This window comes from Eucalyptus grandis, chromosome 5, assembly GCF_016545825.1.
Source record: "Eucalyptus grandis isolate ANBG69807.140 chromosome 5, ASM1654582v1, whole genome shotgun sequence".
NCBI lineage: Eukaryota > Viridiplantae > Streptophyta > Magnoliopsida > Myrtales > Myrtaceae > Eucalyptus > Eucalyptus grandis.
In genome coordinates, this window is record NC_052616.1 from 11,044,193 (window position 1) to 11,184,824 (window position 140,632).

A 140,632-nucleotide genomic window follows, 5' to 3' on the forward strand; every position below is an offset into this window, starting at 1 on the left:
TCCTTACCAATCACCCACACAGGCACACTTGTCTCCTCTTTTATGTCCTTTATACTTTGTCAAATTTTAATCATACCTAGAATCACTAAAAACTTTCTCTCCATGTCTCAGTTTGCACTTGATAACTATTGTGTTTTCCAATTTGATTCAAACTCATTTGTTGCCATGTCTACTAAAAATGGTCAGGAAATCCTCCACGACGTGCATGACAATGGGCTTTACCGCGACACCCTTCCATGTGGCCACTTTTCCACATCTCCTGCGTCAGTTGCTTCTCTCACTTTGTGGCATAACCGCTTGGGACATGCCACCACCAACTGGCTTGTGCATCTTCTCAATTCATCCAACATTAGTTTTAGTCATTCTTTATCTTTAGTCTATAAGACGTGTGCTATGAATAAAAATTACCATCATAGTCATTATCCTACTTTATCCAGGTCAAAACAACCTTTGGAATTGATTCACTTTGATATTTGAGATCCCTCTCCTATTATTTCATTCAATGAAAATAGATAATATATTTGTATTATTGATGACGCCCAGTAATTCTCCAATTAATTATAAAAATTAATTTAATTTAGGAATAAATCCTAAAATTACCAATAAATTAATTCGGCACAAATTAGTGTTCAAATATTTAAACGAACTGCACGATAATAATCAATATAAAATTCCGATCACCGGCCATCCTTGTTTAATTTTTGAAAAATAAATAATTAATTAAATAATTACAAAAATTAATTATTAAATAGTAATAAATTCAATTTAGGCTCGTAATGCCTAAATGGAAGCCAAGACAAGTCCGGAAATTTCTAAGACTCATTCAAGAAATAATAGGGCTTGTCTACTTGCTAAGTACACTAACTATTTGTCTAACATGCATAGGTAAATCCCTAATTTAATTATTCTAATATAATCTATCCACTTAATTGCACATAATTAAATCTAATCAACTCTAAGCATCATTAGCAAACTAAGCAAGAATTGGTGAACAAAACTCACCCGTTTAACAATCTGTTCGGATTAAAACGTCGAGAATATCGTGGGGGTCGCTTTTCCCCAAAGCGAACCTAGGTTTCGAGCCTTAGAACCACCTCAAAACGGGCCCGGCAACCTCTATGATACTCACTTCTTCAACTGCTAGTCTAGATCGAGAAGGGGTTGTTTGGTGTTGGTTGAGACGGTGATGGACCGGGATGAGCGAGAGGAGGCCAAACCGAGGCAAATCGGCGGTCGAACGGGCTCCAACGACGGTTCGGGATGTTGGACAAAGGTAGACAAGGCTGCTGGATGGTGAGAGGAGGCGAGAGGGGCGGACGTTGCAAGCAGCTCTCGCGCGGGCGGTGGCACACACGAACGGCAACGGCATGGCGGCGTGAAGTGGCGACGACATTCCAACGTGTGACAGGCTGCAACTAGTTCTACTCTGGCTTGCTGGCGTCGCACAAAGCAAATGGAGGGAGAGAGAAGTGGGGTGGACGGCAGCCTTAGAGGAGAGGAAGAGAGAGAGCAAATATGGGGGCCTACCATCCTTAATTTCCACATTTTTGTCCCCTTTTAGCTTGTCCATCAAGCCAATGTTTTATGGCTGTCATTGAGCCACCAAAACACTCTCCATAACCTCTTGAAATGGTCCAAAAATCATAAGGAATGGGGGCACACAAATTTGCAAGCAATTGGCTTCGACTGATCTTAATCTCACCTTCAATTCAATATCATATGGCCTTTATAAATTCAATTGACATCTCAATATTCCAATTGATATTTTTCCTTACCTATGGATCCATCTCGCATCTTCATTTTGCGACCAAAATGATCTTCGGCCTTTTTCTAAACAAAAACAGTCCTAAGCCAACTTTTCCCCAAAAAGTCTCGGTTTGCAGAAAAATCTTCTGAGACTAAGCCGACGTTTCTAGAATTTATTATGATATCACAGAATCTTCAATTTCTGAAATCGGACTCAAATTGACGGTTAATTTCACTCAAACGCATTTTTAGCATGACCTAGGCTACCGAGTAGTTTCCGAAAAATTTTAGTGCAAATGACTCGTGGTCGATTTTTTTCGAGCTACAATGAACCCACTCGACTCATTGATGACTCTCGGTTGTCATGAAAATCTCAAGGATTTAAATATGACCACGGGGTACCAAAACGATAGAGAAATCAAACTAGTATCAGTCGACAAGAATTTTCCAATTTAGTGGAGTCACCCATGATCAGCCACACATCTCCATCGAATCGACCTATCTCTGATCTCAATTCGATTTTTAACTGTACCGCAATAGCTTCTAAAGATATGCAAGGTCGAGAAGTCAATTTCTGGTTGAATTTTCAAGTCTATTGCCTTAAAATTCCTTAATAACTTCTTTGAATAGTCTAGTTATCCTAAGAGTGATCAGCTTTGAGAACAACCCTATAGGCGCATTAATGAAATGTCCAATTTATTCAGTAGAAAACATGACTGAAAATCTAGGATGTCACACCACCCATGTGGTGACGTCGCTGGCTTGAGCTCCCTCCTTCTCATGAAAAGGGAAGAGTTTGAATCCAGAGGTGTCGCTAGTGGTCTTAAGTACGGTGTCGTGATGGTGGGTCCTACACTAGCACCACTCCGGGTTTACCTCACTAGCTACCGGCTGTATAGGAGTTCCTGGATCACCAAAAAAAAAAAAAAAAACTGGGATGTCACAGATATCTTCACTAGAGACTTGCCTCTTCGCCGGTTCCTTCAATTGCGGTCTGAGCTAGTGGTTCACCCTCACCATTAGGGGTGAGCGGTTCCCGGTTCCTTACAGGTTCCGCCTAGAACCTGAAACCTACCCGTCAAAACCAAGAACCAAGAACCTAGAACCTACCCTGTCACAGGTTCCGGGGTCGGTTCCAGGTTCCAACAGGTTCTTCTTTTTTTTTTTTGATGTCTTCCTCCTTTCTTTTATCAGTTGAGTACCACAAAATTATAAAGAGTGGTACAAACTCAATAATAGAGAAGAAAAAAAGCCAATAGATGTGCTGTCAACATTTACATAAGACCAATGTTTGAGAAAGCTATGCAGCAAAAAACCCATGGGAATTTCCTATCAGCATAGTATAAGCCAACACACTAGATGTGATGTGTATGCATTGGAGTGATTGCAGAACACCAACTTTGTAGGACAGATAGCAAATGGATAGAAATCACAGTTCACCAATGAGCAATCTCAAACCTGGCTGACACGAATATACAAAAGAAATAGCCAAAGATTCAGAGTAAAGGAGCGAGAGGCAAAAGAAAAAGGAAAGCGATCATTCGAATTTTTCAAAAAGAAATAAAAAGGGTTGCAAAATTGCTACTTAAACATGCAAAATGAAGATATCAACTGAATGAAGGGGCTTCAAACATCAAACTATCTCTAGAAGTGTAAGTGACCAGCAGATAAGTTACAAGATTTGGACATTGCAGTACCTTTGTATTCTGCATGACACGGAGCTGGGGTACCAATGAAACAGCTTCAAGATAAACATAAAAGCCCAACAAATCCTGTTAATGATATGATGGTGTGTTGAGGGGTGAATCACAAGAGATGACACAACACATGGAATTCAACAATCATCTGCGGCAAACGTGATATGAAACTTCTTAAAAGACAGAAAGAAATGATTTCAGTGATAATGGCATAGTAAAATATACACAGTCAAACAATTAGAAGTAACAAAACAAATAATAGGCAGCATCATTGCATAAAAGAGTACAATGTACAGAAGGACAAAGTAGAATGTATGCTTCTCAGGAAAATAAATATAAAGAACTTCATGGCAAAGATGGCATGGGCAGATAAATATATTTATCTTGCATGACTACTGCTCCTAAAGCAATGATAATAAAATCCAAGAACTTCATCAATATCTACTACAGCATAAATGTGAAAACAAGATGGGCTTGCAAGTCTCAATTTTTCTCAATAATGTAGAGCTGTAGATGTCAATGATGAAAAAGCAGTTCACAGCATGGAAGATAACTTTAATTGCAACATCCTCTCAATATCACGTAACGTAGCTCTATAAACTTGACCCAAGCTGGCAGCTGCTATAGTCCAAGATGAAATTTTACTGAACACAGCTTCAAGAGGCCGCCCCAACTCCTCCTCTATGATGTTAAAAGCAACCTAATTGTCATATTGATAAGATTCATATCCTATAACATCCAAGATAGTGTGAAAAAGCTTATTAAACTCTTAAATTAGAATGCTTCTTTCTCTGTTAAATTATGCCATTCACCTGATTTGGGAAGGAAGGAACATCGTCGTGTAGAATGCAGAGTTCATTCATGTAGTCTTCTCTAATAATATCTGGTCTGTTAGCAAGAACCTGTCAACAATGGAACAAGAATTCAGGGAAAAAGGGGATCAAACCACCAAACACGTACGCATCATCAAGAACATATTTTGCAGCAGAAATACAACAAACCAACCTTGGCAAGTCTTCACCTTTTACTTCTTTCTGGAATTGAACCATCATTGTTCTTGGATTTTCCTTTTAAATACCGTCTCTAACCACGAATTGAAGACTGGGATTGATTGTCATCATCCACCTGCGACCACAGCACTTATCATAAAGCAAAACCAAAGTGTTGAACTTCAAAATGGAATAAAGAAATTTAATGAGAATCCTACAAATCCAAAACAGCCATACAATCATAACCATCAGTTCTCCATCGGCTGGCGAGCAGTGTCAAGGGCTGACTGGGCCAGCGATGTTGGGGGTGGCTGGCCGAGCAGCGTCTCGGGGGGGAGCAGCGTCGAGGGCAACCAAGCGAGCATCGTTGGGGGCGGCTGCACAAGCGGCGAGCGGCCTCCACCAAAGGGACGAGCGGCGTCCACTGGCGGTGTTGACGGTGAGCGGTGTCAAGGGCCCGAGCGAGCCGAGCGGCGTCGAGCGGCCAAGAGGCGTCAAGCGGGCTGAGCGGCATCGAGCAGGCGTCGAGGAGCCGAGCTGGCCAAGCAGCGTTGAGCGAGCGTCGAGGGGACCGAGCGACGTCGAGCACTCGAAGGGGGAGGAGCGCGGCGGCGTTGAGAGTGGCGACGCTGGAGTGGACAGGGAGAAGACTCAGAAGAGAGTAAAGGAACCCTAAAACTAAAACAGAGGGGAGTCGCGAGAAGAGGGAGAAGGAAGAACAAAAGAGGGAAGAAAATAAATTGAAAACTAGGGTTTTCCGGTTCCGATTCCGGTTCCGGTTCCCGGTTCTACCCGGAACCACGCTCACCCCTGCTCACCATTAGCTTGCGAGGGGATGATAAGGGAAGAAAATATTTGGGAAATATTTAAAGAATATTTATTATTTTGTTACCCTCTGTATCTTATCTCTTAGAGTTCTTTATATACACAGTATTTGCAACACAATTATGTTTTAAAAAAAAAAGGAATAAAATCTTACTCTCTAAAATCCAATTCTTCACTAAGTCTTATGGTTCCCTCATTTATCTATTGCGATTGCGGTAGCTTCCTTCGCATATATTGAAATTAAGTATTTTAAGTCTTGTAAACCAATCGATTGTACCGTTTAGGTCAAATATAATTCAATCTAAACTATCAAACTGAACTGAAATTTAAGATTTGGTTTGGTTTGAAGAGGTAATTTTAGAAAACTAGTTCACAAATCGAATTGGATTGAAATTAAGCAATTTGGTTCAATTTTATTGTTTTTTGCCAAACCAAACCAAGCCGCCCAGCCAAAGTTTTTTTTTTTTTATAATAATATTTTCTATATTTATTATAGGAGAAAGGTAGGAATAGGTGAAAAAAAAAAAAACGGAGATTCTTTTTTTTTTTTTTTTTTTGGGTTTAATACTACAACATATTCTAAATTGATATATCGTGATAAATTTATTATAAAAAAAAAATTAGCTACAAAAATATTAAACCGATATACCTATGGCAAATTCACTTAAAACTAATTTTTTTACCATAAAAAATATCAAATCAGTACATTTGTAACAAGTGAATGGTAAAATTCTAACCTAGTACACATGTCACATTTCATCTAACTCAATAATTTGATATAAAATTTAACAAACTAATAGACCGTAAATTTATCACTAAAGTATGAGTTTGAGTTTTTTGTGGTCAAAAAAATTAATTTTTAGTAAATTTATTATAGGTGTCTTAGTTTAAGGTTTGTCATAATATTAACTTTTTTTTTTTTAGAAGAAACAAAAATATTGAAAAATAAGTCAAAAGGGAAAAAAAAAAAAAAAAAGGTGTGCGCACAAGGAAAAAAAAAAAAAGGAAGAAAGAGAGGGGGAAGAATTACGTTGCTTTCTTCCTGATTTTGATGGATTCTTTACGCTCGTGATTAATTCAATTCGATTTGATTTCAAACCTTGCACATATAGATCTTCACATAAACATAGTTCAATGTTGGCCACAGATCATTAGAAAATTCACACATTGTACATGTAGATCTCCACACCAACATAGTCCATGTGTGGCTACAGATCATTAGAAAGTTTATGCCTCAAGTTCGAGTTCATGAACGAAATTGAAGAAACCTTCTCTTTCATCATCTTCATCATGCAGCTCGCTGTCGGCCTAACCAGGGTCGACTCGTCGAAACACAACCCCGCTAGTCCAATCAGAGCCCTCGCCTCTTCCACGTTGAAATCGCCTCTCAATCTCGGATCCACCATGTTCGTCACCTCACTAACATCCATACGATCGACATCCTTAGCCATATGAGCTGCCATCGAGGCCAAGACCAGTCCCTTGTCCGCGCGAAACGCCTCCAAACCAGTCACGAGCTCGAGGACCAAGACGCCAAAGCTATAGATGTCGTTCTTCTTCGAGGCTATTCCGGTCCTCAAGTATGCCGGATCGGTGTAGCCCGGAGAACCCATGATAATATTCTTTCTCCTAACATAAGGAGATGATGAAGGCAACGACGAGGGTGGCAGTATCATGGAGGAGAAGCCCATTTTCGCGGATCCGAAGTCGCAGAGTTTGCAATTGGAGTCGCCGTCCAGTAAAACATTGGAGGATTTGATGTCGCCATGGATGATGTGGACGATGCATCTTTCATGGAGATATTCGATGGCTTGCGCGAGCTGGAAGGCGATCTTCACGCGGCTCTTCCACGGGAGAGTCGAGCGCTTATTGCCGCTGCGGCCGTGGAGGCGCTCATAGAGGGTTCCACCGGAGACATATTCGAATATAAGCGCGCCTTGATCTTCATGAGACGAGATGAAACATAAATTAATTACATATAAAAATGTTCTTATAATATTTTTAGATGAGATGATTTTTATTGAATAGCACTGAAAAATCATTTCTGCTAATGGTAGTAGGATTACTATATGGGTATATACAGTCAACATTTACTTACAAAATGATAATATATAGCTGAAATTGAAATGCAAAATTGTCAAAATCTCGACCTTGCTCATGGAAATGATTTTCTTACAATTCAAATTTCACTAACTCAAAGTAATAAAGTTTGACAAATATTTTCGTATTTTGTTAATTAAATATAAACTAGGTGCATAAACGAGCGACGTGCCAACCTGCATCATCGCAATAGCCGAGGATCCTGACGATGTTCTCGTGCTTGAGCCGAAGCAGCAAGTCCAGCTCCTGCTTGAAGGCCAGGCTGAGCCGCTCTCCGCCGCCGCAGTGGACTTTGACGGCCGCGGCAGCGGCGGAGCCTCCCCCGCAGACGGGCAAACGCCCCATGTACACGGTGCTGAACCCGCCTTCTCCAACCACCACCGAGAAGCGCCTCGTGATCCTCTCGATCTCTCCCCACTCCAACCTCTTCACGGCTGCTGCCTCCGCCGCATCGCCGCACCGTCCCGAGCAACTCTCCCCGCCCTCAACGTGGACGGCGGCTCGGCGCCTGTTCAGCAGCTTGGAGCGGAGGAACTTCACGATGCCCATGGCTGCAGATCTGCGTTTCGGATCGAGTCAAGTCCCTTCGTGGGTTGGTGTCGCTTTTTAAAAGGGGAAGAGTCGGTGAATTATGGAGTATACTTTATGGTGGCTAGCTACCGGTGGGGCTCGCGGCAGTGGTTTGGTGCGGCTCAAAGAGAAGGAGCGAAGAAGGCTGGCGAGCGAGAGAGAGAGAGAGAATAAGAGATGGGGCCAAACGAGGACGAGGAGTGCGTGCTAGCCAAGGGACAAAGAAGATCGACGGACGGACGGACGCACTGTTACTGAAATCCTCTGACGAAACAAGCACGCGCACGGACGCTTTGTTTTTGCCAGGATTCTTGTCTTTTTCTTTAGGTTTTCTTGGGCCCCTCGTGCGGTGGGCGGCATGAACTGAGCGGAAGCAGCGGAGGGCAGAATCGGACAGGCGGGATAAGAGTCGGAAGGTGGTGTCCTTAAAGCTTCTTGATTAAGATTGGAGGGTGTCTTCATGAATCATGGGGTTGTTACGGCACCATTTGACTCGGCTTTCTTTAAATTAAAGTGTGATTGTGTGTGCACTGATTCGTACACATGAATGAAACTTTGTACCTATTCTATGATTAAGGAAAACGACACTAATGATAATTGAACTTTAATCGAATATATAATATCATCCGCTTTTTAATTTGTTCTATATAATTCCCGAACTTTTAAAGATTTTTATACAATATGAGAAACACATTAAATATTTAGTAATAATTTATTAGCCAAATTGAATAAATTATAAGTCTAGAGACGATACTGTGCATTTGGCCAACGTTTAAGGACTTCATTGCACAAATTAAACGTTTAGAGACGACATGACATATGAATCAAAATTTAAAATCTGTTATTCTCTTGTGATTAGGACCCTCTCTCATCCTCGATGCCCGTAGCTCCCTAGGGGGCAATTAGCATAAATTCTAGTGACCTAATGCGATATAAAACATTCGAAATTTGCAATTAGTGGATAGGCCGGCCATTTCCATCACCAGCCTATATCGAGAGGATAAATTAAATCGAATCTCTATATGAAAATTCGGAGGGTGTGGGGTTTGTCGGCAGGAACGTACACGCATGTAGACACACTGATTGGTCGATGCTAGACGAGAAATCTCAGAGTCTACGGACATGGGGAGGAAGCCAAAAATAAAAAAATTCGGGCGAGTAGAAAAGAAATATGAAGTGGTTAGGACATTAAAGAAACAAAGGATTTTAGTCGATAATTAATTCTCGCTAACGAAATTGTCGGTCGGTCAGTCAAAGCAAGGCTGCTCACTTTTCTACTTCTGTTCAAACTTCAAAGCTATAATCTGACGAAAACGTGAGCGGCGTTATCAAACTTGGAAAACGTGGGTTTTCTCTTTTGCACCGCTCGCTCGGGTTGGGGAAACTTTCTCCGTTGGCAATCGATCACGTTTCTGGGGCTTTCTAATTTTTGAACGATCTAGTTCAGATTTGGCGAGGCCGTCTTGGCCTAGGCAAGAGAGCCATTGCCAGGGCTTGCCCTAGCTCGGTCGGGCCTCGTCTATGGTGGTGACAGTGACACTCACCCAGGCAAGGTCACCCCGCCTAGTGACTGGTTACTAACAAAAGAAGAAGAAGGGAAAAAATAAAAATATACTAAATTTTGAAAAAAAGGACTAAAATATTATTTAAAAATTGTCGTATTCAGCACCCGATAGTATCACATACAAGTCGTTCGATATCCACATCATCAGTTTTTATCAAAAAGTAGCAATACTAATTGAATTGATACTAGATTAAAAGGTTTGGACTAAATTGGTACAAATGTAATAGGTTTAATATTTTTCTAATGCTTTTGTCTTGGTTTGAAACTCTTTGTCGATGGTGGTCGAAACCAATCAAGAACTTGGACCAACATAGACCAATCATACTATTCAAAGCTTTGAAAATAATTCGATCCAAGCCGCCAAATCAAATTGAAATCTAACATCCATTTTTATTTGAAGAGGTAATTTTAAAAAGTCGATTCATAAATCAAATTGGATTGAATATTGGCGGTTCGATATAGTTCTACTTCTTTCAGAACCAATTTAATTTTTTGTGTGATAATTATAATTTCTATTTTTATAGTAGCAGAGAGATAGGAGTGAGTATGAAAAATAAAGCAGGGAAGATTGGAAAAGAAGTCAAAAAAGGGGGAAAGAAGGCGAGCAGACAAGGAGAAAAAGGAAGAGATCGCGTTGCTTTCTTCCTGATCTTCTTGAATTCTTTTTATGCCCGCCCGATTAATTCGATTCGGTTCAAATTCACACCGTCTTTCTTTAGTTGGGTTGTTTTATATTTTTCCCCGACCATTTTACTACAATCCGTTTTACTTTTCCATCCAAATCGAACCGAAAGGGGTTGCGTACACCCTTCATAGTGTTTCCGTTAAAACCAAATCTTTTTTGACCAAAAAAAAGGCCAAAGCTTTAACTTTGTAAAAAGTTAAAAAAAAAGAGGACGAGCGAATGGGGAGTTTCGAATTTGTGCGTGGGGGACGGAATCGGTTTGGCAATCGTACCAAGGGACGATCACCTTTATGTGATTTTTCTTACTAATTTATTTATATAAGCTCAGTCAGTACGCCATTTTAAAAATAATTTACAAAGTTTCAGGCCGCACGACTCGAACTCGAGCCTTGCCCATACACATTAAGATTCCAAACTTGATAATGAGCTACCCACCTGTATCTTATGCACATTTTTATATACGAAATTAACTCACCTCAATTAAAAATGGCAGGTTGGACCGGTTCTACCGGCTGAACGGCGCAACAATCGATTCTGCTCTGATGGCCATCTACGGACCCGTTTGGTTCGACTTTCTCATGGAGCTTTGGAGGCCCAAAGCCCATTGGGGAAAAAAAAAATTTTACGTTTGGCAAATATTTTTGGAAGCTCATTTGCTAAATGTGAGTATTCCGATCTTTGAAAGCTGAATCTTTGGAAGAATGTGCTTTGGGTTTTGGCATTTTAGAGATGCAACTTCCACTATTCATCACGTCACTATTCATCTTTTTCTTCCCTGCCCATTTTCTTCCTCGTCTAAAAGTCGCGCTTCTCCGACAGCCACCACCGCCGCCTAGGATTGCGCGTCTCCAGTGACCACCGCCTGGGGTGGCACAACCCATGACCTAGGCAACGTCGCACGACCCTTAGGTGGCGTCACCTGGGTTGTGCGGACCTTAGGCGATGCGGCCTGAGGTCGCGTGGACCTTGGGGGGCATCGCCTGGCGCCTGTAAACTAGGCGATGCCACGAGCGGCCAAATCTGGCCGTCGAGAAGCCTCGCCTGAGGTTGCGCGACCTCAAGCGACACCGCTTAGGTCGTGGCGCCACTGCCACTGCCACCACTAGCCACTCCCCCACAATTTTCGCCTCTTTGGCTACATCTCCTCCATTTTCCTTTTTTCTTTTTTTTCACCTTGAAGTTACTTTGCAAAATATACACAACCAAACACACTTGCTTTCACAAAATGCCCATTCACTCAAAGATACTTAGGGAAATAGCTTTGCATTTCTCCAAAGTCAAACTAAATGGAGGCATACGTCGGTACGGTTTGCAAAACATTGATTATCAGATGAAAATTGGACGCACACGGACAAGGCTTTTTGGACGCACACGGACAAGGCTTTTCATTCTGAAATATAAGGCCCATAAAGAATGGCCACGCAAATGAACTTGAAAGGGTATCTGTATCCAAGAATCAAGGCCTAGTGAGGTTAGCGGTAATGCGGTTCGGATTGGCCGCCGATCGCCGACCGAATTGCTACCAGATCCAAAAGATCTAGTTGGTACTCGTAGAGATTCGAGGGTGCGGTTCGTTCTAGTAATCGGGGCTATTCTACAACGGCTAGCGATGAGGTAATCAGGGGCTGTTTGAATGCCTGACTAATTCTAAACACCTCATGACGAGGGGCGGAGCCCAACGTGCGAAATTACTTTTCGATTCCGGAAATGCTCTATAAGAGATTTATTTTATTTTATTTTTTATTTTTTGGGTGGCCTATGGGAGATATAGAGGAGCCTAATTATAAAATTGGAGCAAATAAGATGCCTTGCTAAGAAATTTGAAATTTAAGCGTGTGAATGATAATTGTTCTGTTCTAAAAATAAGTTTATTGTCAAAAATATATTTTATTTCTATTCATTGGACAAATTTCTAAGCAAAAATACGTGTTTAACAATGCTACAAAATTTCTGTACAAAATTTATGTTCTTGGTTCTCTCTTCTGAGCAATGGCAAGTGGACGGCAGCAAGTGGTCGTGATGGCAATTGGTGGGTAGTGGTCAAGCGGTAATGGGTGTATAGTCGATTAGTAACAAAAGTGAGTAAAGACAATAATTTTTATTTTTCATTGTTGTTTTAATTTTTATTTTTGATTTCTATTATTAATTTATTTCTGGAGTAAAATTTTATTTTAGAAATACAATAATGAAATTATATTATCAAATTGATTTTTATTTTAAATCTATTTCATGAATAGAAAAATAGAAAAATAGAGAAACGGAATAATTATCATACCCATCCTCACTAGGGGTGTGCATTGGACCCGGAACCGCCCGGACCGCCGAACCGGACCGGAACCGCCTGAACCGGCGGTTCTTGAGGGAACCTGGTCCGGTTCCGGGAGTCCAATTGTTGAGAACCGTGGGAACCGGTCCGGTTCCCAGGTTTCGTGGGTGGATCCGCCCGCTCGCCCACCGGACCGGACCGGTACTATTTATAATTAAAAAAAAAAAAAAAAAGTCGCGAAGCCCCCGCCCCTAATTTGCGAAGCCCTAATTCGCGTTTCTTCTTCTTCACCTTCGATTCTCTCTGTTCCTTTCCTTCTCTTCGTCTTCGATTCCACGGTTCCACCCCCCGAGTATCCACGTCGCCGCCGCTCCTCCTTCGCCACCGTCCGCCCCCTGCGCCTGGTCACCACTCGCCACAACCGTTGCTCCTCCGCCTCTCGCAAGAACTCTCGACCGAGCCGGCGAGCCCCATTTCCGTCACCCAACAAGGTACGAAGCCCTAGTCGCGTCTCATCTCTTGATTCTCTTCGATTTCTTCCTCGCCTTTGATTATCTCTTTGTTTCTTCCTCAATCTCTTCTCCTCGTCTTCGATTCCTCACCAAGCATCCACGCCGCCGCCGCCTCTTTGCTCCTCCGCCACCGGCTGCCGCCCCCTCCTGGCCGGTCGCCACTTGCCACAACCGCTTTGCTCCTCCGCCTCTGGCTGTCCGCCCCCTCGCCGACGCTCGGTCCCCGTCTTTGATTCCTCCCCGAGCCTCGCGCCGCCGTTGTTGCTCCTCCGCCACCGCTGTCCGCCCCTTCGCATTCGTCTATTAATTATTGTTTTAGTTTTTGGAGATTGGAACTTGGAATTTTAGAGCTCAAAACTTGGACCAGGTGGTCCTAGAAACCAAAATTGTTTCGCTATTGAAAACCAGAATTTTTGGCGTCAAAATCGATTCCATGGATCCACCCGGGAACCGGAGGCTGGACCGCCATTCCTGGTTCCGGTGGATCCATGCAATAAACGGTGGATCCGGTTCGATTTTCGGAGCCAGGTCCTTAGCGGGCGGTTCCGGTTCTAGGTTGGGAACCGCCCCCGGACCATGCACACCCCTAATCCTCACTTGCGAAAGTGTTTAACTTTTCTATCTACGTTGTTGGAGGGAAATGTTTTTAACTTAATTATTAATTATTATCCCTTATTCCGTCTTTTTGTTCGGGGTTGCACGCCCGACCAAAATGCATCCGTTAAAGTCGAATTTGACGGTCCTTAGCACATGCAGGTTTTTAAATATTCTTGTCCACTTTTGCCCCCACAATCAATCAAATTCCATAAAATAAAATAAAATAAAAAGTACGAGAAAGAATCACACGCGATTGGAATCATGCGGCTTTTGCGCTTTTCGAAACCGATGAAAGAGACCGGACCAGATGTCCCCCCCTTCGCAAGCTTCCTTCCCCACGCCCCGACTTCATCTCGACCGTTAAACGCTGCCCGGTCCCATATAATCCGACGGCCGGACTAGAGCGAGCTCATGTAGGACCGAACACGCGCGAGCCCGGCTCGCTCACTCGACCCGCCGGACACACCGCGGCGGCGGCGGCGGCGGCGGCGGCGGCAGCGGGCTCCGACGTCCAAACGCCGCGACGCGAAGCGGAGGGGGGCTCTGTTAAAACCGGCGCTAAACCGCATTCCCTCTTTTTCAAGAAAACGAGAAGAAACGAGCGCGATTCTCGCGCTTAACCCCTCTCTCTCTCTCTCTCTCTCTCTCTCTCTCTCCTCGAACCTCCTCCTCCTCCTCAGTCCCTCTCCTCCGTCTCCGGCGCCGGCGCCGGCGGAGACGGCGGTGGCGGCGGCGCTCCCCTCGCCCGGCGGGACCGTCGCCCCGCTCCCTCGCTACCCCACCCCTTCCCACCCGGAGATGAGCGTTGGCGGCGATGGCGACGAAGAAGGTGCAGACTCCCCAGCCGCCGCCGCCGCCGCCGTCGTCTCCCCGGGACCACCGCCCCGGGTGCCGCGCCGCCCGGCCGCGCGGGGGCCGCCGGTGGAGGCAGGGCGGCGGCACCGGGACCGCGGCGGTCGCGGTGGCCGCGCTCGTGATCTCCACCGCCGCGTGGCTCGCGCTCGTGTTCTCCGGGACCACCGCCCGGTGCTGGCACCGGCTGACGCATTTTGAGGGGAGCCCCGCTCCGTGTCGTGGCGGAGCCATTACGCCTCCGATCGCCGTCGCCCCGCCCAGTCTTCCCCCTCCCCGCCACCGCCGCCGCCGCCGCCGCCGCCCCCGGCGCCTCCTTCGTCTCCTTCGCCGCCGCCGCCTCCGGCGTCCGGCAACGGCAGCCTCTCGGGAGCGAGGCCGATCGCGGTGGAGTTAATGCTGCACCACATACTCTTCGGGATCGCCGGATCGTCGCAGTTGTGGACGCGCCGGAAGGAGTACGTGAGGCTCTGGTGGCGACCCGAGGAAATGCGCGGCCACGTGTGGCTGGACGAGCAGGTGCCGCACGACGACGATTCGCTGCCTCCGATCATGGTGTCGGAGGACATCTCTCGCTTCCGCTACACGAACCCTACGGGCCACCCCTCCGGCCTCCGGATCGCCCGTGTCGTGGGGGAGAGCTTCCGCCTGGGCTTGCCGGACGTGCGGTGGTTTGTCCTGGGAGACGACGACACCATCTTCAACGTCGATAACCTCGTGGCTGTTCTTAGCAAGTATGATTGGTCTGAGATGGTTTACATCGGTGCTCCTTCGGAGAGTCACTCGGCGAATACTTACTTTAGCCACAATATGGCGTTTGGTGGCGGCGGGATTGCGATTAGCTACGCACTGGCCAAGGCATTGTCGAAAATTCAGGATGAATGTCTGGAGAGGTACCCCAAGCTGTATGGGAGTGATGACAGGCTTCATGCCTGCATTTCCGAAATTGGCGTTCCCCTGACGAGGGAAAGTGGCTTCCACCAGGTTTTTTACTTCACTCAATTCGTTTAGAGGAGGATAATTTAGTTGTTTCATGTGATGGATTTTGAATTCACTTGAAAATCTAGCCGTAGAGTAATGTTTGATGTTCTGGCAGTGGGATATCCATGGTAATGCGCACGGTCTTCTGTCATCTCATCCAATTGCCCCCTTTGTCTCAATTCACCATTTGGAAGCTGTGGATCCATTCTATCCAGGGTTGAGCTCTTTGGAGAGCTTGAAGCTATTTACGAAGGCTATGAAGTTAGAACCTCGGAGCTTTTTGCAGCGATCGATCTGTTATGACCAGGCACATCGTCTCACATTTTCTGTGTCGCTGGGTTACGCTGTTCAAGTGTTCCCAAACATCGTGTATCCCCGTGAATTGGAGCGGTCGGAGCAGACTTACATCGCCTGGAATACGATCAGTCACAGTAGTGAGTTTGACTTGGATACCAGAGTCTCATTAAGGTCCCTCTGCAAAAAACCGATTCTGTTTCATTTGAAAGATGTAGAACGAAGAGGGGATGCTATGGTGGGCACATATACACAAGAAAGAGGAATAAATGATCTGAAAAGGAGAGTGTTCTGCTTTCTGCGGTCACCCCCCCTGCGTAATGTGCAGATTATCAAGGTCACAAGTTATCCACCAGAAAAGAATTGGCATCTGGTGTGTTTTCATTTTCCCTTCTTAAACTACTGGTGGAAATTCGATGATTCCTTGTTTGTATTTTGCTGCTAATGTTGCATTCTGAAACGTTCCTGGACAGGTACCGCGTCGATTATGTTGCCAGACAGACCAAATTATGGGTGACACTCTCAGTTTAACTGTGGGCCAATGTGAGAGTGGAGCTTTTCATTCCATCATTTGATAATGTGTGACTGGTCTATGGTGGTGCTCGGTCCAGGAATCTCTTGTCGAGTTGAGGAATTGAGTAGAGAAGCCAGATCCTATAATGACCTTCCAGAGATTCAACTGCCTCTGACTTTTCATGGATTAACAATTACTGACTTCTGGTCTGTTGATTAACTGATTATGCAAGGTGCAGTCCATGTAGGAGGCCCATTTGTTCTATGCAGTTAGGTTGATTGAGTTGAAGATGTTTGTGCGAACACTTATCTCCAGATTACATTCTTTGCCTTCATTTTGCTAAGAAGGTTTTACAATGATGAATGAAGATTTAGCATTTCGAAATTGAAATCACTGTTGGTATGATAGATAGAATGCCAAAATTAGCAATGTTAGCTTCCAGGTATATATATTTCTGAGATTCTTTGTTCTTAATAGTCATTTTCCAGTAAAAGGGTGCTTGGGGGAATGCATTGTCCATCTTCTTTCTTACTGGTGTTTGTGCCTCGACAGAATTTATGTGGCCTTGAAAGCATATACTTAGACAAGGAATGTTTTCCTTTTTCGTGATGGTCCAATGGTTGGGAAATAATTCTAGAAACCCAGATGCAAACTGGCTAGAAAGTTGCAATGAGAATTTCTTGGATATTTGACCCTGGTTTTTCCATTTGACAAATGTAGGAAGTAAGCAAAGTAAATAGGACCAAATTGTGCTGGCTATATACAGGCACTTCCATTTACTGACCATAGTTTGACCAATGAGGCACTTTTGAGCTAGATGGTAATGTTACGAAAGAAATCAGAAAGTAGATTTCGCTGAGAATTTGGTGTAGCTAAGGTACTGCCTACATTGCTTTTCCCAGAGGTTGATACTTTTGAGAAAAATTGATTTGTTATCTGGTGATTGTATTTTCGGTTGAATTTAGATTGCAAGAAATATTGATGCAGGATAAATGCGCTTTGACCAATTGAGGCAAATACTAGATAGTATCGTTTCCTTCCTTCTTTCTTTCATTCTTTTTTTCCTCTGGCGTGGAGGGTGTTGGTTGTGGGTGCCTTCAGTGGAAAAAGTGATTAGATGCTACCTCTTGACAACTTCCTACTTCCCAGCGCGTGGACATGTTACTGGAACCCTAATTGTGAATGCAGGATTAGAAAAAGTAATTGGCCTTTCTGCACGGGCTTGTCGAGCACTTGTGACTGAATATCAGTATATTATAGAAGCATTGGAAGATTCAGGACTTACTATTGCTGTATAATGTAAGCTGATCGATGCAATTTTTTTGAACTTCTTGTTGTTGTCATAAGATTCCTCTGGATGCATGTATTCTTACATTGCAGACGAGTTGTTGCTTATCGACCCTCTTTCATTGACTATATGTTGCTGGCCCTTCTTGGTCCTCTAATTTTGGTAATTGTGTGTGTTAGGAGTTGACTAGAACCAGTTATTACGGCATTCGCCATAGGTCTGTTTTGGCTAGATGTAGCTGTTTGTGTTTTGCTTTTGCTGGTCTCGAACCAGGTGGTAATCTCTTTCGTCCACCCGAGTGTGACTGAGTTAAGAGCCGTACATCGAGTTAAACCGAGCCTATGATGGCCTTAGAACACAATACTCTTCTTCGTACCTTTTTCCCATCAGAACACAATAACAGTGATCTAATTTTTTGTTTCTCGCCTGGTTCCTCCCTCCCTCTCTCCGACCCTGGCCCTAGAACACAATAAGCTCTTTGTTCTCTTATATTGTCTTTTTGTTTACTGATTAACGTCTCTGATGTAGATACTTGTGTGAGTGTTGCAAACTTTTTTAGCTTCATACCAGGGAATAAGTCATCATTTCCTGCCAGCCTATGAACTTTCCTATTCTAACCATGCCACGCCATTTGGACCGTCAAGAGCCTTTGCAAAAATTGGGGCCTCTAGTGGATATCTGAGGATGTTGGCTCCATTTGGAAACTGCTTTCCCAAGGGTCTTTGGGAGGCTAAAGGCCTTTGGGCCAAATATTTTCACTTGCCTTTGCCAAAGGCAAGCCTTCCCAAAGCTGAATGCCCAAGGCACCGAATGCTGGCTTTGAAGGTAATAAAATTTTTCTTCCAAAATTGTCCTCATTAATTTTTCATTTTTTTGGCTTTACCTTGACAACGGCAAAGGGTAGGTGATCCGGTGAAGGGCAAGTGGTGCGGCAAAGGATAGGTGGTCTGGCTAGGGTCTCACGACCCTCTGATGAGGCTCGCCGCGCAGAGGACGCTAGCAACCCAGATCGTGCGCAGATTTGGTCGCGCAAATCTGGGTCGTGGCGACTAGATCGCGGGCGTCAGCAAACTTTGTGGTGCGGTGGGTCGCATGATAGCTCGGCAAGGGTCGCGGCAACCGAGATCTCGCGATTTGGGTCGCCGCGACCAGATCGCGAGATCCCGGTCATCGCGACCCTTGCCGCGCTGTGTCCTCCGCACGGTGACTCTAGCCAGACGCTACCCTTCGCTGCGCCACCTCCCCCTCGCCGGACCGCCTACCCTTCAGCGAAGCCCCTGGCCGGCCAACTCTCCATTTTTCCCTCTGTTTTTTTAATAACAAAAGCCTTGTGCAAATTTAATTTATTCAAACAGTATTTTGCTTAAAGATACTTCACAATAAACTTTCACAAGTATGATTTACCAAACACAATTTGCATTTTGAAGAACTCCTTTAACTCAAGGTTCTTTACATTTTCTCAAGAACTTTCACAAAAGTCTTTCCAGACACACCCATTGTCTCTTAAAAGCTCATAAACGCCATTACAGGCCATTCGGGTATGAAGGTGTCCCAACTGTGTGCCGACCTGAGGGTTAGCGGAAGATATAGATGTCCCAGGGAGCGCATCTCCAAGCTGCAGGCATGATGCTCTTCTCTTGCCCCGAAGAAGAGGCGTACATGACGAATGCAGTAGGGAGGTTACAACGAGGTGTGATGATTCAATCTGTTCTTAAAAGAGGGACTTTCGACTAGTTGATATACGGTCTGACCAAGGATATGATTCGTTCTTTTGCCATTTTTGCTGTTGATATCTGAAGTTAGCCTAGCGTGTCCTAAACAGGGAAAAAGATGAACTGAATCATTTGGTCAAGAGAGAGCCTCTGTTATTATTTAGAGGAAGATTCAGGTAAATACCAGAAACGAATACATGAGGGGGGAAGAGAATGCGAAAAGACGATCAGGGAGCTTCGTAAAGATCATACTAGCTCAAGGCGCCTAATCTAGCTCCTGCTTGATCTCCGTTCACTCTTCATCTTTGCCTTGAACCTCGACTTAACCATCAGAGTCTGTACTGTGTACGCGAAGTTCCCGACGGCCATCAGAACCAGCAGGATCCCACAGAATATCACCTGCCAAGCTCATTTTCAATTGTCTATTAGCAAACACAGACAAGTGGATGACTCAGTGTTGACACACGGGACAGTGATAAAAAGCATGTTACCTGCCATTCAGAAACTACCCCAACCATTGCAGTTCGGAGCAGCAGGAACCCCACATATGCCTCAAAACCCTAGAAGTCAAGAATGGTGGACACTTCTTAGCTCGGCGAATTCCCATACGATTCACCGTCTCTTATAAAAGTAAATCTCGTGCATCAGTCCAGGATAAGGTTTTTGAGTTAGACATGCAAATGACTTCGCCAAACATAATTTGAGTAGGCCAGCCTTTTAATGAGGTGATTAGTACCATGACGATTTGTCGCATCTAGACCGCCAAATGAAAAGTCCACATTGGCGACAGACCTAGAAATACATCTCACTTAATGCTTATTACTAAGTCTTGCAACAAGCAATGGTTAGTGATACAGAAACTGCTTTTTTAGTTCAAATTCTGTGTTCACTGCATTCGACAACTTTAGAGCATCAGTAAATATTGCCCACACGCCTACCAACTTATATTTCGAGTGGATTACCTGCATAATGAAAAGTATAGGACAAAGAAGCCATAATTGGCCATCCACACCTGCAGTTTCTCCCCAGACTACATCCATTCTCTTAGCCTGTAATAAGCACAAGATGAAGAGTAGTCACCATCAGAGGTGCTTACGTTTTTAAAATGTCGTTCATGACTATGCAATGGCAATCTATATCTCAAGGAAAGAAAAGTGCAATGTCTGCAATCAATTCATAAAGAACCATAAGACTTATCAAAAACCAAAAAATAAACAGAGAACCATATGAGAACTATTCCATGTTAACATCATTTAACCACAGCAATCATAGTCCTCTTCTATAAGAAGAATTATGACACCTTGCCCAGTGCAATGCGAGTGTAAAGTCTCTGGCGTTGATATCTATTCTGGAGAAGCATAGCAACTCCTTGCATTATGGCCCATTGAAGGAAAAGTTGTACACCTCTCTGCACAGGATTCATTTAATTAGACCCAAATGCAGAGCAAGTCAATTGCTGGTACTGCAGCAAAACCGACCTGCTTTTGAGCACAGTTTGGTTGTCCTTTGATCTCCCATGTTAGGCTGACAAGGGCCATAATCATTGCACCGTAGTGATGATATATCCACCTGAAGATGATAACTCAGTAACTTTATTTGAATCCTCTCTGTATCTCTCAAGGATAATAGAGACAAAATATAGACATGCTTCCACATTATCATAGCTACTTAGCTAGCTTTAACCATAATCACTTATAGTAATTGTCCGCAGAAGAAAATCGTGATTGGTAAATATCATCTAGAGAATAAAACGTGACTTGGATTTTATTATGGGTAGAGCTAATTGCGAATGTATTTTCTTATTGCCGTTTGGTTTTACTAAAATAACAATTAATCACAACATCGACCACCTCTTTCTCCACAAGATGGCACAGTACACGCACTGAGGTAAGCTACATGGATTCTGCTGGATAAATTACTATAGATTTCTTAGGAGTAGTTCTGCGGTGATCTTAAGGGTCATCTCTAGTTTCTCTAGTTTCTCTAGTTAGCTACTGAGAAAATTGCTAAGGATGAAAAACAGAGAAGTGGAACACCAATGATTTTATTTCTTCTACTTATCTTTTATTTTATTTTATTGGGTGGGTGAGTTAGTTTCTCAAAAATACCATCCAATTTAGCACCTCTCAACCTGAGATTCTTCTTGGCTAGAACAAGGACTGAGAAGATCGACATTCAATATTGGGCACCATTAAAGCTGGACTGCAGAAATTTCACTACGTAAGAAAGTTTAGCGAGATCGCCTTCCTTATTGCCATCGTCATGGCCTTATTACTCTCTTCTAATTGTTCCACAAAGTACGACTCTCCAGCTCTTAGAAAGATCATTCCACAAATATCTTCCTTTGAAACCAACAACAACTCAAAGTCCAGTAGTTACGCATAAAGTTCATCTTATAAAAAAGCATAATTCATCAATTCTCCTTGGACCTTAATGCATGTCGAAAGATAGGTAGAACTGCAGAGGAGCTCAGTGGCAACAAGAATATTCTTCACTCACCAGGGCCTAATGTCACTTCCATTGATGCTTAGTATGTTTTCTCTCAATGCCAAACCAGTGTAGAGGACTAACAGCCATGCCTGGCATGCATATACCCATGATAAGTTATGCTCTATTTATACAAATATACACAAACCTTCAAACTGTTTGAGAAACATGTAAAGCAGTACCTGGTACAGCTGAACAGGAAATGCTGGAAAACATCCATTCCACAGCCAAGATCTCAACACTAGAAGTGCTGATGGGAAAATGAGAAAGAGGAGAGCAGTTCTATCCTGTTCCAAACAGACTATGAAATGAGTGAACACAAACCATGCAACTTCCCACTATTTCAGAATATAAAATAGGTGCAAGATTACCTAACGTGCAATTAGAATCGTTACATGTGACTACAAAGAATGCTGATAGATAGAACAGACTCAGGTTGCTTCATGTAACATTCCCATTGGACAATTAATTTAGCTAATAATCACATGTATGTAGCAAACACCTATATATGCAATCAGCCTGCCAAACATTTATCCAGTTTTGGAGGCCAAAAATCCTTCATTGAAAGTCAAGTGGAGTCTAACCTACTTCGATTAAACAAGCTGCGGCAAAGAGGATGAAGTTACTCAATGGAATTCCCCTCTTTTCAAATTCTGATTCATACATTAAGTAGCTTAGCTAGCTCAGGTGACATGATAAAGTATATCGAAATGAGCTCGTCATGACGAAATTGCTGAGAACTCTGCGAGAATACAAAGCTCTCTAATTTCTGTTGATACGGCGGCAAGGCGGCAACTTCCCAACAACAAAAGTAAATCATTACCAAGTGTGTCCACCGAGAATACTCAGTCCAGACAAAAACAAACCATTACGGATAGCTGGCCACTGACGAATCATTCGAATCGAGCCAATCCCGATCTCCAGGAAACAACAAGAACAAGAAGCCAAATACTCTGCATAAGGACAACAGAGTCCTGGAACTGAAACAGGAACATTACCCTGTAGCTGTTATACTCCTCCTTGACTTTCAGCTGCACCTCTTTCCTCGAGGCGCGCACGTTGATCGGGCCCAGGAACATCCTCACGAAGCCGCCTGTCCGCCGTGGCGATCCCACCATCACCACCACAAAACAGACAAGCACGTAAGCGACAGGTACAACGACACCGGCGGCGGCAGAGGAAATGGGGGACGAGCCGAGATCACGCACCTTGAGCTTTCGCCGGAAGGAACGACGACGCGTCCCCGTCGGCGACGATGCACCCGGCCCGCTGCAGCTCCTCCTCGAGCCTCTCCGCGAGCTTCGGGTCCAGCAGCCCGCCGCCCGCCTGGGCGCCGACGGAGGCCCGGAGGCGGCGGATGGACGAGTCGAGCGCGAGCGTGCGCTGCCGGATCGAGCCCTCCTCGCTCGACGCGGCGGCCACGTGCGCGGCGGCGGCGTCCTGGAGCTCCTTCGCCTGCTCCACCGCCCGCCGCACCTCCTGCTCCATCCGCGCCCCCTCCTCCTCCTCCTCCGCCCTCCTCGCCGCCGCCCCGCCGCCGCCGCCGTCCGCCATCGACCGCGACCGTTATGTTCCGCTCGGAGAGAGATCGCCACCGGTTACGTCCCCCCCCGCGCGTGCGCGTTGTCCGGAGTACGTGCGGGAAGCGAGGCGGGAGATTGCATCGATGGAGGCACGCGCGTCGGCCACGTGGCAGCGGTGTCCTGTCCTGTCTGCATCAGAGAGAAGGACAGAGAGAGTCAAAGCAGAAACAGTTACAATGGAAGGTCAAAAAAAAAAAAGTAAGAAAAAAAACAGAGTGAAAAACAGAGGAGCAGAGCAGAGACGTGTGGAAGGGAACGATTTGGAGAAGTTGACGTGGTGCCCTGCCTCCCTCCCTTCCATCCTTCCTTCCATCCAATCATTACAATTACGACCACTAATTGCATCATCACCAGGAAGCAGAACCTCTGGATGTTGGAGAGACGACCTTAATCAGAAAAGCTGGCATTGATTGACAGAATTCAGGAACGATCGGCGCCGCCAATCTGCCCGGACTTTGCCGTAGAAATTCCACGCTCATGATCAAAATGTTGAATTTGAATAGTAATTACTTTTTGTGTGCATAATTAGTTAGGTGTGAGCATGAATTCATGATAAAATTGGAAGTTAGTTCCGTTCCAAGTTCTTACGGTTACTAGTCTTGCTCCTAATTGAAAGAAAAAAAAAATCAGAGCCACTATCTTGCAATTCGACTCTTGAATTTTGGGTAAAAACCGAACTCGGAATCTAAGAATCAATCAAAATTAGGAATCGATGAACCTTAGTTGCGTGCTTTGAATTTTTTATTATTTATTTTATTTTACATGTTCATATTTTTGGACTGTTATTATTAGTGCGTTTACTTTTATTTTGCTTAATTTAAGATGAAACATAAAAGAAGAAGGGAAAAAAAAACGTAACTGAAAAAAAGGAGAAACAGGTACAATGGAAGGTTAGAAAGGTCAAAAGAAAAAAACAGAGGAAAAAACAGAGGTGAAGGACGGAAACGTGTGGAAGGGAACGATTTGGAGAAGTTGATGCGGTGCACTCCCTTCCTTACTTCCAATCATTACAATTACAACTACTAATTGCATCATCACCAGAAAGGAGAACCTTCTGAATGTTGAAGGGACAACCTTAATCAGAAAAACTGCATTGATTGACAGAATTTAGGAACCATCAATGCCGTCAATCAAATTTCACGCCCATTATCGAAATTTTCAATTTGAGCGGTAATTACTTTTTATATCCATAATTAATTAGACATTAGCATGAGTTCATGATGAAATTGAAAATTAATAAGGTTCCAAGTTCATATTAGAACCACTACTGTGCAATTTGACTCTCGATTTCTGGGTAAAAACCGAATCGGGAATCAAAGAATCAATCGAGACCAAGAATTGATGAATCGTAGTTACATGTTTTAAACTTCTTATTATTTATTTTATTTTACGCGTTCATTTTTTATGGATTGTTGTTATTGCTATTGCGTTCATTTTGCTCAAGTTAAAACGAAACATAAAAAAAAGAAAAAAAAGAAGAAATGAAACTAAGAAAAAAGAAAAGAAATTTACTGATCCCCGAGTAGACCTTGAAATGGATTGACAAAGTAGATAATTCATAGTATACGGAGTAAGTTTCAAATTCCAAAAATTAAAAAACTGATTTTGACAAGATAAGTTTGAAATTTCCAGATGGAATATGACAGACAATGAAAGTGCTCCTCTTATAATTGATCAGATTACAGAATATTTGGTTCAGATAGTCGACCTGCAGATCCAACTCAAGTCACATTCTATTAATACGCCTAGGATCTTCATTAAACACATCTTCCCATCGTGCAGCAAGCATTGCGTAGGCAACGAAGATACCTCGTCCTTACAAAGATGGATGAGCCAGGGTACCTAAGTCGCAAATGCAGAAAATCATCAATAAAGGACCTTGTAATTGCACGATACATTCTTGGCAAATGACAGGAAACAATAGCGAAACATACGCATGAAGTAGAATGCCATGTCTGAAACCTACATACGCCAGGCGAACTGCAACCCACAACATGGATAGAAAGCATTTTCACTCAGCAAAAAGCTGACGACAAATGCAATAATGTCAATGACGAAGCGAAGAAAAGGCACCGACATATACCTTATCATTTCAAGTTTCTCCATAGCATACAAAACTATCTGATTTTGTGCCATCAGAAGGCATTGGCTGTTTTTACCAACAAAATCTAGAGTTGTCACAACAAGAATTCTAGAAGAGAGAGGGAAAGAAGAGCCCCCATGAACTCCAAGCCAATAATCACATGTATAGTACAATAATGCCTGCTAGAGCTGTTTCTGCGAGGGTTTGCCGGTCCAGTAAGTTTTCACAGCAACAAGGATCTTCTCGGGATTGAAGGGTCCGCTTTCGTGGTCCATGATCTGGCTCTTCCATCTCATTCCATCTGTTATACTCTTGATCTTTACAAGGACTTCAACCGTGTCCCGGAATATAACAGTTCCTTCAGGCCTCAAGATTCGGTCCATCTCCAGCAGGATGTATGTTATGTCGCACCTTAAGAAAGCAAGCAGAAAGGCCACTTCAGGCCAGGTATCAAATAATGTTATGACAAAGTGTCGATCACGATGCTTTACCTGTCCTGATAGATACTGAAAACACCACCCGCATGGATGAGATCATATGTTCTCGGGTATGTTGAAAACGACTCGCACCAGTCCTGGTAGGTGCCAATAAAACCACGCTCGTAGATCGCACCAAGAGTGTCGTGGTTAGTGTTCACGGGCACCACATTCATGACCCACACAGGATATTTAACTAGTGCAGCTGCAAATCCACCGAGGTTAGCATTCATGTCCATAACATTGCGGTATCGTCCTTGCGTTAGAGGACTAATTATCCGCTTGTAGTGTGACACCCGGTCCTTCCATATTTCATTATCCTCCTTGTATTTCTGAGCAGTGATTCCTGGGATTGAGCCGCTGCTTACTCTGGGGGGGACAGCGAAGGCGCGTTCTGGCCATGTCTCCACTGCGCCGCCAGCTACTTCGTCTGAGCTGCTGACTTCTGGCAATGGGGTTATGCAAGTTTCCATATCTCTGTTCCTGTAAGGCACAGAGACCGCAAAATTAGAAAGTTATCCTGTACATCTTACTGTTTGAAAATAACAAATGAGCTTTCTGGTTGAAGGAAAAGATGGTGACGATGAGTACCAAGCGGTGTCGGGGTTGTCCGCCTTGCATATGTGAGGAGTTTTATAAACGCTCCGGCTCTTGATGCACTCAAAGTGGTTGATAGGCTTTTGCCAAATCGCAAGATCATTCTTTTCAACCACCTTCTTCCAGCATAGGCGCTTGGCGACATCCTCTATTGAGTCTTGCTCTTGCTTCAAGTCTTCTTGTGTTCTTTCCCAACCTCTCCAGTACTTTCTCCAGCGGATTGGGGGGCCAGAAAGGATCCAATAACCACCGGGCCTCAGCACCCTGTCCACTTCAATTAGATAGAGTCCATCTGCAGACGACTCCAAGCAAATAATAATTAGAGCATGACCACATAAGAAAAGGCATGAACAGACGAGAATCAAAGGCCAGTTCATGTGTATGCAACAAATATTCCATCCTAGATGATTGGTTCCACATGGAAAGTAATTCGATCACAGATTTTTATGGATCGAGATATGAAAAACAAAATACTTACCATACTTATTCCAAGGAATCAAGCAGCGGGAGCAATGCGCCATGTCGAATGCTCTGGCTGGGTAAGGAATTCTTTGGGAAGCCATGATCCCAATCATGGCCGGCACTCCTCGCTCCAGAGCAAACTGGACCTGCGCCTCATGAGTATCCCTTGGGGCAAAAGACATTGTTACGATATCCCTCTTCAGCAGGTAAGCACCCCAACTAGCAACCTGACCAAGCCCAAGACTACATCACATTAGCAATTACATCCTCATTTCTGGAGAATAAGAAATTGATGAGAATCCAAAAGGCACAATCCCGAAATTCGCAGTCAACACTGTCCTCAACTTTCTGCAGAACAGAACAGATGGCAGAACAGAACCAGAACATGAAACTACACTTCCAGAGATATCAGATCACTTACCCCGCAGCCCGTATCAATTGCAGTTCTAATTTTTCCGCTCGTAAGAGGTATCAGCTCATTAATATCATCTATATACGCATCAGCACCTCGAGGAAACATGGTTCCTCCTCCAGGAAATCTGAACCGATCGCCCTCAACTTGGATCCAATTCTGCACAGCCTTCTCGATGCTGAGCTCTCTGTGAGGTATATTGTCATACCACGCATAGTCTCGGCTCTGAGGCCATTTGAAAGGGGTCTTATACCTTGGTGGAGCAGGAATTAAACACTTTAGTAACTCGTCTTTCTTGGGGCAATGCCGTTCTCGGTACTTCAGCATATTCCTATCGAACTTCCTCCCCCTCTGTGGATCTTGGCAAGGAGTGTATTCACTGTGGGCCATATCACATGCAGGAATCGTCTCCACAGTATCGGAGTCATTGATGGCGACCTGATGGTGGCTTTGGAAGTCCAACGAGACTGACTCTGAAGACGAAGAGAGTTTGGTGGACTGGCCATCGCCTGCATTAGGGTTGACGGCATCACACTTAATTCTGGTATAGGCTTCGGACTGATTGTTTGGGACAGGAGTGCTCTGCCATGCTCCCAAAACGTAGAACAACACGCATAGACCGCTGACGCAAAATACATAGGTGAGACGTTTCTTCTTAGATTCGATGTGATGATGCTTTGGCGATCCACTGTATTCCTTGGCCATTGGTATGGTTCTTTATGATCTCTGCAGAAACTCCGAGAAAGAAAAGAATATTAAACTCAATAACATCAGCTAGGAAACCAGGTTGGTTTAGAAAACTTAAAACACCGTGTCTAAAGCCTAAATCTAGCCCGAAGAACATTCGCACTCATAGATGAGCCAGCTTCTTTTACTCGTCGCTATATCTTCTGCTTCTAACATCAACCATGTTAATCGGGGTCGAATTAAGAACAAAGGCAAAACGATTGCCCAGAAATGAAGTTTGTAGAATTCAAAATAAAGCATATTGTCCAGTGGTCGACTTCCAGTGCCGATGGATTTAGCAAACCTAGCAGAAGATGGCCATCAAACAGGGGGAACAGAACACAGAAATGTAAGAGAATATACAGAGTACCCACAGATGAATGGCATGCCACCAACAACTAGTTTTTGACTTGGAAAAGGAAGATTTTTTCTCGACTCAGAAGCAGTCTCAAGGGAAAGAAGAAACCCCTCAAAACACCAGAGAAATCTAAAATGCAATAGACAAAGAGGGGAAGAAAGTTGCCCTTTCAAGCAAATAATAGACCAGACCACCTATTTGAAACTCCAAGGGGATGGTTGCCTGACAAAGCTTTAACCTTTACCTATTTTAAACAAAGATAAATGAAGTAAAACGACAAAGCTCTCTCTCTCTCTCTCTCTCTCTCTCTCTCCCCCTCTGCAAGCACCACCTCCACCGGATCCATGTCAAACCAGCAGAAAACATCTCACCAGAGCTCGACATGGCAGAACCCAATAATCTAAAGACCAGGAAAAATGGGATAAGAGGCCACCCACCTGGAAAAGATTCTCAGCAACGGACACTCCCGAGACGTTCAATATTCAAATCGAAACGGGCATTGGAGGCTTCGGAGCTCGGGGCCACCCTTCTCGTGTTTACTTCATGGCGAAGGAAGGGTCTTTCAGCGGAACCCAGGAACCATGGGAGAGGTTGGGAAAGCAAGAAAAACAATGGAGGAAAAAATTTAAGAGAAAGCGCCTTCCTTTGCTATGAGAATAAAGAACTATTATGGTATCATCGCCTCATAAAAAGATGTCTTTTTTTCTCCTCTCTCTCTCTCTCTCTCTCTCTCTCTTTTAGCTCTGTCTTTCCGTCATTACAGGAGGAGGGAGAGTGGTGACTGGCGACTGGTGAGAGAAATGGCAGGAACAGAGGGGAAAGAATATAATTTTAGCAAAAGGGTGCATACGGGAGGGTAAATGAGAGAGAAAAAGAAGGGCTGTGATTGGATTTAGTGCCTTGTTTCTTTTTGGCACATTTATTGTTAGTCCAAGTTATCATTCTTGCATCTCCTCTAAATAAGGAGAGAGGATTTGGTCTAAATTAACAGAGGAGAAGATGAAGGTCCAAGGGCGGTGAGATTTCACGGGAGACTGACCAGCCTGAATTTCCTCTGCACCCCACCTTCCCCTCTCTCTCTCTCTCTCTCTCTCTCTCTCTCCTCTCCTGAAAAAAAAAAAAGAATAATTTTTACTTTTGATGTCCATGTTGCTGTTACGAGATTATAAGAAAAGAAAAAGGTAGGGGTATTCTCATCTTTCGAGGTTCCTAATCCCCACATCAACATGGGTCTAAAAAAGGCGATACTATTCGTCAAAGTTGCCATTTTTCTACTCACCGCCTTTCCTCCGGACCGCCTTTCCTCCGGACAATAATTCAACGCGTCTTCGAACCCTCCCAATCGACATGCACCTCTGCCCTTTTTGTTTCTTCTTTGTTGGAGTTGTGGAGGGGCTGAGAAACTTGAGAAATGTTCAGAGAAAAAGGGAAAGAACAGGAGATGAATTCGAGGGTTTTGGGGAGGATCGTGTCTTCAAGAATCTGGTGGAGTTTCCAGTTCAGACGGAGCTGGCTTCCCTTATCCATTTTGTTTCTTTGCAACGGAGGACGTGAAGTGAAGATATCCAAAAAGGAGAAAGCAAGAAACCCAAAAAAGAAATTAAAATAGAACTTTTTTGGGGTCAAAACAGAACATGGTTAAAGATATAAAAAGATACCTTTTTTTAGGTTATTCCAAACTTTTCTGCATGAACCAGGAATCCTCAGCTGCATGCGTTGGATAAATCCTCAGCTGCATGCGTTGGATAAATATCTACTAATTTTTGAAAAGTCAGAAGTTTTTTTAAAGATTACGGAGGAAGTAATGTGGAAACATTGGATCTTGGCATGATGGGTACCCTTAGCTTACGTCTGGGCGTGAATATAGGGATACCTCATCTATTAACCCGCTGATCTTAGCAAATATTTACAAGGACTTCATATATTTTCCCGGATATGTCACGTTCTTACTCGTAAATAATGTTTATATAGAGAACTATAAAATATGTCTTGCCCCTCACTGTATGAAGAAAATATCTCTTCTGTAGACTCTTAACGTGGCGTCAAAATTAAATATTAGTACTTCCAATTTTGATGTTGATAACACAAATTTGATGTAGACCTGGTGACAGTTGATGCGGCCTCTTGGCATAGTCTAACAAAGGGTGTTAAAGGGAAGTAGGCTCACTAGCGGACATGGGGCCAAGCTTGTTCCAAAGAAGAACGACCTGGAGCCTAGGAGAGGGTAGTGACATGGTTCAAACCCTATGATCTGAATCCGCATGGTCAGATCTCCGAATCTTTAATGAAAAAGGAATGGGGAGACCGAAGTCCGTTTCGTTCACTATCGAAAAAGCTCCCTCACAATACCACATTTCAGAACAAGAAGAAATGTCAGGTTATCTAAATACAAACAATACAGAAACAACAACCATTCGTAGTGACGGCATAGTGATTGGGTGCTGATTCCTTTCGCAAGAAATCAAGTATTTAAATCTCTGTGTCGTCTGCCTTTTACAAAAAGTCTTCCAATAATCAACCTCAGGGAACTCCTTGATTTGACATATGTGTCTCCGATTCGATTGTATTCTTACTATTGTCCCTTTTCCCCCCTTTTTGCACGGCTCATATTTATTATTTGACCTTATGGGCTATTACCATTGCGCAAATAGCAATCTCATAAATGTGCATGACCAAAAATTGCATATTCGAGATGAGGAGAATGTAGCTTGAGAAGCACATGACCAATTTAGTAAAAACGTGCGTCATAGCAATGTGGTCCAACGCATGTTACTTTGGTCAAGGATTGCAGAGTAGGTTCATCCACTCTAATGAAAAGACTGGTCCATCGATTGAACAAAATTTGCCTAACAGCTGTCGATTTTTTCCCAAGCCACAGGTGTGATGTGATGTAAGATGTTTTACGTTCATCGATTGCAGAGTAAGATGTTCCAAAAGACTAATTGCAACAGCCTCGCCTTATTCCGAAGGATCCGGCCTTCCCGACTCACGTATTCATTTCCTCGAGATATTCAAATTATTATATTCCCCTCCCCCCCTTTGTTTTTCTTTATAAACAATATTGACATCAATCTTAGCCCATGATAGTTTTAAACAAAACTGCGGTCGATGCGCAAGCTGTGCATCGCCTTGCGCATCACCGCTTGACAGTAATTGTTTAATTGAAAACTTCAAGATTTCCTTTTATGTTCTTCCTCTATCTTTTCTCCTGACGTCGTGAGTAAGCTAATCCAAGTTGGTGAGATCTCAAATCTCCATTGACCAAACCTTACAGATTGCAGTTCATGGACAGGATGCTTTTTGATGGTAACGTGCCCTCCTCATCTTTGACTTGTCGATTTGGAGATCCAGTGGGAGAATCGGTGATATGATTAGGCGTTGGCGTGAGGCTTGGTATTTCGGAATTTAACCCAAATAAAAAATGACTTTTTTACTTTTTCCGTGAAATATCAATATTTTTAGAATTAAAAAAATATTTAAAAAATTGTATGTGAATTTATACGTTGATATCCCTTTGCGGTGAAAATTTTAGATGTCTCGGGTTAAAGATAATCGAAGTACAAGCGTTGCTAGATTTATTATCAAGCAAAATATTGTAACTATAAGTCGATCTAGACAAGTCCAAAGAGAGCTTTGCATCTAGTGCTTTGCGCTTCAAGGAAAAGATTATACCTAGAGTAATACACGATATACCTACATGGCGTTGCGACAAATGTCAAAATCGACATTTTAAGTAGGACAAAAGCCATCAAAAACTCTAAATTATGTATACCGTTACATATTTATCCTAAATTTTTGACACAATAAATCCCGACCTTGTATTTGCATGATTCATTTACCCCCTTCTTCAAAGTTTTGTCAATGAAAAACATTAAAAATCAGCTTACATGGACATTAGAAAGCAAACAATATTGACATGGTGTCCTTGTGGATTAGGTGAAATAAAAATGATGTTATTTTAACTAAAAAATGGAGGGTAAATGTATTATAAAGGTATAAATTTGAGATTTTTTATATAACAAGAAAAAGTTTAGGATAAATATGTCACAATGTGCATAATTTAGGATTTTCAATATTGTAAAAAAAAAAAAAGCTTAATATAAATGTGTCACAGTGAACATAATTTGAGATTTTTTGTGTGGCTTCTTTCCATTTTATGTCAATGAGCCATAATTAGCATTTAATAAAAAATCTTCACATTTTTCAGTATAAAAAAAAAGGTTAAAAATCAATCTCAATATATTGAGGATTGGGTTTTTTTTAAGCAAAGACGAGAAAAAGCCGGAATGAGACACTTATTTCCAAAAGGCTAACGTCGAGTATAGGAGTAAAAATGATCTATAATATGGTATTTTCGTAAGCATTTCAACGAATCTCAAATCATTAGTAATAACCTATAAATCCTTGATCTGATTTACTAAAATATAAAATAGGGAGTGTTGCACGGAATGTCGGTACCTGAAATTAGACTTTAATTTACCTACTGCAAGCGGACATTTAAAACGCCCGATTCAAGTCCAACATGTAATGAAACCCTGACAAATTTGTCAACATGCCCGTTTCATAATCTTGTTTTAGTAATGCCCAGCAGTTGGCATTATCCTCTTCTCAAGTGCTGTACAGAGTTACTCCAGATGTTTAGTCTAGGGCAAAGACAAAACAGCTCTGAGATATGGTCTCTTCTGTACGTATTATTAGCTCCTGGGTTTGGCACATACTTTGGGGCGAAATTAGGGCTTATAGATCTGCTCCTTAGGATGGCCACATGCAGTGTAAGCATTAAGCACACGCACGTGCATCGTGACAGCACTGGAAGCCATCATGCAGATTGAGAGAATCCGGGGGGGTGTTTCCAATCGCCACGTGAGTTCAGTGCGCCCACATGCGAGCGTCGATTGCGAACGGGAGATCACGTGAAGAGCCTCCAAGGCCGCATCGACCACTGACTGAAACGCACACATGTTGGGGTCCCCAGCATTCATGTGACCCTCGTCCTAGGCTGGTGGAGGGGAGTCAAAAAGGACGCACAATCTCTTCTAATAAATAATGTCTTCCTAAGTACCGTAATCAAAAGAGGGTCAGGTCTTCCTAGTTGACATAATAATGATCTGGGTGAGTGTAAAGCTCGGTGTTAAGTTTGAGTTGGTTGTCGATGAGTTACCGATAGTGGAAATACTTATTGACGACCGAGGTATATGGCTGTCGACATATGATGGCAATAGGTCGACGATTGTCACTTGGCGGATTTGGTTAAGAGAGTCGAGCTCGCAATATGGAATGTCTAGATTGAGTTATTAATCAACACTGCTCGAGATTCGAAAGTCCAATGTTTGGTGAGCTTTATTATCATAACCCCATCAGGATTCTAATAGTCAAGAAGTCTCTTCACATGAAATATGCCATAGTTAAGTAATGTAGCATGAGCAAAGCAAAGATTCGTTCATTCGACCTCGTTGATGACATGTGACCCTTTACCTCTAAACCAAACACTTCTATAGTATTGGAAATCCAGAATGTAGTCCCTGTGGTCATTTCAATCTAAGTTCAAACCATCATATTTATAAGTAGAGGTGATCCGTTTCAAGGTAAGTCAATTCTTGGCCTATAACCAGCCTTCTTTTGTGTGTGTAATAAAACCAAATTCCTAGTATAAAACATAAAAGCTACACTGATTCATCGAAAAATACAGTTTGATCAAGTAGTTATATTGTTTTTTTTTCTTAATTCAATTCTCGCTAGGTGCAAAAGTTTTTTTTCCCCTAAAAGAGGCTTCATGCTTAGTTTAAGACTAGTTTAACTCAAGAACCGGTTTGAAGTGGTTCCTAAGTGAAAACCGATGGTTCCCACCTTAAAATTGGAACCACGGATTCTAGGTTCACATAACCAAGAATCAAATCTTAGCCTTTAACCAGTCAGCGTTGGCTGATTTGGTCTTGCTTATGAATTTAATTAGATTCGATATGCCCTTATTTTTGGGGAAAATTGTCCAAAAAATCATAAATCTATTGTACTTCTACCAATTCAATCTTAAATATTTCAATTTTGTTAGTTCAATCATAAACTTTTTCATTTCTTGTCAATTGAGTTTATCTAGTTGATTTTGACTAGAAATTGCTACCGTGGAGCCAGCGGTACTACGTACGATTGCTAGCGTTAACGTGAATAATTTTAATAATATTTTAATTTTTTTTCAGTTTTTTTTCTTTCTTTCTTCCTTTTCTTTTTTACTTCTTCTCTATTTGGCCGATGACTGACCTCTAGCCACAAGCAATGGCTGACAACTGGCCTCGCTTGCCACAAGTAAGGCATGACTGGCGGAGGGCAATTCTCAACCCGGCATGGGCGATGGCCGGCAATTTGCCAAATATAGAAGACGCAAAAAAGAAAAGGAAGAAAAAAATTAGAAAAAAATTAATATTATTAAAATTATCATGTTAATGTCAAAAATCTCACATGGCGTTACCGGCGATTACGTTAGTAATTTTCGATTAAAAGTGATCGGATAGACTCAATTGATCAGAAATGAAAATTTTTATGATTAAATTGATAAAAATGAAAGATTTAAAATTGAATGACAAAAACATTATAAATTTAAAATTTTTTCGTAGATGCCGAGTTGTATTTTCAGATGGCCTCTAAGCTCGGGCTCGGCCATCCCATCAACGAAGTGGGGACAGACGTCCAAATGATTTATCGTACCAACTAATAATTTTGCCCCTAGAGATCCAGGCACGACTCCGAATAAATTGCGTACGGACCGTCCGGAGTGGGGGTCTAATCTAATTAAAGTTCTTACGAAGAAATATGTTGAAGGGGGTCAAGCAGTCTCCAAAAAGGACGTGGATGGCCCGACAACATAATGCACGATCCTTAGTCGGTCGTGGCATCAAACATAAGACAGGGAATCCAATGAATGCGACTTCGTAGAGCTCCATGACTCCTGGCGTGGCCACGGTTCTTGCTGTCACTGATCTAAGGGCAAATGAATTGATTCGATGAGAACGTCTCTCTACGTATTCATACAATTTTCAAAGATGGTTAGTTTCGCGATTCGTTTGTCGGCCTGAAAGGCGAAATGACATTTCATTTTCAAGGACCAAAGGCGTTGCGCGCGGTGAAGACTCCTTGATGCTGATATTTGGCATCCTCAGCCATTTAAGTTCTTCAATTTCCGCAGCACTCGTCCTCTCTTCTGAATTGAAGTTATGGGCCGGCGCTCCTCCTGCTTCTGGTAGGCTCCTGGTAGGGACCGCCAACCTCTTTTTGACAGTATCACTTCAGGGTATCGTAGCTGGACTGTTAAGGAGGAGCTGTGTCCTTTGCTGATCGTTTGCAGCCGATTGAATCCGTCGTTTTCGCTCTTACCAATCACGGATGCGTTGGTCGTTCTTACCGCCGTGAGAAAGTTACAAAGATTGTAGGGCAAAAATGCACGAGGTTCTTATGGGAAGGAAGGATATCCAGGAGCAAAGAGGTGCAGATAGAGTCAAATGGTACTGATGGAATCTTTGCTTTTTCGTTTGAGGTTGCTAATGGAGGATCTCTTGCCAAGTTTCTGGTTCTCTAGGGACCGCCTGCCCCTGTAGCGTTGTTACCGTCCTAGCAAAAGGGAGCATCTTGTTCGTTATCTCTTCCTCTGATTACCGCCTATGTTTGGCAGAGAATACTCGAGGCAAGGCATCTCTTGATGCCCCATATGAAGTACTTGGTAGGGCCCGGGGAATGTATCGCTTGGCAGGATGTGTTTCATTCGTCGGCGCATCGGTCACGCCGAACAGTCTTGGTCGAAACGGACCGCTAAGGGAAGAGATTTGGAGAGCCGGGGGAACTCCAGGCTGCATTCCTAGTCTCTTCCTTTCGTTGATGCCGCGATTCGAACAGTGAGATTCCCACTTGAAACACTGCTTCGGGGAGGTTGTAAGGATTTTCGAAGTAGAATAATCACCCTCGAATTGCATCGTTGGCGCACGGTGTTAATGTTGCTACACGAAGCTGCATTTTTCTTCGCTCTTTAGATCGGCAGTGAGCCCTTTTCGTCTCTTTAAGGCAAAACGTAAGAACGCATGAAAGAAACTTCAGAACACAAGTAATCTAAGAGACCTTATGGGAATAGCATACCCGATTTTGTGGTAAAGCTTTTCTTCCATTTCTTTTGAAATCGCGATATCGATTACATGATAACTGGCTTGACCAGAGGAAGTCGCCTTGCTTCGAGAACACCTAAAACAATTTTCTCAACAAAGATGGGACTTTCCAGGAAGCCCATTGACTGTACGTCTGATAGCTAGGTCCAGTTCTGTGTATGGATAGGCCGGTCCATTCTCATTTCGACTTGGTTTGGGTGCCCACCAAATCCGTTAATTTAACGTGGCTGGAGTGATAAAATCCTCAATTTCAACATTGAAGTGCTTTGTCTAGGGACTACTGAAAACAAAACCTACATAGACTCTCGTTAGAGAGTTAATCCATGAACATGAAACAGAGTTAATACCACGAAAAACTCCAGACTGATATATCTATAATATCCAAAATTAATTTTTTGACCACAAAAAACCTCAAACTAATACACATGTGAGAAATTTACCCTAAATAAATTTTTGACCGCCAAAAACCTAAAAATGATATATTTGTGATAAATTTACCCTCCATTAACTTCTATTAAATATAATAAGTACCACGAAAGATCACAGATTGATGCACTTGTGATAAACAAATGGTCAAACCCCAAACTACTATTCTCGTCAATCGTCACTTGTTATCGAATTTAGTAATTTGACGATAAAATTTAATCAAAATTAATGGGGGGTAAATTTTTCGCAATTGTACTAGTTTGAAATTTTTTGTAGTTAAAAAAATTGTTTAAGGTAAATTTATCACGTGTATACGAGTTAGGATTTTTTTTTTTTTTTGGTGATATTGAAAATAATACATGAGTTGGTAGCTTGAATTGATGCTGGCAAACTAGGTACGATGTCGGCCAATTGAGGACTAGGGCACCGATGGAAGTGAATCGCAAAAACAACCTTCTCTTTTTAAAAGAGTAACTCATTTTTCTTGACATTTAAATCTGTGACGTTTTTTTATCATGTTTTTCCTAACCGATGTTGAATAATGTAAACTAACCTACATTATATATATATATATATATATATATATATATATATATATTGGAAAATAACACAAATGGACTTTAAACTTTGGAATAATATGCAATGTGATCTCTACATTTTTAAATTATTTAGTGTAATCCTTGAACTTTAAAACTACTCAATGTGTTTCCTAAACTTTTGATATATATTTAATTACGTCTTTGAATTATATGAAGATGTTCGATGCAGTCCTCAAACTTAAATTAATGAGAGCATACCATTAAACAACTCTATATAGTCCATGAACTAGATTGGATATATATCAAAAGTCTAGTGACTACATAATTTAATGATTATATTGCACAATAGAGTAAAGTTCAGGATCACATATTTGGCCAAAGGCAATGACTACATGTGTCATCATCTCAATTTTTCTTTTGTTTTTTAATAGATCATGGGGGTACTCGTGGTTAGGCAGATGAGGGAAGAAGCCAATATCGAAAAAGTTGTTGATAAGAACTAAACTGTCTCTTTGGATAAACAGATAAACGCGAAGTAAATCAGACTAAGGTGGCTTATCTTTTTCTGCGCTGTTATCATTCCTTTTGGGGCCCCAAAAGGGCTCTGTTTATCTTCCTTGAAAGGAAGAAAATTCTATCCGATGGCGGACAAGGGCAGATGGAAAGGCGCGACGGTGATGACGCGAGCGGAAATGGTGGATCCCATTCCCATCCGATCGTTTCGACTCGGGGGCCGTGGGTCCGGTCGAGTCCGTAGTGCCCCCATTATTTTCTAGCCAATGTCCTCGATCGCACGCAACAGCATGGCGTACGAACCATTGCCCCGCCCCGATATTTCCTCCTCTTTTCAACCCAGGAAGCGTAGCTCCTTTAACTTCTCTGCGATGATAGGGACATTGCGTCCTCTCTCTCTCTCTCTCTCTCTCTTTCTGCGCATCCATCCAAGCACAATCCACACCATTGCTGTGGTAATCGCACTTGTAATTTGGTGATTTCATGTCGAATAATGTTACCTGCAGCTCTTCTAAACAAGATGATTACTGAGTGGATAATTGTTGAGGCACAAAGATGGTCCCGATTGCCATCTATCCACGAATTCGATGCAATGGATTGTGTCGTACTATACTATTATTGTCTCTTTGTTTATGTGGATGATTTGCACCTTGGTCGATTTTGTATGTGGATATCGGATAGGATGCGGTAGGAAAATGGAATCTTTTATCAACCCATGTTTGTGTTTTAATGCCTTACTCTATGGTCTTTTCAAAATGATATCTTTCTTTGAACCTTGAAAAGGCCGTGAAGAGGCTTGTAACTATGTCTTTATAAAGAAAGGATTTGCACGGGATTGTGACTTACCATGTTGCCGACGAAATGTTCGGTTTAAGGAGCTATCGAAACACTAACAGCCCACTTGATGAGTTCATCGCAACAGTTGCATCAGATTGGGAGAGCCTTAGTCTAGATCGATCCTTCACATACTAACCAATATTTTTTAAGATCAATAAATAAGCTGCGGAATCTAACTCATGCTGTTAGGCTTGTAAATAAAGTCTTGAACCACTTGACTAATCACATAATTAATGAATATCAATCAAATGCAAAATATCATCTGTTTATCTAAATGCTTGCATATAGTTCGTCACATCACCGGTGACTCGGTGAGGCACATGTCTTGGTCGGAAATAATTATCTTAATGTAAAATATAATTTGTACTTTGATACGCATGTAACCTTACTATTTTGCATATTCATACACGGAAAAGCCTATTCTATTCAAATCCATCGGGTGGGCCACTACCGAACTGCAACAAGATGGATGCAGACAGGACTCCATGACCAATGACCATGACTGATGTAATGCTCTCGTGAAAGTCAGTCCAGCAGGACGTGTCCGTTCCCATGGGAAAAGATGGTGCATTAAATGTTGCAGTGCTGCATTAATTTCATCAGTTTTGGCCCGTCTCTCATGCACATGAATTTTTTCGTGGTACACTCGGGCCCGTTTCGACATTCAACAAACGCGGAAAAAGACATTTCTCTCTCTTTTTCAGCCGAAGATTAAAATATTACTCAAATTTAACCATAATATGAAATATGATTAATATCACGATCTCATCATGCACATGAATTTTTTCGTGGTACACTCGGGCCCGTTTCTTTGACATTCAACAAATGTAGAAAAGGACATTTCTCTCTCTTTTTCAACCGAAGATTAAAATATTACTCAAATTTAACCATAGTATGAAATATAATTAGTATCACGAGAGAATTTCAAATTGACATATTTATAAAAATTTTATCTTGAACTAATTTTTTAACAATTAAAAACTATAAACCGGTATATGTGGTAGATTTACGATTTGTTAATTTTTGTTAAATTGGATTAATATTACGAAATATCAGAAATCGGTACGCTTATGACAAATGAAGGCTAAAACTTCAAACTAGTACTTTTCTCAACTGTCACGTATCATCCAACTCAATAATTTGATGTAATTTAACAAAAATTAATGAGAAATAAATTTATCATATTTATACTAATTTGGGATTTTTGATGGAGAAAAATAGTTTAAGATAAATTAATGGGATTTTTGAGATGGTTTAGCCCTATGAAATAAATCAACGTAAGTAAATAAATCGATATCTGAATACCGTGAAAGTTTTAAAAAAGAGTTAAGATGCATGAATCATAAATTTAAAAATCCATCAAGCCTTTCAATTAGGGGTACGGTGTTGTCAATCAATTGAAAGACTTGGGCAGAGCCCTATCAATATAGTAGTGGGTCTTTCACCTGTCTTACCTCAACTTTAGTGTAGAGAGAGCTATTATACTTCTTCACTCGATGATAGTCAATTCTGAAAAATTGACGTGATGTCTACCTTCTTTATCATATAGACCTTTCATTTCTCATTAAAGCTTTTCTTTCCGAGTGAGTGGAATTACGAGAGTGACATTACAAGGTCTCCTATTCGAGGACAAGTCTCCTGTTTTTTTTTTTTTCTCTTGAGTTTTTTAAGGACATGATCAAGTCCAGAAAGTTTCGAATGTTTTCAATATAGAAAGGAGGAGTTAAGATGCCTCAAGCGTACATTTAAAGACTTAAGTAAAAAGTAAAAGTCAATTCCAACTAACCCTTCTTTTTGTGGAAACTCGAAATGAATCAGAATTAATCGCCAGATTAGCAAATGCAGCGGAGCCCTATTTCTAGGGAGATCCAAACGGCAAAATCATGTGGAGCCGAGCCTCGCATCATTTCCAATCTCGAAAGGTGTCGACGTGTTCTGCTTCTGCAGTTTCGGGATGCGTAGCTGGCCACTCCATCAGTCAGTCACCTCTGTGGCAGCACTTCGACGCAACCAAGGATGATGCTGCTTCCCTGTCTTGTCCTGTGTGAATTAAAAACACTACAGATTTTCAAAAGGAGAAAAAAAGGAGAAGATAGCAAAGCGGACATTAGATTCGAGTTCGTCCAGAACATGGTCGGGAAGAAGGCTGAAATGGGGGGGCACACAGACTGTGAACGCAAAGGCCATCGTCGGCCCGTGGAATTTGTGGGCGACTGTTTTTTTCTCTTTTGGCCTTTTCCTTCTGTTCACGCATTTCGCCTTTGCTTGCATCCATTGCTATGGTCTAAAGGAGGTAACTTTTCCCATGGGAATGCGGCTCTTGAATTTCGGTGGGCTGTGCGATTCCAACCGGGATGCGATTAGGACCTAATACCCTAAAAGATCTTCGGCTTTAACTCTCATTCTAATTTTATCTTTTATGTTATAAAAAATCTCAATCTTTAGATTTTGTTCGATTCTGTCATAATTTTTTTTTCTCACAAAATCTTTTAACTTTAGATCTAGTCTCAATTCTACTATGAACTTTTGTTATCTCATAAAAAATCCTCAATTTTAAGTCAAGTACCAATTTTACCATAAATTTTAAAATTCCCACTTTCAGGTCTAATTTCAATTTCACCCTAATTTTTTTTCCCGTCTTGTACTTGAGTTTCAATCTGCTCTCCATTAACTCAACGTCAAAATCGCCCTTAGTGATGTTGCGCTTGTCGATCTCTCAAGGTTGCACTCAGGACACTCGGAACAATTTGCCTTTAGGAGTTTTTCATCTCTCGATTGTAATGAGAAATTTTGGACAGAGAATTAATTAGGATAGATTTAGAACTCAAGTAAAAGTTTTTGATTTTTTTTTATCAAAGTGAAAAAACTTTAGGATAAAATCTAGACAAGACCTAAAGTTGAAAAAGTTTATGATAAAATTAGAACAAGACTCAAAGCAGAGGACTTTATGATAGAATAGGGAATGAATCTAAATTTGGAACTTTTTCACAGGGCAAAGATAAAATTAGGATGAAAGTTAAGGTCGGAGGATATTTATAGTACTAAGTCAAGGTGATGATGTGAGCGTCCAGATTCTTTCGATCGTAAAGCGTCGAACCGGTCGGGGCAGAAGATCGCGAAGCGAGCCGGAAACCCACGTCGGGTCCAGCCCAACCCGACCCGAATTCTCTCGGACGATGTTGTCCGATTACATTTCTAGGAACTTCCACGCGAACGTGGAACTTGCATTATTGAACTGGTCGTGGTTTCCTTGTCTGTACCGCGCAACCTGTCTGCTCCGTTTTGCTGCGGAGAAATTGACCGTCGGGGAGCTCTCTCTGTTTCGCGATTCTGAGGTCAGTAAGAGAGAGAAAGAGAGAGAGAGTAAGAGAGAGAAAGAGAGAGAGAAGTGCACGCCTGGAGTGCACGTATACGTTTCTTGCTGCATATAAATTCCCACTCGCCACCCTCTCTCTCTCTTAGTGCCTTGTGCTCTGTAAAAAGCAGAACGAACTTCGTCATACGAAAGCCTCTGCCTCGCGTTAAAAGCCGGACCCGAAAGCTTCGATCTGACGGAAGGATCGGAATGCGACCGTCGCCGATGGACACGACCCCGGGAGCCGCCGTACGCACCGTGGTCGTCCACCTCCTCGCGCCACCGCCGGCGGCGTGCGGCCTCAACGGCTGCAGGTGGCGGACGACGAATGTCCCCTCCTCCTTCTCCTCCTCCGGCGACATCCTGACCTACGTCATCGTCCTCGTCCTCTGCTTTCTCCTCTGCGCCCTCGCCCTCACCTTCGCCGTCCGCTGCTTCCTCCGCGGCCAGCCGCCGCCGCTGCCGCTGGGCCACCCTCCTCCTCTGGCTGGCCAGGGCGAGGCCGAGCCGAAGCCCGCCGGCGAGGCGGCCGCGCCCCCGCTGGCGGCGGCGGCGCTGATGGTGTTCTCGCCCGGGGTGGAGCTGGCCGGCGCGGAGGCGGACTGCGCGATTTGCCTGACGGAGTTCGTGGGAGGGGAGGAGATCCGGGTCCTGAAGAGCTGCAGGCACGGGTTCCACGATCAATGCATACAGAGGTGGCTGTCTTCGAAGACGTCTTGCCCGACCTGCCGCAGCAGCTGCGTCGTCCATTGCGCGGAGGACGAGGACGGCACCGCCCACTGCTCTGAAAATGGCGGAACGGCGGCTTCTCTTCCTCAGAGAGTGGCAGAGCAAGTTTGATCGCGTCGAAGGGTTCGTGCGGTTTTTCATTTCATCTTTCGCCTCTGGAAATTCGAATTCCTTGCTTGTGTTGGTGATTGATTTTCTCAGTCATCAATGAAAAGAGTCTGTAAATTCTCGTCTTCATAGTTCTTTCGCGTGCTTCTGCACCGCCATGCGAGAGACTTCAAGCTCTGCAGCTGAAGTTCTGTGCTTCTCTGAACTAGGCTTGATCATCGGCCTCGCCAGCTATTCCGGGCGATCCCGCCCCGGTTAGGCTCAGGCCGACCGAAGAATTGTACTTAATTTTTTTTTTTCTTATATGCGAGTTTGGGTGGCAAATTAACCCGCCTTTCAGATTATTATAGGATCAAAGCGTTGACATGTTCACGGTCCTAAGACTTAGGAACGAATGATTAATAAATGCACTATTATACAAGAAAGGCCGGCAGAATTGAAAGCAGAGTATTTGCTAGACTTTTTAGGTGACGTACCGCGAGGCAATGTTTAATCAGGTCCAAGCCCTGTTGACAGAACTCGAAACAGGAGGCGAAGAAGTTCGAGCGAAGGGATCAAAGACGTTATGGAAAAAACTTCGAGAAATTCTCGGCAACTAGGTCTAGATTGCATTGGTTAAAATGAGGCGATCTCACTATGAAAACTGCTTTGAATTGACGGCTTTAACGTACCGGGTCTGGCACCAAAACCCTGAGGCACTCGAAGAACAGCAATGTTTTTCAGCTGGGATCTGTACCCGAATTTGTCGGAGCTTATCTTGAGCCAACCCTTCAAGCTTGTCCGCCATTAGCGAGGAAAGGAAGAGGCTTGCGAACCATTCCAGGAGTGCAGAAGAGCAGAGCGTATGTACACAAGTGACATTGCCCCTGCAATCCTAGGATTCGACTGCTACTAGCACGGTGTTGACGGGTCCTCCTACTGCTAAGCCGAACCCGGCGAGCCGCGGCAATAGTGGTTTGCAGTCATCGGCACGCGCGTGCAAAAGGGAACAGCAGAAGCAACCGAAATGGCTAGGCCGATGCACACACTACTGTTGGAACGGACTCTCATCTTGTTTACGGAACCATAATGGTGAATGACCCGATTTCCCGAATCTTCGTCTTTTTGTCGAGTGCCTTGGAGAAGCGGGTAGCGATCATGATTGGGGTCGGTAGAATGCACCCGGCTTTCGAAAGAATTTGTTACTTCTCTTTTTGACGATTGTAAGTGCTGAATCAAAAACGGGAGAGAATGGCTGAGGACAAAGGTAATGTATATTCTCTGGCAATTATATGCCTGGAATACCTTTTCTTTTGGTACCAGATGCCCCATTGTGCCTAGAAGCATCTGCGTTGCATCCATAGAAAATTGCTAAACAGTCGTAAATTTATTATGCTTGTCCAAATTCAATTTTAAATATTTTAATTTAATTAATTTAGTCTTAAATCTTTTAAAAATTTCCCCATAAATCATATAAGACAACCAATATATATGTCAGCGATTTTCAACCAAAATTAGTCAAATGGATTGCATTGACAATTTTTTAAAATAAAAATTAGGGCTAAATTAGTACAAGCGTAGTAAGTTTATGACATTTTTGGAAATTATCCATCTTTCTCTTAGGTAGAATTCTATTAATGAGTAATAGTATTTTTTTTTTTGCATCGTTAATTTTCGATAAGCTTTTTTTTTTTTTTTTTGTCAAACAATCAGCTTTGGTAAGTGTAAATTAATTGATAAAAAAATGACCAGTGACTTTGGTTTTTTTTTTTTTTTAATTTAAAGTTAACTTGTTATTAACTTGTTAGCAGGTTTTGTAGAGATACTCTTCAACAAAATCGGCTTGGTTAAAAGAAGCAACGCCTTCGGTATCGGTTAACAATCAGGATTGCATGGGCGACACATGATTGTACATTTAATCTAATACCATGAACATTATGTAGATACATATCTCAAAATGTGAATTCAACGAATGACGTGCGACGAATGACGTGCGGCGCTTAGTTATTTACAAGAGTCACTAACCCTCGTATTATTCAAATGTACATCAACAAAGGACCAACGAAAACAACATCTTAAACTAGGCCAAACACCGTTGTCCAATCTGACAAACCCATAGCAACAGATTGCAACTTCATATGTATCGCAGGTCTAGAAGCACTTTCAGTCTACAATGGATGGGCCAAATTCATCGAACTCCGCCTTCGATATCCACATCCACATCTGCATCCAATATAGTTTTAAAAACCAAAATTGAGTATTACAGCTGCGGATTGCTGTTGTTACATATCAAATGAAAAGAATAATGCCCATTTTTTTTTCTGGTCGCTTATTGATAATTGACCAATATTTTAATAAAATTGCCGACGTTTTTAATGTTCGACGACTTAATTTGAGAGAAATTCGTAATGGATTAATTCGAGGTCAATAATTTCTCGAAATAGTTTGTACGGGTTCATAAGCACGGCACGTAAAAGTTACTAACTCAATAGAAACGTTGTCTGACCAAAAAAAAAAAGAAGTAGAAACGTTGACAACAATTGTGACAGAGTTAGTGTGACAGTCTAATTTTCCGCTTCTGTTTTCAATTAAATAAATCGGGCTTTTCGTCGACGTGTTTATAGCGCTATTCTCTGAGTTGATTACTCATGATATAACTTGACTAATTAGGAAAGTTATTAAAGGATTTTGATGCAACAGACTTGAGAATTCGACCAGGAATCGATTGTTAGACCGTGTTAATCTACAAGGATCAGTTTGGCACAGTCGAAAATCTATCAGAAATCGGAAATAAGTCGATTCGATAGACATAAAATTAGGCTTGGGTGATTCCAACTAATTACAAATTTCTTGTCGATCGGCACTAAACCAAATTTTCTGTTGTTTTGGTACCCTGTGCTCATAATTGAAACCTCAAGATTTTTCACGACAATCGAGAGTCGTCAATGTGTCGAAGATGTATATTGTGGCTCGGGAATAATCGACCACGGGTCAGTGCACCAAAAATTCCCAAAAACTAACCGATAGTTTAAGTTGCGCTAAAATCACATTTTGATTGAAATTAACCGAGGAAATGATGTCGATTACAGAAATTAAGAATTGTCACGTGTCACAATTCATCCCAAGGACATTGTTGCATCTTTTCAAAATTTTTTGATGATGGAAATTGTTCATGAAATGTGCAAGATCAGCAAATTAAAAGAGCAATGGAATTACCACATTTTAAGTAGGATTTAAAGGTCTCTAATGTGAAGCAATTTAAGAGGTATTATAAGTTGTTACTAAGGGACTTGACCCTATTGAATTAGATGTTAGATTGGTAATTAAAGAAAGAAAGAAGATAAATCTCCTCAAAAGGAAATTCGTAGGAATCCTCTCTCCTACAATTTCACCTCAATTTCCTTGGTATTTAATAGAAATGAACTTGGAAAAGACAGAGGGACCACTTGATAGGGAAATGAACTCAATCTCCATGGGAAAAAGCTACGAAAATTAACTTCAAAATTCGGATTCAGCAGTTTACATGAATTCAAATCTTTTCTTTCATCTTAATTAGAAGAGACAACGTCGGAAAACCTTGCGGGGCCTATGATGGTAATATGTGGCCAAAATTTCCATGGAAAATTAGGCCAAAAGCTGAAGGAAACTTCAATGAAACTTTCAAACAATTTCCAGTCTCCTTCCCCACCCTTTTCTCACGCATGGAAGTCTGTCTGCTGTATTTTACACGGCAACTTCCACATTTTCCTTTCTTCCTCTTATTTTATTATTCTCCCTTGTATCTTTCAACGTACAAGCTGTTGCTTTCTCTTCCCTTGAACGTGCAACTTCCATTTCAGCTCCCCTTGGACGACAAAGCAGCGACCGAACATCAAGGTCTCGAGTGTTCCTCCCTCCTCAAGAAAATCCGAGACTTTGTGTGCTGCTGTGGTGGTCGCTCAACGACACATCTAGCCATTGTGCCGGGTCCAAATCATCGTCAAAAGCCTCCAAGGCTGTCCTTGTGTTGCCGTCCGGCTAGAAGTGAAGATCGCTATTAGTTTCGGTGGTGAATTGTCTTTTAAATCTGGACTAGAGGTTGAGTACCTCTATTAGGAATTCGTACAAGTTAAAAATATGTAGATGACGTTAGATATGGATGGATGTTGGTTAGGGATGTTATGATGGCCATAGAAAAGCTTAGATAGTGTTTAGAGAGCAAGATAAATGTCGTGGAAGAAGATTCGGACTAGAACAGTAGCTGATTTCTGAAATAGTTTCCAAGACGTGTGTATTTTGCTAATTTCGTAGACAACTGTGTGTTGCGATTTTGAAGGAATTTTATTCTGAAGAAAAGTTTGGGACATCCTAAATAGTAATATATATTTTTCTTATAATTTTTAGAAATTAAAAAGATGACGATTTTAATGACGTCATTCTCGGAATAGTAATTCGGACAGTTTTGTAACTCTTGACCTGTTATGATTCAGAGGGCTGTTACTGACATTTCAAGGTCGAATTTCCAATCGGTTTCTTCATGAAAGTTGTTCGTTATAGATTTTAGTTTAACATACTTGAATTTCAAATCAAACGGACTAGATTTCGACCCAAAAACGAACTGATTTCGATGAGTTAGGTTCTCTGGAACTGGACCTGATTTTTGTGCTGGATAGAGAGAATTTCTGGGCCGAATCCAGAGGGATCTGTATCTTGGTGTCTTCATGAAAGATGTTCTTTTAATAAAATTGCCACCGTTTTTAATGTTTGACGACTTAATTGGAGAGAAATTCATAATGGACTAATTTGAGGTCAATAATTTCTCGAAATAATTTGTATGGGTTCATAAACACGACACGTAAAAGTTACTAACTCAATAGAAACGTTGGCGCATTTGAAAAGAAGAAGAAGAGCCATATGATCTACAGTAAGCAACTTAAATGAGAACTGGTGAACGAAAATGAGTTGATATCCTCATCAGAGAAAACCAGTAAGTTGCAAAAATTAAAATCAGTGTACCCGTATGAGATTGGTAAATTTAAGATGTGTGTAAGATGACAAATTAAAGTCGGTAAACTATTCCAAAAATGAGAAATTTAAAAAAAAAAAGCCAAATAAATTTTGGTAAGTTACGGAATTGAGAGTAAGTAGTTATGATAATTTAGTTAGATAAAAGTTGGTAAATAACTCAATCGAATGTGGATAAATTTACGTAAAAGTGATAAATTGACGACCTTGAAAGAATAATTAACGATTCGAGAGTTGGTAATTTAAAAAATATATCAATATTTTACCAACAAATTACTGAAATATATTTTTAACAAATGGTTTTTAAATCTTACCCACATCTTCACATCAGCACACAAAAAGATCCACTTCTTTGATGGAAAGAAAAATGAATAAAGGAGTTGTCCATATCGTATCTATCTTCTACCCAGCTCAAGTCGGGAAAAAGGGACTATAAAAACTCAAAATACGTATTTTAGTACTTAAGAGTTCAATCAATGCCGAACGGAACATAGCGGATACCAATAGCCGTCATGAAGCAATTGTCGGGAAGTTCCAAAGTAGAAGATTAGATATTTTCCGACTGATATGTCGAGTTACTTGCTGAAACGAGCCAAGAGAAGCGACGTTCCTCCGATCCAGACGGCGTACTTCCTCTCAGGAAAAGCTTCCACTTTGATTTCGGCGCTGGAGGGTGCGAGATGGGCAATCTCTTTGCTGAAGCGTTCGGCCATTCCTGGGAACACACTCGATCCCCCTGAGAGCACCATGTTCCGGAACAGGTCTTTTTGGATGTCGGCGTTGCACTTCGAGATCGAAGCGTGTGTGATCTCGTGAATTCCAGGGGCGCTCATTTGGACAAGCGCTGGATTGAACATGAACTGGGCAAATTGGAAGCGCTCGTTCCCGATAGTTATCACTTGTCCATCAGGTAACCTGTACTCCTTGATTGTTGAACTGCTTGTGGCAAGCTCCTGCTTGTGATCTAGAGCCACGCACGTGTGATTCTCCTTGACTTCGCGGATGATTGGTTGCTCCTCGGCGGGGTTAGAGACATAACCTCTTTGGCTCAAGATCCCTGTTAGAAGCCGTGTCAGGTACTCCGTCACGTTCCGCCCAGCGAGCTTAAGCTCCTGGATGGCGTGGGGCAGCACATAGCCATTGTAGACCGGAGCAGCTTGGCTCATTTGGTAGCCGGACTTCAGCATGAAACCCAAATAATAAGAACGACGCATTTTCGTCATCACCGAAACAAACTCCATTAGAATCTTAGAATTTGTGTACTCAGGTTGAAGCACGAGCCTGAAGTCTGGCCTGCGGCGTAAAGGGAGAGCACAGCTTACTTGGAGAAGCACAAGGCAGGGACCTTGAAGGTTTCGAACATGATCACCGCGGCCCTCTGCCATATCCAATTCAAGTTAAGGGGTGCTTTGCTGAGGAGCACCAGGCGTTCTTTAGGAGTGACGCCCAGCTGTTGGTCGAAGGCGTGGTCCTAGATCTTTTCCATGTAGTCCCAATCCTCAAAGATTCCATGGTCTCCGGGGTACTTCAAGTTCAAGCCACGGTTACACCTGTTATACTAGGCATCGTTCCCGGCGTACAACACGCCGTTCCTGCCTTCGCCGATCTTGACACCAATGATGCTTGGGAAGATTGCCTTCGGCCTGTCATCCCCTGCAAATCCGGCCTGTTCAAGATCATCAGTGCGCGAGCGCAAATGCTGATCACTACACAACGGCCATAGTCCATGAACAAAAGGCCAGCAATGCGATCTCAGCTTGACTATCAATGACAACGGTCTCGACGTCCATTTCCTTTCGTTTCCGTGCGTCTCTTCACCGTGCGGACTGCTTTCCCCCGCCACCAGCGATTTTTCTTTTCGTTCATACCCTGCAAGAAGAATTCCCGGAGACACCTCTGCGCAGAAGTGCGAGGAACTCGGAGGTAACGAGGCCCTTCTATCGTGCGGCCTGATCACCAGCCATTGTCCTGTATCTTCTCCTCATCCTCTTCAACAACAACTACAAGTTCCGAACGACCATGTTTTTGTGTTTTCAGGTCAACGCAGAGAAAATTAATGAAGAAAAGGCCTCAATCCAGACACCACCCTATCTTTCTTATTTTCCTGGCTCTACCTAATCCAGTTTTGTCTTCGCTAGACAAATAATATGTTCCACGCGACCTAATGAATTATTGGCCGAATATTGCTCACGATTTATTCTTCGTCGGTTCACATAAACCGCCTATGCATATGAGCATGTTTCATACATAAGCCGAACTCATTCACCATCCGATATAGTTTTATCCATAACGAACCCGGATTACATGAGCCGACTTCATTCCTGACGAAACTATTCGAGGGCGAGTCTCTACTTGAGCAACACATAATGGGGTCTATTCTATCATTTGCTAAATACAGCAAAGTCTATTATTTTATCGGATTTGTTTTGGCCATGTAGTCGTTACATTCGTCTCTTTATATTTTAGCAAGATGACATTTTGGCCAAAAATCGTTAACGTGATGGTCTAGTCAGTGCTGACTGCCTACATGACATGACTTGCATTACATGGATGATTTTTACAATATTTTAAAAATTCCCCAATTATTTTTGTTTTTCTTTTTCGTTTCTTTTCTATTTCCTAAAAAAATGGGGGTATGCGCATGGTCGGCGGCTAATAGATTGTTGGCCATAGGCGAGGGCTGCATAGATCTAGCGAGGTGAGGTGCAAAGGTTGTTGCAGTCGCTACCTCACATAAATTTGGTGAAGCAAGAGCCGAGACGGTCTCACCTAGTGGCCAATGAAGGTCACTGGCCATCACCAAGGCCTAAACAATTCCCATCAATCCTTTCTGGAAAATGTATAGTTAAAAAAAGAAAAGAAAGAATAATATGAAAAATTGATATATTTATTAACATTTAAAAAAGTTTACAAAATTACAAAAATTGTTCACATTAGCAAATTATCAAATATTAGAATTAAATTGGTTGATTTAAAAAGTTTAAAATTAAATTGGTCATCATACATTATGTTTAAGACATATTGGACAACTATGGGTTGAGGTACCCTGCACATGCGAAGGTTTATTGATGAAATATGACCTTACAGTTCAATTCATCTTATACAAACGGAGTTCACGTCAGCATATTACAATTGGGCAATATAAAAACGTCTCCTTACATTAACCCATTTAAAGGAACGTTTGGGGGCAAATGTGTTGAAAGCGTGCATCATAAGTACTATACCATCATTAAGGGGCTCAATTTTGAGCTCGTTAACATATTTAATTACACATACATTCAGTCAAAAGTTTAAGATAATACTTATGAGTCATTTGGGATAGAATAACTATTTCACACCACACTTACTCTTTGATATGAACTTTTTTTTTGTAAAACTCATACATATATCTCAATAATCTCCCATTTATATGTGAGCCTAGTATAAAATATGTTCCAGGCCGAGAGGCCCTTAAAGTGCGAATACCCATTTACAGACCATTACCAATACTAGGTCCATAAGTTGCTGGAACAGATTTTATACTAGGCCCGTAAAGCATGGCAGCCTTATTAGTTTCCCGTAAAGTGCGAATACCCAGGCCGCCCTCATTTTTGGGCAAGCATACATCTTTCCAAGAAACTTGAGCTCCACCAGCACCTAATTTGGGACCCTTCCATAAAAATTGTCGAAATATCTGTTCTATACAATTGAAGACCGACCAAGGTAGGATAAATACACTAGCCCAGTAACTTGGATATAATGAAATACTGACTTGATGAGCTGCAACCGGCCCGCAAAAGAGAGGAAATGATGAGTCCACGATTGTATTCTAGCAATAATAGCATTAACGAGGGCAATATAGTTAGCCTTACCCAACTTGGTGGCAATAATAGGCACACCGAGGTACTAAAAAGGCAATGATCCCAACTGGAAACCCAAGCAGTTTAAAATATTGTCTCGAAGAGTCAAGGGGCCTCCAGATAAGGACACTTCACTTTTTCCAAAGTTTGGAGTAAGACCACTCCAATTAGAAAATCTATCAATACTTGCCTTGAGGAGATTGATAGAAGCCATGTTTGCCTTCGCAAAGAGGAGAACATTTTCTGCAAAGAAGAGATGAGAAATCCTAGTGGGCTTACATCACCAGAAGAAACTGAAGTTCGGTTGACGGGTTTGTACATTCAAGATACCGGAGAAAACTTCCATGATGAGTGTAAAAATGTAGGGAGACATAGGGTCCCCTTGCCTTATACCTCTGCCACTTGGGAAAAAACTATGTAGTTCACCATTCAAAGCAATGGAGAATTTGGGCGATTGAGTGTACACCATAATACGGTCAATCATCTCAACTGGGAAGCCAAAGGCTTGCATGGTTAAGCCAAAGGGATGTCCAGGTCTTGGTATACTTCTATCTCGTGATTGCAATATGAAAATGACATCTTTTTGTGACACTGATTATGCTACTTGTCCAATGACTAGAAGATCTGTTACTGATTTTTGCATAAAAGTGGGAAAGTCATTAATTTCTTGGAAGACAAAGAAGCAATCAACTGTATCACTATCGTCTGTAAAATCAAAGTATCAGGCCATGGCAAAGGCTACCTGTGAAATAGTCTGGATACAAGGACTACTCTCGAACCTTGGAGTATAGGTTAGTGGACCAAGTGAATTGTTCTGTAATAATGATGCTGCACTTAAATTAGCGGCAAATCCAATTTTTCATGAAAGAACAAAACATATAGAAATGGATTGTCATTTTACTCGGGATAAAATCAAAGATGGAGTTCTCGTGACAAAAGGAATTGGAATAACGGAGCAACTTGCAGACATTTTCACTAAAGCATTATGTAGGAGACATCATAGGTATCTATTGAGCAAGCTAGGTATCCTCGACATTTACAGGCCACCAGCTTGAGGGGGAGTGTTGGAAATATATCTTGTATATCTCGAAGATTCCGATTGTATCATTCAGTCAATCGTGGATTAGTTTTGGTAAATAGGAAAATAGGAAAATAGTGATTCATTTATTATTTTTTCCTGTTTTATTTTTTATCTCTTACATTATAAATCTACCGATGTAAGTGTATACAATATACAGAAGAAAGCCTTTTTCCCAAAACCTCAATTACGCTTTCTGTCGATATTTACATTTTCTGTCAAACATGAAATTTAAATGGATTTTTGGGCTGCACTGGGCTCTCTCGGGTAAGAACAGTGCCCAAGCCACCCGGGCCGAGCAAACTGCCTACTTGTGGATCACGTCTCTTGTCAAGAAGGGATGTGTATTAGCCATGAGGCTTAGACCACAGATGCAATGGACATGAAGAGCTGAAGATAAGGAAACAAAGGCAAGGAAATGCAGTTGCCCGCACAGGGAGCATTCAACGCAAATGGAGGTGCGAACGCTACTTTTATCTAACACAGGAAACCTTAATACTTCCGACATTTCAAGCATTAACGCAGAAAAACTTATAATACAACTGCATATGAATTATTCCTAATTTTGTGAAAACTCAAAACTGTTGTTCCTCTCTCATTTTCAACTGTTCCGGAAAGGAAGACACAACGAGAAGCAATATGTAGCTAACAAGATGCAACAAAATTACCCTCTGACTTCCCTATTCAGCTTCTTGTGTCCGCCGACAATAATTGTGGCAGAGCTCGAGCTCCAGAATGATGGTTTTATTAATTATCAACAAAATCTGGGTGGGATTGCAGGTATGGAAATTTTTTTACAAAAACTGATGCGAAAGCCATCATTTGGTAACAAGCCATTTGACATAATCACAATTCCTGTCATATTTTAACCTGCCAAGAAACAAATCGCATATACCGCCGCAAGTTTTTGTTATTTCGGTCCTGTTAGATGTCTTGTATTCCTAGAGTTACCCAAATAAAAAATAAATCTCTTTGTAACTAAGCAATGAAATCTTGGGAAATAAAAATCTTGCACTCCAGAGAGATGCCTAAATAAAACTGCAACCATCAAATCTGGAATCATTATCCATCAAGCAGTCCACAGTGACGGTGTACACTACACATACCACAAAATAGACAAAACAAAAACAAACGCAAACAAACTGCCAACCAAGCCAAATACCATCTGCCCACTCTCACAATCCAAAGCCACAAAATGCAGGGAGGTTTTGGGGAAGAAAAGAAGAGGGCGCAGGGCGTGCGGGGAGGGGGAGTAAAGGCAGCCTCATAAATTGCAACTACATATCTAGAAGCACTTCCTGTGGACAATGGATGGGCCAGATTCATCGTACTCTCCCTTTGATATCCACATCTGCATCCAAATAATTTTAAGACCAAAATAAGCATAAGAATTTCCGTCCTATACAGGAAGCAACTTACAGAAGACACATGGCAGAAAGACCACTAGGAGAAGTTTTGGATCCTCCAGGAGTTTGTGTTCTCGGTACCACATTACTCATCATGACCATTGACCTCATTGCTTGTAACACTACCTTTATCGTCAGTAACAGATGTTTGTGATTGACAAAGAAAATAAATAGCTAGGAGGACTCGATCCTTTCTCAAGCTCCTATGCCACTTAACCGTCATGCTTCAACCGAAAAACAGAAGGTTAGGAAACTAAGTTCAGGAAACCTCAACACCATTTTCAGTTGCTACTAATTTGAGAAACCCAAGAATTTTGTTTTTTGGTTTATTCTTCCCAATTAACTGATTCTCTCCTCTATTGAGAAATTTTGAAGAAGCTTACCACAAAAAAGAAAAGAAGCAGCAAACATGAATTTTTCTAAAAAAAAACTCGGGCTTTCTAGAGCTACATGTTTTGATCAGTACCCAATAGATTACAACAGAGACAAAAGATCTCAAAATAGAGATTAGATTAATATAAGCAATATGTCTGTTACCTGCTGAAACGTGCTAAGAGAAGCAAGAATGGACCCTCCAATCCAAACACTGTATTTTCTTTCTGGAGGAGCTACAACCTTGATCTTGACACTGCTTGGTGCAAGAGCGGTGATCTCCTTACTCATGCGGTCAGCTATTCCTAGAAACATAGTAGATCCACCACTAAGCACGATGTTCCCATACAGGTCTTTCCTGATGTCGACATCACTTTTCATGATTGAATTGTACGTGGTCTCATGAATTCCAGGTGCTTCCATTCCAATAAGCGATGGTTGGAATAGGACTTCAGCACATCGGAAACGCTCAGCTCCAATTGTTATTACCTGTCCATCAGGTAACTTATAGCTTTTCTCAATTGCTGAACTGCTTTTAGCAGTTTCAAGCTCCTGCTCGTAGTTGAGAGCCACGTAAGCAAACTTCTCCTTAATGTCCCTGACAATTTCACGTTCTGCTGTTGTGGTGAATGAATAACCTCTCTCTGTCAAGATCTTCATCAGAGCATCTGTGAAATCTTGCCCAGCAAGGTCAAGCCGAAGGATGGCATGGGGCAGTGCAAAACCTTCATAGATTGGAACCGTGTGGCTAACTCCATCACCAGAATCTAGCACAACTCCTAGACAAGAAAAATAATTCCTTTGTCAAGACAACATCACCTACAAGAATCAATTTAAAGTTAAGATATCAGCATGCATAGACGCAGTATAATACAGGATTCATTTGTTGTCAGAGTACCACTTTCACCAATTTATGAATTCTAGGTCCGACAAACCTGTAGTACGACCACTGGCGTATAGGGAGAGCACAGCTTGTATGGCAACATACATAGCAGGGACATTAAATGTTTCAAACATGATCTGTGTTGTCTTCTCCCTGTTTGCTTTAGGGTTGAGGGGTGCTTCAGTAAGGAGCACCAGGTGTTCTTCGGGAGCCACGCGAAGCTCATTATAGAAAGTGTGATGCCAGACCTTCTCCATATCATCCCAATCGCTAACGATTCCATGCTCTATAGGATACTTCAAGGTAAGAATACCCCTCTTAGACTGGGCCTCATGTCCAACATAAGCATCTTTCTGGCCCTTACCGACCATGACACCCGTGTGCCTCGGATGACCAACAATACTGGGAAAGAGAGCCCTTGGAGCATCCTCTCCAGCAAAACCAGCCTGTCAAATCAGATCATCACATGAGCACAGGTACCACAATGCACCCCAGGAAAATCCACAGCAATGTACATGTGCATTAGTATTCTCACCTTAACCATGTCAGTTCCATTATCGACAACAAGGGCCTGAATGTCTTCTGTGTCTGCCATTTTCTAATGCTGATCAAAGGAGAAACTCTAACTGATTAATATGAGAATAGGTAAATTTTAATAGATCCACAATGATGTTTCATCATAGAAATATCCGAGGACAATACATAACTATCTAATGAACTGCACACAACGATCCAACAAAGCTAACTGCACTGAGCTTTTGTAGAGACACCAAGATAAATTTCCAGGGAGATCTAAGCCCATACCCACGAACAGAGATACCTTTAGTACCTTTCTTTTTTGGTTGGTACTACTCTATTCTTACTCTAATTTTTATTCTCATACTTTTATCCTGCTTACTTACAGGGTGTGGGAGTCGTAACCCACTTTTAAAACTAAATCGGCCCACCCCAACCCCATGAGAAGGTAAGCATTCAAATCCTTACCTCTCCTTCTATGTTGAAAGGGTGACTAGTTTACCTTTAGTATCTTTTTAATTAAAAAAAAAAATAAAGCCTAAAGGATATAGTTTCAATTACGCAGGCTCTAATCCTCACCGTCCAACACCAAAACAATGAAATGCTAACTCCAAATAATACACTAGCCAGGACAGAAAATTCAAGAATTTTAGAAGAAATCCTCCAACTGCCGTAACAGTAGAGGAAAGGAATAACAGAGAGTGACAGGAATCTTAAAAGACATTCATGGATTCTTCAATCCATTATAGTCGTCGAGCTTTTCTCATCCAACATGCAAAAATAAACTGTAAAACCAATTAACTAATTAAAGAAATAGGATGGTGGAGATAGTCTCAGCCCTCCTAAGAACTCTAAACTTTTACATCGCAAGACATTAATTTTATTATGTGTGAGGCAGACATTCCCTGCTTTTCTTTTGATGGCTTCCAAAACCTTGATTGCTGATCATGCTTTAACTCGAAACACCACAACAGATCGCTTTTATCTACACCAACTCCGCATCTGTTCACCGAAGGAAAATCTCCTCCTGATGCCTCGAAACAGATTAAGCTAAATCGTCCCGAGACGATCCGTTGATTCAGGGGAAAGTTCCGCACGCGCTCAACAATCGGCAAAGCCATCGCACGGTCCGGAACGTTGAAATTCAAAGGCGAACTGCCTAAACCACCTCCTAGACTTCCAAAATTCGACCGGTCACACGCCAGCGCATCGGTCAGAACGGACGAAGGAACGAAACCCAACTTCGAGTTACGTGCGAAAGGGTCGGATTCCATTCGGTTTACCTTTTCGTTCTCTGATTCAGAACCGAGCGACAGCGTCCGAAGCAGAAGCAGAAGCAGAAGCAGAAGCAGAGAGACAAGCTGCAGTTCAGGGTTCAGACACGCCCGACCAACGACACGATCGTCCATGTGTCGTCCACGGCAAGAAAGATACTGGACTCTTACGGGTAATTTCTGAAGATTCGAAAGAGATTTTATACTTATTAAAGAGCAAAAGTAAACAGAAAAATTAAATGATTTTATACTTATTCATCTTTGTTGTTAGGGTCTCACTGATCTTCTTGATATTTTTCCTTCCATTTCATTAACCTTCAAGCCCTTCTGCACCATTAACCCTTCTCATTTCTTGGACTTTGAACACACTGAAAAGACATTGAGATAGGGAGAGAAATGACAAGCCAACGGATTTATCAACTTACTTTGTAGTTTAACTAAATTCGTAGCATTTAAGAGTGCGCATGATAAAATGTCTGGAATAAAATTTCTAGAACAGAAATTGATTTCACAATTTTTATTTCAGAAATTGAGAAGTTAAAAATTTTAGCTTATGATTTCTTCTTCAAATTTATTTCTAGAATAAAAATTTGTTTTAAATAGAAAAATCAAATTGTGTTACCAAACATATTTATATTCCAAAAAACCGAGAAACAGAGAAACAGATAAATAAAGAAGTAAAAATTTTATCATGCGCACCCTAAGTGAGCGAAAAAAAGTTTCATCAACTTATAAATGAGGCTAAGGTGTCTTCAACGGTAGCTTAAGGATATCATGTGAGACACTAAGGGTGCGTTAGTCATGATAAAATTCGGGGTATGATATAATTTATTTTATTCTACGTTTGATACTTGCTTAGGATATGATAAAGTTAGATATAAAAGGGATATAGGCTGGTTAAAATTATCTCATAGGGGTGGGATAAAGGTGGATATGATTTATATTGTTCATAATAGGAAATTTATTTTTATCAAATAACAAACTTATTAAATTAAAAAAATTAAAATTATACTTCAATATAAATAATATTTCAATTCTAATTTAAGATTAAAAATTAAAAATTAAAAATTATTTTTTAATTTAATCTTTATTTTAATTTATATATTCAATTTTAATTATATCTTATAATAAACATTCAATCTATAAATTATATATTTATATTTATTATATACTTTAGGTATTTTTGAATTTTAGGTATATTAGTACAAATTACTATTTGATAAAATTTTATTAAAGAATGATGAAAGGAGAAACAAAATAATAAAGAAAATAATTTAAAAAAGAGGAAAAATAAAATAAAAATAAATTAAGGAATATGTCACGAGAGATTTTCACCATCTCCATTTATGAACTTTTAGGTTAATTTACAATGATATGACATTTATTTTAAAAAAATGTACATGATATGATGTAAATATATTTAACTTTAATACTGTGATTCATCAAATAGTAGATAGAATATAGAAAAATTTCAAGATTTCATATCCTATCATATCCAATCCTATCTTAATTAGAAATCCAGACGTCAAAACATAGCCTAAGAGAGCGAGTGGAATGACAATCAACGGATTTATTAACTTACTTAGTTGGACTAAATTTGTGACATTTAAGTGAGTGAATAAAAAATAAAAAATAAAAAAAGCTTAATGAACTTAGAGGCTAAGGCATCTTCGATGGCGGCTGGAGGATATCATGCGGTTTTTAATGTCTCTTTGCCTCATAGGCGGGGTTGGGATATCGATTGCCCGAAGGCCCACATGGCAGTAGCGCAAGAGAGAGTGCAGGCAATCCAAGAAGAGATCGGCTAGGCCAAGAGGAGCCGACTGTGCTCATGATCAAATTCATTCTCCTAATAGGGTAACCTGTAGTGGCATTTAGGTTTTATTAGATACGGTTTTTATAATGATATAGGCGTGTTAAAATGGGTACACAATCCATTTATGGACCCGTGTTTGCTTAAATGGGTCGTTAATGGGTTATGCCTTATTTTCCAAAGCACCAATGAGTTTTAAAAATAAAAGGACTAAAATATTTGAATTTTAAATGGGTCTATTTTGTACTCATTTAAGACTCATCCATCAATCCATTAAAGATGAATTCATAATTTAGTCTTCCCCACCCCTTTTTGCTTCTAGGAATCTGATTCGCCGCCACCTCCATTGCCCGTCGTTACTTGCTGCCGCCTATCGTCGCCTCATTGCTGCTTGCCACCACCCATCGTCACCTTGTTGCCGCCATCGTCGCCTTGTCGCCCCCCATCTCTAGTGGCCGAGGTTGTCCGACAACTCAATCGTCATGGTGTCGCTTGTCTTGCACGGTGGTGCTCGTCTTGCACTTTTGCAAATAAATCTCTCCAGTCAGCCGTCACCACCAGCGGTAGGGTTCGGGTCGGCGAGGATGGAGGAGGGTTGCTTGTGCTAGTCTACACCAGATTGAGACGATCGCCAACCCCAAGGGGCTCTGTGTCGTGTTGCAAACAGGTAATGATCTCTCTCTAATATACTCAGTTTTCCTTTGTTCCTGAAGACTCAATAAAACCAAGTCCGATTTATAGATTCACCGTTTAGTAGTATGAAATTGAAGTTTTTTGTTGCGAATAATGTTGATTTGAACATCTTTTACCATGTTTAAACTGGCGAAACCATCGAAATAGAGTTTAGTTTGTAACTGGGATCTCGAACCGCATATCATATCATGCGTTTGCTAAAATGCCTGAAAGAAGAGACGGTGAAAATTTCACGTTTAAATTTTTCGAGGTCGACGGAACGAGTGGCCCAGAAAGTTCTAAAAGAAGGTAAGGATGAATTTGATGACTGCTGCGATTTTTCAATGTGAAAAGCAGTTGCTCTTTCGACATCGTATTCCTCCACTCTGTTATTAGAGCTTTTTTCGGCAGTCCCGTCTACTTCTGGAGTCATAGACGGAATGCTATATTTTCTTCACAGGTGAAATGCTGTAACGATCCCTACATTGTTTATGAGTTTGCTTATTCGAAACAAACAGAATGTGAGCTACATTATTTATTTAGCTAGCGTTAGTATTTTTGGGATTTTCAGACGAAAGTTAAAAGGATTAAAAATTTATCTTTCAATTCGGAGAGCTCCACCGGGAAAACACTTCATAAACTTATCCAAAATGCCAATCAATCTTATATTATGAATTGCTCTTGGTCCTAAATCTCTGTCTTACCAAATTTATCTATGTCAGATAAACCGGAATCTCCATTTCCATAATTAAACTTCAAGAATCACATTACTTAATTAATACATGCCTTTTTTTTTTTTTTTTTTTTTTTTTTTATGTTTTCTTCCCCATCAATCATAAATAACTCCAAAAATCCACTATGGTTGTCATAAAGAAACACACCCAAACCAAGCAAGGGAGGGAGGAGATTGAGATCAAGAAAATCACAAACAAGAGCAGCCAGCAAGTCACCTTCTCCAAACGCCTGTCCGGCGTCATCATCGTCTTCTCTCAGTACACAAGCTTCGGACACCCGAATGTCGACTTCGTCATCGACTGTTACATCCGTGGAACACACACAAATCCCGCTAGGCTGGAGGTGAGGAAGAAGGAGCCGTCACGGTCGACTAAACAAATAGGTTGGCCAGTGAACCTCTCTGGATGCAGAAGAAAAAAAGGAATTTTTTTTTTTTGAAAAAGTATAAAAAAAGTTGAAAAATTATTGATTAGATTTGTATTGCTTGCAATTATTTTAGTACTATAATCTTTAAAAAAACATAAAAATAAGTTTTCCTAAATTTGATTAAATATGAAAATATTTTATTAATATGGGTCGGATTGGGTATGGGTCGGGTATGGGTTGAGTTGGGTATAGGTCGAAAAATTTACATTAGGCATAAATAGATTAATGGGTCAATTTGGTCGGACCATTAATGATCCAACTCAAACCCGACCAACCTTAGCTCTAATAGGCATGTAGTGCAGAGAAGCATTCTTGGATATGTTTCTTGAACTTATGAATCATTTGGCTCTCTATAATTTGCTTCTATATAATTCCTAGCAAGATCATTTTTATATTTGCCAAAGTCATTTGGCTTTATATAATTTGGTTCTATGTAATTCCTTATATGCAATTCCATTATTCTATACCAAGATCAATTTCTGGCAAATAGATTTGTCAGGATCATTTAATGGCAATGAGTATGATGCTAGTGAGGAGGTGGGAGTAAATAAGGAAGAGAAATGGGGATGTGGAAGCTAGAATTTTTTAAGAGAGAAGCTCTTATAGTTGTATTACTAGTTATTGGGATACATATGAGAGGAGAAAGCCTCTTTATATATAAGTACATGACTAACAATATCCGTCGATCTCTTATCGATTGAACAGTGTAGATTGCACCTCTTATTTACCAATAAGGTGCCACCTCCCTATTGACCAATCACTTGCTTAGGAATTCTCTAGAATATGGTAGAATTACATTATTGCCCAGCCTTGGGAACTTCTAGAGAACACTAGAGAGAGGTCCACCTCCTCTTCTTGGATGGTTCATGGTCCCTCGATTCGGTCATTCTTCTTTTTCAATGGCAAAATATTTGCATGCCGAGAAGGCTATTAATTTCACTATCTTTGATAAGTTTGTCCAATTCTGCTTCAATTTGAGCTTACTAGCTCCTGATGCAAACACCTTTCAGCACTTGCCCCGCTGCACAGTGCACAGAACATGAGAGAAGCAAATTAGCTGGACAAAAGGCAGCAACCCTCCGACTTACCCTCCAAAGCAAAACGAATAATTTAATGCCATGGGAAAACCAAACAACCGGGAATAGTGATTTGCCAAAATAGAGGGCAGGTACTCTCCTAGGGAGGTATCGACGATTTGGCAAGTGACGAGGGGGATGGTGGAGGTGTTGCCAGTGCCAAAGATGGTCGCTTAGGCCCATCCAATCAAAGTTGACTATGATTTCAGGCTCTTACTTGAGAAAATAAGCACACTTTATGTCATTATTTGGAATTTTTTTCCAAGACATATTAAATGTGATTCTTTTATGAAAATATAACATTCACATGTATGACATTAAGAAAAAGCATGAGTATTTTGTTGACAAAAAACCATCACAAGAATGTGCTGATTCGGTCCATCCAAAATTTCTTTGATGTAATGAAATAGTTATAAATTATTTTTTTTTGTTGCCAAAAATTAAATAAAAAAAAATCTATCTATTAGATATATAAGAATTGTAAATCCCTCCATTGTGCCAATCTAAATTTGCCAGCCAAAATTTAGGGCTACGACGAATTACTCTATTTGAATATTTTGAAAAACTTCTTGAATGCTGACTTCGATTGTATTTCATTTTAAATATAACTACTTTGCTATAACAAATGAGAAAGTTAGAAAGGATGCCAGCTTGGCAATGGCCGGCAAAGGAGGTGGACACCACTGGGGAGGTCACAAGGTGGTCGTCGCACCGTCGCACTGTCGCACCGCCCTCTAAGCGCACCGCACACGGCGGCGCGCTTGTGGACCGGAGCAAAATTTGGTTGCACTCGGTGTCGGAGGAGTAAATTGCAAAGTATTTTGAAATGTCTGGGAGAAACTTCGCATTATTCAAAAGTCTGGGGGGCAAATTTGTCAGAACCTAATAAAAGTGGGGCAAAGATCGCGAGGCGGGGCATTTTGCTGCACCGAGAGCGGCGGCGGCGGCGGCGACGGGGCGGAGCAGCCGCTTTAAGCACGAGAGCGCGCTAGCTTCCGTCGGAGCTCGTGATACCAATGAAGCAGATCGATTCGCTGTGGCAAGAGGTTCGAGACCTGAGCCTCGGCAACGCCACCGCCATCCGCCGCCTCGACTCCCCTCCGGCGCCGCTCGAGTTCCTCCGCGACTTCGTCTCCCTCAACAAGCCCTGCCTCATCTCCGGCGCCGCCACCGCTCACTGGCCAGCAGCCGCCCTCTGGCGCGACCGCGCGCACCTCACTCGCGCCCTCTCGTCCTCCTCCGTCACCGTCCACCTCACCCCCAACGGACGCGCCGATTCGCTCGTCCCGATCGATGGCGGCTCCGCATCGTCGTCGCCGCCGCCGCCGGCTCTCTGCTTCGCCTCTGCGCACGCGCAGCGCGTGCCGTTCGCGGAAGCGCTGGACATGATCTCGAGGAGCAGCCGGGAGAGCAATTTCGTCGCGTACGCGCAGCAGCAGAACGACTGCTTCCGATCGGAGTACGGTCCTCTCGCTCGCGATTGCGATGGGCATGTCCCGTGGGCGAGCGAAGCCCTGGGCTCCCTGCCGGAGGCCGTGAACCTGTGGATCGGGAATCACTTCTCGGAGACTTCTTTTCACAAGGATCACTACGAGAATCTCTACGCTGTCGTCACCGGCGAGAAGCATTTCCTGCTCCTTCCTCCGACGGATGTTCATCGTATGTATATCGAAGATTACCCCGCGGCGCAGTACTCCTACATTAAGGTCGGTTTCGGAATTGCGATCGGTTATAGTTTTGTTGGTTTGAGGTGATTCTTGACACTCCTTTCGGATTGGATTGGTGGGATTTGCAGGAAACTGGGGAATTCAAGCTGGAAGTCGAAGAACCAATCAAGTATGTACCTTGGTGCGGTGTCTATCCTTATCCTTCTCCGGAGAACTTGGAGAGCGAGATGGCGAAGTTTCCATTGTATTTCAATGGTCCCAAGCCATTCGAGTGCACAGTCAAGGCTGGGGAGATTCTTTACCTGTAAGTGTTCTAGCTGATTTGAATTCAGTGCTTTCGGTAGGATGGTGAGAATTTTTGTGCTTGGAGGAAAGAATGTGGGAGGCATTGGGACGTTGTATTTGAGCACGATCGGTTATAATTCTAGATGATTGAAGTTATAATGATAGGATCCATCGAATAAAGTAGATTCATTATAGTGGCCAAGTTTCGTAAATTTAGTGCTTTAGCTTAATTAGAGACATTTTCGATTGCCTTGGAGCGTGTTTTTGGACAGAAAGTGTTATCAATTAGTAAGCAATCATGATTGAGGTTATAATGATAGAATCCGTCAAATAAAGTAGATTCATTGTGATGGTCAAGTTTCGTATTTTTAGTGTTTTAGCTTAGTTAGAGACATGCTTGGTTGCCTTAGTGTGTGTTTATGGACAGAAAGTGTAATCAATTAGCAATCAATCATGATTACGGTTATAATGATAGAATCCGTCAAATATAGTAGCTTCATTGTGGTAGTCAAGTTTCGTAATTTTAGTGTTTTAGCTTAGTTAGAGACATGCTTGGTCGTTTTAGTGCGTGTTTATGGACAGAAAGTGTTATCAATTAGTAATCAATCATTGTTTAGATGTGGGCCTGCTGGCCATTCCTACTTCTAATGAAAGATAGCAGTTAAACAGCAAAACTTCGAGGCTGCAGAGTTGATTTACAATCTGTGTCATGCTATCAGATAGAGGTGTCCCAAAGTTATCATACAAGGGATCATGATACAAAGTGTCTAGATATTTTTTTTTCTTTAGATAAGTTATGGTTCAATATGTTTTTGAAACTGAGGAGAGGAAAACTGCATCGGAGCATTCTTCTTGGTGTATCCATTGAGGCCAGTTCATTTGGGATTAATTAAAAGTAAAAGGTACTTTCTATTTTCACGCCAAAACTGAAAATATTATATGTTAATCACATGCCAAAGTTCATATGTTATGAAAGTTTCAGTGGTATTGGTTTGCAAAAAAGTGCATGAACCGATAACTTCTGATCTAGCAAAAAAAAACAAGTAAAAGTTAAACCAGACATGCAAATTCAGAAATTCTATTGGATTTACTTCTGAGATGTAGTTAGTCATTAAATTGATACTTAGATAGCAAAAGTCGTCTTGGTGTATGGGATCGGCTTTTCTGGTTATATATATGGATCTGGAGATAATGTGCCAGCTTCAATTTTCTTTCCCTTTCTGGGAATCACATTTGTGTGTGGCGAGTTTGTGGGAGAACTGGTGTTTAGTCGTTCATGTTTATGATATTATGCCCAGATCAATGGTGTTCCTGTGGTTGAGTGTAATGCTGACTAGTGCGGCCTATCTAATACTCACGTGACTCTGTTGCAGACCAAGTATGTGGTTTCATTATGTCAAACAGACTCCAGATGACACAGGACTCACCATTGCTGTTAATTATTGTAAGGATGCAGTATTTCATCATTTCTTCAATTAACTTCATAGTGATTATTGCAAAAGAGCAACAAACTTCATGATGATCTTCAGGTGCTAAATAACAAGTGCATTTTTCAGGGTATGATATGCAGTTTGATATGAAATATGCATACTTCAACTTCTTGCAATCAATTGAATACCAACCAATACATGACTACATGGGGACTGAAGAAGAGTCTGAAGATTTATAATCAGTCTAGATGCTGTTGTAAATCAATGTCTCAATGAGCTGTAGCCCATCATTTCATCTGTGAACTTCTTTATTGCTTTTCTCTGGTTATGGATGGAATCTTCATCTGAAGCTTGCCTTGAGATGGTTATGAACAAGGAAGACAGTTTAAAAGGTCCCTGACTATCAGCAAGTTTAATTAACGCTTGGAGAACAGGATCTCAGATTAGCCTTACTGGTGCATTTACTTCTTCACCAGATTGGGTCAAAGGTGAGATTTAAATGCCAATCCCTTCCGCATGGATGGACTACTTCTGTCTTGCTACTTCTGTCTTGTTTTTCTTTAAAAACAAGGAAATATAATTTCATTGTTGATAATTTGAAGCTACCAAACAGTTTACCTGACCATTTTTTGAAATATATTTGACTTTGCAGGTTTTCTGTCAATGCATCTTGAAACTGCTTATGACTGAATGGCCTCCATTGAAGTTTTCAAAGAAATTTGAAGCTACCAAGCTGTTTATCAGTTTTGTTATGGTCTATATCAAGAGGACATCATTCCAGAATGATTTGTGGTTCCATAAATATGGAACAAGTTGCTTTATGGTTTAGTAATAACTCAGTTTATTGGGTATGCCAGGTTCTACTTGCTTCTTCACCTCTGTAAGTTAGGTCTTAAGCTGGTCTTGCAGGTAAATGAGCTTTACGTCTAGTTAATTATCCAAAGAGAAGTCATCCCGTGCTGCAAGGTTCTAGGAGACGTGTGGGAAGTTTCCAAGCCATAACTTTCTTGGTGTTTGATGCTAGGCGAGTAGTATCAGAGCCCCAGGGGAAAATGAAGAGAGAGGGCAGTCTTTTTTCCTTCTCTCTCTTGTTTTCTTTATCTGGTATTGTTTCGGTTGTTCAACTATCTTGGATTCTAGGCGAATTAGTCATCCTGAATCAGTTCGCTTGTGAGTTCCACTGCCGATCTCCTTGAAGCTGTGCTTTATCCTGTCTAGCCCAACTCCTTTTCATGAGACGTTCTTTCTTTTTCGACGAGGCCCAAGTCCTATTCTGTTTTTGTCTGAACGCCTCTTTCTTCTCTGTCCCTGTGTGCGTTCATTCTGTTGTGCCTTTTCCCCCTTGATGTCTGGTTCTCCCACGAGTGAGAGGCATGCATGTATTCTACCTATCAATAATGCTAGCATAAAATAGTTCTCAACTTGACCTTCCCAGGGAAGAAGCGGACACATGATCAATAATTTACACGAACTAGAGGCCTTTATATCATCCCTTCGACAGACGAAGTACTTGACTCTTTAAGCAGACATTTGGAGGCACAAAAGTTTCGTAAATTCCGTTTTGCCGACCATTAAGGTAAGCTACAGTCAATGAGTGAGGTCTCAGTAGACTCATACCGCATCAGGACTGGAGCGGTCCCCAGTTCTCTCTCAGTTGCCCTGACGAAACGGTGATTGAATGTGGGTTTCCTGTGCCACATACCAGGTTAATATCTGTTATCGGGAGTGAATGGCGGCCATGGTTCTGTACCTTTGTCGATTTGCATCTGCTCGTGCACTGTTTGAATCTTTATCTTTGTTTGTATATTACTGGTCCCGAAACTCCTAGGATTTTTTTGCCCACCTTCTCTTGAAGTCAATGTTCAGACCTTTGATATGCCGCAGGAGATGTCCATGGAACTCCTGAGGGCGAAGTCTTGTGACAGCTCGCGCAAGATATTTGGTTAGCATTGACCTTATTACAATGTATTATCGATGGGTGATATTATTATCGTGTTAGTTCCATTTATGTATGGATGGGTAGAAGATATGCCAATGTTTTGTCACATTGCATGAGGGTTTCCTCTTGTGGTCCCACGCATCATGTTAGAGACATGTTGCCAACACACACCAACCCCACAAATCCATATGGTTGTGTACCCCTCAGTTAACGAGAGGAGGAAGATGATTCACTCATACGCCGGTGCCGGTGGGTTCCTCCTTGTATTGAGCTACGACCATTCTTATCATGCAAGATCCGCCACCGAGTTTGCGACGAGACAATCATTGAAGGCAAAGATTTTTGTTGTTCTCATGACATCTATTGGTGTCAAGTCGTGCCAGAAATTGCCTGGTTGCAGTTGCTCAGGACCCCATTGAATTGATGATCATGGAGTGCTCATTCCCATTCCCTGGCTTGATTTTTCAGGTTCGTCCGAGGTGTTTTTTCCCTCGCATTATCCCCAGTCAGTGAACAGAAGATATTTCGACTTCGACTGAGCCGCAGTCCCCGCCCATCCTTCTGTCTCCTCGATATTTACACGTATGGATGCGTATGTATGAACGGATGTCAGTATATGCATTAGAACCAAGCAGAAAGGATAATTCGATTTGTCTATGGATCTTTTGCTTTATATTACGATACTTAAATCCTGTTTTCGAGTTTCTTCTGAAAGCAAGGTGAAAGGTTGGTATATAAAGAAAGAGTTTTGAACCTAGTAAGAAAGAAAGAAAGACTTTATCGGAAGGGATTCCATGCGTAACAATGTACAGGTCAATGCAATATGATTGCGACATAAACGATTGAGTATTTGCGACATAAACGATTAAGTGTATGTATGTATAGACAGTACCGTTGCAGAAAAAAAGAATTATAAAGATTTTAACAATAATTCCAACATTTAAGCTTTTACAATTATGCTTTTATTAAAGCCCATGCATAATATCAAGATGGATAATCACCATACAGCCTTATCAAAAAAATAAAATCGTCGTTCAATAGTAATTTAAGATAACAAGGTGATTCATTAAATCTCTAAGATTTTTTTCAAATTTGAGGTTTAGGCTTTCTCATCATATACCCAATTTAGTCATTTCTCGATACCCCAATATCTTCATTTATTAAATTAATTTCCTCGAATGTTATCTTTCTTTTTTCACTTTTCTTTCTCTTTTTCCAAGTGGAAAAGGATTTATGCATACACATGTATGAGTCTAATCAGTCATAAACTTATTGCATGGATATCAATTTAGTCATTAACTTTTCAATTTTGTCAATTTAGTTCAAAAACCTTTGTTTGAAATTCCAACGTAGTCCTTGTGGTAAATTTTTCTCAAATATTGCCGGTACTTCCCACTGTTTTCACCGAGAGGACCTATGGAAGAATCTCCATCTAGGTATCTCTAGTAGAAAGGGCCTCAAGCATTTTGCTTTTTCTTCTTCACTGAAGGGTCATCTTCATCTTCGGGAAGGGCGGGAAGGGCTGTACAAAGTTCACACCGATAGTCCACATTCTAGTAACACTATCTTGTAAGTGGATCTTTGAAGTAGTAAATAGGATTAGTATTTGTACCAAAGGAGAATGGCCAGTGATAATTGGATTGCCACTTTAGCAATTTCCGGCATGGATAGATTGAAATGACTATATTAGAATTTTGCGTAAAAGATTTATGGTTAAATAGATATAATTGAAAAAATTAGAACTGAATTGGCTTCCTCAAGTAATTGAATAATATTTCCCCAAAAATGGGTGTGTCCCAAAATCTTCCTAATCTAGCTATATTTTGCATTTCTTGCCCATAATAAATATATGTTTATAGATCTTATGGACCATCAAATTAGCTTTCGACATTACGCCCCAGAATTATCTCGGCTAAGAGTTTTTTTTTTCTTTTTTGAGTTTTCGAAAAAGAAAAGGTAAATGCATCCAAATGGATAAAAAAGAAAAATCATGAGGTATGTTAAGAATCGGCCAACCTGGAATGTAGCGGGAGAAGAAGACAATCTAATATTTTTTTTTTTTTTTGGTCGGTGAAGACAATCTAATATGCCAGGTTTGAAATGGATTGGACAGGCAACAATCACCAAGCATTGAATGGATTGGGAGAAGTTAGATAGATGTCCTGTTTCTGGTCATGGATAAGGCAGGGCCGATTGTGGCCGGCAGAAAACCATTGAGCCTCCGGTCAATTAATCACCAGTACAAAGGAAGTAGTATTATTTTTTTGTACACGCAGAAAGTATTTTATACAACGGATATAAAACGTGACAGTGAGCAAATGGTGCGATAAATCAATTGCCCTTCTTTGCAATCATAAATTGCACCCTACGCCATGCGCATATTCATTGCAATCTTGATTGATCAATCATACCACGTGTTAATTAGTGGTGTTTCCGCCGCACTATATAACTTGTCCCATCATTGGGCATGTAGATTAGATGCAGAGAATTCATTGACAATTTCATTGTTATAGGACTCAAATGAGCACCAATATAATATTTTAATCATTTAAATCATAAATAGATCATATATAGATCACTTACATTTTGAAATGGGTCATGTATGAGTCATGTACATTTTAAAGAGATTAGTTAAATTGGTCTTAAATGAATTGGACTAAAAAACTAATTTCCAACCCAACTTCCCACTTTAACTTTAAATTTTTATTTTTTTACAAAAATCGAAATTATAATTATTTTTATATTTCTTTTTCTTTTTTTTTTTTTTTCTTTTTCTTTCTTCTTCCTCTTTCCTTAGCCGATGGCGGCACAGCGATGACCGAGCCTCACCAATCATTGGCGAGCTCTATCCTCGCTTGGATCTGGTGAGCTGCGAGCTTGCTGACCTTGGCCTAGCTTGGGCTTGCTGGATCTGGCGAGCCGCGAGCTCATCGGCCGCAACAGAGCTCTAGTTTGCTTGGATCTAGCAAGTTGCAAGCTTGCCGGCTTTGGCCGAGCTCGGGCTTGCCTGGATTTGGCGAGTAGCAAGCTCGCTAGTCGCGACGAAGCTCGGCCCGGCGAGCTTGGATCAGTCGCCACTGATGGAGGAAGAATGGGGAAGAAGAAGGAAGAAGGAAGAAGAAGAAAGAAAAAAAGAAGAAATAATAATAAAAATTCAAATTTTTAAAAATAATTTTTTTTTTTTTTTGATAGATAGATATCCAAAGTACATACTTGAGAAGTACTTTTAGAGGAAGCTTGATGTTGTTTAGATCTAAATTCAATCAATATCGAAATAGAAATTCTAAACATTATAATATAATTTTTAATTTGATAAATCATAATTAAGAAGTTACGCATTCTCACATGCTAGAAGATTTGTTATAAAAAATATTATTTTCATGTCAATCATTAACTAATCAATCTTTTTCTTATCAAGAATTTTTCAAAATATTTCGGTTTAAAGTTTTTCACTTTTTTTTTATTTACTAATTTTCATTGTTTAATTTACTTTTTAATTTGATGTGAAGTTTTTTTCAAATAACATACATACATACATACATATATATACACACACTGTGCGCGTGCACGTGTGTGAAGAGCTTAAAGTGGATTAAATGGGTGGGAGTGAGTTTTCTTAGATTGAGTTAAATATGGGTCGGGTCGAGTCGGGTATGGGTTAGGTCCAATGTGGGTCATCAAATTTACATTACATGAAAAATGGGTCAAAACAGGTTAAATGGGTCAATATGGATCATTTTCGACCTGACTCAAACCCGACCCAATCCACCCATTTGACGGCCCTAGTTCTGTCACATTGCATGAGGGTTTCCTCTTGTGGTCCCAAACATCATGGTAGAGACATGTTGCCGACACACCAACCCCACAAATTCATATGGTTGCGTCCCTCAATTAACGGGAGGAGGAAGACGATTCACTCATACGCTGGTGGGTTCCTCCTTGTATTGAGCTACTCGTGACCATTCTTCTCATGCAAGATCCGCCACCGAGATTGCGACGAGACGACTATTGAAGCCAAAGATTTTTGTTGATCTCATGACTTCTGTTGATGTTAAGTTGTGCCAGAAATTGCATGGTTGCAATTGCTCAGGACCCCATTGAATTGATATTCATAAAATGCTCATTCCCATTCCTCGGCTTGATTTTTCCGGGTTCGTCCGGGTGTTTTTCCCTCGTGTTATCGCCAATCAGTGAACAAGAGATATTTCCACTCCGACTGAGTTGCAGTCCCTTCCTTCCACCTCCTCGATGTTTACACGAATGGGCGAACCAAACAGAAAACATATTTCGATTTGCCTATGAATCTTTTGCTTTATCGTAGAATACTTCAATCCTGCTTTCGAGTTTCTTGGAAAAGCAATGGGAAAGGTCTTAAAATAATGCTACGGTAATATAAAGAAAGATAAACGTTTTGAACCTAGTAATATTGAAAAAATGAAAGTTAATGAAATAAACTAAGAAATAAAGTCACTCAGTCTTTTTGAAAAGTAACCACCTAAAGATAAGAACATGGCTTCAGGATTATTAGAAATTATTAGAGATGGTTAAAACCATAGAAGAACTGCTCTCGAGTGATCATGTCATAGGCGCTATAAATACTAGTGCTCAACTACTGGAAGGCCCTCGCGCATACAAACAAACATGTTATCTTTCAATTATGTTTCAATTTGTTACAATTTCCAGATTCGTGTTGATTAAATTGAACAAAGGTTAGATGTCTGAAGGGCAAGACTAAGAAATGGCTAACCAAAGGTTATTCTAAAGGGCACTAAGAAATGGTTACCCTATTCTAATTTGAAGTCACTCGCAGAAAGAGCAATGGAGTCCAACAGTTCATGGTGAAAGATCAAGGTGAGATTTTGAAGAAGTAACCACCTAAAGATAAGAACATGGCTTCAGGATTATTAGAAATTATTAGAGATATGGGAGCCTGGTTAAAACCATAGAAGAACTGCTCTCGAGTGATCATGTCATAGGCGCTATAAATACTAGTGTTGTCAATTAAATTCTGCATATATTTTTGTTGTCAATTAAATTCTGCATATATTTTTTAACTGTAATGTCTAGATATGCATTGTTGATTAAATTCTAAGGTGTATCTTTGCCATAATTCCTAAGTGCTTGATCGTTGAGTAAATTTTGGCAGTTAAATTTTTACATTCTCAGGTTTTGTCATTAATTAAATTTCGGAATAATTTGTGTTGTCCGGTTCCATTTGAAGTGACTATTTTTCAAATTTTATCGTCAATTAAATTTCGACATATTTTTCATATGATTAGTTTCATTCAGATACTTCTTGTTCAGAATCGCCGCAGGATCCGTCAATCCTAATAAAAATCAAATAATGGTTTCTTGTCGTGAAGTCAAATTCTGGCCGGACACATATGCGTGGGGGTGGTCCCGGCGGAGCATTTATTTCCCCAAGGGAGATATCAAAATCCCTTCCAATGGCCCAGCACCACGGAACTCCCCATCGTGGTTTATCGAAAAGCCTGATATCTCCCACGCCAACGTATGCAAATTCACGTGATGGATGGATGAATAAGGAGTGTGTCACATGGGTCGTGTCCCTACCCCCCAACTCGAGGAACACGTCCGATTTTTGATCCTTTTCAATTGGGAGTTGAGATGTTTTTGCTTTTTGGATATGTGGGGGCAACTTGTACTTCAATTAGCAGCACACATCCAAGATATATTGCAATTATAGTTGATGCACATTTTGTTTGGCAAAGCTATTTATTCGACCGAAGAGAAAGGATCTTCCAGTAGAGCGATTTCATCCCCTTTCAGTAGAGCGATTTCATCTCCATATTAATGTCTGATTTTCTCGTCAGGTAGGCATCATTATTAGTGAGGACACTTGAATGGAGACCATGTTGCTTGTGTGGTGTGTGATCTCTTTTCCACGGTAAATATATCTAATGATGAATCCGATGGATTTGCCCACCGCTTGCATAACCCCATGGATCACCTTGGTAGAGTCATTTCCTTTAGTATATATATATATTTGTTGAGATATTTTTGCTCTTTGTTGAGATATTTTTGCTCTTTGGATATGTGGGGGCAACGTGTACTTCAACAAGCAGCGCACATCCAAGGTACATTGCAATTGCAGTTGATGTCCATTTTGTTTTGGAAAGATATTTATTCGGTGGAAGAGAGAAATCTTTCGGCAAAGCGATTTCATCTTCATATTAATGTTTGGTTTTCACATCAGGCAAGCGTCATTATCGATAAGAAGTGGTGTGTGATTTCTTTTTAGCAGTCCATATATCTGATGCTAATTCGATGGATTTACGCACTGTAGGCACAACCCCACAGATCGTGTGGGTAATTATTACAAACTAAGATCTTTATCATATATATAACTAGTTAGTTACGATAAAAATAAACTGTGATTACGATGAGATATGACTGATAATAGTAGAGAAAAATACATAATAAACATGTCATGTGGATATTTCTTTTCACTTGTTCTTAGTGGTTTATCAGTCAGTGAAAGACCATTAATTTCTCTCCTTTCAGCGGGAAGTTTTTCTTGCACTTGGAATGTGCACTTGGAATGTGCCCAGAGTGCAACCAGACCCGCGCGTTTGCCCAAGAAAGGATGGCAATTCGCGCATGGAAGAAACATTTTTTCTTTGCTTTCGCGGTATTTTCCCGAGCATTCCAGTCTCATGAAAGAAAAACACCGAAAACAGCATTAACGTCTCCCACGGAGCAATCCATGCTGTGGGGACCCGTTGCGAAAGATAGATTTGGCAGCTGATGTTAGAGAAAGGCCTTACAGTTGAGGAGCCCCCCCAGAAATGATCAGTCTTCACCAGACGATCAAAAGGCAACTCGCAATCTATGCAGTCTCGTAGAGGGAAATGCTGCAGCCGGGTTTGGCACGACGCCATACATCACCCGTTGATTCTGAAGCTTGGAAGATAAGGTGCCTGGCTGAAAGAGGAAGTAGGGAAGGATGGTCACAGTCTAATCAAACCCTAAAGAGATGCTAAGCCTCTTTCAAAGTAGAATACAATCTCCGTCAGGTAAGCGACTGGTTTCGGTAAGCTCCATTTGAGGAAAAGGTCCTGTTAGGCACGAAACCTAGGGCAAGAAATGACCGAACAATTTAGGTCTTCTAGTTATTTGATAAAGTGGGTCTAGGCTGGATGTTAGGAAATGCAGGTATTCAGTCCCCTTACAATGTCTCTTTCATTCTTTACTCTATCGGGACCAATTTTTAACATCCTGCAAAATCCGTACTCTAAGGCCTTTTTTACCAAAGAATTCTAATGCACAGGAAGTCATCCTGTGCCGCAAGGTTCTAGAGGACATATGTTTGGGAAGTTTCCAAGCCATAACTTTCTTGTAGTTTGATGCTAGGCGAGTGGTACCAGGGCCCCAGGGGAAAATGAAGAGAGAGGGCATTTCTTTTTCCTTCTCTCTCTTGTTTTCTTTTTCTGGGATTTCCATTAGGTCAAGTCTCTTTCTATTTTGGCCAGTCATTTCAATGGCACTCCCCAGAGCCAATTATTGTTTTTGTCGTTCAACTATCTTGGATTCTAGGCGAATTAGTCATCCTGAATCAGTTCGCTTTTGAAGTCCACTACCAATCTCCTTGATGCTGTGCTTTATCCTGTCTAGCCCAACTCCTTTTTTTCATGATACGTTCTTTCTTTTTCGATGAGGCCCTAGTCCTTATTCTGTTTTTGTCTGAACGCCTCTTTCTTGTGTGTGTGTGTGTGTGTGTTCATTCTGTTGTGCCTTTTCCCCCTTGATGTCTGGTTCTCACACGACCAAGAGGCATGCATGTATTCTATCTATCAGTAATGCTAGCATAAGATATAGTTCTCAACTTAAACTTCCAAGGGAAGAAGTGGACACATGATCAATAATTTACAGGAACTAGACGCTCTTATATCATCCCTTTGACAGACCAAGTACGTGACTCTTTAAGCAGACATCTGGAGGCATAAAAGTTTCGTTAAGTTCTGTTTTGCCAACCATTAAGGGAAGCTACAGTCAATGAATCAGGTCTCTTAGACACATACCGCATCAGGACTGAAACTGTCCCCAGTTCCTTCTCAGTTGCCCTGGCACATGACGAAATAGTGATTAAATGCGGGCTTCCCGTGCAATTTATCAGGTTAATTTCTGGTATCGGAAGTGAATGGCGGCCATGGTTCCGTGCCATCGTCAATGCGCTGTCTAAAACTTAATCTTTTTGTATATAACTGGTCCCGAAACTCAAGATTTTTTTTTGCCATCTTCTCTTGAAGTCAAGGTTCAGGCCTTTGATGTCTCTCTCCTGCCGCAGGAGATGTCCACGAAACATCTGAGGTAAAGTCTTGTGACAGGTTCCCACTAGATTTTTGGTTAGCATCGACTTTACTACAATGTAATATCAATAGTGATATTATTCTCGTGTTTTCCATTTCTACATGGATGACTAGAAGATATGTCAATGTCTTGTCACATTGGATGAGGACTTCCTCTCGTGGTCCCTCACATCATGTTAGGGACATGTTGCTAACACACAGCCGCATAAATCCATATGGTTGCGTCCCCCTCAATTAATGGGATGAGGAAGATGATTCATTCATACGGTGGCGGGTTCCTTCTGGTATTGAGCTCTACTCGTGACCATTCTATCATGCAAGATCCACCACCGAGATTGCGACATGACGATTATCGAAGGTCAAGACTTTTGTTGATCTCATGACATCTATTGATGTCAAGTCTTGCAAGAAATTGCATGGTTGCATTTGCTGAGGACCCCATTGAATTGATGATCATGAAGTGCTCATTCTAGGGTTCGTCCAAGGCGTTTTTCCCTCGCGTTATCCCCAAAGAGTGAACGGAAGATATTTCGACTCCGACTGAGCCACAGTCCCCACCCTTCCTTCCACCTTCTCGACGTTTACACGTATGGATGTGTACGTATGAACGGATGTCCGTCTACGCGTTAGAACCAAGCAGAAAATATAATTCGATTTGTCTATGGATATTTTGCTTTATCTTAAAATACTTGAATCCTGCTTTCGAGTTTCTTCGGAAAGCAATGTGAAAGGTTGGTATTTAAAGAGAGTTTTGAACCTAGTAAGAATGGATTAATAAAAAAACAAGGAAAGAAAGATCGTGTTAGAAGGGATTCCATGGATAACAACGTGCGGGTCAATGCAATATGATTACGACATAAACGATTGAGTATTTGCAACATAATCGATTAAGTACATGTATGTATATAAGGAACTGCGGCAGAAAAAAAGAAGTATAAAAATTTAAACAATAACTCCAACATTTAAGCTTTTACAATAATGTTTTGTTAAAGCCCATGCATAATATCAAGATGGATAATCACTGTAAAACCTTATCAAAAAAATAAAATCGCCATTCAAAAGTAATTTAAGATAACAAGGTGATTCATTAAATCTCCAAAATTTTCAAATTTTAGGTTTAGTCTTTCTCATCGTACAGCAAAATTAGTTATTTCTTAGTACCCCAAATTTTCATTTATTAAATTAATTTCCTCCAATGTCATCTTTTTTTTTCTTCCCCTTTTGCAAGTGGAAAAAGAACTTATGCATGCACATGTATGAGTCTAATTAGTCCTAAACATATTGCATGGATGTCAATTCAATCATAAACTTTTCAATTTTAATTTTGTTAATTTAGTCTAAAAAATTTATGCAAAATTTCAATATAGTCCTTTTGGCCAATTTTTAGCAAAAATTGTTGGTACCTCCCATCGTTTTTATCAAGAGGACTTATGGAAGAATCTCCATCTAGGTATCTCTAGTAGAAAGGATATCGAGCTATTTTCTTTTTCTTCTTCACCAAAGGGTGATCATCTTCATCTTCTGGAAGGGCTATACAAAGTTCACATTGGCAGTCTGCCAGTCTACATTCTAGTGACAATATCTTATAACCGGATCTTTCAAGTAATAAATAGGATTGCTACTTGTATCAAAGGAGAATGACTAGTGATAATTGGATTGCCATTTTTGTAATTTCTGGCATGAATTAACCAGAATAAGTATATTAGAATTTCACATAAAAATTATGAGTTAAATGGGTAAAATTAAAATGTTCAATACTGAATTATTTTCCCACAATAAGTTTAGGATATCTTGGTAAAATTTCCCCAAAATTTGGTATGCCTCAAAATCTTCCTATAATAAATATATGTTTATAGGTCTCCGGGACCATCAAATTAGCTTTCGACATGACCCACCAGAATTATCTCACCTGAGATTTTTTTTTTCCAAAAAGAAAAGGGAAATTCATCCAAATGGATAAAAAAGAAAAATCATGAGGTACGTTTAGAATCGGCCAAGCTGGAATGCAGCGGGAGAAGAAGACGTTAACCTTAGCCAGGTTCTTGAAATGGATTGGACAGAAAACAATCGCCAAGCCTTCAATGGATTGGATGAAGTTAGAAGAATCTGGTTTTTGACGCTGTCCTGTTTCTGGTCCTGGAGAAGGTAGGGCCGATCGTGGCTGCCAAAAAACCATTGAGCCTCCGGTCAATTTCATGTAGTTATAGCGGCGAAAGGCTACTCACAACGTACAAAGAAAGCATTATTACTTCTTTTTTTATCCACGGTCGTGGTGAGCGAAAGATCCGTAAATAAATATGAAAAAAGAAAAAGAAAAAAAAAGAGTTACTTGTGACGTGAGGTAATTGAAGAAATTATTTAATTTGATATAGCTCGTGATGGTGAATTTGTGGTGTGATCGATCAATCACCTTTGTTTGCGATCATGAACTGCACCCTACGTCATGCGCACATGCATTGTGCTTTTGATTGGTTAATCATACCACGTGTCAATTGGTGATGTTTCCACCACACTATATGCCTTGCCCCATCATTGGGGCATGTAGATTAGATGTAGAGAATTCATTGGCCATTCCATTGTTATAGGACTCAAATGAGCATCATGTTAGATTGTAATTGTTTCAATAAATTATTTCCACTAAAAATTTAAGCTATCAAACAGGCCAATTGCATTTGTATATAGTATATATTTCTCCCACCTAAGATAACCTTTTGACCCGCAGCACAAATTGCCCACCTAATTGTATCGAACAAATGATCGGAGGTAGGACGTTAGATAGAATAACATGAACAACATGCTTAGTAAAAATGAGAATACAAAATGTGAACCTATGTATGAGGGAGAATTACCAAAAAATGTTATTAACGTTGTAATTGTGCTAATTCAGTTTTAAACTCTTTTTTTTTTTTTTTTTTGTCAATTCAATTCTAAATCTTTTGTAATTATGTCAATTCAATTCATGTGACGTTAACATGAATGCAGTCGACACTGACCGTTCGCGAACGCTAACGTGGCAATTTTTTAATAATAATTTATTTTTAAAATTTATTATTCTTTTCCTTTTCTTTTTTTCTCTCTTCCTCCTTTAGCTTCTTTTCCCTATAGTGGCCGGCGAGTCACTGGCCACTAGGCCAAGGTCACAAAGCCCTTGCTAGCTACCGGCAAAAGTAGCGACCTTGCTTGGCCTCGTCCAGATCATGGCCTTGCCCATGGCTGGCGAGGCCATGGCGACCTTTGCCCAAGCCTTGGTGAAGGTAGCCAAGGCCTTGCTAGCCGCAAGGGAGGCCTCCTTTGCCCAGGACAAGGCCATGGTGAGGCTAACCTTACCGCGACCCCTAGGCCACGTTGAAATCTGGGAGGCTAAACCCTCGTTAATGGTCCGTGAGGGCTTCACAGCCCTTGTCGGCCACTGTGGGAAAGAGAAGCCAAAAGAGGAAGAAGAGAAAGAAAAAAAAAAAGGAAAAAAAAAGAAAGAAAAAGAAATTATGCAAAATTAAAAAAATGAAATATTATTAAGTCAGATGGTGTCCATATCAACGCTAGCCAACCAAAATTGTCCGAACAAAATGAATTGGTACAAATGCAAAAGATTTATGATTAAATTGGTGAAAAAAAAGTTCAAGATTAAATTAGTACAATTATAATAGGTTTTTGACTTTTTTGGTAATTTCCCTTATAATACTAAGTTAAGCAATTATATCTTCATTGTTTCAATTTTAAATTGCTTGAAAATGGGTCGTATATATACATAATCTATTATTAACATTAATAATGCTTGTATTAAACTTTTCTTGTTTTGGCTGAAAATGGACTTAACAAAATTTGATGAGACACTGTTTGCACCAAAATGTAACTAGGTCATCAACATAAGTAAACATGTGGCTTAAAGATAAATGATCATCGGTATTATATATGACGACTGAACCAAGATTAGATGTATGAAGGGTGCCAAGAAACAAGTTACGATATTCTAATTTAAAAGAAAGAGCAATGGAGCCCAGCAGATCACGTAGAAGAGATAAAGGCGGAAGACCAAGGCTCAATTCTAAAGGAATAACGACCTAAAGATAAGATCATGGAATCGAGATTAACGAAGACATGGAAGCATGACTAAAAGCGCAGAAGAACTACTCTAGAGTGATTATGTCATGAGCACTATAAATACTAATCTTCAACTACTGGAAACTGGAAAACCCCTCACGCACAAACAAATAAGCATTTTATCTTTCGATTTCTACATTATAGTTATAGTTTATAGATTAGCGTCATTGATTAAATTTTGGCATGTTTTTACTTTTAGTATCTAGATCCACGTCGCCTATTAAATTACGGTGTGTGTGTTTGTTATAGTTCTAAGATGCTTCCTCATTGATTAAATTTCAGTGTTGCATCTTTATTTTCTCAAGTTTTGTCGTCAATTAATTCCGACATAGTTGGTGTACAATTCGATTCCATTTGAAGTGACTAAATTCTCAGACTTTTTTATTAATTAAATTCCAGCATAACGTGCATACATTCAGTTTTGTTTGAAGTGAAGTTATTGATTTCCTCATCTATTCGGGATATTTTCTGTCTAGAATCACCGCAAAACTTACCTCTTCTAATAAAAATCGAAAAACACGTTTATATAAAGCGCATTTCATCGCGGAGACAAATTCAGGCCACACGCGCATGCCTCGGGGTGGTCCCGGAGATCCCCAAGGAAGATATCATCCCTTCCAATGGCACCTGCACCACAGAACTCCCCATCGTCCTTTATCAAAAAGCCTGATGTCCTCCACACAAACGCATGCAAATTCACATGACGGATGGACGATGGATGCCCGCCTTCCTTCCTTACGGACTTGAATTGAATAATGAGGAGTGTGTCACATCGGTCGTGCCCCTACTAGCACTCGAGCGGGGCACATCCTATTTCTGATCCTTCAATTGGGAGTGGAGATATTTTTTTGGCTCTTTGGATACGTGGGGACAACTTGTACATCAATTCGCAGCACACATCCTAGAAACATTGCAATTATAGTCGATGCCCATTTTGTTTGGCAAAGCTATTTATTCGACGAAAAAGAGACATTTTCTAACAGAGCGACTTCGTCTCCATATTAATGTCTGATTTTCACGTTAGGTGAGCGTCGTTATCATCAATAGGAACGTTCGAATGGAGACCGTGGTGCTTGTGGGGTGTTGTGATCTCTTTTTCGCGGTCGATATATCTAATGACGAATGCAACGGATTTGTGCACAGCTTGCGCAAACCATGGATCATCTAGGTAGAGTCATTGCCGTTACTCTATATATATAATTTTTTGCTCTTTGGATATATGGGGGCAACTTGTACTTCAATTAGTAGCACACATCCAAGATATATTGCAATTGTAGTTGATGCCCATTTTCTTTGGTAAAGCTATTTATTCAATGCATGAGAGAGCGAGAGATCTTTTGGCAGAGGGATTTCATCTCCATACTGATGTCTGGTTTTCACAGCAGACAAATGTCGTTATCAGTAGAGATGCTCAAATGGAGACTGTGTTGCTCGTGTGGTGTGTGATTTATTTTCCACGGTCAATAATATATCTGATGATGGATGCAATAGATTTGCACATCGCTTTCACAACCCCACAGATCATGTGGGTGGAGTCATTGTAGACTGAGCTCTTTATCATATACATAACGAGTTTGATATGGCAAAAATAAACCGTGATTATGATGAGATATAATAGGTAATAGTAATGCAACATACATAATGGACATGTCATGTGGATATTTCTTTTTTGCTTGTTCTTATTGGTTTATCGGTCGGCAAAAGACTGTTAATTTCTCTCCTTCAGAGGGAAGGTTTTTCTTGCGTTTGGAATGCCCTCTCGGAATGTGCACGGTGCAACCAAACTCGCCCGTTTACACAAGAAAGAACGGCAATTCGTGCATGGACGAAACATTTCTTCGCTTTCGCGGTGTTTTTCCCAGCATTCCCATCTCGCGAAAGAAAAAAACACTGGAAATAGCATCAACATCTCCCACAGAACAATCGATGCTGTGGGGACCTGTTGCGAAAGATAGAAAAATTTGGCAGCTGATGTTAGAAGAAAGGCCTTATAGTTGAGGACCCACCCCGAAAATGATCAGAGTCTTCACCAAACGATCAAAAGGCAACTCGTAATTATGCAGGCTCGAAGATGGAAACGCTGCAGCCTGGTTTGGCACGACGCCATACACGGCCGAAGGTTGGTCACAGACTAATCAAGCCCTAAAGAGATGCTCAGCCTCTTTCAAAGTAAAATATAAGCTCTGTCAGGTAAGCGGCTGGTTTCGGTCAGTTCCTTGAGAGGCAAAGGTCCTGTCAGGCGCGAAACCCAGGGCAAGAGACGACCCAACAATTTAGGTATTCCTAGTTATTTCATTATCTGAGATACTGACATTGTACCTAGATTATTGATATCACTAGATATCTTGATAGTTTCTGAGGAAGGTTTAGGATTTTGCTTACCAGCTTCCCATTAAACTTGAGATCTTATGAGCGATGGAGTTACTGTTGGATGCAGAGAGGACGTGGTGCTGGCCCTACAAAAGCAAGAATTCGTTTCATGCGTTGGTCTCATTTGATCATTTTCAATGAGCTTGTTTCTGTATAAAATATCATCTCCTCTTAAATTGTTGTATTTCAGATGTTAACCCATTTTGTAGACAAAAATCTCATCCCACCTGTTAAAATATTTCACATCATTTAATGGTGGATTTATATGCTCTTTATACATGTGTATGGTTTCCCTCCACCTATTAATTTTAAGTTTTTGTATTGGACTTTCTAATATGATATCAAAGCCATGTCTTATTTTATTTTGCCAAATTCTACAAATTAACACTAGGGTGTGTTTGTGTTGAGTGAAAGAATATTCTGCGAATTAGTTTTCCAAACTTTGGGTGTTTTTTTTTTTTTTTTTCCTTTTGAATATGATTAGTCAATGAAAAATCATTTAAGATCAAAGAAAATATGAATGCTTCAAGTTAGGTTAATGAACTCCTTAATATAAGAAGGGGAAAATGTTTTTCCTCGAAAATTTTTATGATTTTTATGATCTTTTATCATAAAATTTTTCCCGGAATAGACACACTTTTTGTATTATTATGAAGCACTAATTGTCAGTCCGCTGCTTCACGCAAGATACTTTTAGAATTTCCCATAACAGAAAGATGATAGCATAAGCAAGGAACCCACCTTGAGTCTCCTTAGTTAGGAAGTACATGATTAACAAGACTTTATTCATGTAATCCAATTATCGTACACATTCATTTGTAACCACTAAATTTAGTTACACCTCACATCGCAGCATTCACATCAATTTACATCCGCCTTAATAATTCAAAACCCCACAAATATAATATTTTTTTTTTAAAAAAAAAATCCAAGTTTAAACGAATCTTTTCGAAATGAATCTTTCCGCTCATAAATACAACCTCACTCTCCCTCTCTCACTTCATAATTCAGCTGCGCGGAGGACGGCGACGGCGATTCAATCATGGAGGCCTTGTCTTCCTCCTTCCTCTCCTCCTTCTCCTCCAAAACACTCCTCAAATCCGCCGCTAGCCCGCCGGCCCCGGCGCCGCCTCCTTCCTTTTCTGCTCCTCTTCCCTCCATCACCTCCGTCCGCATCGACGAAAGGGCCCCCAAAACCACCACCACCACCACGACAAGATCCCCTGCCCCGCCTCCTGCTCCGCCGCCGCCAGCCTCGTCGCTCCCCAGAGCCGCTACTCCGCTGCCGCCGCCGGCCAGACCCAGGAGAGACACGTCGCTCCCGTGACCGTCTTCAGCGCCCTGGACGACCTCATCAACAACTTCATCGACCCACCGCTCAAGCCCTCCGTCGACCCCCGCCACGTCCTCTCCGACAACTTCGCCCCCGTGCTCGACGAGCTCCCCCCGACCGATTGCCTCGTCGAGTCCGGCAGCCTCCCCGCCTGCCTCGATGGCGCCTACCTGCGCAACGGCCCCAACCCCCAGTTCCTCCCCCGCGGCCCCTACCACCTCTTCGACGGCGACGGCATGCTCCACTGCATCAAGATCTCCGGCGGCCGCGCCCGCCTCTGCAGCCGTTACGTCCGCACCCACAAGTACTCGGTCGAGCGCAGCCTCGGAATGCCCGTCCTCCCCAACGTCTTCTCCGGGTTCAACGGCCTCGCTGCCTCCGCCGCGCGCGGCGCCCTCTCGGCGGCCCGCATGGCGGCCGGCCAGTTCAACCCGGCCAACGGCATTGGCCTCGCCAACACGAGCCTCGCTTCTTCGGCAACCGGCTCTACGCCCTCGGCGAGTCTGACCTTCCCTACGCGGTCCGGGTCACGCCTGATGGCGACGTGGAGACCGTCGGGAGGGAGGATTTCGACGGCAAACTGTTCATGAGCATGACGGCTCACCCCAAGATTGACCCCGAGACGGGCGAGGCTTTCGCCTTCCGGTACGGGCCGGTCCCACCCTTTCTGACCTACTTCCACTTCGACAAGGACGGGAAGAAGCAACCGGACGTGCCCATTTTCTCCATGGTCCGGCCCTCGTTTCTTCACGACTTCGCCATCACCAAAAAACACGCCATCTTCTCGGACATACAAATCGGGATGAACCCGATGGACATGATATTCGGCGGCGGATCACCGATCGGCACGGACCCGGGCAAGGTGCCCCGGCTCGGGATCATCCCTCGGTACGCGAAGGACGAGTCGGAGATGCGGTGGTTCGACGTCCCGGGGTTCAACATCATCCACGCGATCAACGCGTGGGACGAGGAGGACGGCGACGAGGTGGTGCTGATCGCGCCCAACATCATGTCCGTCGAGCACACGCTCGAGCGGATGGAACTCGTCCACGCGCTGGTCGAGAAAGTACGCATCAACCTGCGGACCGGGGTCGTGTCGAGGCAGCCCCTCTCGGCCAGGAACCTCGACTTCGCCGTTATAAACCCCAGATACGTGGCGAGGAGGAACAAGTACGTGTACGCGGCCGTCGGGGACCCGATGCCGAAGGTGTCCGGGGTGGTGAAGCTGGACGTGTCGATGCCGGACCGCCAGGACTGCACGGTGGCGTGCCGGATGTTCGGGCCGGGGTGCTTCGGGGGCGAGCCCTTCTTCGTGGCGAGGGATCCGGACGATCCGGAGGCGGAGGAGGACGACGGCTACGTGGTGAGTTACGTGCACGACGAGCGCAAAGGGGAGTCGAGGTTCCTGGTGATGGATGCCAAGTCGCCGGAGCTGGACATCGTGGCCTCCGTCCGGCTACCCAGGCGGGTGCCGTACGGGTTCCACGGGCTATTCGTGAGGGACAGCCACCTCAAAATGTCTTAGCGTTCATGGGCGATGATGCGACGTGGAGGTACAGAGATTGGGGTCTTTTATTACAGGATTTTACGTAGTCTAGAGCATGATACAAAGCTATATCCCACCAACATGCCGCAGTTAAATTAGGTGGGGTAGTTACGTCGTTCGAATTCGATTGCATATACAATACACACGTCAAAATTTCTTCGGGATTAGGGTACAATCTGTCTGGTGTAATAATTTCCTTTGGATTCCTACAAATTTCGTTCTGATATATATAAATATATCATTTCGAGGCTGATTCGTGTTTCGTCGCTGTGCTTTTACCTTGACGTTAGCTGGACGCTGCTGTCTAGGTTTAATTCGCCGGATCAAGCCAATCGCGTAAAAATCGGTAAAGCCGATATGGACCCCGCGAAGGTACGAATTTCCACGCATTTGCTCGCATCGCGCAAGCTTTTTTAGTAAGTCTGTCCGATTCTTTCATCATTCGTTTAGAAAAAGGTTAAGGGTGCATTTGGCAATCGAAAATAATTTCTAATCAAACATATTTTTTAATTTTATTTTCAAGAATAATTTCTAAGTATTTTAAAGTATTTGGTAACTATACAAAATTTTTTCTCTCAATATAAAATTCATTAAAATTTCATGTACCGATTTTTGAATACCTACTCTAGTAGAATATTCATGTTTGGTACCATTCTCAAAACTTCTAATCCAAATCTTTCTTTTTTAAAATTTTAAATATTATTACAGGATTTTACGTAGTGCAGAGCATGGTACAAAACTATATCCCCATGATATGCCACAGCTAAATTAGGTGGACTAGTTACGTTGTTCAAATTCAATTGAATATATAATACACACACGTCAAAATTTTTCAGAAATAGGGTACAATCCGTCTCGTGTAATAATTTCCTTGTAATTATTTCGAGGCTGATTCGTGTTTCGTCGCTGTACCCTTACCTTGACATTAGCCGGGTGCCGATATCTAGTTTTAATTCACCGGATGAAGCCAATCGCATAAAAATCGGTAAATGGGACCTTGCGAAGGTACGAATTTCCTCGCATCTCCTCACGTCACACAAGCTTTTTTAGTCTATCCGTCCAATTCGTTCTGATGATTCGTCCAGAAAAAAAAGGTTAAGAGCATCATGCATTGACGAACCATTGAAAGGGAAAGAAAAACAATGTGAAAGAGCCAAAAAGGAAAAGGGAACAAAGTTTTTGCATCCGAACATCGAAATTTTTGACCCTAGGAACAAGCTTCTGGACCCAAGTAGGTCCATGGACATAATGTAGGAGGTGTTTGGGGTCATGATCCGCTGTCCCCAATCATCGTCTATCGGAGAAAACATCATAGAAGTTACTCTCAAGCTTGCTTGCAAGTAGGAACATAAGCTTATCCCTTGTAGGAATGAAGCTTCCTATCATCTCCTTGCCCAACTTTGTTCCCTTTTCTTTTTCTATTCTTTTGCCTTTTGCTTCTTTCCCTTTCAATGATTCATCATTGCATGATGTTCTTAGGGCACGTTTGGCAATTGGCTAAATAGTAAAAATTTTGCATCCGAACATCGAAAATTTTTACCCTAGGAACAGGCTTATGGACCCGAGTAGGTCCATGGACACGATGTAGGAGGTGTTTGGGGTCATGATCTGCCGTCCCCAATCATCGTCTATTGGAGGAAACATCATAGAAGTTACTATCGCTTGTGCGTAGGAACATAAGCTTATCCCTTGTAGGAATGGAGCTTCCTATATCTCCTTGCCCAACTTTGTTCCCTTTTTCCTTTTCTGTTCTTTTACCCCTTACGACTCTTGCTAGGGCAGCCTCCCAGACTTTCGTGCCATCATGTCAAATGGGAGTATGAACCACACCCAGCATTCTCTCATTTAGTGAATACTCAATATACTTATTTAAACACAACAAGGTTGTACAACATTCAAACTTTTCTGCACTCGTTGTCTTGGTAATAAAATCCACACTATTCAACTTTGTGTTCGTTTTCTCGAGCACTACGACCTTCTACTCCACTTTCTTTTGGATGAAGTGATATTATATGTTAATATGCTTTGTTTTTGTATGAAATCTAGGATTCTTAGCCAATAATATAGCACTCTAGCTATTACATCCAACTTTCACTCCTCTTTGTGTAAAACTAAGCTCTTTACACAATTTATGCAACCTAATAATTTCCTTAGTAGCATGAGTAAGTGCCATGTGCTTTGTCTTGGTAGTAAATATAAAAACTGTACTCTGTTTCTTGCTCATCCAACTCACAGTTCCGCTAAATTAAAAATCAACACTATTCACCTCTTTGTCAATTTTCTCTAGCACTACAACCTTCTATTTGACTTTCTCTCAGATGAAGTGATATTGTATGTTGACATGCTTTGTTCTTGTCTGAAAGCCACTATTCTTAGTCAAGAATATAGCACTCTAGTTATCACATCGAATATTCACTTATCCTTGTGTAAATCTAAGCTCTTTACACAATCTACACAACTAGATCATTTCCATTGCACCACAAGTAAAGGCCATGTACTTTACTTTTGTAGTAGATAAAACAATTGTGCTCTATTTTTTGCTCATCCAATACATAGCTCCACCAAATAATGAAACAATATATCTATTGGTTGACCTCCTACTATCAAATGTCATCTCCCTAATCAACATCCACAAAACACTTCAATTCTAATATTTATTATCCCTTTGAGTTTTTCATACCTTCATAGCATAACTCAAAGTCAGATGTACTGTGAAGATAACAAAGCATCCGTTTTGTTGCCATCCAATATTATTTTCTTGAATTAGACATATATCTATTCAATACTCCCACTACTTGGCCATTTTAGTCTAGCTGCCATCGAATGTCCCTTTGAGGAATCCTAAGTTATCCTTGATGTTTTTCAATGCGGAGGAAAAATCTTCATGGATTAGACAACATCAATAGGGGTTCATGTGGAAAAAGTCTTCATGGGTTAGACCTATGTAAGACGGACACGGTGACACGAACACGCGACACAACACGACACGACACACGACACGTCATTTCTCAAAAAGTAGAGAATTTCGACACGTTCCGACACGTTAAATATTAAATAAATATTTTTATTTTTAATTAATTTGATTAAAATTCACAAATAAATAAATAAATAAAGAGTTGACAATAAATTTTATACTAATAATATTAATAAATCTTACACTTTTTTTTTTTATTTCATTATCCCAAATTTACTTTTATTTTTTAATTTCATTTATTTATTTTTCTGATTAAAAAAAAAAAAATCCCATTAGAGTCCACCCCACTCTCTTCTTTTCCTTATCCATTTCCTCCCACTCCCAAATTTATTTTCCTTTCCCTCCCCAGTCCTCACCATCGTCCATTCCCCCACCCAATTTTTTTTTTTCCTTTCCCTCCGGTAATCGTCCATTTCCCCCATCTATCCGTCACTTTCCCTTCCCCCAAAATAGGTACCCATAGACTCCCTTTTTTTTTAATTACATTTGAGTTTCTCATAAACCCTAGCTCCTTTACTCCTCCTCCTCGCCGCTCGCGACCCTTCCTCTTCTCCTCCTCCCTCCTTGCCGCTCGGCACTCGCTACACGACCTCCTTCCTCGCCGGTTGCCGCTCCTCGCCACACGCACGACCCCCTTCCTCGCCACTCGCCGCTCGCCGCACAACCGCCTTCCTCTCCTCTTCCTCTCACCTTTGGTCCTTTCTCCCTCGCAGCTGCAGCCTCGTCGGATCCATCGCAGCATCACAGGGCCGGCCCTCGCCTCAGTCTATGCTCGGCCATCTCTCGCCGTCGCTCGTGGTTTGCTCCCTCCCGGACACCCGTGTCGAAACGTGTCGGGCAAAGGTTGACCACGTGTGAGATTTCCGACACACGTTGACTGCGTGTCCGACCATGTCCAAGCGTGTCGATGTGTTCAACACATTTCGACACGTGTCGGACACGACACTGAAGCACAGATATCATAGGACTAGACAACATCAATAGGAGTTCATGTGGGATCCAATATTTATCGATACTACCTTACTTATAGAATCCAGTGATAGACCAAAGTTTCAAAGTATCTAATAGGCCCACTAAAGAATTATTGGATAAGACAACCACATTGACTTCTTCGATTGTTAACCAACGTTTGAACCGCACATAAAACATGTGGGCTTCTAGAGAGATTTGGATAAGTTGATCTCAATATTCTATGCTAGGAGTGTTAGGATTTGTCATGCAATCACAAAGAAAATAAAGAGTAAAAGTGAGAGAGAGAATTTGAGACGCAATGTTTTATCCTGATTCATCGTAAAACTAGGGTTACATCCAGCTAAGGAATCCACTATAATTAGCACCTTGCACCTCTTGTTATATCTCTTAATTATAAAATGAGGAGTATGAACCCCACCCTTCAATAAAAAGAAAGCGTATGACTAGCACAAGCAACTCAGTCACAGATTATTAAATTCCATGTGTTCAGTGAGGTTTTCAAGAGTACTTCCGTTGCCCAAGATTAACCCAGGAAGGAAGTTCAGCTACCACAGCTACATAATCCGATTTCCTCGATATGACCCAACGAGCAAATATTATATCGATCAAGCCAATCACATCTTAAGAACTTATGAAATGCACACAGGTTCACCTAAAAATCACAAGAACCCAAATGATTCCGGCATTGTGATTGGTTCCATCCGCAATGCTTAAGTCCATGCAAATTTATCTCGGCTCCGAAATCATTTTCCCATGAGAAACTAGTAGTTCCTCAAAGCCGGATTATTTAATGAGATCCGTTTCTTCTACCTTGATCTTCTTCTTGTAAAACTCTCTTGATCTGAAACCTTAAAGAGCGGAGAAATCATCCTAAACTTCGCCTTATATGTATTAAGTAATTCCCAGAAATCGAAAGATGCACGTCGCTCTTCGTTTCGTGTACGAAATACTAATGCACGTGAGGTCGGACGACGAAGCAGAAGCTCTTGGCCATGCAGTCGCTAAGCGATGAGGCCCCGGTAGCTGAATCCCTGGTTTTCGGCCTTCTGTCTCGGCCGGTGGCCTCTTCTTTTGGCTTCGGCTTCTTCTACGTGATTACTACCATGAAAGAAACCAACACCCAAAAAAAAAAAAAAAAAAAAGGATTTCGGCATCCAATTCGATGCGAACGTTATCAAGCTTTGCTTGACTCGCTTATTAGATAGCATGATCACGGTCATGTCATGTAATTAAAGTAGGAAAAACCCTAATGGCAAAGAAAGGTACTAGGACGTGGACCTTAATGCCGATATGACAACTAAACGAGTTTGCCTCGCGCAATAGAGAATGAACTGATATCAATGTTGAAACAAGGACTAACATCTGAGAACCGCCCGCGTCGTGACATCCAACATCAGACTCTTTCGCCTAGAGGAGCAGACAATCGTGATTGGGTTGGAGCAGTTCGAGATCACTCTTGAGCACAGTAACTTGGTCATGGTTGAGCGAAATTTATTTAACAAACAGTTGCTGATGGCGCGAAATGAAAGCATGGCAAGTAAGAAGAGTTTAGATTTCCTTTCGAAAGCAATTATGGCTGCACGAACAGATCTCACGACAAGATGTTCGCCTTAATCGAACTCAAGCTTTCTTATAATGATTCGATCGGATGCAATAACAATTTCGCTGTCGCATGAGTTTTTCTTTCAGGCACAGTCGTCTAGACTATAATTACTGACATTGTCGACATGATGCAAGAAACTCTGCAACCATTTACGACGATGATTGGAGATGGAATGTTGCAAGATCAGGCTGCTCGGAAGGAGAAATCGAATGCGGTGAAAAAGAGAAATGGAAGGAAACGAGTACGATTCCAAGTGCTAAGAGTAACTTTTGTGCCAGGAATGAGATTGAACATGCTCAATCCTTTCGTGGGATCAAGCGTGATAGCGATTTCCATTCAACCCTGCGTCGCTTCTACCGAATATGCACAGGAAAGAGGTGATCATTGGGCAGGTTTGAGCTCGGCCGAGTCCTCATGTTGGGCCTAACTTGTGAGCCAAGGTTCGTGCGTTAGATGAAAGATTACGTAGTTTTTTGTGGGCCGGGCAGACCTGGTTTGGGCACAAATTAGACATATCGGGCTTTGTGCCTGAGCTGTGGCAAGTCCTTCTCAATAGGTCCTAGAGCAGGTGATCTGGCAACCCAATGATCAGGCCTAGCTAGTGCCGGGTCCAAAGGCCAGACCCTAGGGTTCTGCACCGGCGGAAGCAGGGTCTCGAGTTCAGGCTTCCGGGTACCAAGTGCAAGAGAAGGAGATAGTCATGGAAATGATTAGAGATCAAGTTGAATCTAAAAACACGAATTCTGTTTTGAAAAGTTATTTCCGCTTTTAAGAGACAGGAATCATTATCTAGAATTCAAGCACAACTTATATTTCTCTCGTCCTCTTCATCAACACCAAACGGACAAGAAACATGTTTTCCAACAACTAGTCTTTCGGCGTAACAAATGAAGCCTAATGATAGCCTCCTCCAAAAGCTCCCACCCAACACAGAAACTGCAACGGGTGCTCCAGCTCTGCATTCTATCCTGCCTCCAATTCCTTCCCCCAAACATGTTCAGGTAGAGCAACAGGTACAAGGCAGGGCACCTCCAGCAGGATCAGCAGGTTCAAGGGGGAACCTTTTCCAAAGTTCAGCTAAAATGACCCGGGACTTCGTACACATACTTCGTCTGGAAAATCCATAAGGCTGTCGCTGAAAACGACGTCCCTGGTGGAGATTTCAGGGTTCAGCACAACAATTATAATGTACAAGGGGGAAAAAACAAAAACAAAAACAAAAACCTCGGCCACCTTCGATCTAGTCTTAATATTTATGAGTCACCAAAAACATGAGCATGAATTCTTCTCTAGATGCAGTCCATGTGGACCGGATAGATCTGAGACATCAGATAAGGTGGTCTGGAGCAACACCCGCTGATCTGACATATCATATCATTCTATTCCACATGGACCCGAAGTGGGGAAGTTTTGACACCCCAAACGTCCACCACTCAAGACTTCAACATACTTCAACAAACCAACTCATATAAGCCATACCAAAAAAAAACTAGGAAAAACTATTTTTTCTGTGACAGAATGTATTAAAGTCATCATATAGTCCCTATAACAAATTCTAGCAGCATTATTCTGTTCCCTTACATTTCATTGCATGTATAAACAGCATGAATGATGCTACTTTATCATCTACCCATGAACAATACCTGATGTCTGAGATCAATCCAATGCTTTGTGTAACGATGTAGAAGATCCTGAGAAAATGAGTCCTCTCTGGTCAGACAACTTGTTAATCGGGCCATCTTTGTGAACTGGAGATTCTGATGATCGAACGACATGAGGAAGAATCGCGATCACGGCTTGTCTTTCTCTGAAGGATGCCCAGGTGACCACATAAAGTCCCCCGATAATAAGAGCTCCTCCAATGACACTGCTCATCGGCATATTGAACAAAGTCAGCATTGTTTTCATTTTGGAAAGTTTAAGTGCAATTTTAACGGACCTTGGACCAATAAAACTCATGCAAAAAGAAGCATAAATCTATTAAGCAAGAAAGCCACAAATAGTGTGAAATCATATTATATATCAGAAAGTGATCATAGGCAAAGGTTGCCATTGAAGAAAGTACCTCCCCAAATAAATAGGACTCCCGAGGAATACTCTTGACAGAAAGGCAGATGCAGCAGGTTGAAGTGGCATGTACAAAGCAACCAGAGCTGGTCCAAGGATCTTATTTGACCATGTCAACAGTCCATAGTTAAGAGCTGATGCAATTACTCCCTACAAAAGAATTAAATTATAATATGTATTTTGAGTGAGATTTAAGAAAGAAATTTTGCAGGGTACAAAATGTTGATGTCAGACAGACCAGCATCTAAACTATACTGCATTTTGCACCAATTGTAATGCATAAAGAGAAACTGCCAACCATGATTTCCAGGTTTCATGCAATGAGAACCTTTTTTCATCTCCTTAAACTGATTTATCCAATTAACATTTTTGCACCGACCTCACAAATCCAAGATCAACTGGCAATCTATTCAGAGAGTCTGATTCATAATTTTGTCAAGTTGTCGTATCATTCTCTGCATACCCTGTCTTTTTGTTTGTCTGAATTGTGAGTGATTTAATTTCTCCCGTGAGCAAAAGGAACACCAATCTTAAACCTTTCCAGACAGATTATTCCAGTCACATCAACAAATGCTCCACTAAACCTGCCAAACAAATTCTTTCCCATGTTCCATAACTCTCCTGACAGAATCCAGCTTTTCCATTTTAATGCTACCAAATCATTTTTTTAGCTTTTACTTTGATATCTTCAATCTACCAACAGAAGAAAGTGCTATAAATCTCTCACTAGGCACTAATGTGTCAAGATCTGCCTAAATCAAAAAGCCCATAAAATGTATTGCCCAAAACAACAAGAAGCAATGGAACTTCTCCACAAAACCATTTTAAAGTATCAAGCTCACGGATTTTGGCCTCCTACTCTGTAAGCTCTTAGCACTTCTTCACAGTTAAGGTACCTATTTCTGATAAAGTCATTTTCCAGGACCAGAAATGTCTCTTCTCATTCAAGATCAATAGTACTTTAATATGATGTCAGCTCCTCCCACATTATTGTCAACTCCCAATTACAAACTAGCACTGGATCCAACACCCTATCTCAGGATTCTCACAAAATGCAATCATTGAGAAGCTCACAGTTGCTGATTTCACCCATTGTTGCATCCACAAGGCCATGCAAGAGTTGGTTCAAATACACATCCCATACATAGCTGCATAGCTGGTTCTATTTCACCCCCTAACACCCTCCCCAAACCCAACCCCCCCCCAAAAAAAAAAAAAAAATACATAGCTGGTTCAAATTAATTAGACTAAATCACAACAATACCAATTAAGATTAACAAAATTTAACACCATTAATTAGCAAAATAAATAGTCAGACCAATACTACTCAATGCCACCCAGACTTGTATCTATGAACAAAGACCTCTAATCTCAAGTTCTTTCTACAGAAAATCTAGGTAGTGGAATCACGAAAATGCATATTCCCCTGTCTAAGACATACGAACAACCATATTTCCCCCTCTCATACACAAAGCAGCCATTAATTGATCTTTCTTAAAATATATACTCTGCCAATAACAGCACTGAACACTTCCTAACAGAGTCATGGTTTTGGCAAAAAATGCCAAGGCAACTAATTATAATCATTGCTGCCCTTTTCTAGATAATGAATTTGGTTCTTGTCACCAAAGTTACTTAGAAAAATAAAAAGAAAGGAAAAATAAAAAATAAAAAAAATGTTTAAAAAATTAAAAGAAACAAAAAAATAATAAAATTTACCAAACGTTACCAAACGTGTTCTTTTTTTCAAAAACTGTTCCCCGGAACAGAAACATTTTTTTTTGTTTCTGTTCCCAGGAACAAAAAAAGAACAGAAACAAATCCATGCGCACCCTTGTTCTGTCTAATTGACTCTTCAAAACTATTTCCTATCTTGATTCTTTGATTAGCAAAACAAGGTGAATTTACTCAACTAAGTTAATAATTTTCCCAGGATATATTTACATTAAAGCAGGAGTTCCAGTGAGACGGCTCTGTCACTGCCCACCTAGATATGCAAGGATGACAGAACCAATAAGCCAATGTATAGTACATCTGCAGAACTTACAGCATAAATGACAGCAAAAAGCTCCGACCGTGTCAGGCTCCATTCTGTTGAGTCGCTTGTCATGAAAAATGCAGAAGTTACCATAAATACAGCACCAAAGAAGTATGAATATGCTGTTACGGAGAGGCTTGCAGGATATTTGGCTAAAACTGGAGCCTGAAACAGTCATACACTATACTATTAGCAACTGATATTCAGAATCCCCAAACAGTATAATTTGATATGTATGATAAAATATTTCAAACAAAAGAGCATAATTTAATCTGTACTATAAAGCAAAAGAACACCATTGAGTATGATGCAACAAAGTCTGAAAAAAAAAAGCCTGAAGAACAAAATTTGATATCACAAGGTGCAATGCTTCTTAAGATTCAAAATGTAGCTTCAAGAGACCATTAAAAATTATAAATATAGATCTGTACTCAGTGCATATAAAAGACTGTTGCCTGATGTAGTGATATGATGCAGCCTCCTATTTAGCTGACACCAGTGGTACAACTATCTTTTTCAGTCAAACATAGTTCACCAAGTAGTAGGCTATTGCAAATAGGCATAAAGTGCAAGCAATTTCTCAAATGACTTTCCAAGTTGATAAGTTTACCAAAGGAAGAAAGTAAATTGATCCCTCTTTTTGAGGAAGAAACAAGCAAGATGATTCCATACTGACAAAATCTTCTTTATACAAGAGACCACTCCAATATATATCATTAAAAACTAAGAAATGGTTACATATAAATTAAAAAGACAACATTGGAACTAGTGGTTTCTAAAAAAGTCTTTCAATGGGGTTAAAAAATAATGACTGAGAGAAGTATGTCCAGCGAATGGAAAATAACAAGAATGAAGGCCACTAACAGAGGACAAGCTGCCAGTAGTTCATACCACTAACAAGTTTATACAGAGATCCAACAAAGATGCTGCAAGTTCTTACAGGTAACACACCCAATTAAGCCTTCTAACCACGTCGGTAAAAAGATTTGAGAGAGAGAGAGAGAGGTCCATCCCAGCAGCGTCCACCCTAATCAGGCTATGTAGTCATACCATAAAGCACATACTGATAACAAGAACTGTGATATTTGCTCCCAAAGAAATAGACTAATAATGCTGTGTCAGGAAATGCAGAAACTAAGGGGGAAAGTCAAACTTTTAAAAATCAAAGCCTTGCATAGTAACAACTAACAAATGACTGATTAAGGCAAAAGGAATCAAATTGGGGAGAAAACAAAAGACCAAATATTCCTCACACAGTAGTTATCAAATTACGAGATGCCATTTATCAATGAAGGAGCTTCAAGGAAATCTGATAGCAGAACAATGGAAGCAACACTAACTAGTCTCTACTAAAGAAATAGACTTCATGAAATTCCACACCTGAATAGCTAGGAAGGCGGCCATGCACATGCAATTTCCTATCAAACACAGAATCCCCAGGTGCCAATCTTCAATCCCAAACTCCAAGAAGCTGGATAAGAGCCATCCCATCGGCTCCGGTTGACCCCTGGCTATAATTTCACTGTGTGCAGCAAAATCTGCTTCCTTGTATCCAATCAAAGCAGGGCCACGGAACACAACCATCAGTACTGCACCGCAAACAGAGAGAAGAGTGCCTCCAACCTTTGCCTGACCCTCAATCTTAAGCAAATTCACTGTTTCTGTACTGCACAAAAAGTGTGTCGGTTATTTACACAGAAAACAATACATTTTGATTCTGATTAAACAAATATTAGAAGAAACAACACAGCATGTGATATATCCATGCAGATGCACACTATTTACCAGAATCACGAAAAGAAAGGAAAATTTGAGACTGACCCCATCATTACTGCTAAGAGGAAGGTGAAGACAGGAATGGCAGGCTGAATGGCAGCTGCATAAGTTGGATTCGTGTAGCTAAGACCAATAAGAAACAGCAACTGGTTGCCAAAAATCCTGTCCAAAATTCACAGAAAGGGCATACCATCAACAATTTTAACATAAATAGCTAGTTGATCTCATCTTTCTCATTGGAGGGATTCTCCCAAAGAGAGTGATACTGATACAAACCATGAGCAAGTAAAACTTGGTGTGAACAAATCTAGCTACTCGTTTGGGTCCACCCACTTTTAGATATTTCTACGATCAAATCGTTGTACAACACTTTAAGCAGATCGCAACATACCCAGTAAATCCCAAGAAGACAAATGACAAGAGGAGGCGTTTGGTCATGGGAGGCCGCATCCTTCTGCAAATCAAAGGGAAAAATCACGACGTCAGTTTAACCAACACATTAATATCTGCTCAGATAAACTCTCAAGGCTCAATTTAACTGCAGAAGAACACTAAAAGCACTAATTTGTGCATTAAAATTAGACACAGCAGATAATGGCCAAAATAAAGAGTCAGAGACAACATACTCAACAGTGCAAAAAGAAAAAAAAAATTAACCTTTAGAGCAATCACGTCAGAATGCAAAAGATGATCCAAACCCAAAAGCCTACTCCTTTCTATGCTTTAACCATCAGATTCACACACAGTGACATCGCAAGATAGAATCCAAATCGCACCAATTGCAAATTTGATAGAGAGAGAGAGAGAGAGAGAGAGATACTTCTCGCGGACGTAGGCGATGGGGGCGAGGATCGAGAGCGCGAGGATGTCCCGGAAGACGCAGAAGACGAGCTGATTGACGCCGACGTTGAGGGCGAGCTTGGTGATCACGTGGTACCCTCCGTAGCAGAGCTGCACCACCACCAGGGCCGCGTGCGCCCTCCACGCATCCCCTCCCCCTCCTCCTCCTCCTCCGATCGCATTCCCGTTCCCCGGAGCCGCCATTCCCGCACACACCCCTTCTTGCTCTTCTGAGCAGAGACTCCGCACAAATCCGATGGAAAAGGACGAGACTTGGTGATGGGGAAAGCCTTCTGCTCGGGACGGTCAAAAGGAGACAGCCAGATTAGTCCTCCCTCGAGTGCTTTGAATCTGGTATAATCCCTCCCCGTCTTTTGGGGCGAAAACCACGAAAAAGTACTTTAAATTCCTTCAAGACGGCACACGGCGGAAGCAAGGAAGGAGTCTTTTCTAGTCAATGAATGTATTTGGTGGGCGAGAGAAGGGCTTCCCTTCCGTCTAAAGTTTCGTTTTTTACCCTTCATTTGTCTGTCCTGAAGGTGTCATCCGACGGCCCGGTTGGGGTCCATTTCGGATTTGACATTGTTTTCATTTCAAGCGGCCCTCACCTTCTAACGTGAAGGCAACTCCTCATGCCTCCCAACCCTTCATCCCCTCTCCCTCTCTCTCTCTCTCTCTCTCTCTCTCTCTCTCTACTGGGTAGTTGAGACTTCCTCTTTAGACCCAAGTTCGCAAGTCCCACGTTGCTGTCGTTCATCGACTGAACGGTTTCGCCCTCGCGGACTCCGCATCTGGGTCGCGCTTACAAGTCGAAAGCTTCTTCCTTTCTCCTTAACAAATGCAAAATCTTTCTTTGAATATTCAGCGCGACGTCCGTTTTCATCGAGCGAAGTGCTGAACCGACGGTCCGCGCATGGTGTCCGTGCGCGCGTGCGGACTACGAATGCTTCCAATAAATGACAAAGGGCCAAAGGAGTCTTGACAAAAGGGAGAAATGACACGGGATTCTTTTGTTTTCTTCTGGGAGATAGAAGGAGAGGAGAGAGCCGTCCGGGGGAATCTCTCTTTGCCGATGCTGATTGAGGAGCTAAATTCGTGACTCATTTTATAAAATCTCGGAAGAAAGAAAGCGATGTCTTGAAAAGATATGATCGTTTGGTATAGCATTGATATCAAATTGTATCGGATGACTTGTTAGGACGATTGTCTTATTAATTTTCTTGTTTACCCAATTGTTTCGAGACATCAAATTTTGATTTGCATTATAATAAAGAAGACAGAATCATTTCCTGTGCCATCTTGGTAAATCACAACAAGCATGATGACAAAGATAGAAGGAAGGTTGGTTGGTTACGTATTTTCAATCAAAGATCCAGGCTTCGGCCCAAAACGACAAGGGATTTGGGCTTCACGGAGAGGTGGGCCGGCCCAAAATCCACTCCCCACCGCGAGAATCCGTCGGTTCTCGCAGGTCAGGCAAGAGCTTCGTCCATGGCGGTCGCGCTCTCTCGCTCCTCTCTCTCCTCTCTCTCTCTTTCTCTCTCCTCCGTTTCGTCGCGTGTAGCCGACCTCAACCGACCGGATCGATCGCCGGCGAGCCCCAAAATCGCGGCTTGATCGCTCCCCGACCGGAGCGCCGTCCTCCCATGTCGACTTCCGACAACGAGGACGAGAGCCTGGCCAATTTCCTTGAGTCCGAGATCCTCTCCGAGGTGGAAACCCGACCCTCGTCCGTTTCAGTTCGCTCCAATTTCCGATTTTTCGCCCTCAATTTCGAATCTTTAGATCAATTCGATCCGATTTCCATTTTTTTTTCCCTCAGGAAAGCGCCGATGCGGCTGAGTCGGTGGCGAAGCGGCAGCGTCCGGGAGGAGAAGGACCGCCGGAGGGGGGAGGAGGCGACGGCGGGAATGCGGTCTCGTTGAGGTTCGACACTGGGATTCTGAGCAAGATACCTCCCGAGCTGTTCCCTAACATCCTCAAATTTCTGTCATCCGAGGTCTAATTTTCTTTCCTCGTGATTCCTTATCCGTAGCGACCTTTGCGCATTGCTTGTTTCTGTCTTCCTTCATCTGGGGCTGATTGAGAATGGGGAATGGTGTTGCAGGATCTCATGGCGTGCTCGATGGCGTGCAAGTCCCTGAATTACGCAGCGTCCGATGAATCCTTGTGGCGCCGACTGTGAGTGCCTCCTTCGAATTCTGTCTTTCTTTCAATTTTCGATTTTTAATTTTTCTGCCGCAATCATATCAACATGCAAAGTTTTGTTTTTTTTTTTTTATTCCCTTTCCCTATGTTATTTCTTGGGGTGCAATCTCTTTTTCCCCTGTTTTTTTGCGTTCTTCCTTTGCTTTGGTTGTTCTTCTTGAAGTTTTAATCTTTTTGTTTTTCTTCGAGAAGAGAAATCAGATAAAGGTCATCTTTTTTAAATTTGAAAATGAAGGTATTTTTGGGTTCTTTGACTTTGGCCAGCCTAGAGTCCTAGGCATTGCCACCCATCCGTGTCCTGCAAGTCTGCAGCGGATGGAAGAGTTTATTTGACTGCGCCAGTGGGTTGAATGTTCCATCCGGAAGCTAGTCATCTGACCAGTATCTTCTAACTGTGTTAATTGGTCAATGGCTCAGGTCGAAAGATTTTCTTTTTTTCCTTTTTTCCTTTTAACATTGGAAACTATCCTGTTAAAAGAGTAAAGCGGGATGGATGAAGTGGATAAATGCGATGGTCTTTTGAGTTTGTTTTGTTCTTGCTGTTCCTTTCCTATGTTTACATGCTTGATCTGATCTCTGGCTTTCACTTGACGTATCGAGTTCTTTCAGGTACCGAATTCGGTGGGGTCTGCTGCCACCTACTAATAAGATACGACAATGCGCTTGGAAGAAGCTCTATATCCAGGTACACAGCCATTCTTTTTTATCATGATGCCTACTGAGTCTAAGTATTGCTACTTCTTTCTCAGTTTGCTCTATTGCTCTCAATCCTCTCTATGTTCACTAACTGTCAACATAACCTCTGTTGTTCATCATAGTTGCTAACTTCATCTCCTTGTCTAGATTTATTCATGTATTAGGAAAATCGTTCATTTCATTTTTCAAAAAAGTTGAGTCAGTCCATTCACCCTTTCCTAAATCAGAGCTTTGATATGTTTTCAAAATTTAAACTGCCATGAGGAATTCTGAGCCTGTGTCATGAATAATGTGATGGTTTTGTGTCTTGGCTTTGTAACAATTATCTATTATAGGTAGGCAACGCTTGAATTAAAGAAAGGTAGAGCGGGCTTCTAGTTGCTCTGCTTGGATTGGCATGGCTGTCCCCCTTTGCTGGTGAGGTTATTATTATTTTTTCAATTGACATGTGTGCACTGGTGGAGCTGGTTTTTTCTTTGTCTTCCCGAGAAAGCTGGTAAGATGGTGAGATGAGAAGATTTTAGTTCAGTCTTCGGAACCAAGATCAGGTGTAAATTAATTCCAATAGAAAGGCTGACTTTGCTTGGCCATGAAACTCCAGAAGATATGACCTGTTCAGACACTTGTGTGGTCACTGACCTCACTTTGTGGCTCTGAAGACGGAAGTAATATCGGTGAAAGAGAGGCATCAAAGATCTTGACTTTGTATATGGTTGCTTTGGTCCCAAGCAAGGTGGTGAGTTGGGTGACAGTGCTGTAGGATGCCAATAGATACTGTGATGTGTGTTCTATTCTCTGGAGTTCAATGGAGCAAAAGGATTTTCAGTATCCATACAATCTGCCAGAGTAGGTTGCTGCTGTTCCTTGGTAATAGTGCTTGCCCTTTGTTATTGGTAGGATGGCAGGTGCCCTTGGTTTAGGATGGGATAAAGCAAGCATGCTGACAGAAGAAAATTGGAAATTGGGGGAGTAGGAACCAGACAAAATAAGGCTAAAAGTTGTGCAACAAAACGAGAATTGCTTGTAGACTTGTCTAGTAAAGAATCAGTGGTTGATTTTTTCAGTCAGTATGTCTTCACGGTTCGTGACATGGTAAAAGATGTCCAGAGAAGTGAATAAACAGTGACATGGCTATAGATATTCTGCTAGTCTGCTTCTCTAAAGCAAGATGCAGGATGATAGTCACTCACAGCATAAAGGCCAATGTAAACCATAAATGCTAAGAGAGATGAGAATAAAGAAGTCAAGAAATTTAAATTTTGATTGACATTCATCTGATGACAGTTTTAAATATGTCAACTGTGATAGTTTCTAACATAAGGGAGTAAGCCACTTATAACATCTAGTAGGGGGCTCTTTAGTATGATTTAAGATAGAGGTATTAGAGATGTGTAAGTGTTAGATAATACAGTGGATGCTATGTTGAATTGAGAGGAGATTGACAAATTACAATGCCTTTATCATTCATCTTTCAGATGATCAGTTTCGAAACTTCTGAGTACACATGTTGTTCTTGATTATTTATGTTGTTTATACTAGGCAGATGGTCTTTAACCTGGCCAATCGCACTGCACTTGTTCAGTTGCTTCTCTGATTTTTGGTTCTCTGATTTGATTTGATTGTGTATATTTACATGGTTGCAGCGTGATGAAGAGGATATGAATGAACTTGTCAGAAATTGCCCAGCAGAGTTTAAAGAATACTACATCCAAATGCAAGCTGCAAAGAGAAGCCAGGCACCTCTTCCTTCACAGGTAAATGGGCTTGCTTTTTGTAAGGATTCTTCATTGTGATGATATTACAGGTCAAAGGTTAGATCTGTTGGAATTTTGTATAAATTGGTGCCAGTGCTATAGCTTGTTCAAACCTTGACTGGATTTCTTCCAGAAAGCAGATTGTTGGGTAGAAGTGCACTTGGTGTCTTCTGATGTGACTTTCACGTTTAGTTCTTTAGCTTTATACTAATAATATCCTGGTTGATCCTTTTCATTTTTGCATTACAATCGTTATGAAGTTATGGAAACTAGTCGAAGGAAAAAGACTTGATGGTTGCTGCTTTTGTGGCTCTTATTTGTAAACGTTTTTTTGCTTGAGATTTAATCCTGACTAGCATTACTGCACTATTATTCTTGACCTAGCAATTATGATCAACATGCTTTACTAGAGTTACTTTCCTTGAAATATTCCAAGCAGTACCACATATGTTTCTGGTTTGCTCAAGGTCTTGTGGTTTCATCCTTCTAATTTCACATGCATGTTTGCTTCTGAAGGTGAAAGATGATCGGATAATTCTTGATAAGACAGTTGCTGATCAAGTGTCTTTGTGGAAAAGCAGCAAAGGGTTCACTGATGCATTGGTTCTGGACCATGTTTGTTCAGGAGAAACGTGTTCTTATCACCAAATTGGTGATGTCTTTGTTTGTGAGAAGACTGGAAATGTTCATGGTAAAGTACTTTAATTGCTAACAATGACAAGTCTCTTTAGTATATCCAATTTATAATGTGTCGTGCAGGAATGTCTTTCCTAATGAGGTTTCCTTCATCATTGTCTTTTCATTCAGTATGCGATGAGACGTGCAGAGAAACTGTTATGGATCCTGCCAATGAGCTCTTGGTTTGCAAAATATCTGGACACTGTTTAGATAGGTTGCTGTCAGCTGCTGAAATGGAGACCGATGCCGTGAGTAGAACGTCTTCTTTCAACACTCAAATTTCTTAAAACAGAATCGTTCTTTTTTCTATCTAGCCAGGATCACAAAACTAACAGCTAGCATTTGTCGTTCTCGTAGAGTGAAATCTTTGAGGTAACTGATTTTTTTTGCTTTTTCACATGAAAAATTTCAGGAGCAGCAGCAAGGTGGTGTGACAGATGAAGCTGAACCATTCATGGGATCTGGTCGATTTGGTAACTAGTTAACCATTTCCTTTCTCTTTTATCGTTAGCTATGGTCGACATGTGCCTCACACTTCATGCTTGTGTCTCGCAGCACGAGCTTATGTCTTGGGATATAATTGCGCCGACGAAAGAGAATTAGATGCTGTGTTGAGGTTTTGCTGAGTTTTGGGGATGGGATGTATATGGTTTTGCAGGTCAGCAAAACTGTTTTAAGTGTTCGTCCATTTGAATAGTTTATGCCAGCCAAGTCTGTATAGTTATATCTAAAATAATATTATTAGATGACAGAAAATTTATTTAGGGTTTTTACCGGCTCTCATCGTGTAATCTGGTTGGATAGATATTAACATCTCTATGGAAAATGTTTTTTTTTGGTAAAAATGTTGTTAAAGGTTTCCCCTGATATTTTTACTGGTGATTTCTGGATTCACCATTAACCATTTCGCTTGTGGAGCATAATTATACTGTTTACGCCTATGTTTCTTTGTGTTAGCTTCTGCTTTTGGACATCGATTTATCCCTCACTGGTTCATTAGCCAAAATCCTTCTCGATCATCTTGAGTCATGATGAGAGCTTGGGGGCAGATAACTGATGTTTGCATACCTTCAGTGATCTCTTTTTACTGTCATTGTCCACACGCTTATGTGAAGTTGGATTTACACACCTTATTGATACATGTATTTAGTTGAATTTTAAAAAAAAATACTGAAAAATGAACAGCAGAACATGCACTCTTGACACTTCAAAGGCTGCACGGAATGAATGTCCTTTCTGTTTATCTGAACCGTTCACCTTTTCATAGTGGCTACACCTATACATTACATTTTTTAAACTAGCTTTTACTTAGAAGCGTGACTTAGGTTAATTTAGCTATTCGAGTGGATTGTAAGCTTCATGCATCGTGCAATCTGATTTCTTCACATTGAACAGACTGGAGCTTTGCTTTGATTATTGCACACAATCTGATTTCTTCACATTGAACAGACTCAAGCTTTGCTTCGATTATTGCACATCAAGCCTTTAAGCTTCTCGAAAATAGATTTGGAACATAACAAAAAAGAAAAAAAATGTTTCTTTGTTTTCAAGAATAACTTTAGAATCAAGTCAAACATTTTTCTTTTTTCTTTTTTTAATCTTTTCTTTTCTTCTTTTCCTTGACCAGGAGCCAACCAGGTTAGGTTCGGCAAGCTCACCTGGAACCTCGCTAGGCTAGGGCGATTGGTTGGGCGAGGTCGAGCCTCATCAATGGCCAGGCGAGCCTCACCCACATTTGGCGAGGCTTCCGCTTGCTTGCCGAACCTCGCCAAGCTAGGTGCCGATGGGCGGCTAGGAAGAAGAAGAGGAGAAGAAAAAGACAAAAAAGAGAAGAGAAGCGAAAGAGAAAAATATGATAAAAGTACTAAAAAATTAAAAGATAATCTAAGTCACAAAAAAAAAATTAACACTCGTACCAAATACATTGATATTCTAGAAATAGAAATTTTAGACGGTTATCAAATGTCTTAAAATGTTTAGCAACTCGTATAGAGAACAAAATCAAAATGAATTATTTTTGAGCAGAAATTATTTTTGGAAACATAATGATTACCAAACACACCCTAAAAGGACTAAATCTAAAAATGTCAAAATAAGTGCTGGATAAGCATCTCTGAAGGGAGGATAGATTACATCATCCTAAGAAGATAAAAGAAGCATTCAAAGCCATTGGTGAACAATAGATCATCATCAGAGCAGATAAAACTGACAACACCTTGTGTGTAAATATTCACTACCTAGGTTTGAAGCACCAGTTTATATTAGAGAGGCTGGTACTGAAAGGTGAGAACGAATACATACGCTTTATTAGCAGATGCCATTTTGTAATTGAACCAAACATCATGCTAGGTATCTGCTATTGTAAAAAAAATTAAAAAAAAAAAAAAAGAAAAAAAGTTGAGCCCTAGCAAAAGGCTATGCGGTTACAATTCTCTGGAATTCCCCATTACTCTTCTTCTCAGGAGCCATTAGGCTCACAGAGTGTCAAAATTCCTACTTCTAATCTTGTATAATGAGGAAAATCCTTAACTTGCGTCTGCCATTGACTTCTACATGGAAGTGACTTTTGGGATTTGTGTACGTTTACATTCTGCCAGTTTGACGACTAACAGAGTCAACCTGGAAGTCATACTTTTTTAGGCATCAACCTCGATTCAAGTCGTGTGGTTAGGCCTCACCAAGGTGGGTGATCGTCAGCTGAAGTTTGAGGTGGCACAGGCTTCCAACCAGGTTTCTCGTCCCAGTACATGTCATAATATATATGGCCCGGCACATGATCCACAGTGCAGCACCAGATTCCCACATATCGTTTGACACGATTCCTAAATCTTTCTTCCGTTTTCTGACCAATTTACGCAACAGCATCAGGAAGAGAGTAAAATGTTGCAAATGAGACCACAATTGCAAGACAAAAGGGCGAATATAGATTAATTCTTACCTGGTCAGTAAAACCTTCAAAAGCATCTTGCATGGAAGAGAACTGAATAACTTTGATGTCCTTAAAGGAGGAGAACGCTGTCTTCAGCTGTACATTTAAACGTGATATTAGTCATGTTCGCTCATTACTGAAGCTCCAATACACAGTTCACCATCTTCATTTTGGATTAACTTAGAATTACACACAGCTTTCTGAAGATAAGACACGGAGAGAAACATAATAAAAACAAAAAATCATTAAACAGCACTAGATGGCGTCTCTGCAAACTATGGTTCAAAAAAACAATTGGATTTCCAAGAAGTTAGGGTGGGGAGAAAAAGAACTCCAAAGCTCACCCAAGAAGGTGGTATGCACAAACAGAGTCGTAATTGTTTCAAGAAATATCAAAGGAAATTGGAGGTTGCCAATGACTATCTTATTACCGTTTCTTCGTTGCTGCGCTTTGGTAATCTGATCATTCCTGGAGAGCTGGTGCTATTGGTTACTTGACAATCTTTTGTTCCTCCTTGACATAACTTAACATCAAGCCAAGATTCTTTTACCTGGCAAAGCAAAACACAATGATTTACACTGGAACTAACTGATCGGGAGATGCCTTGCAAATGGTCTTCCTTTACCTGTTTGGGCATTGATGGATTGTCAAGGAGAGAATACTCCCTAATGTTGATTCCTGGGCCAAATTCATCCTCCGGCATTTCTTTTAACATGACATTGACCTGTTGTGCAGTAGCTATGGATTACTCAAACACATTATGCTTGATTTACCATCTTGCTATCTTAACCATGGAGAAAAACTCATTCCAGAATCCAAGATGTTCATTGAATAAAGTAAATTCTACCAAATAACAGTTCACCCAACCAAAAAACTTCCAAGTGTGCTAAAGCCAGCAATGTCAAGCATAACAAAGAGGAAATACAGTTGAAAAGAGAAAGGGATAAAAACAGAGCGGACATGTGGAAACCTAAGCAAAGAAGCAAACAAACGGACTGTCCTTTTTTTCTTTTAATTAACAAGAACACCAACGAAATGGACTGTCCTTGAAACAGAAGGTACAAAAATGGGACCAATGAGGTGGAAGACATTAAGATAAAGAGTTTTTGCTTGTTTTACCACTGCAGGATCCTTACAAACGATCTCCAAAGCTCCACTGAAGAGGAGAATATTCAAGATTTTTCATTTGTCAAGGCAGAAATTTAGGAACTCAATGCACAGGAACTATAGAGTATGGACTACCTAACAACTGGAAGAGAGAACCAAGAAGAAATAAAAATTAATTGATTGGGTTCACAGGATCCAAGTCCTGTTACTTGCAGGGACACTTACAGAAATGATCATGACCAAGTAAAACATGTAGGGGATTGTGGGATACCTCAAATACGTGGTCCAAAGGGCATATAAATGGCAGCCTCGTCATAGATCCCTCCAGAAACCCTGGGTGAGGAAACCACAGCCTGTCCAATCTACACCATAGTGGAGGCATAATCTGGCAAACACAAGAGATGAATACTCAGCCAAAATCTAAATGACCATCCAGTAATTGTAGTTGAAAATCAGTTGCATTGATTAAAAAAATTCAATAAACTAAAGTCCACCTAGAGTGGTAAGTTATGCCAAATAATAACAAACTTAAGTGGACTCACTCGAAGTGCTCCTCTTCTTTCTCTAGGTTTAAAATCTCTCACGATAATGGAAACAAACACAAATGATAGTGAATGATTGTGAACTTCCTCACCAGTGTACGGTTTAACACCAAAGAGATTGCGAGTGCCGTCCTTATTTGTTTCATCTGAATAAACAATTAGGCCATGTAAGGGGTCAATTAAAATGTTCCGATAAATGACAGAATATAGTAGGTTAGTTTAGCCTCACCTGATAATTGATCAGAGTAAAATGTGTGTCAATGGTATGGTCTCCATCCAGTAATAAACTCTTCGGAATAGACGGCTTAAATGATAAGAAACCTCCTGCAATAAGTAAGTCCCTTGAAAAAATCAGTTACACCTTACTTTGGAAAGAGGTCATTTCGCATGCCCATGCATCAAATAAATAAACTCATAATATCACTTTGTGAATGAACTTAGCCTCAAGTTGGCTTCAATTATTATTTTTTCCTTAGACTGAATATTGCGCGTGCTAGGTTTCAAAATGCTTCATTTAATTAGGCAAAAAACAGAGGTCGAAAGTGAAACTATTCTGGCTTCACAGACATCACAGGGGATGATTCATTTCATAGATAGGTGCCCACAAAAGTAACCAAGTTTGCAAATTTGGACAGAAAGGTGGATATGTCACTATTTTTATTTTTATTTTGTGGGAAAATAAGTTGTATTATTTTAGATGGAAGGAATCTTCATATGCTAAACCAACCAGCTTACTGAATACTTGCACTGTTCATACCAAAATAAATAAATAAATAAATAAATCCAAAAAGATCATTACTTTATCGCAAATGATTTACACTGCTAGCTAAAGAAACTAAATTCAGCTTCAACTCGTCATTGAAATTTCACCAGAATGGTAAAGATGATAAAACAAAGGAAACATTCACCATGACATCTGATATTTCTCTCAGTTACTTATACAGATTTGTGCACAAAGAGTCAGACTGTATGCTATAAAGTGTCCCAGCAATGGACATTAGAACAGTATGTCACTAACACCCAAAGAAGTTTGAAAGATTGCGAATACCCTACAAATTCGAGTGTCAGTTGAGTAAACAGATGCTTGCACATTGCAAAGTTATTGTGATTAATAGGCCCATTTGGATTCCTAAGAACAACTAGGACATACATGGACCTCTCAGAGAAGCATTGAGAAAGAAAAGCATGAGGGACAAAGGGAGAAAAGTAACTTAACAACTCGGAGAGAATCTGGTCTATCTGGCTATCTAATAAGCATCATGCAGCATGAAATGGTCACTTAACAATATGTTGGGCTGTTAATCACCTGGTGCGTCATAATACTCCGGTGGATCATAGAATACCATTGCCTCTCGCAAGCGGTGACGTTTCCCTTCAGTGCCTGCATACTGGAACGTGGTATGCACTGCATATGGCTGTAACCTGAGCTGTTGATACATTGCCTGCAAACGGACATAAATTTTTCAATAAAAGGTTGGATTGCATGATAGATTCTATGTGTGCTTCATCCTTACTAAAGAGGGGGAAAAAGGATACAACATAGGATATTGCGTCTTACCTGGACAAAATATGTATGGCCACTGCAAAAAATGCTTGCAGGCAATACTCCCAGCTTCAGACTTCCATCAAAAGCATATACAAGTCCATCATCCCCATCAACAGATGGTCCTAACTGCCTGCGAACAATATCGTTGAAGCCATTTTGATCCCATATCTTTTCATCAGCTAGAAGCATGTCTTTCCATTCTTTAGCCAATTTTTTGGCAGATTCTGTTGGCCTCCAGTGGAAAATTCCAATATTGTATGCTGCACCAACTGGGGGTACAAAGCAAATTCACGTCATAAGGCACCTTCAGATAGAAAATTGTGAATGTGATACAGTAGATTGTAAACAAATTTATTGCCAAATGATAGAATATTATGCTTTGTATGCACATCAGGAGAGACAAAATTGCAGCTTGTAGTTCATCTAACAGAATGATCAGAACTGCAGATCAGTGCAAAATTTATAAATATCAATTATGTAGATACAGAAATAATATCACTATAAGCATTTCACCCATTCACGAGGACAACCCTTCAATTCCCAAGCATTTCTTTTATGGACTTCTCAAGCATATATCAACTCAGTGAAAATCCATACAGAGGGAAACTTTGGAAAACATTCAAGAGCATCCACTTAACAGAGAGTTTTATGCAAAGACACCTTAAATTCCACAAACTGGCAAAGATTACTAAAATGTAACCTCATCTCCTCTTTTGGAAAAGATACACATGAACAGAAATCAAAAACTGATTCCTGGTATGATGTCAGCTCCGTAACCAGACCGCCTAAAGCATGCTCATCTCGACAGGTATCTAAACTGAGCAATCAAGCATAAAGCCTGAAGAATGGAGTTGAAACCCAGGAAGAGAGTATTTTGCATACTTTAGTAAGAATTTTCTTCTGGTAGGTAAACATTTGTCACAGCACAGATATCTAAACATTAGTCCAGGACTGCTCATGTACTATGGCATCATGGAAGCTGATAAATTGAAATGGCAAGGAGTGAAAAGAAAGAAAAAAAATACAAATTACAGTGGGTAAGGAGTTCACCTTGCTGCCAAATATCCAGCCTGTCGTCAACAACTGTTGGTACAACTTGATCACTTGAAGTCAAAACATCTGCTTCAGGATAGCGAGCAAGATATGGAAGGGGATTCTGTTAGAGGATGAAAGTAAGTTAAGCAACAAGTATAATTATTCATCTAGACAGCATCACTAAAAAGAAAGGATCCTGTAGCACCATATTTTAAGCAGCCTATCATCATAACATATAATTAGAGGAGTCATCTACAGAATCAAGTCAAGACAAGTCAGATCCTCCTTTTCAGGTGGGATTTGCGATGTTCATTTTGAGCTACTTCTAAACTTATATTGTCCTTCTAAGATCTTGAATAAGCTTTAAGTGTCTACTCCTCAATCATGGAACTAATGGACATTGATCCACATGCTTACACTGACAAAAACCTATTTCCCTAATCTTATCCTCATTTGAAACAGCCTTCACATTCTCATACTGCATTATATTCTCCTCATATTTTCCCTTCACCGATCAACCAGTAAAGCATCTCACAACTTTTTCTATATTTCAAATATTTGCAAGCGCCATTTCCTAACCACATTCAGCTTCAGAAACCAAAGATTGCATATAACCTTTTCAGAAGACTCCCTTTTTGAAAGATACAGGTCTCACTTCCCATTCTATTTCTACCCTGACAAAGAGCAAGGAAAGTTGTCATCCAACACCTACTTATCCTAGGTATAAATAATCCCATCCTCCCTAGATCACAAGTAAGATTTTCTGGGCTACACTCTCCCACTCAACCGCAAGTCTTCAAACTATGAGTCCTCTGTCAAGAACCGTATCACATGACCCAATTTTGTCCACTCAACCAATATGAAAGAGGGACCTCGAATCAGACAGCACCTAGTGAGTCTATGAAATAAAAACACAAATATAACTGACATGGATATGATCTTAACAGAAACAGAAGATTGATTACTAAAAGGACCAAACTGTACCTTTAACCAAACCATATCAGTATCACACATCAATAACTCATACCCAAAGGGTAGGATAGCATCTATGAGAATGACTTTTTCTCTCCCCATTTTATGAAATGTCGGGGAACCCCAGCCAACATCTACCGTGCTCATATGACTTCCCATGTCAAAAACTGGAATGCCTTTCCAATACAAAGCCTCCAGCAGTTTTGTGTCCATTGCGCCTGTTATAAAAGATTCAGAATGTGATTTATCTGTTGTTGTTGGCAAAATGATGTAGGGGTGGAAAGTAAACATCAATCATAACAAATACTTAAATTTAAAATTATCACTTACCAACTAGGAGATTGTAGACATTTAAATCAGTCAAGTGCTTAACCCAAGAGAGGATAAAATCCATGAACGCATAATTGCCAAAAGTTACTATGATTACATTGTCCTTCACCCTTTGCTCTACCAATTCCTTTGTCAACCGAAAGGTCTTCAAAGAAGGCATTTTTGAACTCTTAGGTGGTACCCACATAGAATTTGCCAGTGCATCTCCATGCTGGCTTGAAGGTGCTGGTGCTGCTGCACCTACTGTTGTAGCTAGGGAAGAGTTGAATGCTTGACCTGAGTGAGAATCTACATCTGAGAAAGAGCAACAGGTTAAATCCTCAGTTTAATAATTGAGGCAAAAAGAAAAACCAATGAGAGAGAGAAGTTGCCAAAACCATTGATTAGACACCAACCCATTTATGTTTGCTTCTCCAACCCAATAACTTCAATGAAAAACATGAAGAAATTCACTGTAACACTCCAATGAAATCTTTTGATAGCTAGCATACAACAAGGCAACAGTTTGACAGCAGATCAACCAACCATATGTCTCGGATATAAAAGATCTCACACGAAAATTCTTAACAGAAGAGCAAGCAACGAGCTTGAGGCGCTACGCCTACATAAACCAACCAATTGCCAAAAGAACCTCAAGCATTCTCTAGTTGAAACTTCTAACCCGCCACAGACAACAAGATAAACAAGCAATCAACACCATTCACACAGTAGAGCAGCAGGCAAGCATACAATCGTAAACTAATATGACCCAGAATCAGACCACACCAACAGCGACCCACCAGACGAAGCAATTCGAATAAGAGGCCAAAATGGCAGAGAGAGAGAGAGAGAAATTTCACATGATAGAGAGGAAGGAGAGGAGAGCCAGGAAGTGGAGTCGGGAGAAGACTTGTTGGCGGAGAAAACAGCGGAGAAGACGTATAAGGACGAGAGGACGATGCCGGCGATCACGGTGGCGTAGATCGTCAGGAACAGCGGCCTCGAGCTCGCCACCTCCTGGCACGAATCCTTCAACCCCATTCCCCCGTCGCCGCCGTCACCGAATCCCCGGCCAGCCGCGGCTCATCCCCCAACTGAAGAAGAAGAAGAAGAAGAAGAAGAAAAGGGGGAATCGAGCTAAAGCCCTAGGCGATCCAACCCATCCTCGCGAGGGCGTCTGTCAAGGTGATGGCTTTGGTGTGATGGAGAGAACCTTTGCTGGATCCCTCTTTCTGTCTCTGTCTCTCTCTAGATCGCTGGTTTGGCAGAAAAGACCAGTCCGACCGGGAAAAGTCAACTTCCATGGTTGTCTGAATCCAAATCTCTTTCTCTCTCTATCTTTCCAATTTTTTTAATGCCTGATGGGGGAAGTAGGTGATTAATGAGGGAATCTTTGATGAATTAGTAGGTGATGACCAGTTTATTAGCATCCCCTCATTTCATAAATCCGCTTTAGAGGATGGTGATAAGGATCCAAACTCTCAATGTGACTTTAGGTGGAGCATTCATGAATGAATGATTGCAAAAAAGTTAGAATTGCAACAACATTTGAGAAGCGGTCCATGTTCGGTTTCCAAGTAGCCAATGCCGAACCGAAATCGGGTTTGATGGGCCGGATGTAACTCTGGATATGATCAATTTTGTCGTATTTAGTATATGAAGCAACACAAAATCCAGACAAATCCCATCTTAGGGTGAAATATAATGCGAATATGTTTGGATATTGCACGATTGAGATCGGTGCCGTTGCAATCTCCAATGACAACAATGTTGGCCACCTCTCGAGGATCACCACTTTGCGATTGGTTTGAGGCCGTGTTCCCCAATCGGAGCTTCTCGATCGACATCTCCACTTTCGCTCAAACCAACACCTTCCGCTAGGGTCCTTGACATAAAGGACTAGCTTCAAACAACCTCTTGTTCGAAGTGCCTCCAAAACCGCTCTTTTTCCTTACAAGCGAAACCTACGACCAATTCCAAAAGCGGCATGTGGGTGGGTTTAGTTCGACTTTGAAAGTGGGCTTTGGGTGTAATGCAAATGCTGAAATCCAAGGCTCTTTAGGAAAATGCAAATTGCGTTTAATAAAAACTCTTTACAAATAACTATGAATCCAAGTAGCCTTTGGTTAAAAAAACTTTTGCAATGAGCTTTAGTTGCATTTTATTTGTAAAATTATGTATATGATGAACATGTCGAATAAGTAATATAATGATAAGAAATGATATCGACAATAGAGACTAATAATTAATAAATCAATTAAATATTAAACACGGATTAATTCTAAAATTTATTTAATAGATCAAAATAGAATTGGGAAAGAATTAAAAATGACAATCCTAAAGCAAAATTTCGAAACTAAATGTAATAAATCAATCATATAAATATGTTTGAGCATAGGATTTTACCATTACTAGTATATATGTATTTTGGATTATTACGTATACAAGAACGATATCAAACATATGATAGTGAAATTTCATAATTTTTACTATCATATCTCTAGATATAACAAATCTAATCAATTTTTCAATCCATCATATTTCTATGTGAATTTAAATAAATATAAGTGCATTAAAATTTATGAACATTCCCAGTTTACATTGAATCTTTTGCATCACCTTATTACCGAAAGTTACACAAATAACATGGTATATCTCTATCCACATTTAATTCATGATTATATATTATAAGAAGCAATTGCATATTATCACTTTTTAGTCTCAAACATGTACATCAAATCACTTAAATGGTGGCTAGTCATTTGAAAGCAGTAAGCACAATAATATATAACTCACGTGAACGAAATCAATAACAAAATATAATGATGATGAAATTCACATCATTATGGTCAAGCTACATTGCTACCCATCATTTTCATTCATGAAACAAAAAAGCGTATGTGATTTTACAGCACCCCAAGGATAATGGTTTTTGCTCTAATCTACCTTTTCATTGTCGGATTGAAACTATAATACCATTCATCTTAGTGATGTTTATACTGGTACCACACCAATAAAAGGTATGGTTTGAAAAAATTCCCTCGACCTAATTTATAAATAAAAGAAAATATAGCCCTAATAGATATCTTTTTTCTCTTTCCCGAATGAAAATGATGGGGAATTTTTTAATTACCTCGAGAAGGTCTATTTCAAGTCTTGATCACCCTAGACTCAACCATGGCTTCACGATTGATTTTGACAATGGCTATTACATTCAGATTTATTAGATATTAAAGTATTTATTTGCAACAAGGGCTTTTTTAAGGAATTATTACTTGTGCCTTGAAGGCACAATCAATTCTATTTGAAATGGAGGACTTTTTGGAATGTGTTATTACTCAAAGTTCAAATTTGTGCGGATATGCATTGTCACTATCTTCGCTCAAATTTCAGTTAACAAGACTCTGTTTTGTATTCCTTAGTTGCAATAGGTTTTACACAAATTTTAAGCAATAGAAATTACGTGTCTATTACAGCTTATTTCTTATAGTAATCCATAAAATGCTGGCCTTTCTCTGCCCCCTCTTACTCATTAACAATTAGTATCATAACTAAATGTTACTTGACATTTTGTTAAACCATTTAATGTAATATTCATACATGATTTTAATCATTTACTAATAGATGTCTCTTGCACGAGCATTGTGAGAGACTCGAACTTCATTCAAATTTGACATTCGAACCACTTCAATTGAACTTGGCTAAGCTCGTTGAGAATTCTGAAATGAGCAAAGTAATCCGCCACTACTCCCCTGACTCATCTACACATTTTCATTCTAGGTTTGCTCTGATTCCCTTTCGTGGAGAAGAGAATCCTCAGGAGACGGCTCTTTTGGTTAATGCTAGAGAAGAAAACAAAAAAGTTTGTGGGGAGAGACGTTTGTTTATTGTCCTCCATATTTTACTCAAGAAATAAAATATTCCTCAGTTATCATTTGGAATTCTTTAGTCATGTAATAATATTTCATTCGCATGTCTTGGCTAAGGCTTCACCTACATATTGGCATAGCGTAACTTTATGAAAATTCTAAATGGAAAACGTGATTCGAACGTGAATTACTCACGTTTTAACTAAGTGCTCCTTCATTCAGACTGATTCGTTTACAATATGACATTTGAGTACGTTCCACTATGTCACGTTCTTTGCAGGAACTGCTCAGATTCAGATCTGGTGTTTCCGGTTGACTATGCTCGTTTTCTTAAGTTATCTATGACCAGTAATAAATGAACTCTCGCGGTCAAAGATACCGGCTGAGTGTCTCTTTTGGAGACGCTGAGGATGTGGTGTCGCATGTCTTATCCATTAGTTTGGCTGCTAGGGTTTTTCGGTTGAAGCATGTGATGATGCAAATGCCCAATTTCGAATGACAATTGGGGTTGACCAAGAACATAAAATCGACACATTTGAGACCCTTAATTACACGCCTATTCTCCTCTAGCATTGACTCTTCAACAAGTACAATTAGACGTTAAATGCTCTCTAAAAGCTAAATGCCAAAGTGCTGAATCTCAGGTGGCATATTTTCATCAAGGCCAAAATATTCTCCTTACCCTCCTAAAAACTCATGCCGTTTTTCCCAACCCTTGGGTCTCTCCTTTAAAATTATATTGTATAGCAGATAGGGGCGTTGGCATTTGTTCCCGTCACTAAAACAAGAGAGCAAGCCTACGAAAAAGAGAGGCACTATGTGGTTCCTAGGATTCTCCACTGCGAACGCCAAGAGTTTCTTGATAATCGGAGCGATTGTGCTGGTGATCCTCTTCACCGTCGTCCTGATGAAGTTGGTCGTCTACCTGGATTCCCAGGAGAGTTCCCGGGGCGGCGAGAAGCCACAGGACGGGTCGAAGGCCGCGTGCTCGGTGAGCTGTGCGGCGGTGATCAGGACGTACGCGCTTGAGGAGCTCAAGTGCGCGACATGGAACTTCAGGGTCCGGATCGGGGTTGGGGCCACGTCGTACGTGTACCTGGCCGAGCTTGGGGATGGGAGGTTTGGCGCGGTGAAGCGGGTGATGGAGGAGAGGGGAGGGAGCAAGAAGATGTTCTTGGATGAAGTCTCGGTCTTGCTCAGGATCTCTCACCCTAATCTGGTGGGCTTGTTGGGATTCTGCTTAGAAGCAGGTAATTATAGGACATAAATTTTCGAAACGATCTTTTACGGATTTGATTAAATGTTTTACCATTTTTGTTGGAAGATACCATATTCATGTATGTAAGCATTTGCCTATACTACCGACCTAAACTATATTTTCATCTTGTCTCGTGACATCAAATTTGAGACATACTTAAAAAGCCAGTTAATTATATGATTTGTGTCTTGACCATGTTATGAAAACATATGAAATCTGCTAATTCAGATTTTGAGCTACTTCCAAGAGGCTAATATCCAAATTTTTCTATTCGACCAGGAGAACAACTGCTCCTACTCGAGTATGTTCCAAATAAGAGCCTATTCGACAAGATGCATACTCACCGCGGCCAATCTACTGGAACGCTTTCCTGGTCGAACCGCTTGAGCATAGCCTTGGACATAGCACAGGCCCTCGACTACCTCCATTCGCAAGCTGACCCGCCAATCATCCACCGAGACATCAAGTCGGCAAATGTCCTCCTAATCGACAATGACCACGCCAAGCTTGCCGACTTTGGCCTCTGCAAGTTGGGCTATGAGAGTTACTATTCACAAACTCCATGCATCATCAAAGGCTCCCTTGGCTACGTCGACGTGAATTACCTAAAGACGGGCTACGTGTCGCCTAAGAGCGATGTGTACAGCTTCGGAGTGCTCTTGCTTGAGTTAATCACCGGGCTAAAATCAATGCAAGGTTCGGTGACATTGCCTGAGTGGATAGAAGATAGCCGAAAGAGTGAAGAAGACGAAGCATTGATTAAAATGTTGGATCCTAAATTGAATGGTGATGTGAATATCGATCAACTGAGGATGTTGGTTGACATTGCTAATTCGGCTTTGGTGGAGTACTCTGAAGCGAGACCTGAGATGGGTCACATTGTGTATAAGCTTTCTAATTGCATAACATTGCAGGTTCAACCAGAATTGCCTGTTTAACAAAGTGTACTCAATCGATAGTAATGTTAATATGATAGTGTGGTCTTAGTAACTAGAACAAAAGGATGAACAGTTCTTTTGATCTCTGGTTTTAAGAGTGATATTATTGGTTCATTTGATGCGATAAGATGTATTAGACTTTATCACATGTACATGTAATTTTCTTTCTATAAAATTGACTAGAACACATGGCCATTCGCCTCTTCTTTTAGCAGGAGAGATTGGGCTTCTGGTCATTGTTTGGGGTGGTTTAGCTTGGATATTGGGCTTCCAAGAGCCCATAAACTCTACGGCCCAGTAATTATGGGCCTGTGGCCTAAGTCAACCTTTTGGGGTGGGCCGATTTAGCAAAAGGGCTTGAGGATTCTGCAAAGTTAGTAGAGCTTAATGAAATGCTAACCATGTTGGGCATGATTCTCCTGTTGGTCGGATTAACAATGTCAAAGTGCTGTATGGCTTGCTGCGATTAATGCTCATACGATAGTGAACGAAATCTTGTTAATCTATTGCATAATTACCTTGATTACGTTTACTATGTTGCTTTTCCCGGGCGGGCAGTTTTAATCATAGGAAACTCAGGCACGGATGGCCCGAATAAAAGGGGGAGCTTGAAGTCCCCACCTGAGCCTATTTGGGCTTGAAAAATCGTGCGGGTCTGGGCAACCGGGCTAAAGGTCTTTTTTGCTCACCCCTCCGACTCACATGCCTCATCTTTTGACAATATTGAAAATAGATACATGAGTTTTATCTTTTGAATTAGTTTGCACCTTCTTATTGATTATCCTTATGTCCTTATTTACGAAAACTTCATTTTCTTTCCAAAAATGCCCATCTCGTAATCCCTAAATTCTCATACCTACCCAAAACACTCAAAACTCACTAATCACAAACCATTTGAATCCCAATCAAGATGCTAAAGTGAGTTTACAAGGAGAGGTGATTTGGTCTTTAAAGTAATTTTTTTTTAAAATATGTGAATAATTTTTGCACAATTAGAGGTATGTAATTTTGGAAACTATTAACCACAAAGGTTGTCCTAGTGACCACTCTTCCCACTTAAGAAGAAAGAGGTGGGGAGTTCAATTCCCCACCTTCTTGGGAGGGATGGGGTGGGAACCATAGATTCTGGATAGCAAGATTTTGCAACCTACGCACAACACATAACACACACAGTACTTTGTAAAATAGGTATAGGATATAACCCCAAAAAAAAAAAAATGTTGGCAAATATCCCTAACAAATTTCGGAAATAACAAAATTTAATCCAAGTGCTTAATAAATTCATTTAAGTGCATAGAGACTTATATCTAAACAATGCAGAAATTAGGATCTAATTCAATGAGTATATGGGTCAAATTTTTGTAAAAATATTGATGAGACGGTTTTACTATAATCGGTAAAGAAGACATTACAATTGCTCAAACACTCAGTTATAAGTATTTCCGAATCCTAAACACACAAGAATCAATCACAAGAAAGGAGTTTTCTTACCCTTTTAACTCTCTTAAATGATGGCTCTCCATAGTGCTCGATGTCCCTCCCAAATTTCACACTTTCAAGCCTCCTACAAGGAAAAGAACTCTCACGGAAAATTAACTTCCCTATTTTGCATCACCCACGATCTTGTTGGCAAAAGTTTGATTTGGACTTTTCTAATTTAGGTCTGCTTTCCTTGCAATTCAATTATGGGTTGGAATGTAAATCAATTGGGAATAATTTTGAAATATAATGAACATGGCCTTTCATGTTGATGAGAAACCATATACATCATGCAAGAATTTCGAGTGCTAATCATCCAAATGTTTATTAGGGTCTATGTTGTTAGGAAGCATTGTAGGAGCTCAATATCTCATCGTGAGAGATCATCAAAAGAGAATCGAGATTTGCCAAAATGTTAGCCATGAGAGAGACTCTTTGGCTAAGTTGAGAGAATTCTTGTGCAAGATTTCAAATTTAGATGGTAAAAAGTTAAGAATTGGAATTAACATAACAGCATACTGTCGAAATCATCTGTAAAGATTCGAACGTCTTGAATAAGTAAGTTATTCATAATCACAAGGCACGAATAAATTTATAGTGCAAATCATTCTTTGACCTTTCAAAGCACGATTATGATATATCTTGCCCTCATCATCAATTCAAACAATAGTTCCAAACGGCAAGTTTTGGAGATGGAGATGGAGATGGAGATGGAGATGGAGCACTAGGCATATATTCCTCCGCAAAGGCCTCCCGTCCGGTTCTACTGATGGGAAGCATTGATGTACTCACCAAGCAATGCAGTCAATGCAAGTGCCCCCGGCGTCTGGACCTTCCCGTGTGCCCGTGAAACTTCGTGCTTGTCGCTAGCTTGCGGGCGCATATGGTCTCTACGTCTGCGATGCTGATCCAATCCGACATCTGTGATCTTTATTTATTGAACAAACCAGTGAGAAAAGTCTACCATGAATTCCTTTCGAAGACATGTTTGATGGGAAATATTTTTGTGGACGTGAGTGAACTCTTATAATATCGTTAGGACAGCTAATCACTCCGATGTCCAATCACAAGTAATCAAACCCGATTATTTAATTGTCTATTCGCAGTCTACCACATCACGTAATATACCAACTTTCTAATCCAGCTTTTGTCATGTCTGGATTTATTTTGCTTTATAACAAAAATTAGATTTTCAAAGAATCTATTTATAGAAAAAAAAAACCAGTTTCAAAAATCGGCATGAATGTAAGAAAGTACTTCTTATTTATTCAGTTAACCAATTTCGTAATTATCAATCGATTTTAATCATATGCATTTACGGTAATAACTAAATGGTATTCTTTCGAAGCCATCTCACCTATGTCCATCGGAATATTACTCTCAATCTTGAGGAAGTTGATTTGCTCTTGAAAGAATTTCTTTAAGCAAGAGACATTATGATTCGAATATTGAATGAACCTTCCACGAACTAATCTCTTGAGATTCACACTTCGCAATCTTTTATTTACATAGTCTGCCCAGTCCAAACGCACGTCTGGATTTGCATGAGAGTCAACCCCGTGATCCAAAGCAATTTGATATTCTCTCATGATTGATCCAAATTCTGCCCTTCTGAACTAAAGCCAGTTCTCTTAATCAATCATGCAATTATTAACTCTCTCTCTCTCTCTCTCTCTCTCTCTCTCTCTCCGGGGGGCACGATGATTAAAGCACATAAGTCAAATCCTTCTTAGTACCCTGCCAAAAGAATCCAACTGGCATTTGACTTGCTACTTAAAATCCTCTCACTCACGCTCCAACACGTAATGTAATCAAAACCTTAAAAACAACTATTATGCGTTGCTTCCCCGAACGATCCTTGTACCCCAGGACCTCGTAATCTAATCGCTTGAGTACCTGGCGGATCTACGTGTACTTGCATGGGTACTTGGGAATCTTTCACGTGCACGCCTCTGCATGCTTTTGCATGAGCTAGCAGATGCCTAATTTAGGAGTTAAGATATTGCCCCCCAACAAGATTTGTGTTTTTGGAGAAGAAAGTTATGGGGATCACATGCTTGCACTGCTTAATTTAGTTGAGGTTCTAGAGAAAGGAACATGAGGTGTGTATTATGTTGACATTCTATCGGGGATGTTATCGATTTAATTCTTGCTTGTAATCTCAAGACACGAGCATATAAACTCAATTATCAGAAAACCTGTAGAGCATCATATAAGTCTGATGAACCGGTTAAATTCATATCCTTTGGTCTATATAAAGAGATTTGATCCATAATAGTTTGCACACCTTTAATTGGATTTTTAACAAGTGATCTCCAATTTCTGAATTGAAAGTTCCTCGATCTCGACACCTCATTTTAGGATCCAATCTATGAGGATGACGCCCGCACAAAATGAAAACTTTTATGAGGACATAACAAAATTTTGTGGTGGACTATTTTGACCGTCCTTATTTTGGAGACCTGATTAACTGTCTTATTTTCAAGACCTGGCCTGATGTACGCTCCCTACAAAGTCACACAACATGACGTGGCCAGCGACCAGGCCGAAAATTGATTGGAGTCAATATTAAGGTAGATTGCAATTCATTTCAAGACTTTACGAGAGACTTGCAAAAATTGAAAAGTCGAGAGACAATTAGTCACACGTGCTAGAATTTTGAGGATCTAACTATTTCACCCAAAAACTGAAGTATCTTTCAATTTGAATCGATCGAATCAATAAAAGGTCAAGGGGTCCTTTGTTGATTTTGGGACAAGAGAGTTAATTACAACGAATTTATATGTGCTAATGTTGGAAAAAAAATTTCCAGCATTATGAATGATATTAAAAATGTAAATTTTATTAAAAAGGAAAGCGAAGAATATTATGGGTTCTTTGAATTTGCTTGTTTGAAACCTTATAAGGTTGGAGTATTTGCAACTCACTCTCGACAGTAACATATTCGATGGAATCATAGAGTATGTAATTGATGTTTAGGAGTTAAAATGTCATTCATGATGAGTTACTATTACATACAAACTCTTGTCAGTTCCAGATGACATTTCTTCCTTTAAATATTTCCCTCGATATTTTTGTACTCTTTCTGAAGACAACTTCGATTTTTGACTCATAAAATTCTTGGACTCTCAATCTATTCCAATGACAATGTTGCTAGAATGAGGAAGTCCTAGAGGAGACTCCTAGTTTCCACTTATGGGTAAAGTAGCAAAAAAGTGCTAAATCTATTATAATTGTAGCAATTCAGTCTTAAATATTTCAATTGTACCAATTGAATTTTAAATATTTTCACAATTTGTCAATTGAGTTATTCCAGCCAAATTTGGCCGGAAATCACTGATGTTGCGCTGCTAGTCTAAGTAGCACGTCGACATGTTGTAGATGATTTTTTAATCATATGTAATTATCTTTTTTATTTTTATAAGCTTTTTGTTCTTTTATTTGTTGTATTATTATTTTTCCTTTCATTTTGATCAGCTGTTGCAGCCAATGAGGGCCTCAGCCAAATCTAGCAAGAGCTTCTTGGCCATCACTAGTGATTAGCGAGGGCCAACAAACCCTCACCCATTGGCAACCCTTGTTGGCCAAAATGAAAGGAAAAAGAAGCAAGAAAAAATAATAATAATTTAATTTTGAAAAAATTATAAAAAAAATTATCTACTTCAACAATTTCCAACCAAAATTGGCCTAAATGACTTAATTGATAAATTGTGAAAAGCTAGATTCAATTGGTACAATTGAACTGTTTAGAATTAAATTAACGCAATTTTAAAAAATTTAGGATTTTGTTAGTTCTTTTCCCTCTCACTTAGTTTCCTCTTGAATTTTCTAATGGAAGAAATTCTTTCCTAGTTTTGAGCCTTCCCACCCATATTGTCGTGCTCGATACTCCGGGTTAACTCAGGGGATTCATGTACCAACCGGCAACTATCTATTCAGTGGAATTCCCTTTCACCCGAAAAATTGAACAAAAAAAGGATGAGACCTTCACATGCTTTTACGATATTTGCCACAACATCTGCAGTCGGTGTAAGCATGCTTAACTTTTCCAAAACCCCTAAAAGCGCAATTTACTTCGATGGATCGTGGAACTAGAGCCATCAAATGGGTGGGTCAGATCGGAGTGAAAATTGTCTAATTTAAATTAATCAATATAACCCGTTTTGATACATTTATATGAAATGAAATTTAGCAGTCTTTACCCAACCTATGCCCATACCCGATTCATTTACTAAGATATTTCCATATTTAATCCAATTAATGAAAGTCCGTATCCATCTTGGTAGTGAATTTTCAACATTACATAGAATTTTCAATTTTTGTATTGATTCACAATGAAGAATAAGAGAAAGTTAGTGCATCATAGTGAATTTATAAAATTACAACAGCAAATAACATGGAGAAATGTAAGATATTGAAAAGGATGATTTATGTTGACCATGAATTGGGATGACAATAATTAAGATTATAATATTACATAAAAATAACAATGTCAAATGCAATTAAGGAAAGATACACTCTAATAAGTAACAGATAAGATAAAAGTAAAAACTAAAGGGAAAAAAAAAAAGGCATCTTGATATTTTTGATAAAGATGAAGTCAAGCCCATCTTTCGGGCTCACAAAGACTTCTCTAAACTTGAAACTATCTAAGAAGTTCATTATTTTCTCTTAGAAGATAAAGAGAGAGTTACAAAAGTGGATTGAATGTGGGTAAACTATGAATCAATTTTACATTAAAATGGATTGTCTTCTAAATGATCCGGTTTTTTGGAACTAGAATTGGACCGAACCTTTCTGTCCCTTCGTCTTCTTCATCTTTGTTCTTCACTCATCAAGAGCACCACTTCCGCACGATCGCATTCCCATGCTTTCCACCGTCCTTTTCATGTAGCTCAGTCTTAGCTTTGCCTCTCGGGCCTCCCTCTCTCTCTGTTTCAAGGTTCAATTGGAGAATGGAACGAAGGTACCCTCGACATGTTCGATTAGCAGTGGAAGTGAGCAAGTCCGCCTCATCAAGGCAGACCAAGGTGACGGTTTTGTCAAGCGAGGGCGAGAAGATTCAGGGAGGAGGAGGAGGAGGAGGCGTGAGCGAGAGGATTAGAGTTTGTTTCGGATTTGGGAAAGACAAAAGAGATGTGAAAAAGCTATGAAGATATTATAGATTTTTTACATTTGTAAGAAATTAAAAAAAAAAAAAAAAAAAAACAAGCCGATCAAGGTGGGCGGTTTCACACCTGAAACCAGCAACCAGATCGAATCCACTGGTTCCAATTGCATGGATTAGAGTTTTTTTTGGATTTGGGAAAGGAAAAAGAGACATGAAAAAGCTATGAAGATATTATAGATTTTTTACATTTGTAAGAAATAAAAATAAAAAAAAAAACAAACCGATCGAGGTGAGCGGTTTCACACCAAACCAGCAACCAGATTGAATCCACTGATTCCAATTGCATGGATTAGAGTTTGTTTCGGATTTGGGAAAGACGAAAGAGACGTGAAAAAGCTATGAAGATATTATAGATTTTTTACATTTTTAAGAAATAAAAAATAAAAACACAAGCCGATTGAGGTGGGCGGTTTCACACTTGAAACCAAGAACCAGATCGAATCCACTGGTTCCAATTGCATGGATTAGAGTTTGTTTCGGATTTGGGAAAGACGAAAGAGACGTCAAAAAGCTATGAAGATATTATAGATTTTTTACATTTATAAGAAATGAAAAATAAAAAACAAGCCGATCGAGCGGTTTCACACCAAACCAGCAAAACTGCATCGAATCCACCGATTCCAATTGCATGGATTAGAGTTTGTTTCGGATTTGGGAAAGACGAAAGAGACGTGAAAAGGTTATGAAGATATTATAGATTTTTACATTTTTAAGAAATAAAATATAAAAAAACAAGCCGATTGAGGTGGGCGGTTTCACACCTGAAACCAGCAACCAGATCGAATCCACTGGTTCCAATTGCATGGATTAGAGTTTGTTTCAGATTTGGGAAAGACGAAAGAGACGTGAAAAAGCTATGAAGATATTATAGATTTTTTACATTTGTAAGAAATAAAAAAATAAATAAATAAGCTGATCGAGGTGGGCGGTTTCACACCTGAAACCAGCAACCAGATCGAATCCATTGGTTCCAATTACATGGATTAGAGTTTGTTTCGGATTTTGGAAAGACAAAAGAGACGTGAAAAAGCTATGAAGATATTATAGAATTTTTACATTTCTAAGAAATAAAAAATCAAAAATCAAGCCAATCAAGGTGGACAGTTTCACACCTAAAACCAGCAACCAAATCGAATCCACTGGTTCCAATTGCATGGAACTAGACCGGTACACCCAGGAATTGCCCAAATTCTGCCGGTTCAATTTTGTCTCGACGGTTCTTTTTGCTCATTTCAATTTAACACCAGTATTTTTTGGGTTTTGCCATTTTAAACATATTTACTGAACATAGTTAACCCATATAATGACTCAACTCATCAAATATGCGTTAAAAAATGGATTCATGACCCAATATAATAGATCTAGGTGGGACTATAAAGTCAATGCTATTTAAGATTATTAAAAAGTTTAATTTCGTTAAGTGTCAATGGCCACCTTAAAATTCTTTAAGTGCGTGCTTCACTACTTCCTATATAATTTTATTACTAAATGTCAAATTGACGTTCTATATACTCAGATCATAATCATAATTGCAACATAACTCACATAATTACTCTTCATAGCCAAATCAAGTTGCAAGAATATTCGAAACAATTGCTCCTCAAGATTTGGTAAGATCGGCATATGGTGGCTTTGGAGTGGGTTCCAACCCAAAAGTTGCAGACAAGTAAACAAACAGAAAACCAGGTAGTGCACCATGGAACTTGTGGGGTTTTGGAACAATACGATTTTGCCTCTCCTTTTCAACCCCCCATCACATATGGCCTCTCATGCAAGAATTATAAAGAAAGGACAGAGAGAGAGAGAGAGAGAAAGAGAGGGATATGGTTGGACAACAGAGGCCAATTATGAGGAGAAAACGAGGGGACAACACCATGGATTGGCCCCCATTTAGATCACGCAGAAAGTTAGTAGTTATCCCATTCCACCCAATTGCATTGATATCAGGGACGAGCTTGATATTTCTTTTGCCCCAACGAGGTGGTTTTGCCAAACTAGGAGAGGCCATGGTTTTGCACATTGTATCAACTGGTGCATTCGGATTAAATTATTAGCTATTTATCTTTTGTTTAAAAAAGCATGGATGCTCGGTTACCAAAGGCCTGCGAAATATCCTACAAGTAGGTGAACCAATTAGTACAAGTTTTCGACCGAGCTGGTGACCATGATTCAGACCAATTGATAAGATTAAGTGACTTTCGGTTTATTGACTTGGAAACCAATAGCGCCAACCCTGGAGGGTTAAGTATTGGCAGGTTGGGCAAGTGAATGGCCATGACCCTTTCATCCGTAATAATGGGAATTATTATGCATTTCAAGAGCATTTATCAAAATTTACTTCGAGCGTGGGGAAAAACACACTGGAAGTTCGATAACTTTCATGTGACACTCATTTGAATTTCATAATTTTCAATTGATCACTAGATTGCCATGACTTTAAAAAAAAAACACTTGAGTGTCATAGTTTTTAAATCGATTATTTGTGATGAACATCTCTTCAAAAGTTATTCATACGTGGGTAGTTGTGTTGATTGAGAGTCCCTCCCTCATCACAGCGCAAAGGTCGAAAGTTCGAAACTTGCAGTTGCTAGCGATTTAAGTGGGGGGACCCTAGCGGTGGATTGTTGGTATAGTCTCCTACGAGGTATAAGGGCCCGGCCCTCAAGAGCCATTCGGGCATGGGGGGTCCGTTTTGGAGTCCTTGGTTACCCAAAAAAAAAAAAATCACTTCAAAGTTATAGCATTCAAGTGATCAATTAAATAATTATTACACTCAAGTGAATGCCGTACGAAACTTGTGTGGTTGTCCTTTTATATGGTGTGATGCTACCAAAGCATCTAAACGTTACTCACTAGTTTACCATAGATGGAAACCGTTGACTACCAATGCAGTGACGTCATGTGTATGGTCATTCCTATTTAAAAACTCCCTTTATCGCAAAGTTTCCTAGCACAGAAGTGTGCCCTTTTTTGACCGATTGGCATCGGAACTCTTCACCAGCTAGCCCCCACACCCTTACATATTCTTGTTCCCAAAAAGATAGATTTCTCTGGTAAGGTCCAAAGCCGGTTGCATCGGATAGAAAATATTTAAAATCTGGATATTGATTCACAGCTTGTCAATGCCCGAAACATGTTGGTTGACCGCCTGTGATGAAAGGTGGAAATCTTGTGATGCTAACATTGATCATTATGCAATTAGAAATGATCAAACTATAATACATGAATAGAGCTCTTGAAGTTGAACTTAGCATTAGGTACATCACCTCCTTAATATGTGTGCGAAAATGTCTGAGGTAAATGTTGCTGTCATATGCACCTGACTATTGTAAATTTCGATGATAGCCTAGTTAATTACTGCTCAAATGAGATTGACACTATAGGTAAGGGTGCTTTAGAAGTGGAAAAAATATCAGAAAAATCTTAAACATATCACACTTGTATCAATTCAATCTTAAATCTTTCAACTGTGCCAATTTAATTATAAGTATTTCACATTTTGCCCATTTAGTTCACCTAACCAATTTAGGTCTAAAATTATTGATGTGAACACCAGTTATCCTATATAGCATAATTGGCACTGACATTGACTCTTTTTTATAATTTCCTTTTTCTTTTCTTTTCGCTTTATTGATGGCAAAGACGCTCTCATTGGCACTAGCAGAGGGACGCATGCCCTTGCTGGATCTAGGTATCACAGCCTCGCCTAGATTGGGCAAGGGCATTGTAGCCCTTATTGAGTCTAGGTGAGGGCCACTACACTCGCCCAAGGCCAGCAAGGGCCATGGTGCCCTTGCCTTACCCAAATATGGGTAGGGACTGCAAGCACTTGCTTTGGCTGGCGAAGTCATCATAGCCCTCACCCAAATCCTCACTAGCCACAGCAAGGGTGTTGAGCAAAGGGTGTTGCAGCACTCGCTTGGAGTCGGCGAGGGTTACCAGCCCTCCATCAAAACATAAAAGAGTAAAGAAAAGAAAAAATAATAAAAAGCAAAAAAAAAATCATTAAAATTATTAAAAATATATATCCATGTTAGAGCTAGTCGTGTTACCTCGAGCTCTCAACGTTCACGTCAGTGATTTCTAGCCTAAATTGACTATATGGATTTAATTGGCAAATGTAAAAATGTTTATGACTAAATTAACACAATTTAAATTTTTATGGTTAGATTGACACAAATATAATAGGTTTAGATATTTTTTGGTACATTTTCCTCTTCTTCTTCTTTTCAGCTATCCTATCTCTAATTCTCATCTCACTCTCAAATTTTTGTTTTATCTTTTACAGAGTACAAGAGTCAAACCTCATGCCTATGACTCTAGAATCTAAGGGTGAGCAAAATAACCAAGAATCATCCAAAACCGGACCAAACTAACCTAGAATCGGCAGTTCTCATCGAGATCAGTTCGATTCCCAGTTCCAATTTTTTGGAACTAGTTTAGTTCCTAATTCCTAGTTATATGGTTGGAACCATCTATTCTAGAACCAATCACCTCTATTAATGTTCCCTTACCATTGGGCCACATGCCTAGTGGCGTACTTTTCCCTTTAGAAGTAGGGTTTTGACATGAAAAATGAATTTAAAAAAGAAAAGAAAAATTACTATTATTGAGCATCAACTTTTGAAACATCCTGTCAACATAAATTCAATGGATCTCAATCCCGTCACTTACTAGTTGCACTAACTTGTTTTAGATTTAGAGTTCGATGGGTGCCCAATCAAATGACTTTAAATATATCAAGGGCATATTTTGTAACCAATCAAATAGTATCTGATTCCATTCTTTTGTTTCTCAGAATTAAAAAAGAATAGAAATTCATTTTGTAACTTTTTTGTTCTCGAAAATATATTTCTTTATTCCTAAGAACAACTTCAAAATCAAGTCTTTTCTTTCTTTTTTTTCTTCCATTTTCTTTTCTTCTTTTCCTTTGCTTCTTCTTCTTTCTCTTGCCGGTCACCGGCCTTGATGATGGCTGGCGACCGGCCAAACAAGAGTCAGTGACCTCACCGATGACTAGGCAAGGCTCAATCCTGCCTTGGCTAGGCAAGCTCGGCCTCGCTAGGGGTTAGTGACACTCTAGCGAGGCTGCTGGCCATGGTTGAGGCTGATGACCGTCTTAAGAAGAAGAAAAGAAAAAGAAAATAAAAGGAAGGAAAAAATATATATAATAAAATTATTTTAAAAATTTTAAAAAAAAATCTAAGTCACAGGAGAATTTCAAAGTCCTACCAAACGCATTTCTTTCATGGTAATAAATATTTTGGACAGTTATTAAATGCCTTGAAATGCTCAAAAACTCATTTAAGAAATAGAATTAGATGCCTTTGATGAGAGAGAGAGAAGGGGGCGTTGTTAGGATGAATGCACAGTGGCAACAATTATGAGAAATGGGCAATACTCATTTAATTGGTGATATCACGTCAACATGTATAAGCTACTTTGAGTGGGGTAACAAGTGAGAGAAACATGCTTAATTTTTTGTGAAGGTCTAGCTGGATAAGAGCATAAGTAAAATGAAGTGTACAAGTTAGGGGTGAGCATGGTCCGGGTTGGACCGATCCACCCTCTAATCCTAAGACCAACCCGTACAGTGCTAGTTCTCAATTTTTGAGACTGAGGACTAACCCTATAGAGCTTAAGACCGAGGACCGGACCGACCCAATGGGTTCAGTCCAATTCCAAGGTCAACCTAGGACCAACTGATAATTTTTTATTTCATTTTTTGTATTCCTTAAAAAAACGATTGACAACCAGACTGACCTAATGGGTTCGATCTGATTTCAAGGTCAACTCAAGACTAACCAAAAAAAAATTATTTCTTATTTTGTACTCCTTGAAATGGCAACTGAGGACCGTACTGACCCCATGAGTTTGATAATGAGCAAGGTCAGTTAAGAAAGGCAAGTGGTGAGGGTCAAGTGAGGTGGGCGTCGAACAAAATTAGCATTGAATGTCGAGCGGGGAGCTAGCCAAGCGAGCATCGAGCGGCGAGTGGCACAAGTGACCCAAAGCGAGCGAGGTGAGCGTCAAGTGGCGAGCGAAGAAGTTGTTTTTTTCGATTTTAGTAAATTGAAGACTAAGATGACAAATAAGACAGAAAAAAAAAATGAATATTAGAGGAGGATGCCATAAGGTGCCTTTTTGGACACCGTGAGGACTACTCACAAAAACATTTTTCTTCTTCGTAAATTATAACTATTGACGATGTAAAAGACATTAAAAACCTAAGTTATTAAAGAACAATGTAAAATTATTTGAATTCTTCACTAAATAGCTGTTTAATGTTGTTGATGCCATTTATTTTAAGATTTTCTATATATATTGGTCTTGGTTGAACCGACTCGGAATTCTTAGAACTGAAAACCGACCCGCACAATGCTGATCCAAGAATTTTAGAACCAAGGACCGATCTAGTCTCCTTGAAAACCGAAGCAGGATCAGTAGGGTTGGGTTGGTCCAGGGTCGGTTCAAGATTGACCTTAGACCGATGCTCACCCCTAGTACAAGTGTCAAACTATGGAGAATGGGAGAGCAAACAGGGACATTGAAGGGGACAGCAGTTCCCCTTCAACTTTTGTTAGGGTTATCTAAGGAGATCAATGACTTGACCTCCTTTATCAGTGGCTTCCACATGAGATGGTTCTGTTAAAAATGCCACTGAATAACAACGGATAATATTAATGGAATCATTCGTTCTTCTTTTTGACACGAATAACAAGTTTAATCCACCCATTTTCTTCTGATAAAGACCCTCGCATGCCCGAGTGAAGAGATGGAAACACGTGTTCGAAATACAAGAGAAGACCCCGAAAGAGACTATATATCTGAAAAGACGTGGAGCATTTAAAGGTATAGATTATCCAATAATTGAGTACGATGATCTAATAAGATTATACAGCTGATTCTACCACCCGATTAAACAAGACTTAGTTTCTTTACCCTCGAGAGTTCAATCGAGTGGTTAATCATTCGATTTAGATCCAATAAATCACGTATTCAAATTAAAATCTAACCACTCATGCAAACATTGGAGGTCACAACTGCCATTCTGGTATAGAGCTTTCGCTGATGCATGTAAACCGGGTGATTTGCATACATACATAAGGATCAATCAATTTACAAAATGGGCATATCAAAAGGGACATTGTTAGCTGTTTTTTTTTTTTTTTTTTTTTTTCGTCCTCCTACTCTATTCCTACTCTACACTCACTGCAGACTTGTGCCCTGCCTCTTGCAGAGCGTGGGAGTCGCAACCCACTCTCGAAACTTACGCGTCCTTACTCCCATCCCCCCCTGACGTTGTAGTAAAGGTACTCACTTTGTTGTTTGAAAGCAAGAGAGACAGCAATAGATGACCGCCCCACTAACGTACTATAGAGCACCAAAATAAGATAGATGATACGCATCTCAGTCCAAATTCTCGCCGATAATGGGACGATAATGCCTGAAAACAACATGAAACCGATGCTCTTATCATCTTTATTATCCCTGCTTCAAATCCGATTTCCAGGTGAGATCTTTTCTATTTGAGGAAGTTCATAAAGCACGATCAATACTTTTTATTTTAATAAATCCGCAAGTGCCCAAGCCTTTTTATCGTGGCGGTGCGATATTACCTGCCCATTCGTTATTGTCATGCGGAAAGTGAATCAAGTGATGCCAATTTTATTTGAAGGAATTATTGTGAGATTTTATGAAATTATTGTCAATTGATTTAAACGTTTAAATTGGTAGATGAATGCATAGTTTAATGTAAGTATTTTATGTGAAGAAGTTTAGGAGTGGAGGTTACCACTTTCATCAAGACTGTTGAAGTATTGTCCCACATCATTTGACAACGAATCCTAACTACTCTATATGTTATATAATTTCTTTCTACATATTAACTTAAGCTTTAAGGTTGGGTTTTCTAACATGGTATCGGAGTCAGTGATATCCCTTAAAAAAGTGTTGGAAGTATTGTCCCACGTTACTTCACAATGGATCCTCCAATAAAGGGTTTGGAAAGATTTGACCTCAAATCTCCTACTTTGATACTATATAAAATTTTGTGGAATCGCTATCAATTATCTAAAAAGCTTAAAGTGGCAGATAAATGCATTGATTAACTTTTGACTGTGCTAACAATATGTTTCACCCTCTTTCTACATCAATCATGGTGGATCCACTAGGCCTTTTATTGTTCTGTTATTCAATGTTGGGTTGTAAGGATCTTTGAGTGCATATATCCCACCTGATCTAATTCACTTCTCTTTGCCCCTTTAAGTGAATGATGATGGAATTGATGATGCTAGAAAAAGCAAAATTATAGGCGAAGAGTGGATATACATATCAGAGTGGAATGGTGTGGTCATCCAGATACTTGATTGAAGCTGTCCGGATTGTCATTTTCCGACAAAATATTAAGAGAAATCTATCAAAGTCCCATGTGTCCACTATGATTTGGGACAATCACTAAAAAAATGAAGGTTACTATGTATTGGTCAAGCCGATATATTCCGATGTGTCAACAACGTGGTGGAAGATTCCATCTAGCAAACGTAAAGTCCGTCCAAATTGAAGAACTTCTGGAGATCTTTGTGATTGAAATAGAAGAAGGGATGGTGAAATTATGTATTTTACTGGCCAATTTGACTGTACAAAGGCCAATAGACTAGGAATACTCAGGATGTCATTTCTACTGTAGATTTGACATTGTGAATTTGTGCTCTATTTGAATGTATATGAGCAATAGGCTGATGGTTAAATCACAACCCTCCCTCTTTGTTTTCCCTTCCTTTTGATGGGGCTTTCGCTTGTATAATATGCTTACCTCACCAACCCAATTAAGGAGGCTAACACTCGGTTAATCCTCTGGACAACCTATCTTAGAACCCCCTATATGATTTTTTATTTAGGTCTCCACTAAATTAAAATGGCGTTATCCACAAACCTACGTGGAATAAGCTTTTAATGACAGGTACGTCTAATATATAACTCAGCAAGTAACTTTTTAACTTTTTGTCTTTGCCACGCGTAGCTAGAAAAAAGTTATGGTTAAAATATATAACCAAAAAGTTTAAATTAATAAATAAAGGGGGTTACGTATATATATACCAGCATATAAATACAAGAGACGTGGGGGTATTAAAATACCTTTTCTCGCATGTAAGTTGAATTAAGAAAGACACGTGGAAATCAACAAACAAAGGGCCCTATATGCGACATAAACCGGGTCAAAATATGGCTTTGATATAATATGAAAAAGCCCATCCCAAAAGCTCAAAGGGTTGGACATTTTAGCGATCACTATCAAATCTAATGTAATCTATTTGAACAATTTTAATTAGAAATCACTGACATAAATATTAGTCATTTTACTTGACATGACTAGTGCTGATGTTGACAAGTTTTACGATTTTTTAACATTTTTCTGAATCTTTTTTTGTTTTTTTAACTCTAAGCAATGTGGACGCCAACCGACCATCGTTAGTCACTGGCAATTGTGTTGAGCCCTCACCAAATCCAAGTGATGATGCTCTCACCAACCACAAGTGAAGGCCACGATGCCCTTGTTGGCCATAGGCAAAGGGCTCATGGTCCTCACCAAGATTAGGCGAGGGTGTTGCAGCCCTCGCCAACAAACAAGCAAGGGTTGCAACTCTCTCCTGGATCTAGGAGAGGACGCAAATGCCTTCGCCCATGGCTAGCGAGAGTCAACCATGCTAGCCCACAGTTGGGAAAAAGAATAAGGGAAAGAAAAGAGAAAAACAAAAAAAAATTAGAAAATTTAAAAATTGTTATGACGACATTTATATTAGCAATTTCTAGTCAAAATGATTAGACATTGATAAATCATCAAAAAAATTATAATTTTATTAGTATAATTGAAAGATTTAAGATCAATTGACTTAAATACAATAAGTTTAGAACCTTTTTTTTTTTGTTGTGCTTTTCTCTTTTATCACTGGATCCCATTCCCTTTTCATTCCACTATGAACTCCTTCATCTCATCCGTGCTTCTTCTTTTTTTTCTGTTACCTAATTAACCTCCCTCAACACTGTGTTATACTAATGCAAACCATTCAACTCGAAAACATCTGTTAACTCCTGGGATTACAAAAAACCAACTTCAATTGTCTTCTTCAGTTTGTCTCACTCGTTCTTTATTCCATATTTTCTCAATCGACCCACTCCCCTTTCATTCCCACTACGAGCTCCTTCATCTCTTTTGTAAATCTTTCTTTTTGCTGAGGCCAAATTCACCTCCCTCATCAATACCATAAACTAATGCAAACCCTTCGAGTCGAAATGCAACACCTTTTCAAGCTGGGGTCCACGAAAGCAACTTCCAATGTCCCCTTCACCTTGTCCCATTCAAAAAGTTTATATGTGGGAGATCTCGCCCTGTCTACGTTAATAGCTGTAACCGAGTACTTGGGGGAAAAAGAACAAAAAAGGGGGTTTCCCCTCAAGATTGTAGCTAAAATTGACTTCTGCACACTATAGAGATTGGACACTGGGACCAATCGTGGGTCACTGTTGTGCTTCTATTTAATTAAGTTATTAGTTTAATCAATGCATGGGAAGCCGCAAGTAGTTCATGGGTGTAAAGGTGAAGATGAAATGGATCTCCACCAAAACTCTAGTTTATAATCATAATAAATAATTTATTGTTAATACTGGCTATCATCAACTAACAACTATCACGTATTGAGTGGATTTGACCCTTTGTTTAGTTGTTTCAGATTCCATTAATCCGGCTACTTTAGACCGTCACATCTTGTCATTGTAAAAAAACAAAATGAAAAAGAAAAAGTGGGGCGCCTCTTCTAATTCTTATAGCTGAATTAGCTGTCTTACTCTTTTTTTCTTTTTCTAGCCTTTGCGCTGTGTCGTTTTCGACATATGGGGTACTCTTATCCAGCTAAAAAGACAATAAGGTCATTCCGTGTAAGTTCCTTTTGCACCAACGGTTCAAATGACTTCGGAAGGAAAAAAAAAATTAATATCACTTAAAAATCTCAAATTGGTAATTTGGTAAATATTTATCCGAAAATAACTTTTACCTTACAAGGAATTCCAAATGGGTGTCCCATTACACATTTATCTCGTATAATAAAAGATTTCAAAGTGATATCACATTACATGATTACTCCAAACTATTTTTATTTCACATAGAAATCCAATTGGTGCCCATGATCGAAATTTATCGTTCGTTAGCAATCCTTCAAATATCCCTTTCAAATGCATATATGGCAGACGACTATGAGATAGATCTAACTTAGAGAATGACAAATCCAATATGAAAACATTCATTTGTATTGACACTTAAATATTTTAGGAGATGATAGAGTTAGATTAGGAGAAACAAATATTAATTTGGGGTAAATATATCATGATAATACCAATTTGGGAGTTTTTGTGAAACGAAAATTAATTTAAGGTGAATATGTTATAAAAGTACTAACTTGAGATTTTTTGTGAGATAGTTTGAGTTAAATGTGTAATGTAGTATACGTGTGAGATCTTTAACTATATTAAGTTAAAAAAAAAAACAGAAAAAGATGAAGTGGCATAAAACATCTATCAATACATTGCCTTCTCGACAGAAAGACACCTCATCACTTGACTCATTTAACCAAGAAGGTTAATTCTCTATTTTTCCTCATTTTCCCCCTCTCTAGCTCCCGACCAGGCTCATGACCACGGGAAGAAAAAGCACGCTCAAGCAACTTCGATCAACACCATCGCGCGGTGTCTCTAATGTTGCCACCTCAGTCCATCGAGTAGGTAGCCTTGGCTTTGTTAATGTTGGAAGTGCACAATAGAAATTCAATACTTTCGCTCCTACAGAGGTCGTTAAGAGAGAATCCAAGTCTGAACTCGTCTGTATATCTAGTTGGAGTCACTTTTTCTCGAAAATTTAAATTAATAAGTTACAAACCAACTAAAATATATTAATTACTTCACACCATACCAATTCTACGATATGGGACTTTTCTAATGTAACTCACGCGTGATTCTCAATAATCTTCCCCCATACATGTGATCTGTCTAACATCAATTATCTTAACTTAAATCTCCAACGTCCACCTTCATCTCTCATCTCTTTCTCTAGATCAAATCATTAAGGCTGCGCATGATAACCATCCCCAGCCCAACTATTTCTATTCTTTTCTTCCCCAGAACAAAAAAGAATAGAAACCCGTTTGATAACGGCAAGTTAGTTTTTGTTCCTAACAAAAAGTTAGCCCGGGAATGGTTTTGGAATAGAAATGAGAAGTAAAAAAGTTGCTTCTTGTTCCCGGAACAAGTTTAAGAAATAAGTGAATTTTTTTTTTTTTTTATTCTTCTCTTGCTAACCGCCATTGACCGCCGTTGACCACCACTCGTCGTCGCCCCCCCGCCGCCGGCCGGGCCGACCGACCGCCCGCCGGGCCGACCGCAGCCGCCCGCCGCCGACCGCGCCGCCCGACACCCGCCGCGCCAACCGCCGCCGCCCGCCACCGACCGCCGAAGGCCGATCGACCGCCGCCGCCGCCGGCCGCCGCCACCGGCGCCGGAGGCGACCGACCGCCGCCGCCGCCGCCGCCGGTCGCGCGAGGCGGACCGACCTTCCCCGCCGCCGCGCCGCCCGCCGCCGCCATCTCCGCGCGCCGCCCGCCGGTCACTCCCGCCGCTGGCCAGTCGCTGCCGCCGGCCGCTAGCTGCCCGCCGCCGCCGCCGCCAACCGCTGGCCACCGACCGTCACCGCCGGCCGCCGATGGGCTTTCGGCGGCGGCCGGCGGTGACGGGCCGGTGGCCGGCGGTCGGCGGCTGCGGCAGCTGGCGGGCTGCGCGACGACCGGCGGGTGGGCCGGTGGCGGCGACCAGCGGGCGGACCGGGCGGCGGCGACCGGCGGGCGGGCGGCGGCGACAAATGGGCGGCAAGAATAAAAATGAATAAATACAAAAAGAAATTGTTACGTTACCAAACGCATTTCTATTCTTTTTCTATTCCAAGAGTAGAAATTTTGTGTCGTTACCAAACGGGTTCTTTTACTCGAAATTATTCCCCTGGAGCGAAATAGAAAGGAACCATTTCTGAAAAAAAACTCTTTCCGGGAACAGAAGCGTTGTCATGCGCAGCCTAAGTTGCCATCAAAACTACGTTACTATGCCACAATGCCCATCTACTCGAAAACCAGGTTACTTACTAGAATCATTCATTGAGATATTTACCAAATATTAGAACAAATTGGGGGGCCACCAATTTACCATTGACTTTGATATTGTTTGTTGAGAGCATGTATTAGAAATTTGATACCTTTGCTTAGGAAAATCATCAAGGGAGAGTAGTTCAGATCCAAGCTCATCAACATATTTAGTTGGAGCCATCTTCCCTAAAACGCTTAAATCAATAAGTTATGGATCAACGATAATATATTAACTATTTCATATCATACCAATTTTCTAATGTGGGATTTTTTTTATCATAATTTACATGTGCATCTCAATAATCAAAACCCCGTGAGGCTACTGCCCTTGCCACCAAGCCCTACCGTAGCGCTCCTATTCCCACCCTCTCTCTTTACTCGACCTTGGGTTTGGAAGTAAAATAATGGGTCTAAGGCTGCAAGCTCATATTTGACGTAGAATTTTTGATATAGTAGTGGGACTATGGAGGAATCTTTCTTCTCAATAGGAAGGAATGTCACTATTTACATCTTTTGGAATCTTTCTTCGGAAAAATTGTCCAATCAGTCATAAATCTATCGTGTGGATGTTAATTCAGTCCTAATTTCTAATTTTGCTAATTTAGTCATAAAATTTTACACAATATTCCCATGTAGTCTTTCCAAGCAATCTCCTCGAAAATCGCTAGCATAATGTTGTGCCATGCAGGACAGTTGATGATGACTCAACCACTATATCAATGATTTCTTAGCAAAAATTGGCCGAAATGACATATAGGAATTTTCCGTAAAGATTTACAACTGAATTAACAAAATTAGAAAAATTTAGAACCAAATTGGCATCTTTCTTCTATTGTTGTTGCCAGCCTCTAGTGGCCTTAGAGTTGGGATTGCCCGAGGCAGGGAGAGAGAGAGAGAGAGAGATTTCGATCCCATTGTCCTTCACGGCTATGATATGAAGGTTATTAGGATCAGATAGGAAGAGAAACACATAAGAACTCGAAGACTTTTGTAGAAGTTAATAACATTTTTTATATTAGTGCATATATGTTTTCCCTTACTTCATCCATGATGGATTATGGAACAAGAAACTGCAAGACTTTTTCTGCGAATAATCAATATTTAAAATTCCAAATTAAAAAATACATTTATAAATGTACTCACGGATATATATAGACCAATGACATAAATATTGGATGATTTGTATATGCAATGCTTTGTCAAACCTAAGGAGCAATATAACTCAAAATTGGAGAAAACGAATGATGTATGCATGGTTGGCGGTTCAATGCTATGTTGGCACGCTTTTGTTTGGTCTGGAGAAAACAATAGGTTATATCCATGTGGAATACGTAACCATAAGCCGAAATGCGTTATTAATTCCATTTATTCTAAGCTCCACGCAAGACTCCTTAAATCATCATCGTCCTTTGAGATCCACCAAAACATAAAACAAAACAATGCATGCAAATTGACCTGGCTAATCGATAATTTATTCGAGACAGAGCTGCTCAATATTATACTTGGACCGGCCAAATGAGGATGTGATACTTGTGAGGCTAGAAGAGCTAGATTTTACACATTAGTAATGAATTTTATTCTGCTAAGAAACATATGTTATTATTTCCTGGAAAACTTAGGTTATTAATCTTATCTGGACAACTACGATGTTAGGTATCTGGCACGCATTAGCTGCACTTGGACATCTGACCATGCGCAAGTCAACTATATATTAGAAGAGCCCTGGCCAAATGAGCATCATTTGACTTTTTCTTCACCATCTTTTCTTTTTTATTAAAATCTAACTTGATCTAGCTAGTGAGGCTGAAATTCCTTGTATGAATTGAATTTCAACTTGCTAAGTACATTTAGATCATGCATAAATAAAGAGTTTTCGCATCTAATGACATTGAAAACATACCGATTCAAGCCTTATGAAGCAGACCCATTTCACCAACCTAGTTGATCATGATATTTCACACACTAAATTGAGGATCGATTTGGAATTGGCATGCTATGTATTGAGAATGAATAGTTTACATTACACTTTCTTCTTGAGGTTGACCTCACTATTTTCTTAAGGAAAAAAGGGTTGAGAGGACGTAGGTGACACCTTCGTTCACGAAAAATAAGTCGTTGACTTGGAGAGATTGGTGACACGTAATGGCATATGACGTGGTCATCGCTCGCTAGTCAATTTAAGACAAAGCCCTTCTTGGTCTTTGTCCGAATGAAAAGTCAACCGATATGTATTCTACATGCTGAAGGTCAACAATGGTTTTTTTACCAAAAACAAGCTTGCAATGACATACATGAAATTTTATTTTAAGCAACCTCATTTCCTTCTTTCTTTCTTTCTATACCACTTGGATTGCATTAGGACACTTGGGTATAATTTATAGGCTGAATCTTCTCAAATTAGGTCATAACTATATCATTTCAGATTCTCTCTTCAAGATATCAATATCTTAACAATAATAAATTTGAATGCTCCAAACTCATTCTTCCCTTTATCTTTTATATTCTTTCACTTTCTTATTCTTTCTTTTCAACCCCTCTCCAATAGAGCGACCCTTGCGAGCAAGCTCCCTTGCCTTCTTAGACATGCGCATGCACATGCACCCACATTTACGAAGAGGGGCGGTTTTTTGTTTTTGTTTTTGGGGGTGGGGGGGAGTGTGGAATGCGGAGAGTGGATGATAGGGCCAAGGTGACCATGGCCTAGAAAATGGCGAATGGGAGGAAGAAACCCAATTCAAATAGAAGATATCTATCTATTGATAACATAGCTCGAGTTTGAGTTTGTTAAAAGTAGCTTGATCCAAGTAGGGCTTCTAATGTGAGTAGGTATCTTAATAGGATTTTCCCATATTGGATACAAGTATTACATCTATAAGAGATGGAATTTTACAAGGTGATTGCACACTAGAGTGAATAATAAGAGCGTTAGGGTTTTCTTTGCGTGTAAAAACGTGAAGTGCATCACAACTCGTCCGTGTGGAACGGAAATGGAGCTGTATCATACCATGTCAATCAAAAGAAGGCGACTAAGTCACATTGTGGGATTTCGGTCTTGAGGATTAGTTGCTTGTTTCATGAGGTAACAAAGAAAATTAATACGTAGACTTCATCGACGGTCACAATGATTCGTTTATACGACCAATCACGTTATTCCAACTTACGATGCTCGTATCTCTCTTCCAAAGGACTCGAACATCAGTTCTTCAAATTCTCTGCCACGAGATTGACTGGACAATCGCCACTTTACACGTATTTAGAATAGCAAGACTTAAATGGATTGCATGCTCCAAAACATGTGCCAAACCCAGAAAATATCTTGAACAAACTCAGCATAATTAAGCTAAATAAATTGTATTAAGTAAAAGAAAAAACACTACTAATTAAAACTTTTGGTGAAAATTACCAATTCAGTACTATATTTATAGTATGGATGCCAACTTAGTCCTAAAATTTTAGATTTTGTCAGATATAGTTCTAAAATTTTGCAAGAATGCCAATATAATTCTTTCAACCAATTGTCAATGGATATTGTTGATGTGGCAGTCAACATATAATGTTGTTTTCAATAAAGTTGTTCACTTTAGTGTAT

The 140,632-nt window shown here is 40.6% G+C and overlaps 13 protein-coding genes and 3 long non-coding RNA genes across 20 annotated transcripts; 9 read left to right on the forward strand and 7 right to left on the reverse strand.

The window, feature by feature from the left end:
* Positions 1-6,372: 6,372 nt before the first annotated feature.
* On the reverse strand, positions 6,373-8,126 carry LOC104444171 (probable receptor-like protein kinase At4g10390). The gene is made up of 2 exons (XM_010057798.3): positions 7,534-8,126; positions 6,373-7,199 (listed from the first exon to the last, which is right to left on the reverse strand). The coding sequence occupies exons 1-2, from the start codon at positions 7,904-7,906 to the stop codon at positions 6,466-6,468; spliced, it is 1,107 nt and encodes a 368-aa protein (XP_010056100.2). The 5' UTR covers positions 7,907-8,126; the 3' UTR covers positions 6,373-6,465.
* A 5,933-nt stretch (positions 8,127-14,059) lies between these two features.
* On the forward strand, positions 14,060-16,582 carry LOC104446188. Its single transcript, XM_039312171.1, is given in 4 exon segments — positions 14,060-14,612; positions 14,615-15,387; positions 15,500-16,051; positions 16,152-16,582. Coding segments are annotated over 4 exon segments (1,674 nt in total). The 5' UTR covers positions 14,060-14,365; the 3' UTR covers positions 16,254-16,582.
* Positions 16,583-18,879: 2,297 nt separating this feature from the next.
* Positions 18,880-23,429, reverse strand: LOC104444173 (transmembrane protein 120 homolog). Of its 2 annotated transcripts, XR_725361.3 has the most exons (10): positions 22,888-23,429; positions 22,678-22,772; positions 21,862-21,966; positions 21,692-21,771; positions 20,671-20,761; positions 20,493-20,600; positions 20,155-20,241; positions 19,684-19,752; positions 19,377-19,591; positions 18,880-19,294 (listed from the first exon to the last, which is right to left on the reverse strand). XR_725361.3 is itself a non-coding variant. In XM_010057801.3 (9 exons), the coding sequence occupies exons 1-9, from the start codon at positions 23,231-23,233 to the stop codon at positions 19,463-19,465; spliced, it is 1,110 nt and encodes a 369-aa protein (XP_010056103.3). In that variant the 5' UTR covers positions 23,234-23,428; the 3' UTR covers positions 19,324-19,462. The 2 variants fall into 2 exon arrangements, 1 of the variants encoding a protein (XP_010056103.3); XM_010057801.3 differs by lacking the exon at positions 18,880-19,294 and having other exon boundaries at positions 19,324-19,591; positions 22,888-23,428.
* A 1,884-nt stretch (positions 23,430-25,313) lies between these two features.
* LOC104444174 (probable methyltransferase PMT18) lies at positions 25,314-29,447 on the reverse strand. 3 transcript variants are annotated; one of them, XM_010057802.3, is made up of 6 exons: positions 28,814-29,447; positions 27,302-28,018; positions 26,897-27,107; positions 26,413-26,710; positions 25,837-26,304; positions 25,314-25,756 (listed from the first exon to the last, which is right to left on the reverse strand). In XM_010057802.3, exons 2-6 carry the CDS (start codon positions 27,995-27,997, stop codon positions 25,528-25,530), a joined length of 1,902 nt encoding a protein of 633 aa, XP_010056104.1. In that variant the 5' UTR covers positions 27,998-28,018; positions 28,814-29,447; the 3' UTR covers positions 25,314-25,527. The 3 variants fall into 3 exon arrangements, with proteins under 3 accessions (XP_010056104.1, XP_010056105.1, XP_010056106.1); XM_010057803.3 differs by lacking the exon at positions 28,814-29,447 and adding an exon at positions 28,393-28,588; XM_010057804.3 differs by lacking the exon at positions 28,814-29,447 and adding an exon at positions 28,389-28,588.
* Positions 29,448-42,415: 12,968 nt separating this feature from the next.
* Positions 42,416-43,030, forward strand: LOC104444175 (RING-H2 finger protein ATL79-like). The gene has a single exon (XM_010057805.3). The coding sequence runs from the start codon at positions 42,416-42,418 to the stop codon at positions 43,028-43,030; it is 615 nt and encodes a 204-aa protein (XP_010056107.3).
* A 5,463-nt stretch (positions 43,031-48,493) lies between these two features.
* Positions 48,494-49,395, reverse strand: LOC104444176 (actin, muscle-like). The gene has a single exon (XM_018874761.2). It carries the CDS (start codon positions 49,393-49,395, stop codon positions 48,586-48,588), a length of 810 nt encoding a protein of 269 aa, XP_018730306.2. The 3' UTR covers positions 48,494-48,585.
* Positions 49,396-54,072: 4,677 nt separating this feature from the next.
* Positions 54,073-57,535, reverse strand: LOC104444177 (actin-7). Its single transcript, XM_010057807.3, has 5 exons — positions 57,388-57,535; positions 56,124-56,192; positions 55,641-56,034; positions 54,871-55,484; positions 54,073-54,278 (listed from the first exon to the last, which is right to left on the reverse strand). Exons 2-5 carry the CDS (start codon positions 56,181-56,183, stop codon positions 54,213-54,215), a joined length of 1,134 nt encoding a protein of 377 aa, XP_010056109.2. The 5' UTR covers positions 56,184-56,192; positions 57,388-57,535; the 3' UTR covers positions 54,073-54,212.
* A 1,970-nt stretch (positions 57,536-59,505) lies between these two features.
* LOC120293108 lies at positions 59,506-61,416 on the forward strand. The gene is made up of 2 exons (XR_005550775.1): positions 59,506-59,858; positions 60,737-61,416. It is a non-coding gene; the product is annotated as an uncharacterized LOC120293108 (long non-coding RNA).
* A 1,592-nt stretch (positions 61,417-63,008) lies between these two features.
* Positions 63,009-66,644, forward strand: LOC104444179 (bifunctional peptidase and (3S)-lysyl hydroxylase JMJD7). Its single transcript, XM_010057808.3, has 5 exons — positions 63,009-63,806; positions 63,896-64,071; positions 65,426-65,496; positions 65,609-65,970; positions 66,135-66,644. Exons 1-4 carry the CDS (start codon positions 63,117-63,119, stop codon positions 65,719-65,721), a joined length of 1,050 nt encoding a protein of 349 aa, XP_010056110.2. The 5' UTR covers positions 63,009-63,116; the 3' UTR covers positions 65,722-65,970; positions 66,135-66,644.
* A 6,267-nt stretch (positions 66,645-72,911) lies between these two features.
* Positions 72,912-73,803, forward strand: LOC120293323. Its single transcript, XR_005551076.1, has 2 exons — positions 72,912-73,255; positions 73,508-73,803. It is a non-coding gene; the product is annotated as an uncharacterized LOC120293323 (long non-coding RNA).
* Positions 73,804-80,850: 7,047 nt separating this feature from the next.
* On the forward strand, positions 80,851-82,501 carry LOC120293100. The gene is made up of 2 exons (XR_005550769.1): positions 80,851-82,129; positions 82,238-82,501. It is a non-coding gene; the product is annotated as an uncharacterized LOC120293100 (long non-coding RNA).
* Positions 82,502-83,203: 702 nt separating this feature from the next.
* On the forward strand, positions 83,204-85,276 carry LOC104444180 (probable carotenoid cleavage dioxygenase 4, chloroplastic). Its single transcript, XM_039311862.1, is given in 3 exon segments — positions 83,204-83,480; positions 83,483-84,020; positions 84,023-85,276. Coding segments are annotated over 3 exon segments (1,812 nt in total). The 5' UTR covers positions 83,204-83,264; the 3' UTR covers positions 85,081-85,276.
* A 6,115-nt stretch (positions 85,277-91,391) lies between these two features.
* On the reverse strand, positions 91,392-97,984 carry LOC104444181 (WAT1-related protein At4g19185). Its single transcript, XM_010057810.3, has 8 exons — positions 97,352-97,984; positions 96,923-96,985; positions 96,577-96,693; positions 96,136-96,421; positions 94,765-94,920; positions 92,716-92,867; positions 92,294-92,517; positions 91,392-91,800 (listed from the first exon to the last, which is right to left on the reverse strand). Exons 1-7 carry the CDS (start codon positions 97,573-97,575, stop codon positions 92,307-92,309), a joined length of 1,209 nt encoding a protein of 402 aa, XP_010056112.1. The 5' UTR covers positions 97,576-97,984; the 3' UTR covers positions 91,392-91,800; positions 92,294-92,306.
* Positions 97,985-98,834: 850 nt separating this feature from the next.
* On the forward strand, positions 98,835-103,566 carry LOC104444182 (F-box protein SKIP31). Its single transcript, XM_010057812.3, has 9 exons — positions 98,835-99,083; positions 99,194-99,370; positions 99,479-99,552; positions 100,189-100,264; positions 101,919-102,029; positions 102,546-102,720; positions 102,837-102,955; positions 103,120-103,180; positions 103,263-103,566. Exons 1-9 carry the CDS (start codon positions 99,018-99,020, stop codon positions 103,331-103,333), a joined length of 930 nt encoding a protein of 309 aa, XP_010056114.1. The 5' UTR covers positions 98,835-99,017; the 3' UTR covers positions 103,334-103,566.
* Positions 103,567-104,855: 1,289 nt separating this feature from the next.
* Positions 104,856-112,482, reverse strand: LOC104444183 (arabinosyltransferase XEG113). 2 transcript variants are annotated; one of them, XM_039312989.1, is made up of 13 exons: positions 112,009-112,482; positions 111,170-111,457; positions 110,852-111,057; positions 109,883-109,988; positions 108,845-109,101; positions 108,593-108,728; positions 107,516-107,610; positions 107,379-107,432; positions 107,016-107,129; positions 106,263-106,361; positions 106,068-106,187; positions 105,646-105,732; positions 104,856-105,549 (listed from the first exon to the last, which is right to left on the reverse strand). In XM_039312989.1, exons 1-13 carry the CDS (start codon positions 112,187-112,189, stop codon positions 105,382-105,384), a joined length of 1,911 nt encoding a protein of 636 aa, XP_039168923.1. In that variant the 5' UTR covers positions 112,190-112,482; the 3' UTR covers positions 104,856-105,381. The 2 variants fall into 2 exon arrangements, with proteins under 2 accessions (XP_039168923.1, XP_010056115.1); XM_010057813.3 differs by having other exon boundaries at positions 111,170-111,463.
* A 3,352-nt stretch (positions 112,483-115,834) lies between these two features.
* On the forward strand, positions 115,835-117,213 carry LOC104446190 (calcium/calmodulin-regulated receptor-like kinase 2). Its single transcript, XM_010060082.1, has 2 exons — positions 115,835-116,267; positions 116,555-117,213. The coding sequence occupies exons 1-2, from the start codon at positions 115,835-115,837 to the stop codon at positions 117,211-117,213; spliced, it is 1,092 nt and encodes a 363-aa protein (XP_010058384.1).
* Positions 117,214-140,632: the final 23,419 nt, after the last annotated feature.

What these genes read in the sequence shown, in the direction of transcription:
- LOC104444183 (XM_010057813.3), bottom strand. Translation starts at nt 112,189, where the DNA reads ATGGGGTTGAAGGATTCGTGCCAGGAGGTGGCGAGCTCGAGGCCGCTG. An exon ending in AGCGCAGCAACGAAGAAACG is followed by an intron (nt 105,733 to 106,067) that starts GTAATAAGATAG and finishes TTAAATGTACAG; the next exon opens with CTGAAGACAGCGTTCTCCTC. An exon ending in TTGAAGGTTTTACTGACCAG is followed by an intron (nt 105,550 to 105,645) that starts GTAAGAATTAAT and finishes TAAATTGGTCAG; the next exon opens with AAAACGGAAGAAAGATTTAG.
- LOC104444175 (XM_010057805.3), top strand. Translation starts at nt 42,416, where the DNA reads ATGGACACGACCCCGGGAGCCGCCGTACGCACCGTGGTCGTCCACCTC.
- LOC104444179 (XM_010057808.3), top strand. Translation starts at nt 63,117, where the DNA reads ATGAAGCAGATCGATTCGCTGTGGCAAGAGGTTCGAGACCTGAGCCTC. An exon ending in GCTGGGGAGATTCTTTACCT is followed by an intron (nt 64,072 to 65,425) that starts GTAAGTGTTCTA and finishes ACTCTGTTGCAG; the next exon opens with ACCAAGTATGTGGTTTCATT. An exon ending in CACCATTGCTGTTAATTATT is followed by an intron (nt 65,497 to 65,608) that starts GTAAGGATGCAG and finishes TGCATTTTTCAG; the next exon opens with GGTATGATATGCAGTTTGAT.
- LOC104444173 (XM_010057801.3), bottom strand. Translation starts at nt 23,233, where the DNA reads ATGGCGGACGGCGGCGGCGGCGGGGCGGCGGCGAGGAGGGCGGAGGAG. An exon ending in CTCGCATTGCACTGGGCAAG is followed by an intron (nt 20,242 to 20,492) that starts GTGTCATAATTC and finishes TGCTTATTACAG; the next exon opens with GCTAAGAGAATGGATGTAGT. An exon ending in CTATACTTTTCATTATGCAG is followed by an intron (nt 19,753 to 20,154) that starts GTAATCCACTCG and finishes CTTGACTTCTAG; the next exon opens with GGTTTTGAGGCATATGTGGG.
- LOC104444171 (XM_010057798.3), bottom strand. Translation starts at nt 7,906, where the DNA reads ATGGGCATCGTGAAGTTCCTCCGCTCCAAGCTGCTGAACAGGCGCCGA. An exon ending in CGGCTATTGCGATGATGCAG is followed by an intron (nt 7,200 to 7,533) that starts GTTGGCACGTCG and finishes CGTCTCATGAAG; the next exon opens with ATCAAGGCGCGCTTATATTC.
- LOC104444174 (XM_010057802.3), bottom strand. Translation starts at nt 27,997, where the DNA reads ATGGCCAAGGAATACAGTGGATCGCCAAAGCATCATCACATCGAATCT. An exon ending in GACAACCCCGACACCGCTTG is followed by an intron (nt 26,305 to 26,412) that starts GTACTCATCGTC and finishes TGTGCCTTACAG; the next exon opens with GAACAGAGATATGGAAACTT. An exon ending in TTCAGTATCTATCAGGACAG is followed by an intron (nt 25,757 to 25,836) that starts GTAAAGCATCGT and finishes TGCTTTCTTAAG; the next exon opens with GTGCGACATAACATACATCC.
- LOC104446190 (XM_010060082.1), top strand. Translation starts at nt 115,835, where the DNA reads ATGTGGTTCCTAGGATTCTCCACTGCGAACGCCAAGAGTTTCTTGATA. An exon ending in GGGATTCTGCTTAGAAGCAG is followed by an intron (nt 116,268 to 116,554) that starts GTAATTATAGGA and finishes CTATTCGACCAG; the next exon opens with GAGAACAACTGCTCCTACTC.
- LOC104444177 (XM_010057807.3), bottom strand. Translation starts at nt 56,183, where the DNA reads ATGGCAGACACAGAAGACATTCAGGCCCTTGTTGTCGATAATGGAACT. An exon ending in CGCCAGTGGTCGTACTACAG is followed by an intron (nt 55,485 to 55,640) that starts GTTTGTCGGACC and finishes TTTCTTGTCTAG; the next exon opens with GAGTTGTGCTAGATTCTGGT. An exon ending in CTCTTAGCACGTTTCAGCAG is followed by an intron (nt 54,279 to 54,870) that starts GTAACAGACATA and finishes ATTTGGATGCAG; the next exon opens with ATGTGGATATCAAAGGGAGA.
- LOC104444182 (XM_010057812.3), top strand. Translation starts at nt 99,018, where the DNA reads ATGTCGACTTCCGACAACGAGGACGAGAGCCTGGCCAATTTCCTTGAG. An exon ending in TCAAATTTCTGTCATCCGAG is followed by an intron (nt 99,371 to 99,478) that starts GTCTAATTTTCT and finishes ATGGTGTTGCAG; the next exon opens with GATCTCATGGCGTGCTCGAT. An exon ending in GAAGACTGGAAATGTTCATG is followed by an intron (nt 102,721 to 102,836) that starts GTAAAGTACTTT and finishes CTTTTCATTCAG; the next exon opens with TATGCGATGAGACGTGCAGA.
- LOC104444181 (XM_010057810.3), bottom strand. Translation starts at nt 97,575, where the DNA reads ATGGCGGCTCCGGGGAACGGGAATGCGATCGGAGGAGGAGGAGGAGGG. An exon ending in CCGCCTTCCTAGCTATTCAG is followed by an intron (nt 94,921 to 96,135) that starts GTGTGGAATTTC and finishes TGACTGTTTCAG; the next exon opens with GCTCCAGTTTTAGCCAAATA. An exon ending in AGTCCTATTTATTTGGGGAG is followed by an intron (nt 92,518 to 92,715) that starts GTACTTTCTTCA and finishes GCCGATGAGCAG; the next exon opens with TGTCATTGGAGGAGCTCTTA.
- LOC104444176 (XM_018874761.2), bottom strand. Translation starts at nt 49,395, where the DNA reads ATGGCAGAGGGCCGCGGTGATCATGTTCGAAACCTTCAAGGTCCCTGC.